Raw genomic sequence first — 122860 nt, 5'->3', positions numbered from 1 at the left:
TTTCTATATTAATTATCTATATTTATATCTATAATCTATATCAATTCAAACCAACTCTTGTTGTTTGGGTCGACTTCCCCTTTAATAACCCTATTATACTCCCGGGGCCAAAGTGACCCACCTCGACATTTGTCAAGATTTTTTTTTTTAAAGGATGTTTTATTATATTCTCTCAAATCAAAATACACAATCACATTTCTATAAACAATTTGTACAAACTAATTGAAACATAATTATAAATTATACAGTAAATCCATTACAAATATAATTATACAAATTATACATCAAACTTAAAAAATACTAGAAATTAATACTAATGCGTTTCAGCAATTACAAAATGAAATATTAACAAAATATATGACATGATAAGAGAGAGAAAAAAAGATAAAATCCTCCCCTCGATTTTTTTATACCACGCCGCTCGCACAGTGCGCAACGTTGAGACTAAATTTGCGACGCCTATATGTTGCGCAATTTCGTAGCCGCGTACATAATGTACGCGGTTACGAAATTGCGCAACATTATGTAAGTGCAGTCAGACCCCAAACTGCTCAAGTATACCTAATGTCATGTTCAAAGTCAACATAAAATGTGTTTTCCGATAAAATTCATAAATGGGTGATTTTACCTTTTATTGGCGACAGTCATTTAATTTGAGCTTATGTCCGAAATACTATCGCTGATGAATTTTGAATCGAAAAAAGAAGATAATTATGTATACATAAAATATGAAACAAATGCATAAATCGATCAAGGTACCGGATATTTCTTTTATTTATGATATTTTTCGCAGGCTTCGAATCCAATTTTAAACAATTTCTAATATCCATCACTTGGAACAGTAACATCATATTTCACAAAGTGCGTTCAAATCTTTAGTTAATGACAGAATAATTATCAACGTGATCCTTTGTCAAGATCCTAAATTGGGGAAAAGTCATTGGGAAATCGATGCATCATTTAAAATCTGTCCTGTAGCATCAAACAATTACAGTATTCAAGGAAAGCTCATATTTTAATGTGTGAGCTTCTGGGGGCAAAAATATACATGAATATAAAACTGTTTTATTCTCAAATTTATCCAAGGATTTTGGAAATATAATTATCATTGGTGCGACAAAATGGAACATAAAATCCATGACTCCCAGAGACAGACAGAGGATCCAACTTTATAAAGAAAGGAAAGAGAAGACATGTGAAGACCCAGGAGGAAAAGCCGGGAAAAAGAGAAAGAAGAAAAAGAGAAGAAAAAAAGGAGAAGAAGATGGAGGAGGTGAAAAAGAAGATTTTGAAGAAGGATGAAGAGTAGGAGAATAAAAAGAGGTTTTTGAAGGAAAAAGAGAAGAAGAGGAAAAAAGTGAAAAAAAGAATAAGAAAGAGAAAGAAAAAAGGAAAAATAATAAGTAGAAAGAAGAGGCAAAAGAAGAATAAAAAGAATAATATGAAAAAGAAGAGCGTTATGAGGGAGAAGAAAAGGGGACAAAATAACAAAAGGAGGGGGGGGGGGGAGAAAACCAATTGCGCATATACTTTTTTTTTTACTTATGGTATATTTAATTTTTATTTTATGTGATATCAAATTATTCAATTCGTAATCATGCAAAAAAATATGAATGAATATTAATTAAGCCAACACACATTATGAGATGAAATTCATGTAAATCAAAAATAACAACTGTGAATCATTATGAACTACATTTCTCGCTGTACAAAACAAGATGGAAATGAAATCTAGTTGGTTCTATAAAGAGGTGTGAATATTAGAAAGGGCGGGAACTCGGGTAACACTGAGCAAATACTACCAATACGCAGTTTGTTTGACAAATATCAAACTAGCATTTTCGATATAGCATTGTTAATCCTGAAAAGGGGGTGATTCTATACAGGCTATATTAGGTTTCATGTCACAGTGCTGCGGGTAAACACGCCTTTGCCTGTTATTACGGGTCGGGGGATCGGTATTAAGGATATAATGAGTGGGTACATCGATTGTTATGAACGATTCATACTCGTTTCCATTTCATTAAAGGGGGTATGAAAATAATTGTATCTAAATAAATTTTTAAAAATCCTCGAGCAAAATGAAAGATTAAATTTCATCAAAATCCGATAACAAATAAGGAAGTTATTGAATTTTAAAGTCTAGAAATATTTAATGAAAACAGTTATCATGGTTATATGCACAGCGCCATAAATATTCATTTGGTGGGCTGATGATGATGATATCATGTCCCCGCTTTCCTTTATGCAATTATACAAAAGCATGATTATTTCACTTTCCCCCATAGGAGTGTGTATGAAAAATGTCTCCCTTGTAACAAAATGAGTTGCAGCAATTAATATCCAATGCAGTAAATTGGTTGTCAATTCAATTTAATTTAATTCTTGGTGGACAGGATTTGAAGAAGGATAATTTCATTATAATAAAATACAAAAGAATAAGTGGTGACATGACATCATCAGTTTGCTCATTAAATATTCATAACGACAGAACTGATTCACCGAATTAATGCCAAATTCTAAAATGTCATAACTTTATTATTCCTTGTCAAACCATTTTGATGGAATCAGTGTTAGGTTTGTCTGATTTTACTTAATCTGTTAAAAACATTAACGTTTTAATTGTGAGTTTCTGACTCTCTGAATCATCTGTTAATTTCCATTGTTTTGTATTTTGAACTGCAAGAATCTGATAAAATTGCAATACAGATATACTCCCTTCTTTTTGTATTAAAACCAAGTACATCACTCTTTTAAATTACGTGTACAATTTAACACACACACACATATATAAGTCATACTTAAATCTTTGTGAAACACCCTCTATATAAATCCAAAATTAGGTGGTTCTACAGAATTTCCCGGGTCTTAGTTCTTAAGTCTTTTCAAGTCTCTTGTCGACTAATTTCAAATCGTCATCGCACATAGAAGTGATAGCTCAGTCGGTAGAGCGGGGGATTCGACCCATTTGGTGCGCTAGTGCCCTTTGGTAAGGCATTAATCCTCGGTACCAGGTCCTTCGGAGAGGACCTTAAGCCTTCGGTCCTCTGGTTGCTTGCTTACAAGCATTCATGCTTTCTTAGCAATCAGGTAAAAAAAAATCACCACCAATAGAACGAAAATTCGAATTCAGTCAGCGGCTCCCAAAGACTATTTAAATCCACCAATCAAAATGTACATCGGCGTAGCAACGATGTCCATACAAAATGAGATCATGTGCCTTCGAATTTCGAAACTATATATTACCATAGAACATTCGCAAAAATCAAAAGCATTTTGGAATTGTCGGTACAATAAATTAAAAGTTGGTTCGACCTAAATGTACGAATTTTCTATTTGCAAAACCATAAGCCACTTTTGGATTACCATTGGGATATGGATTATTATTTGACAAACAGAAAACGCCTTCCAAGTTCTTATACTGTCAGAAACGTCACAAAAATTAAAAATACAGGTTTATATAAATATATTTACAGAAGAATGCAGGTGCATGGCCGTACACAGTGGGAGCATTTGCCCCCCCCCCCCAAAAAAAAAAAAATGAAAACTTACATTTTGTTACTAAAAATTTTCAAAAAAAAATCACCAAAAGCATGCACAGAATCATTTAATTTCACGTTACAAAAAATGCAAAAGTGCTCTAGTGAAAAGTGCAGTCGCTTCGCTACCTCGCTTTCGACTATTTTTTCAAAATGAGTTTACGCGTGCTGCCCCCCCCCCCCCGAAGGAAAAAAATGCTTACGGCCATGTGCAGGTGCATGGTTACATGAAACAACTTGTCTGTTTTGAGCAATAGACCTAGTTCTTACAGGAGGCTCGACTTCGCAGACTCCTGAAAAACGCCACAAATCCACCTTCGAAATGTTTATTGGTGTACAAAAAAGCTAATGGTATCACAGAGGGGTGAATGGTCGTCAGATACGAAACACGGAGAAGAATGTAATCAAGAAATGTAGGGGAACTAGAATTGGATCTTGCGACCGTTACTACTGATGGTGTCCAGGAGACGGTCAGGGTCAAGAAAAGGAAAAAGACGAGGCGCAACATCCGGACTTCCTCTCTTAAGATGAACTGTCGACAACAACAAAGGCTCTTAAGACGAAACTTGGATCTTCGCTCTTCTGAAGCTCCTTGACCATCCTGCTCACTGTCTGCAATGCTTGTTTTGTTCCATGCTGTTGTAGAACCACCCTTGTCGTGTCTCATGGTTCCATTTTCTTGATGAATCATGGTTGATGGGGATGAAGAGGAGTGAACTGATCGATGAGGCATGAGTACTGGCTGTGTTGTAACGACCGAAGTAAATCTTTTCGGATCTACACCGTTTAAGATAACTCTGTTTGTAGAATCACTTGTATCTCGACTAACCCTGGATACGTGACAGTCCGCTTTTGATGGATCAGAGGAAACCTTTGACTTTGTAGAACGTATCTTTTTGACGACAATGATAAGAGAAACGAGAGATGATAAGAAAGGCAATAGCATAATGATTAATGTCTCCGCGATCCATAGTCCACGTAATGGATTATTATCACGAACTAAAAAACAAGTCGGGTCTGATCGAATGTTGATTTTGTAGTACAGCGGCGAAGAGTCGGCAATCACGAATAAAGATGAAGCAACAAGCGCTAACTTGGTCCCTCGTTTTAGGCGCTTCTTGTCGACTGACCACTTCACAACCTCAATGCTTGAGGTGACCGAAGCCACTATCAGCGCAAAAGCAAACATTTTCATGAACATACTTGAAAATACAAGGTAGAGTCTGCAGTAGAGGACACTTTGTCTCGTCTTTTCGTCCAAGATGGCGGTCAGGCTGAATGAATTTAGCAGAAGGCAGTTCATCAAGTTGACAGCTGTAAGGTACACAACGGATACGATCGATGCAGACTGACGAATCCTAGGATTCTGTCTGATCATCACTAGGAGTACAGTATTAGCGACGATACCAATGAACATGAGACAAATAACGTAAACTACCAGCGCTATACGCGCCCCGATACTTAGATGGTAGCTCTGGGTCTTGTTTTCTGCTCCGTCAAACATGCTGAAGTCTTCGGAAATGTCCGCCATTTTCATATTCAGCCTTTGTTTGTTATACTTCGGATGGTAGATTTAAAGCCCCTTTTGATAAATCCTTTCTCCAAACCTGATAAAATGAAAATTCATCTGATTGTGTTTGGAAGCAGAGTTTTAATGATTATTTGTGAAAATTCGTAACGCGAAGAAAAGAGACGAGGAGGACATATTTGCTATCCAATGAGCTCTCAATATATTCATTTTTCCTTGTTAACACAGAAAATGGTTAAAAGCACAATAAGAATGTCAGTCAGCATGACTTTTGTAATTAAGGTTACGTCGCCATCATTACTCGCTTGATACGTTGTCACTCTTTGGATGCAATATCAGTTTAATTAAAATCAAAATTGTGTTGGTGCCTGCCGAGCATGCTTAGGTAGGAGCAGAACGTTAGTAAAAAGATATAGGTCTTAATTTGTACCGGCGCATTAGATCAAAATTAGAGGGATGGGTTGTGATGTTGCTATAGAAACGCGATTTTGAAAAATGGTTTCTCTCCCTCCCCCTCTCTCTCTTTATTTCTCTCTATCCCCCTCACTCCCCCCCCCCCCCCTCTCTCTCTCTGTCCCCTCTTTCTCAATCTACATTTCTGTCTCTATCCTTGTTTATTTTCTCCCCTCTATCTATCTAACCCATACTCTGTCAGTTTGATGTTCATATCTTCTTTATTGGCAGAATGGCATGAATGGCCATGAATAGAACACAGCAAACCCATTAACATCATTTTGCTAAATCATTTGAGGTTAAAGGAATAATAATTGGTTGACCTAATTGGCTGTACGAAAGGAGAGTCAATATAAATCGACCTATTCTATATGTGGTTTGCTTTAAAAAAATTATTTTCGAAGAACATTGGTGAATTACTAGGGTGAAGTGGAACCTGCTGCTCCATCTCACCCCAATGTAAAATTGCCCCCTGTTCTTCCCCCTTTCCTTTTATTATATTTTAAGCAATATAAGTAACATCACTTTTAAATAATAAAGACCCGGTATTTTTATTATGGTTTTCATACATGTAGCCTTCTATTTTTCCCATGGCTGCTATTATTTCAAGCTTTTAGCTTACGATAGCTGGCCTCTGCATTTAAATTTATTTGTTATTGTTTGCATGAATTATGTCTATCTATTTAACTACTATAGAATTGTCACCTTTGTAATTTGATCATTACGTTTGTTTGATGTTATATCATTGTTATAAATTTGTAATTTTGATTTATTAATAAATGCAGAAATACCTGCTTAAAAAATAATAAAAAAAATAATAAAAAGTTCCCATACTGAAACTTTACGACCCCCCCCCCCCTCTGAGCAAACACCCTCGAATAGTTGCGTCGCTGGGATTTTTTTCCCAGCAGGGTGGCAAGGGGGAGGCTTGAAATTTTGTAGGGGCACCAATATCATTTGTTTGGGGATAGTCCTAAAGACAACATTTTTACGTACATCTTTGTTTCATTCTTGCATACACAATTAAGAAATTAAGCTCACATTATTTTATTTTGACCTTGTCATGTGATTTATATAGACCCGAATGTCCAACATTTTTAAGCATTTTTTTTAAACCGTGAACGAGAAGCGTATCTCTAACTAATGGGAGCGCAAAACGCAAGCTGTTTTTTTTCATACTGACATGCAAAGGTGTATAGGGCAGGGGCGTAGATAGCGGGGGGGATGGGGGGATGCATCCCCCCCCCAGAATTTTAGGTGGGGGGGATGGTGTGTACAATCATCCCCCCAGGTTTCTGTGGGGGAAGAAGCAAAACTATACAGTAATAAAGCAATGAATGCTAGTTAAAATCAATCAATAATAATAGCAGTAATAATCATAACGTACAGCAATGACAAACATCAAAATTGGACTTTTATTCAGAGTCAATCATCTTATATGCATTTACAACTTGCAAGTTTTAAGTAATAACAACTGTCTTGCGTCGTCATATACATTTAAGGATCGTTATTCAGAGTTTCACCAAGTACATTTCCTTATAATAATTATGTATTTGCAAAGGAGATAAGTTCAGATATTTCATTACAGATTTAAGAAAGTGTCGCTTAATCACTCCCTTTCAGAGCAATTGCTTTCATAACACATTAACACTGTTCAAACGAATTAATAAGAAATTACCTATACACATACACTGACCCTTTTCCCTGCTGGCCATGTCCTCAACCCCTACTTTGCAAAGGAAAGGTGAAAATTTTCAGTCTCTAAGAAGCGAATTAGTAAATGAATGATTTTGGAATGAAAGTGCAAATTTTGGATGGCCTCCAGTGATATCCGAGGTTTTTTTCACTCAATATTTTTGGCGCAATGTATTTTGGAATTACTTATACCAGTGATTTCTGTACGTGCGCAGTCTTCTAGGTTTGAAGGTTATAAACTGTTACATTTCCTTACCTATGTTTTTATCATAATCATCATAACAAGGTACATAATAAGAAATGAATCGAAATTATAACAAGTTACTATCTATACAGTTTACTTCCGACAACCGGTGAGGTTTATTTCATTTCCATACTTATTTCAATCAAGCCTTTGTAATCATGGTAATTTTAAACAGAGTGTGCTTATCATTTTAGTGTCCGCATATCTGCACGTGGATAAGAAATATAATGTTGAGCTTTTTTTATTTTACCCCTATTACTATAATTGTAATTGATATTTTTTTTCAGTTATTTGGCTGTTTATTTGTTTATTCCTTTAGTTGTTGATTCATTCGTTTGATCATTAACAATATCGCTACTTTTAAAAGAGTATACTACTATACTAGTAAAATAAGGAATACTAGTTATTCTAGATCATGTTTAGTAGGACTGTTATGACCAAGATGATAACATCCGACAAATGACATTTCTCTTATGATCATCTTTACTCATTGTCATTAATCAAACAAAAGATTACTGCCATGAAAAATGTGCAAGGAAGTTTGTTTATTACTGGATGCCCTGTTTATTGCTGAAAGCAAAGTGATTAAAAGACACACGAGATAATCCATGAGGCAGATCGTGTTATTTTGTTATCTTTAACTCGTCTGCTTTGGCCCATGATATATTTTTTTTATCGAGTACGTTATCTCCTTCATTCTTTATATTTATATATTAATTATATATATTTATATATTAATTATATATATATATATATATATATATATATATATATATATATGTATGTATATATACATATATATAATATATATATATATATATATATATATGACCCAGCTAGGAGGGATCATCCCCCCAGGTCTAAGGACCTGTCTACGCCACTGGTATAGGGAGTTGGCTTTTAAGCCCCTCGACATTTTTCGCGATGAGTCCGCCGCGCGGAATTCTCTGATGGCGCTGTTCGCTTACGTTTTAAAGGACAAGTCCATCCCAACAAAAGATTGATTTGAATAAAAAGAGAAATCCAACAAGCATAACATTTAAAATTTCATCAAAATCGGATGTAAAATACGAAAGGTATGACATTTTTAGCTATTACTTAATTTCACAAAATAGTTATATGCACATCCCGGTCGGTATGCAAATGAGGGAACTGATGACATCACCCAATCACTATTTCTTTTGTATGTTATTACATGAAATATGATATATTCTTATTTTCTTTTCATTGTCTTGTGAAACAAAAGTTTCATTTCTCCCCGAACAATGTGAAATTACCATTGTTTAACATTTTATGGTTCACTCAAGTTCCTTTCTGTCAAATCTATATAAAGGAAACATTGTATAATTCAAACAATAAAAAAAAGTAGTAGTGAGTGAGGGGCATCATCAATTCTCTCACTTGTATGTGACCAAATTGTGCAAATAACTTTTTGTGGAAAAAACCGAAACTTTAATATGTCATAACTTTCTTATTTTACACCCGATTTAATGAAATTTTCAGCATTATGCTTGTCTGATTTTTCTCTATAAGTATTGATTTAAATCAACAATTTTCTGAGGTAGACTTGCACCTTTAATTTTCAAGTCTTGAGCAACTTTTGAGACGAAATTAGTGACGCCCGGGCTCGCATTTTTTTAATAGAAATGACACGACATTATGTAAGTGCATGACAGATAGCTCAAATACCCTGAATAGCTCAAAACGTGATTTCATGCACAAAGTTAATACAAAAATGTGTTCCAGCTAAAATTCATAAATGAGTAGGCCCTAAATTATGTTAAACTTTCATTGACAACAGAAATTTGTTGTTTTTTATTGCCAAAATAATGCCACGGGCAAAGTTATAAAAAATTCCAATAAGAAATTTCGAAAGACATCAAAGAAATGCATACGAAAGTAGCTAAACAGTAGGATGCACAAGACATGGTATTCGGTAAGGTTTCTTTCCAAATACAATTAGTAGGAATTCTTCAAAGAATATTTTCAGCAAAAGCTAGTCTTTTTTAGGACCTTTTAACTGAATTAGAGTAAAAAAATGTGTTTTATGAATAAATCATCCTAATCAATGCATATAAAATAAGATATATGAATTAATTGCGATTTACCCTGTATGTTATGCTATTTTCTACCTTTCGTCGCGAAAAAACGATCTGCGGTCGAGATCAACAGGGCGGGCGGGGGGGGGGGGCCCCCTCCGATCCGGTCAGGAATTCATGGTCGCAGAATAGCTGGTAAGTTACTGTTTGCAGAGACTCATTGAAATTATACATAACTAGGCCTTCCAATAAAATGCAAATGTGAGCGGATTTTTTTTTTTTACTGAAAACGGGAAATTATCAAAGTATGTTGGTTTTTTTCCAAGGAAGCGCAAGTTGATTTGGGACATAACTGAATGTAATACTGATGGCAAGATGTTTAAACTGTTTGGAGATAAAAAAACAACAACAAACAAACAACAGCCAAACTTATATTGGGGACACTTGTGCCCCTTCTATAGTGAAGTTGAAAGATCTTGTGCACACTCTTGGTGAGAAAAATTTCAGCAAATAACGTTTTTGGGGACAAGTGTGCCTGCCCCAAATGCAGCCTACGGCCATGAACTGGACATTTTCAGCACTCTTAATTTTTTTTTTAAAGTAAAGAACACTATTCAATATATGTATAGTTTTACTTCTAAAAATCTACAGTGGATCATGAATTTTGTGTTAATCGTTAACAGAGAGTTGTTATAAATGGTAAAAGTTTCTGTGTTCCCCAAGAGACAATTCTAGGTCCGGTGTTATTTTTATGCTTTTATAACATGATACATCATTATTAGTATCTCATCCACTATTCGATTATACGCAGACGATTGTATAGTACTCCTATTTTCAATGTCAGTGGCGTAGACAGGTCCTTAGACCTGGGGGGGATGCATGATCCCTAGCTGGGTCATACTTTATATATATATATATATATATATGTATATATATATTTATATATATATATATATGTATTTATATCATATATATTATATATATTATATATGTATTATATATATTTATATATACATATATATATATATATATTATATATATATATATTATATATATATATATATAATATATAAATATAAAGAATGAAGGAGATAACGTACTCGATAAAAACAAAATATCATGGGCCAAAGCAGACGAGTTAAAGATAACAAAATAACACGATCTGCCTCATGGATTATCTCGTGTGTCTTTTAATCACTTTGCTTTCAGCAATAAACAGGGCATCCAGTAATAAACAAACTTCCTTGCACATTTTTCATGGCAGTAATCTTTTGTTTGATTAATGACAATGAGTAAAGATGATTATAAGAGAAATGTCATTTGTCGGATGTCTAGTTATCATCTTGGTCATGACAGTCCTGCTAAACATGATCTAGAATAACTAGTATTGCTTATTTTACTAGTATAGCAGTATACTCTTTTAAAGTAGCGATATTGTTAATGATCAAACGAATGAATCAACAACTAAAGGAATAAGCAAATAAACAGCCAAATAACTAAAAAAATATCAATTACAATTATAGTAATAGGGGTAAAATAAAAAAAGCTCAACATTATATTTCTTATCCACGTGCAGATATGCGGACACTAAAATGATAAACACACTCTGTTTAAAATTACCATGATTACAAAGGCTTGATTGAATTAAGTATGGAAATGAAATAAACCTCACCGGGTTGTCGGAAGTAAACTGTATAGATAGTAACTTGTTATAATTTCGATTCATTTCTTATTATGTACCTTGTTATGATGATTATGATAAAAACATAGGTAAGGAAATGTAACAGTTTATAACCTTCAAACCTAGAAGACTGCGCACGTACAGAAATCACTGGTATAAGTAATTCCAAAATACATTGCGCCAAAAATATTGAGTGAAAAAAACCTCGGATATCACTTGAGGCCATGCAAAATTTGCACTTTCATTCCAAAATCATTCATTTACTAATTCACCTTTTCTTTGCAAAGTAGGGGTTGAGGACATGGCCAGCAGGGAAAAGGGTCAGTGTATGTGTATAGGTAATTTCTTATTAATTCGTTTGAACAGTGTTAATGTGTTATGAAAGCAATTGCTCTGAAAGGGGGTGATTAAGCGACACTTTCTTAAATCTGTAATGAAATATTTTGAACTTATCTCCTTTGCAAATACATAATTATTATAAGGAAATGTACTTGGTGAAACTCTGAATAACGATCCTTAAATGTATATGACGACGCAAGACAGTTGTTATTACTTAAAACTTGCAAGTTGTAAATGCATATAAGATGATTGACTCTGAATAAAAGTCCAATTTTGATCATGTTTGTCATTGCTGTACGTTGTGATTATTACTGCTATTATTATTGATTGATTTTAACTAGCATTCATTGCTTTATTACTGTATAGTTTTGCTTCTTCCCCCACAGAAACCTGGGGGGATGATTGTACACACCATCCCCCCCACCTAAAATTCTGGGGGGGATGCATCCCCCCATCCCCCCCCCCCCGCTATCTACGCCCATTTTCAATGTCAATGATTGCAAAATACTACAACACGATTTGGAAGCTCGATTTTAATCTAAACTAAGCATAATATGAAAACGTAACGCAAACATCATGATAAAACACATATTTATTATATTAATGGACATGATCTCTTAAATGTTTATCTGAAAATTTTTAGGTATCATAATAAACGATTCTCTAAACTGGAACGATCAATGCATGGATTTACATATAAGATGCAACAAAATAATGGGAATTATTAAAAGGAATTGCCCAATATTTATTTTAAAACCAATTTTTTTTTCACCTTTAGAATATTCATGTGTAGCATGGGATTCCTATACAGAATAAAATACAAAGACATAGTTGAACTCATCCAAAAACGTTATATAACATGTTATTAAAACGGTTTTATATTTAAGAAAAGACGAAAATACCATCGCTTATTTTTATTACAAAATTGTACACAACTTGATAAATTTAGGAGAAATGAATGACGTGCACACGAGCAAATAGAATAGAAATGATCACACTAGTAAGATGAATGATCCATTTGCTAGTACAGATTATCATATGAAGTCCTTATCCTCAAACAATTAAAGAATGGAATCATATCCCGCAAGTAGTAGTTAGCAATATACACTTAAAATATCATTATGCAAGTTTAGTATTATTAAGAATTAATTGTTGTCTCCCTGCTGTAGTTTACATTTTGATATTTAATCTATATCATATGCCTTGATATGTTGCCTTTTAGTATTTCGTATCTAATGTCATTGATGATGTATTTTGTTTTATATTCTGGGATTCCTACTTGTATATGGGTTTTTCTAAACCTCGTTTGGCAATCCAAGACATGCAGATATTTCATTTTATTGTCTGAATAAATTCAAATCAAATCTAAACGCAATCCAATGCGCGCAAAGCGCGAGCTTTTTTTCTTTTGTGGCAATTCAGATCTAACGTTAATTTCTAAGCACGTTTTGCAACCATGAACAGAATAGATCTTAAAGGGGAAGTTCACCCTGAAGAAAACTTTGTTGCAAAAATAGCAGAAAAAATATTAGTGAAGGTTTGAGGAAAATCCGTTAAAGAGTAAGAAAGTTATTAGAGTTCAAAATTTTGCATTTGTGACGTCATAAACGAGCAGCTGCCCCATGTGTTCTGTAATATAAAATTTATGAATTTCAAATATTTTCATGGTTCCTGATGACTTATTTTTCTTTTCTATTCATGATCGGGTGTGAAATGATTTGTTTATTGATATACAAAAGGTACAGCGAAAACCATTATCAATTTTCTGAGAAAATGACATTTCATTGATTTTTTACCATTTGCTATGTAGGAATGCTGCTCGCATATGACGTCACAAATCAAATAATTGAAATTCTAATAACTTTTTAATTATTTGATGATTTTTTTCTCAAACCTTCGGCAATATTTTTTATCATTTTTTTGCTATTTTTACAATAAAGTTTTTGTCAGGGTGAACTTCCCCTTTAAGTATAAACGATTGGACCGAGTGCAAGGCGCGAGCTGAAAATTGTTGACTTCAAATCGTGCTTGAAATTGAAATAACGATTAGAGCTGAATGTCTAATATAAACCCCTCATAAAAGTTTGGAAATCTGTGTTTGGCCATTAATTTCTCCAAACTCCCAATTTTACACAATGCATATTTGATATCATTCAAAAGATCATAATTTTCTTTAAAATGATACCATGCTTGTTATGATCATGCCATCACGAAAAGAGCAGGATTCTTAAGTTTTGGATGAGATCTGAATTGAAAAGCTGCGGACACTAGCAAAAATAGTAATAAAGGGTCAATACAGAACATGATTCTTTTTGTCTGTGTCAATACAGATGAAAATACATTCAAATCAAGCCCCTGCTTCTGTGAGATAACATGGTTTGAGTCGTGGTTTGAATACCCATGCATGCATGTTTTTTTGTTTTGTTATATTTTTGCTTGTGCAGAGGTGTGTTTGATTCCATGTTAATGTTGATGTTAAGATGCATGAAAACAATACAAAGAAACCGCTGAGAAACTCACTCATCACCACAAAAAAAGAACAGTTACTTTCAATATTGTGTCATTTTGCAACCTATGAAATTTGACCTTGCCCAACATTTCAAGGCACTGTACCTCCATGTGAACCATAATCATATCATGTAGGATATCATTTTAAAGAAAATTAGATGATCTCTTCATTGATATTAATTATATATTAATATTTACTAAAATCAATGAGGAATTATCGATTACATTCAAACGATTTATATCATGTATCTTGCCATCTGTATCTCGTAGCATATTTTCGTATTTTTACTTTGTATTTGTTCCCTTTTTCTCCATCTCATAATGTCCTGTTACAGACTATGTTTTTCGTATATTGTATGTTTTTTATACTGATCAGGCCACCCTGTTTAAATATTCGAGAATTAAAAAATAAATAAATAAATAAACGAAACCGCTGAGAAACTCACTCATCACCACGGAAAAAAGAACAGTTACTTTCAATATTGTGTCATTTTGCAACTTTTGAAATTTGACCATGCCCCACATTTCAAGGCACTGCACCTCCATGTGAACTACAATCATATCAAGTAGCGTATCATTTGAAAGAAAATTAAATTCTCTATTCATTGATTTTAATTAAACATTGATATTTACTAAAACCGATGAGGAATTATCGATCAAAATCAGAATTCCATACTTTTTTTTTAGGAGTTTAGGTTCTAGGTTGACGTGCGAGGGGCGCATTATAACTTCATTATAACTTTTGTGCGCGAGAAACAAAGATGTTATTACGAAGAAGGGCTTTTATCATGCAGTTGCTTATTAAATAAATGCTGTTTCTTCAGTTAACTTTATTCCTGCAATGTATCATAGCCTCTGAAAAACCCACTTACTGATATAAGCCTACACTCTAAAAAATAAAAAGGTGTAAATGGGTAAATTACCCTTTATCCTTCAGTGTACCACGGACATATTTTCGTACATTAATTGTACTTGATCTAAACAATTGTAATAATTAATTTTCTTCTAGCAGTGCAGGCTTTACAAAGAAAAATCCTCATTACATTATGTTTTTAGATTAACTTCGACTCATTCGTGGAGTAAGATTTTTTTATATTAACTGAAAAAAAGAAAGAAATGTACGATTTTTCAAACCTAGAGTGTTTAGATCAAAGGCATATAAAAACAATTTTCATCATGTGATCAAGATAGTAAAAAAATGAACGAAGTGGAAATTAAACGATCTACACTGGATATTACATTGAAAAATGATGATGATGATGATGTTGTTTTGATGATGATAATAATTATGATAATAATAATGATAATAATAATAATGATAATAATAATAATAATAACAATAATAATAATAATAATGATAATATAAACAATAATAATAATAATAATAATGATAATAATAATAACAATAATAATAATAATAATAATGATAATATAAACAATAATAATAACAATAAAAAATGTAGTAATGGTGATAGAGTGCGCACACTGTCCACTCATTGCGCTGCTAAGCATGCCAGAGCTTGAATTAAGAATTCTAACAAAGGAAAGCGAAGTTTTGCTCACTTAAGGGGCATCAGTCAAAGACCATTAAAAATGGCAAAAACAGTAAAATTTACTTTTGAATGGGACACACAGGGGTGGCGATCGGGGGGGGGGGCGGAGGGCAAAGTGCCCCAAACTTCTTGAAGCACTGAAAAGGTGCCCTTTTTACGCAAGAAAAATGCAGTGTACTGTGCCCCTTTCACCTGAAGATTACCCGTTTTCGTATAAGTACCAATCTTACCCCCCAAAATGCATCTTTTTGAACGTGTTCTGTGCCCCTTTGTATCCTTTTTATGTGTTTACAAGTGCTCTTTCTCGAATCAATGCCCTTTTTACGCAAGAAAAGTGCCCCTCACGAACGTGTACTGTGCCCCTTTCAATTGAGGAGGGTCCGTTTTCGGTGTTATATAGTGCCCTTTTCCTTCTCATATACTAATCATTGCTATTAGGTGCCTGTTCTTTATATCAGAAGAGTTTTTCTCAAGGGGGGGGGGGGGGGCGAACTGAACAACATTGTGTGTTGGCTCTCATTGACCGTATGTTCTAAATGGCAAGTCTTGAAATATATTTTTTTTATAAACTTATTAGTAAAACAGACGATAAATTGGCACATGATTTATTTTATTATTTATTTTGATTATAATTCAAATGTTTTTAAAGGGAAATATTCCCGACTAGCTACGTATGTAGTAAACAATTATTGTGATATAAATGTATATTAGCAGTGAATTGGTGTGTTGTAATTTAAGTTGGCCTGTATCAAAAGACTATACACTGCTGAAAACGTTGCAGTATTGGAAATGAACCTTGCCTTAAATGAGTAGTTGGGGTTCATAACGCCGCTGATTCGTATACCCTTTAAAAACCACTCTTTTCCTGCCCGATGAGCACAGGCTCTTTATAGCGTTCTGCTTTCTTCTGCAAGTGCATCCTTTAATCGCATAATCCCTTTCAAAATATGGTTTGCCCCGTCCGCTACTTATTTTCTTTTGATAGTGAAATTCATCCCCCTTTTCTCCTCTAATTGTAGTATATGTCCTTATTTACTTTTGATGAATGCCCCTTTCCGTTTCTAGTTGTTAAAAGTGCTCAGTTTGTTAATGTTTTGATGGCGTCCCTCTCAGGGGCCGCGGAACTGTTTTCAAAGTGCTGGCTGAGCCAGGGGGGGGGGGGGGGAGGGGCTGACCATGAAAAAAATCACAATCATACTTATTTTTTACGCTTTGTACACGGCTTTGCCCCCTGCCTGTTCCTTTGGAACATGCATGTGTTTCTATTATTCTGGAACAGGAAAAGACAGCATTTCCATTACTTTGGCAAATTCCCATAAAGAAATGGCATCATTGGTAAGAAAAAAAATTCTAATTTTTAAAATTATGTTACTTATGAAGGAAAAACTTGTAAGAACAACGCTACGTGCTTTAAGTTTCCGTTTTCCCGTTTGCCCCCCCCCCCCTCCTTTCAACTTCGCCCTGCCGCCCCTGTATGGAACACACGGCACTGGATTACAGGGCATCAAGCTAGAGCCAGGGAAAAGGCGTCACATATTTTGGCCTTAAGCCTTCAAATATATTTAAGGGTAAAGTCCACTCCAGAAAAATGTTGATTTGAATAAATAGAGAAAAAAATCAAACTAGAATAATGCTGAAAATTTAATCAAAATAAGAAAAACATGACATTTTAAACTTATAAGCTTATTTTTCCTTTCAACTTCGCCCCGCCGCCCCTGTATGGAACACACGGCACTGGATTACAGGGCATCAAGCTAGAGCCAGGGAAAAGGCGTCACATATTTTGGCCTTAAGCCTTCAAATATATTCAAGGGTAAAGTCCACTCCAGAAAAATGTTGATTTGAATAAATAGAGAAAAAAAAATCAAACTAGAATAATGCTGAAAATTTAATCAAAATAAGAAAAACATGACATTTTAAACTTTTAAGCTTATTTTTCACAAACACTTAACATTCATTTTGGTGAATATAGGTCTACATGGCTGAGAAGCAAGACGATAGATATCCACAAAGAGAGCGTTAATTCAGGGGGAAGAAGAGAAGCTTTCAATGGACATAGTTCACACGTCTTACAATGATGCGCGTTAAAGGTTCAAAATTTTCATTGCATTTCTTTTCATTATCATTTAAGTAGTATGTGTACTACACATTCTTTTCATTTTATTTCAGAAATCATACTAAATTGTTTACAGTTTACACATCTACAGTGTACATATCAAACCCGGGATAATAAATAATAATGCAACTCCGAAAGAAGCAACAAAGCTAAGCACTTAGCAAACGTATTCATTTGTCTTAAGACATATCTTGATTGTTCCCCTTGTCTCTCAAATTTCCCGTAATGTGTAATTTAGACTTCCTTTTTGACAACAAGTGTAAAATTTACATATGGAACAAAATAATCCTGTCCTAAAGTTGGTATTTCCGCATTCGTCGTATTGGAGTAAACGGTGATTGCGAACAAACGAACGCGGTATGCTAGGCATGCGCAATACGAAGTTGTTGCATCGTGCGAAGCAGAAATTTAACGTCATCTGACCCTAAAATTGACGTTTAACAGGAAACCATTCAACTGAGGGTGCTCATCTCTCGTGAGGAAATAGCCTACACAAATCACTTTTGGATAAATTCGGTCATGGTCTGAAGCAGGTGTGAAGATTCAAAGAATCATGGTAAGATTGGTGAAATTGCCGCGCCTACTTTCGTTTCATGGGGGTTTATGTGGCTGCAGTCGCGGAGGTTCTTCGCTACGTGTCTTGCGCCGCTTGATGCCTTAAACTCATGAGTGCAGTGCTGAATGCAAGATGTGTGACATGATCAAGCAGACAATGATGAATGAATGTGAGGCCGAGGGTGGGTGTGTGCCTCGGGCCCGGCCCTGCCAGGGGCGGATCCAGGATTTTGAAATAGGGGGGGCGCCAGCGGCGAGGGAGCGAAGCGACCGAGCGGGGGGAGGATGTGGGAGGGGGGATACCCCCCTCCCACGGCAAGGACTTTTTCAAAAGGCAGTGTATACAGCCACACGCGTGTGTCTTTACCATCCAGCCACACGCGTGTGGTTATATCCAGAACACCTATCTGTGGATACCGCCACACGCCGCCAGTAATAACAGTAAAACACGTACGCGGTATGTAGGTCTGACCGTCTATATCACGATCAAAATAACCTCATTTCTTCATTAAATTCTTACATTCTAACTCCTTTGATTTCTTTAAATCGTTTCAATTTCATTCTCACCGTCTTCTTTCCTTGCTTTTCTTGTCTTGTTACAAAAGGCCGCCTGTTAAATAGCAAATTTCCACACTTTTTCTACTTGTGTTGATTCTACTGAATCTAGGCTATGTGCGCGTACGTACGAAACCCAAACTGTGTATGTCTACTACTATACTGCGCTGCGCTAACGCTGTATGGGTCTGCCACCGCGAAGGAAGCCAGAATCGACACAAGTAGAAAAAGAGAATTTGCTGTTAAACAGACGACCGTTTGTAACAAGACAAGAAAAGCAAGGAGAGAAGACGGTGAGAATGAAATTGAAACGATCTAAGGATATCAAAGGGGTTTAGAATGTAAGAATTTAATGAAGAAATGAGGTTATTTTGATCGTGATATAGACGGTCAGACATACCGTACGTGTTTTACTGTTATTACTGGCGGCGTGTGGCGGTATCCACAGCTACAGATATGTGTTCTGGATATAACCACACGCGTGTGGCTGGATGGTAAAGACACACGCGTGTGGCTGTATACACTGCCTTTTCAAAAAATCATGTCCAAAAGTCGTATTTTGAGAGCACCTTTAGAAGAAAAATGCACACTTAAATCACTGTAACTTCATGAATAAAAGACACATACTGACTCATTTAGGAGCTGGTTTCCAGTCACACACCGTATAAGCGGTCATTCAAAACATACATTTGGCAAAGGCTCTTCACTTGCTTGCATCGTGTGATTGAAACGTCAAATTTAAATGATACGAAACTGAGACTTGTAATCGATAAGTTCCAAATAATCCATTCTGTTTATTGTCATTTGTGTATTTACATTGTGTGTTTCAAACGAGAATTGTTTAGTCGTATGGCAACATGCATAAAATTTGGTTCTTTTTTCCCAAAATGCACAGTAAATTGTTACAAAACTACAGAAAAAAACGACATCATCTTCTGGTAATCAACCTTTTCCCTCGTATTATTTTCAAATCATCTTCAATAATCCAGTCATTCTGCACAACCTCAAAGTAATATAATGCTTCTTAGGGGATTCTCATCATTTTTATTGTTTACGTTCAAAGTCTCTCATCGCGTTGCCATCTTAACTTATGACAGCCAGGATGAAATTGTATTTATATTTATTTTAACATAAGATAATCAATTTTTACGAAGCACTTGTCAAAACTATACTACAAATAATTAAATAAGGTCAATGATAAAATGCTAGAAAATACATGTAAGGAGCTTTGATATCCAGTCCATAATTGTATAAGTTATAACTATCAGTGGCAGAAAATGTAAAATAAACCGAGGCTCGTCTTCGGTGTACAGAGTTCAGAAGGCATTTTTGTAAGCTTTTCATTTATGAAATTACAACTTGTTTAGACCATGAATTCATATAGGCTTCCAATTTGATGTTTTTTCTACATGTTGAATCAATGTATACTAGCTTTCCAACCAACAGAGTAAATGTTGTAAACTGTATTGATTGCTTCTGTTGGGCAAAGCTATTCCTGCCAAGTTTGAGCTCAATCATGACTTTTATTTTTTTAAGATGAAAATATGGAAAGTTTATTTATGCACAGAACAGACGAAATAGTGGAATTTAATTACTCACACTATAATATATAAGGGATATACTTTTAAAGCTCTGCACTATAGATCCCGTTTGCTGCCTGTGCAAGTCTCGAGGTTCTGTGGGCATAGCCAAAAAGTATTATATACGTTTTTCGTAAGTGAAATACTTCAGTAAATAATTTAATAACGAATATCACACCAAATGTATTTCTTTGACATGCATGATTAATTCAAGGAAGTTTTGCCGTACAATGCATTATCACGTAAGCGCGATTGGAGAATGTTATGACAATGTCCCGCTTTAGATTTAATACCGTATCCTCCATTTTGTTATAATTATATTGTGTTAAGATACTGCATACTTAACTAGTTCATCATCATTACAATGTTGTGATTGCTTTCAGCTAGGTTTGTGTCTGTTCAGTGGTGTTGATTTTTTTTTTTGCGTAATCGCTGGTACAAATTTAGTTTCTGAAAAAGAGATAATGATTTTTTTTCATATGGTGGAGCGGTAAATAGTTATTTAGTCTGCAGACTTCTATTTCATTTTTTCATACCATCTTAGAGAAAATTGTGACTTTTTTGGTCTGGGTTGCAAGATAATGGTTTTGCATTAGGGTTACGGAATAGGAATAATGTTTAGGACTTACAAATTGGCCCGTGGGGGGGGGGTTAATGTCACAATTTCTACTTTTTAACAATACACAATGTGTCCTCGGGACGTTTTTCCCCAGCACGAAAGTATTTTTATTCTCCCCCCAAAACCCCCCCCCCCCCCGTCACATAAAATCTTCGCTCCTTACGCTGACATATAGCTGCCTATACACAGCAAACGCGGAGTGGGGTCGACTGGTGATTGAGAATATACAATTTTGCTCCTTGATAATTCGTTGGAATGATTGCTTCGGCGAAACTTAGTTGGGGCGCCCTGGATAATATGCCTCTGAATCTACCAGAAAGTGTAAAAGTTATTTTACATTAAATACAAATATGTCTGACCTATACATTTCAGTGAAAACGTACATGACCAAGGCAGAATGATAATGCTGCGCACGTGGCGCCTGATATAGGGCTTCATCTTTGAGTGAAGAATGATCTCGGGGATAGACATTATCATTCGCATCGTTGACACTTTCTCTCGCGATCTGTTACTTACAATTTACATGTATTTGCCATAAAGACGGACAAACGCATGTTACAAAAAACACAAAATTTCGGGAAAAAATGATATCCAATCCAACATCTTCACACTGGTCACTGCACTGCAACTCCCGATTACAAGTGGTGCAACTTTCCAACCAATCGACTTGCGCGCCCTGGAATTCCGGAATTTACATATTGCAATACAGTATGACAGAGGTGCATTTGTGCGAACACTAAGGCCATGAGCGTAAGTTAAAATATAGTTTTGACTAGATCTAGCCCTTGAAATTGACTACATTGTACCAATCCAGTAAATATAACCATCAAAAAAAAAAAAAAAAAAAATCCGGCGAAAATAGGGGGGGCGCGCGCCCGGGGCGCCCCCCTCTGGATCCGCCACTGCCTGCTGTCAGTGCTTTATTTCCTACTTTGAAATAAGTGTGAAGGACACAGGTCTACCTTGAAGAAGAAGAAATGAAGTTAAAATAATGAATCAATTTCTTGCCTTGATAAGATATTAAGAATAGATCTGGATATTATATTGAGTGGAATTAATTATTAATGCCATGGCCATTCCATGCTTTTGGGAACTGGTAACCAAATCGAACTTGTAGTTGTACGTAGCCAGGTTTCTAAAGAGTAAAAATCATTTACTAACGTAAGGTTACTCTCAACGAAGCCAGGTCTTCCTTTCTATTCATTTGTGTGTACCACCAAAAAACCTGTAACTTTCGCCGCCGAGATTTCTATCTTTCTAAAAGATCTAGGCCTAGCCCTAAATCATGTAGGCCCCCTACATGGCCTGGGACAAAACTTCATTTCCGACATTTCTACGCTATGGATTTTATTTTTAAACAAGAATTCATAAAAAAAATGAGAAAAATATCATGAAAAGACGGAAGAGACTTGCCCGATGTTTATGCCGCCATCTTGTTTCCTATTGTTCTTCCCCAACGTTATGCGACGCAAGCGTCCGTATCGTAGGTGAATAACAATAGAAAACAAGATGGCGGCGTAAACATCATAGCTACTGTAGTGAATCGCATAATGAAGTAAAGACTGCGGTCAGTACAGTGTTCCAATATCAGTGGACCATCATTGGTCACGACCTTCCACCGCTCCTGTGGGGGTCAGTCAAATATATTGCTGTACACGCGTGACCAAAAAAACATGATTAAAAGGGTGTTTTTTTTTTCAGTTTTAGAAGCGGTCCGCGCGTGGACTCGTTAAGGGTATCAAACACACTGATTTTCAAGAAAAAGGGAGGTGTTGAAAGACTGGTCAATGGTTTAATGTATTTAGGGTATGTTTTTTTACCCAAACCTTTTTTTTTCAAAGACTAGCAAAACATTTCTAGGGTATGTTTTTTTCCCAAGCTTTTTCAACGAGGTCATATTTTGGCGACAACTTGTTTAGGGGCCAAAATGTGTAAATAAATCCCGCGAAAAACTTGTTAAGGGGGTTATTTTGCACACAGAGAAAAACTTGTTTAGGTGGTGTTTGGAAATTTCTTGGTCACGCATGTGTACAGCAATAGATTTGACTGCCCCCCCCCCCCCCCCCGGCACCACTCTTATTAGATCTTGACAGATTTGAGCACTTTGTGAGTGGATTTCGTTGGACTTTGGAGCTAATTATGACATAAAAATCCTCCTGCAATCGGTTTTGATGCTACCACATTCACTATACAGTGGGACAATCACAGAGGCGGAAACAGAGAATTCTCTACCATGCCATATATGTACATGTCAGAGTAGTGATATCGGCAGCAACGTGTTCCTACAAATTTCATGCATAGCCGCGATAGCGCCAACTTGTGCTCATTGCCGATCATAGCTGAGATTTGATTTGGCAAGCTAAGTAATGGGGACGCATGTTAGAAAGGCGAACCGGTCTTATGAAAAATGTGGAATCTGTGCCATATAATCTTAGACCAGATTTGAGAAGCACTTTAATTCAAACAGGATTGCTAGAAAACAAGAAATCTGTGTTTTAGTTCGGAGTCTCTTTTTTTTAGTTTAGGACTGCATCTTCTAAATGAAAAACAAAAACGGAACAAAAAAACAAAGAAAAAGTAAAGTGCATTGAATAAATAAAACCAGTGAAAACTTCCAGGTTGCCTTGATTCAATAGTGAATTTGGGTGGATGCAGGTGCAGCAAATGGCTGCTGCAACATACAGGTCGCATGTTGCGTTTATTTAGGGGCTCTTGCATGCTATGACTTTTCAGCATGCAATGATTTATGTTGAATGAATAAGGCCAGGGACTGTCAAATCAAAGCCTTGGAGCATTGCAATTCATTTTAAGATGTTAAAATTTACTGAGATAGAACCTAAAGTCTGTCTTAAGAGATAAATTGTCAAATATCCAGAAAATCTACAGAAGTCCTTCATTTCTGTACCTGATATGATGTGATGTTGCAGAATAACTTATGCTGAATTTGCGCAACTGACTTATAGTACATAAGTTAAGTCAGATAAGTTAAGTCTCTTGCAAGTTAATAGATGTTTAAGATGGAAGTCAAAAATGATTTATTTGCTTCTTTTCAGACCACAGAGGACTCCTCTTTAAGAACCCTAGAGGGGCTCATGTCAGAGTTCTTTGCCATATCAACAACGAATCAACGCAAACGAGATATAGGTAAGATTACTTGAACATGCCTACATGTCAAGAGTGGGTGATTTCAAGTCTGGTGTTGGTGTTGGAAGCACAATTTGGATTGATTCCCCTAGCTCCAAAACCTATTCTGATTTTGCAAAACTTATCCAGATCACATTATTGACACCTCAACAACTAGTGAGTGACTTTTCAGGACCATCATCATTTTATATTTGGTGGTATACTCGTGTAAAAATTGACACTAACACCAAAATGTCAACACTGAACTTGAAATCACTTAGTGTGTTGGTGATGATGCAGCAGGCACTACTACGTTTGGTACAGTATATTTCCCAAAATGATTGAATTACCAGCCGGCCTTATATACACTCGGCAAAAAAAAGTTCTTGAACACTTATAAAAGTTGGAATATTCCATATAGATATTTGATTAAAGGCAAATTTTTGTATGTCAACATGACTAGACAATATTCCTCTTCCAGTATGAAATGACATTTTCATGTGAACAGTCATGCATGGGTGGTTAAATGCTTTAAATAGCAATGTCAGTAAAAGAAAATTGCAAGAAATGGACCATACAAATAAAATTCAAACAGGCTGCAGGAGCACGGCTTGCACTCCCGACAACCTGCACGAAAACCAAAGCTGTTGCCTCGACACATTCAAGCTCGTTTGCGTTGGGCACGTGATCATGCACGATGGACAAGATGAGACTGGAGCCATGTCCTTTTCACGGATGAATCGAGATTCTGTCTCCATCATAATGATGGTAGGGTTCGTGTATTGAGGAGGACAGGTGAAAGATTCAGAGACTGTTGTGTGCAGGAGAGACAACAAGGCCAAGGAGGAAGTGTTATGGACTGGGGTGGAATTACAGAACAGGACAAGACATAGGTCATTGTTGTCAATGGAAACCTCACCGGCAAGCGCTACATCGATGAGATTTTGGAGCCAGTTGTCGTACCCTTTGCTACAAACCATGGAGAACAGTTCCTTCTCATGGATGACATTGAGCGTCCCCATCAAGTGAACATTGTCCAAAGATTTCTGGATGACCACAATGTTCAGCGCTTGGATCCATGGCCCGCTTGTTCACCAGACATGAACCCGATTGAACACTTGTGGGATCAGCTAGGAAAATCGGTCAATCAAAGAATTCCTCCAGGAGAGACTCGTCAAGATGTCCTGCGTTATCTCCTGGAAGAATGGGACAACATCACCCAAGAGCAAATTCACCGACTTGTGACAAGCATGCGACGTCAATGTGCTGTGGACAAACAAGATATTGAATTTTTGTTTGCTTATGCCAAGATACTGGAATTTGACCTTTTTTTTCATCCACTAACTTTGACTTAAAATTCCAGTGGAATAGTGATGCATCCAAGGTGGATAACTTTCTCTTCTCTTTTAGAGTGGTATTTGACTTGAAGTTTGCTTTCATCGTTTAATGGATATGTATGCCACATAAACTTTCACAACTGAAAGAATGACCGATCGTTTTCTTGCAATTTTCTTTTACTGACACTGCTATTGTTTAATGCCTGTAACCAGTCATGCACTGACTGATCCATTTCTTTCAATTTTCTTTTACTGACATTGCTATTGTTTAAAGCATTTAACCATCCATGCATGACTGTTCACATGAAAATGTCATGTCATACTGGATGAGGAATATTGTCTGGTCATGTTGACATAACAATAATTTGCCTTTAATCAAATATCTATATGGAATATTTTAACTCGTGTCCAAGAACTTTTTTTGCCGAGTGTATATAAGGCCGGGTGGTAATTCAATCACTATGGGAAATATACTGTACCAAACATTGCTATGTTGTTATCTTGACCTTTCAAAGACTATCATAATATCAGGCTAGTCTGCAGGCACAGACCCTGATTGAAACTATGATCGACAAGTGGGTCTCCATGCAAAGACCAGCACATGTATACAAAACTTGCTGTGTCCTTCAGTACACAAGGCATAGGCTTGCATATTCAGACCCTTAACTCGAGTGGAGGGGTTTGAACAGCAGAATGAGCAGACTAATATCAGGCATGTGTAGTAGCACCAAAGTGTTATTGCATTTAATTTTCCATGTTCCCTTGTCATTTCAGAGGAACTTCTGAATAACTTCAGTGCACAGAGTGGGTCATGGAGACTTTGCTTCAGTTTCCTCATGCATACTCGTAATGAGTATGTCATGATGTATGCCCTTAGTGTCTTTGAGGTAAAGTATAAAGCTCACTTTTTGTCTTGTTTTTTTTTCTAGCATGTCTTACAGGTAAATATTCTTTAGTAAAATTAGAATTTTAAAAACGAAATTCTCGATAGACCTTATATGCATTTGGCATTATAATCTCATAGCACCTCCCCTTGATGATATACATGTAGGCCTACACGTAAACAGAGTTTTCAGAGATACTCTAGCTGCAGCTGACCAACGCATGCAAGGCAATGGTTTTAGCCTCATAGATGATAGGGTAATGATAATAATGTATAATGGCTATACACAAAGGTCATGTCCCAGGACTCCCAGCTATATGTTTGTTGATTTGTACATTTATCAAATGTTGGTTTAGATGTAGTTCCTGGACCAATACCTTACTTTTATTTGACCTTCCTTCTACACTTCTTTACAAAATGTCCACACACACTCTATTTGATATGTTTATCACGTCACCCCTCCCTTTATAGCTTTAATTGCTACAAGGGAATTTCCCCTTCAGTATCACATAGCCCCTGACAGATTACTAGGAAATTATAATGTCCCGTATTGTATTTTAGGGGCATGTCTGACACAGAATTGCAATGTACTTCTCAAATTGTTACGTAGAGATTTCAAAATTAAGGTTAATCTCAAGTTGAGTATGATTTGAATTCATCGCAACTTTATAGGACAGTAGGCCCCGTGGTATAAAGGTTTACTGTGGTGAATTTCAAATATGAAATGGAAACATTCTGATTGGTTCCTGGTCAGTGTTTTGAACAGTATGCATGCAACAAGGGCCTTGATTTGTCATTGGCATTTAGCGATTGATTGCATACCTTCATTTAATGGAGCCCTTGTTTCACAAAGAGTAATGTGGCCTAGAATCATGTTAAAATGCCAAAGAGCACATGATGCGTAATCTTGTTGTATTTATATGCAGTAGCGCCCATCCTCTTTAATAGCATGATTTGACCAATGCGGTGATGCCAAGTCACACTTAAAATCTTTGTGAAACACCCCCAGGTGTCCTACCACAAAGGATCTCTATCAATGATCATGACAAACACTTGTCTCCCTTCATGCAGAATTTAATCAACAGACAATGGATAGGGCTACCTCCCCAGGATCGCATGGAGATCCGGACAGGTCTGACCAAGTTCCTCTTGGGCCAACACAAGGTTGTACCCAACTACATCAGGAACAAGCTTATCAAGGTCATTGTCTGTATTGCCAGACTTGACTGGCCTCACTTCTACCCAGATTTCTTTACATCCATACTACAGGTGAGCCATGGGGTAGATTAAAGCAAATGCAAACTTGCAGCAACATTAGCTTCGTAAGAAAATATCTCGTCAGTAACAGAGATTCTGGGGCATTCACTTTAATACTGTATTTGTGCATGGGTTGATTTTTGGCAATGGCCTCTCCAAAAACTTAATGGATTCCCTAATTGCGAAACCTCAGAATGTACAAAAGTGCAGCTTTGTGCATTGTACTTTTATCCAGCTAGCACTGTCACATCACCCTTATCCTTAAAACTGCTTCCCTGGAAAGAATGCATAGTCTTTTTAATATCCTTCTTTTGGCTGAATTTATGCTTATTGCTGTGTCTAAATCCATATTTTAAAATATATTTTGCTCATAATACCATTTTTTTTAAAGAAAATTTTGCTTTTTTTTTAATAAACACATTTCTTTTCCAATACATGTGCTGATTATCCTTGGTTTCTGTAATGTTGAAGAAATCGTATTCTTTGTGAATTCAGTCAATTAGAATCTAATGGGATTTTTGTCACACAGTTGACTCACAGCTGCAGTAACTCTGTCAAGGGCAGTGATGACTATATTGTAATTCAGATTATCCATGATTGTTTTCCACAGCTTATTCAGCAGCCACAGACATGCAGTCTTGGTCTGATCATGCTTCAGACCACGTCAGAGGAACTGGGATCACCCAGAGAGGACTTGAGCGCCGCCAGGAAGGAGGAAGTCCAGAAGCTGCTTTTGGATCAAGTTCCTACGGTCTTCAGTCTCATTACACGTAAGCCAATCAAGCACCTGAAAACTTTATTTGAATTATTATTTTTAATATATGTATATTTGTTTATATTATATTGCGAGCTGCCTCCAAGTTTAAAGCCTTTGTTAAATCAAACTTCATTAATAGTCTTTGATTGGACAATCCCTAGTTCCTCTGCTTTGTTGAAGTTGGGTATATGTGTCTTGTTTGGTCAAGATACATTTTAACTTGAAGGATCTTACTAAGGATCAGCTGCTCTACTTCACTGATAGATATTAAAAACTGTGTCTCAGTTTATTTCTTAGATCTCCATTTGTTATAACCACTGTTCACTTATACACATAAAACAGTGCTCTCTGAAATGCCTGTCTAATAAACTTGAAGGGATCTTACCGGGGATGTTGCTGTCAGCCGCTCTACTGCATTGATATTTGGAATAGATATAAAGACCATGGGTCTGTTTGTTTCTTAGTTCTCCAGTTTTTTTTAACCACTGTTCAGTTACACACATAAAACAGTGCTCTTTGAAATGCCTGTCTAATATTGTATTATCATTGTTAATTTATGTGATTAACCCTATCTAGGCCGGGGTATTTTGGGAGATCATACGGCCGTCGACCGCACGATCGCGCCGAAAATTGGCACGCGGGTTGTCTGGGACATAATCTACAAGATTGTATAGTAATTTTTTTCATGCGAATGGCTATTAAGTGATTATGCTAATTTATGCGTAATTAGTATGCGAAATCATTCTTTTTCCTCTAACTCCCTAAATAAAGCTCCAAATGTACTAATTTTTGGTATAGAAACTCTTTGTGGTGTTCTTAGCAAGTGTACATGAAAAAAATTGCGATATCAAATCATTTTCTTATGTATTATATTGTTTTTTGCAATTTCTTATGTATTTCTTTGTTTTTTGACCTTTTGTTTTTCATTGTTTTTTCAATGAAATTTGTTGGGGACTCTTCTGTGATCATAAAAAGCATAAAATAAATACATTTAGACCAGCAAAACTAAAAATAATCATGCATTTATGAATTTTGGTTGAAAACACAATTTGCATTGACTTTGTACACGAAATCACGTTTTTGAGCAATTTTGGTCTGACATGCACTTACATAATGTTGTGTAATTTCAGAACCATGTATCCGGGTGACGCAAAATTGGTCTCAAAAGTTGCGCAAGACTTGAAAGTAAAAAGTCAGCGAGCGGCGCGGTCAAAAAATTTTGCGCGGCGAAAATATCGCGCGATTCGTTGAGGGGGGCCTCCGAGGCCCCCCCTGGCCTAGATAGGATTAAGTGCAACAATGCATACACACCAAATATTGGTAACTGTGTATCTTCCCTCTTGTAACAGATATATTGGAAACCATACTGGACAAGCATCGGTCGTTGGTGACCACGGCTACCCCACCCCCTTCCCCCACCCATGATGACTCTAATGACAGTAGCCCCACCCACATGGCCTATGGGTCTTCACCATTGCAATCAGGTACAGATTTATTCATGTATGTGTGCATAGCTGGTGCTAGGGCTATCCATTGAATATGTGCTTTTTTATATGAGAGGTAGGGGGTATTGCAAGAAAAGATTCACAGTCAATTGCAAATATTCTGTTGCAATTCTACAAGTAATAGATCAATTTTAACTGAAGAAAATCACTTTACACTCCCTAGCCCGTATTCTTATCTCAGGTTAAAATTAAACCCTGGTTTAAAGTTATGGTTTAATGATGATGATGATGGTAATGGTGATGATGATGATGATGGTGAAGGTGGCGGTGATGATGATGATTAGGATGATGATGACGATGGTGATGGGTATGATGATGCTGGTGATGATGACAATGATGTGGACAGCATTCACAACAATGGAAACGAGTGATGACAATGGTGATGATAATCACATTTACAATAATATTGTTTTGGTGGTGGCAGTAATGATGATATTAATAATGGTGGTTTTGTGATGATTGTGGTCATAGTTTTTGCAGCACTATTTACCCGTAGGTGATTCAAAAGTGTTATACTCTTCACTATTTGCAGTTGACAAAAAGATATTACGATTCATGTGTTTTTTTATTTTTAAATGTTTTATTTGTTTATTTATTTGGGTCACATATTTGATTGTTTATTTTCAGTGTAGTATGCAATACTGAATAATGACAATTGAAATGGATGATACATGTCTAAAGCCATTGGGCCTAGGTTTAATCTACACTTAGAATGAAAGAGTATGAATGGTCATGTTCCGGTAGCAGTATGTATTGGTCACATGCCTGCCTGAAGCAGCCACCCCTCACCTATACTCTTTAAATAAAAGAATGAGTCACTTCCTGAATTATAATGCACTTTTTAGAGTTCAAGGTTCCATTGAACATGAGAAAAAACAATTCTACATAAGCAAGTTAAGAAACATGAGAGAAACTGTTATTTGTGGTGAAGTCCTCGTTTTCCATTTTCCTCTCTCTTGGGTCAAGAGTGGTAGGTTAATGATTTGCCGCAGAATATTAGTGCAAATCATTAAAACTAAATGTCAGCCTCAAGATATTCATTCACTGATTCATAATTCAGGGAACACTTTTCATGTTATCACATGACAATTTGCTCCACATTTGTTTATGACTGCTACATAAAATTTCCTTTGTGTAGCATTTTTTTTTACGTACGACTACAGAACAGATTTGAAAGCTTATCTTTTCCAACCAGAAAAGGTAAAATTATTCCCTGTGATTTATCTATTACACTGTTTGATTTTCCATAAAATGGATGAAAATCTTTGTATGTTGTAAAAAAAAAATGATGGGGTCATGGTGGAATTCAGTCTTGATGGTAAAGAGAGGAAGAATTTGATCCCATTGAAGCAGTGTGCTTGTGATGGTTGTGAAATGAAATTATGATTGCTAGGCTTACATGTATATGATTGATTTACATTCTATACCAAGCGATAACCCCTTAATAATAGTCATATTTAAGAAACACTATTCACATTTGTACCATGTGGATTTTAAAAGAGTTACATTGAACACAAAAATAGATAGCATTGACATAATTATAAACCATGCATTATATAAATCATGCATTAAAGGGACAGGACTTGAGGAACTTCTTTAAAGTAGGGGTACTGGCCATTTCACTTTTCGGTAAGTTTTTCCAAATATTGGGAGCTGCTATTCCAAAGCATTTGGCAATGAGTTTGAAGAGGAATCTAGATTTTACTAAGTGAGGCTTGACACTTGCTGATCAGACTGTGTACGTTTGCGTGTGTAGCCTGATAGATTCATAAAATATTCATGAAATAAATGTAGTTTGGTGTATGGAAAGTTTATGTACCCATTCATTTGAGCTTCATGGAATTGTTTGATCATATTCTTTTACAACTTTTTTTGAACTTGAAAATTTTCTCTTTTGTATTTCCATGTTGCAGGAAGCCACATCATCCGTAGCATGTTCAAGTCATCACCTCCCAACAAACACAACGTCCAACCCCTCCCTCCTCTGGACCAGGAGAGCGAGCATCTCAGCACATTGTGTCTTAACTGTCTCCTTCATTTCTTCTCATGGATGCCACTTTCTGGCAACATCACCCCCAGTCTCATCACCGTCATCTTCCACTTTGCCAATTTCGGCTGTGACATCCAGTCGGTCAGCCGCGGCACATCGCCTGTGCGGGCCAACGACAGCTTCAGCGCGAGCGGGAGCTCCTCGCTGGGCGTCCTGGCCATGTCCTGCATCAACGAGATCATGTCCAAGAACTGTGTGCCCACGGACTTTGAGGATTACCTCTTGAGAATGTTCCAACAGACTTTCCAGCTGCTGCAAAAATTAACCAAAGACAATACAAACCAATCAGTAGGGAATAGGTTAGAAGAGTTAGATGAAAGGTGAGTGAAGAAGGACGTTCTTCACCAACGGGAGAACTGCACACAGTGTGTACATCTCATGTTTCATATGTTCCTTGTACTGATTCATCCATTATTGTTGTCTTTGTCCAATATAGGAATTATTGATGTAACTTTGTTGATGTTAACCATTTGAAGAGAAACATTAGGAATAATTATTATTGATTTCGATCGGGAAATGTTCTTTCAACATTTCTTGTGGTTATTAATCTTGTGTTTATGTATGAAATCGTTGTCATTTAATGAATTATGTAGGAAAAGGGGATAAACACCGTTACATTATGCTACATCTCAGAATGTAAGCTCCTGCAGCAATATTAATGCAAGCCCACCTGCATTTTCTCCATCACTCTTCCCAATGTGCAGTTATGTAGAGAAATTCACAGAGTTTTTAGGTTTATTTGTCAGTGTTCACCTCCGCCGGTTTGAGAGCAACTCCCATTTTCCAGTGCTTGAGTTCCTATCCCTCCTCTTCAAGTACACATTCAAGCAGGTAAGCAGCATATTCTCAAAGACCTCGGTCCTGTAACACAAAGGTTACTGATTAATCCTAGAATTGATTTTTATGATTGATTTTACATTGTAGTCAGTGCAATCAATCATACAGATATTCATCTATGATTGATTGCTTAGCTTTGTGTTATGGGCCCTTGATGTTCTCTACCATTGCTGAATCAGTGTTGAGATATTTTCTTAAATTGACAAAGAGACATGCTTCTGCCCAACACACATAAATATTAACATGGGACCACTCAAGTATATATTTTGTTCAAATATATTTGCATTTTTTTATTGAACAAATCAAAATAATCATTATTATATGCAATTAAGACAAAAAGAAATAAGGAACCAAAAAATAAACAAGTAAAGGCAGAGTTTGAAATGAAATAAAAAACAACCAGATATAATGTGGATATAGAATGGGAAAACTACATGAAAAGTTGTGAATAATATTTTTAAGGTCAGTTTTCACAGACATGTAAATAAACTAAGATTAGGTTTTCTGATCTTGGTAGCAGAATAGTCCCTGAAGAAAATTGTTTAGTTCACCCTTAGATAGTTCATTTCAACCAAACAAAAGCCATGTGTGTTTTTATTCAAAGTGTGCATTACTAATTCTCTGTTGCAATTTTCTTTTCAGCCGGAGCCAGAAGGTTACTATTCTTGTTTAGACATCTGGACCATATTCCTGGACTATCTCATCGACAAGACCAACTCATCAAGAAACCCTGAAATGAACCACTTTGTAGACAGGTCAGTCAGTTACTAGTAATTGATTTTATCCAGCTGATGATTGATGCATTGTCAATAGGGTCCCTGTTTCACAAATCCTTGTTATAATGAGAAGTGAACAGTTTCTGTAACAAATTTACTATTTGCCAATCAGATTGAAGGATTTCAGTACCTTTTAACTATTCTTGCAAATAGGATATTATTATTTTATGTTTTATGAAACAGGCCCCAGATTGAGATTTAACGTCCAATTGCGACCTGCCACCCCCAGTAAGTCCATAGGCAAGGTTCTCTGAAAGAAGCGCCCCCAAAAAGGAATTTAGTCTTCAAAAAGAAAAATAATTCTTCTTTGTAATGTCAAAATTTAAAGTTGTGAGGTTAAGTTAAAAACAAGATACATGATTTTCTTTGACACCAATTTTTCTTTGAATGGCCAAAACTTTCTCATTTTTTGTCTCATTTCTTTCCAACTGTAACCATTTGTTTTCGTATTTTTGGAAAGGCAAAATGAATGAAACAAAAGTGCCCTGTAAGTATTTAAAAGATATGATATTAACCTTACAATCAATTGGAATTCATAAGTAATTTTTGCTGTGTATTGTATATTTTTTGTGAAACATGGCACCAAACAAATTTTATACCAGTATTAACCAATTGCTATTGCCTCCTCTCATTGTTTAGATACAAAGATGCATTAATATCTGTGATGTCTGAAATACTACACAAGTTACAGTTTAGATACAACCAGGCACAGCTGGAGGAACTAGATGATGATAACATTTATGATGATGTAAGTTTCCATTGAAAGATATGTACGGACAGAAATAGTGTTATTGACTCTTTAGTATACCAGCAGAAAAAAGTTTGTGTGCTATTATATTACTTTATATTATCAGTGTGTAGCCTTCAAAATCTTGTGACTAATGTATGTTTAGCAATTTCAATGGAATTGAAAGCACTGATGAAATTGTCTTCTAAATGGTAGGCTAATTATTGGCAGCAGAATTGAAAGCTTACAATTTCATGGCACTTTTAAAAGTAAAGATTTCTTTTCCTCAGAAACTTTGATATTCTTCCTCATATTAAGGTAGAAGGCATAATTTCTTAATGTTATGAATGTTTTGATTATTTCTAAAAAAAAAAAAAAAATTGCCAGTTTGACCTCATCCAACCAACCGTAAAATGCGAAAAATCAGGGTCACTTTTTTTATGCAGACCCTAAATATGCAAATGCAATATTGTTTAATTGAAAATGTCAGACTTGGTCAAAGAGATAATAAGATATTTGTTTTGATTGACAGTGTGAGACGGAATGGCAGTGCTACCTCAGACAAGGCTTGGAGGTCATTGCTAAGATTGCTGAACTCTTACCTACAGAGGCATTTAGTTTAGTGGTAAGTGAAAGAGGAATGTTTGTTTGAATAATGAAGGAGATACAGCCAAACCTGTCTATAAAGACCGCCCGAGGGAAGCAAATGTGGTCTTTGTGAGCAAGTGCTCTTTATAGGATGGATTTCTGTAAGACGTGTTTCATTCCAGAAAATCATTTAAATAAAACCAAAATTGTTGACTTAATAGACATGTGGTTGGTAGTGCAGGTTTGATTGTAAATTCACTATCAGAATGTAAGAAATCAATGGTGTGATGGGTTGATGATGTCGACAAAATCCTAGTACATATAAAGCAGATGGCAAAGTACTTTTGAGAAAAGGAGATTACCTCGGTACTGTTCAAATAGGATAGACTCTCTGACCCATCTATGTCACTACTTAGTGTTTGTGATTATGAATGTCATCACGTTATGAAATGTCCTGTTTGAACTTTGCGAATTCGGTTGGTTTACGGAGAGGGGGAGGGCTGATCTACATGTTCTAGGAAAGATTAAAATGTTAGTATTTCAAGTAAAAATACAATATTAATATAAAATAAATAAAAAATAATTAATGATGAATGAAAATAATTAATTTGTTTTCTTTCTGACTGTCCGTCTATCAAGTACCCACCATTCCAAGAATATCTGACTGTATACCTGGGCCTCAGACAGTATGTGATTGATATCCCAGAGGGTAAGTTAAATCTTCTCTGTCTCCTCCCCTTTTCCACCCCCCCCCCCCTCAATCTTGAAGTTCTTTGCGTATGAGTGGTAGGGAGTTATCTCTTGGTGACGTACAGAGAAGTCAGGAACAGAGAAAATGCATTGTCATATGCCAATCATGATAACAGTAAAGAAGACTTTGTTGAAAGTTGGTGGATCAAGATAGCAGTCTAGTCGTTGATATTGGACAAACAACACATTTGTAATTTTTCTAACACTTAGGATGAAACTGCTGTTCTGTTTCACAATTTTTTTTACAAAGACCTCCCAGCTGTTTTTTTTTTTTATTTATTTGACTGGTATTTTCAATATATGTACTCTGTTCATGAATCTTCTGTATGACTGAGCATATCATGACATCTATCCATTCAATGTCAACTGTCACAAAATAAGGAAATATTGACAAGTAATCAAATTTATCTGCTTTTTATGACAAGATGTATTAAGCAGAACGACTCAAAAACCAAATCGTGTGACTTTTTTGTCCCCACATGCTCAGATTGGTAAATTTGTAGATGTTAGATCTAGACTTTGAGTCTTGTGTCTTATCTTTACAGAAATATTACAAAGTATGATATGAATTAAGGGAATCATTGGTCAGTTTTAACATATTTTAGGGTCACTGTTTCCCAACAATTTTAAGTTAATAAAGTTAGTAAAATTTGTTGACTTTTGTTTTGTTTTATCGGTTGTTTGAATGTTGTTTAAACATTTGATTCAGGCCTAATAAAAGGATAAAGATAATGTTGATATCTCCCTCCATCTCTCTTGCTTTCTTCTCCCTATTTCTCTCCCTCTCTCTGCCTCTCTCTTTCTCTCCCTCTGTCTGTAAAACCTTTCAGGTCAAAGGTTGAATGTCAACCAGGAGAACGAGTGTAGGAGATTACATTGTACACTGCGAGACCTTTGTTCCATGTTCCAAGCATTAGGAAGGTTAGCAGAGCACTTCATAGGAGACAAGTTCACAGAGAGGTTCGATAACGCCCTCTCATTAATAGAAAGGTGAGGTTCAGATTTTATTAGGGAGTGTTCACACTGCGATGCAGAATCAATCCTAGCATGCAGGCAAATACGTTGAAAATGCCAGCTAAATCACAATGAAAACCTGGGAGGTGTTTGTCGAAGATTGGTAAATAGCAACAGCACTTTTGTCCATCATTTTGGAGCTGACAAAAAATTGCTAATGTGTTGTTGGGGAGAGTCATGAAAGAAAGTGCCGTTTCAATTTACCAACCCTTGACAAAGATTTCATTATCATGTAGAGCAGTTGACAATAGATTCTCTATGTTCCAGTAAGTATCTGCATAGCTGCTGTAAAAACTCCATATTGATTATTATAAACGTATCTAAGAATGTTGACAAATTCAGTCTTCTGATTGGTCAAAAGTAGTTTCATATATCCAACCATGCCTGCCTGGCAATAAACATTGGTGGTTACCAAGAGCATTGGTTGCGGCTTTCATGGGGAGTGGATTAGTATTTACTGACCTACAACACAGACATCTCTGTGGGACAGCAAACTCTATGTGCCAGTGAGACATTATTCGCCAAGCCCTTAATTCCCCTCAGTCAACTATTGGGCAAGGGAAAGTGAGATAATGACTCTACTATAAGGGGTTTTCCAGTGGCATTACATGACATCTTTTCATATACCACATTCTACCAGGTGTAATTTATATCCAAATTGTCTTGAATCCCCTTTAAAAGCTGACACCCAATTGACTTAAACCACAGGAATGCCAGTTGTATCAGGTGTAGTTATAATAGCATATGCATAGTGTTATGTTTTGAATACAAACGATACACCTGTATTTTCTGATTGATCCAATCAAGCTTAACTTTTTGGAAATCTTTCATAATTAATTGATTTTTCCTACAGGAAATTTGCACATTGTCATTTGTAAACAAAGAGGAGCACACTCAATTGTCAAGACAACAATGAATGATGTCTGAGTATACATCATGGCTCTGTAACACAAAGGTTTGCGATGAATTGCAAATATGAAAGAACTGCACTGATTGGCTCCCGGTCAGTATTTTAAACAGAGTGTGCGTGCCACAATGATCTTGATTGGTCATTGGTGTTTAGCGATTGATTGCAAACCTTTGTGTTACGGAGCCCATATCAAGAAAAACAATTGAACATACATGCACTTTAGATGTTGGCATTGCTGGCATTCCATAGTTGTGGTTGATCAGGATCTCATCTTACAAAGAGTTACGATTGTTCCAGTCAATCTCAACTACGGAAATCCATCAATGTCATAATTTTTTCTACAGGATATTTGCACAACTTCCTTTGAAAGCAAAGAAAAGCACACTGAATTTTCAAGAAAACAATGAATGTATGACTTGACACCATATCTAGAAAATATTTTGAACAAACATGCATAGTAGATATTGACATTGCTGGCTTTCCATAGTTGTGGTTGATTGGATCAATAAAATAACTTTGTAAGACAGTGCCTAGCGATGGATCTACTGTAGCAGCTACATGATCTCTTTCTTTGCTTGTTATTCCTGTAGGTTATGTCAAGCAGCAGTGTATGGCACCAATATGAAGCTATACAGAATGAAGAATGCAGCACCAACAGTACTCAAGCCAGACTTTGTAGAAACGTGAGTATCTAGATAGTGTAAATAATGTATTTAATAATGATGATAACAATGCTCGTAGTTTTGTACTATAGGCAAGTGGCCACTAATTATTACAGTGTAAAGTGCTTAGAAATACAACATATGAAGCGCTATATAAGTGTAACTATTATTGTTATGATAATTATTAGTGCTTTACAAAAAAGTATTTTTACAATTTAAGATACTATGAACATAATTGTTATAAAACCATTCAATAAAAATGAAAAATTGTGCATTACAAAGAGGTGGTCACTATTGGGAGGCTGGACTGGTACTGGTATTGTTTCTTGCAAAAATATGGATGATAAATACTACTCTGATCTTCAGGCTCTCTCAATCGGCATACCTAAATAGTGAAATATATTATGATTAAAAATTAGTCAAAATCAAATCATGGTGTCATGAAATAGAGTGGCTTATCCTGATCTTGTTTCATTAACTGCAGACATGCGCAAGCTTTAGCTGCCCTGAAGGCCTATAGTCATTGGTTAGCGCAGTTCTACAACGAGACGAGTAAACCTGGAAGCAGACATCATGACAAGATGTTACCCCTTATGACCAACTTGGTGGAAGCCATTGCACCTGAACTTGCCAAACAGGTTAGTAGTCTCATGTTGTGTAGTCAAATAGTGTGTGTGGATGTTGCTCTTTAGCCAGCTATACTGCGGCCTTGTTTCCAACTGGATATGGTGCGGCATGCTGTGAATATAAAATATTGCCATTTAAGTTTTAATGGCTCAACATGACGAGATTACCTTTTTCACCATTCTTGGTGTACCAGTTTTCCGAAGTCGACTTGGCGAGATGTTGTCTTTCACCATAAAGACATTAAACTATTGATCAAGTCAAATTGACGAAATGATGTATCTTGCCTTCCTCCCATATGCAACCTCTTCGTTCCAATTATTTTTTTTTGGCGGGGGCTAAGGGGAATGTAAGTACCCCCTTCAGATGTCAACCCAAGATTGTCAGCCATTGTTACGATAAATATAAAGGGTGTCACTGTTAATAGGTAACCACTTTGGTGCAGAAAATGTATACTATGTACCCTAATGAATCTGATAATGCCACTCAGATCCACATAATTCTAATTTTATTATTATTTCACTTGAATTGGAGGTATTGATGTCAAACCTGCAAATATTCCACCATTATAATTTCAAGAAAAATAAAATATCAGTCTTGAATTTATTGTTTTGTCGAATTTGATCGAGTGAGATGAGAAAAATGTGATTTAGATGCCTGAGGATGTTAAGTTACAAGTGCCCTACAGCAAGTTATGAAAATCAGTATTTTTCCATCTACTTGTACACAAATAACTGAAAAAAAGAATGCTTTTTTATTGAGCAGATGTGCAATGCAAAAAATGCATGTACCTCTACATATGTACGTGTGGAAGTGTCGTAGTGTAGTAGATCTGAACAGACAGCCGTGTGTTCATATCCCACCATGGCCCAGTCTCCTTTGGTGGCGCGTTAATCCTTACTCTGCCACTCTCCACCTAGGGGTTAAACTGGTCAACGGAACGATGCAAAAGCGATTGTAGAATGCCGAGCAATTTGAAAGTGAAGGAGGAAGTGCTTGCATTGTGTGTGTTATGCCTAGATCTTTTGACCAGGGAAATAATCCCATGTAAAGCGTCTGGAAACACGAAGTATTAACATTAATTTTACTGGGCCATTTCAGACCAGGATATACTTTTTCTAATCAAGAAGTATAAGCAACTGATTTTTTCGAAAATTTCACTGTAAAGTTTTGTAGTTCACATCCAGTTCTATGTGCATTCAAATTTTTGCGGCGATTTCACAATCACAATAAATTTGACCCCCCTCCCAGTTAGAGAAGGGTTAAAGTGCCACACAAATGTAACTATCATTATTATCATTATTATTATTATTGATTACCATCATCATCATTATTATTATCATCAATCTGATCTCCTTCCTGTTAAAATGCCACATAAATGTAACTATTATTATTATCATTATTACCGCTACCATTATCATCATCATTGTTGCCATCATAACAATTTTTGGTTTTGTCTCCTCAGATCCCTAGTAAGATAATCCTGTCTTCAGCCCACCTGTTCATGTCCGTAGCCAGTACAGTACGTCCAACATTCCTCATAGAGATGCCTGCAATACAGAAGCTTTTCAATGATGTCAGCGGAGGGTCGTTGTCAGGACTACAGACAGAGGTGAGCTGCAGGATAAATTTCCAATTCGTCTAATGCCAATTCCTCCAATTGCCAACTCATGTACTATCATTTGGTCTACCATCAGTTCGTCCACTCACCACATGGTCTACTTTCATTTAGTCTAATGCCATTCCGTCTTATAACCAGTTGGTCCAGTAGCCGTTTAGTCCATATACCATTTGGTCTAATTAAAGTAAAGTGTTAATTATGTAAAATGAGTGAAAAGAAAATGGGTATTAGACCAACTGGCTATTAGACGAAATGGTAAAAGACGAACTGATGATTGGACCAAATGGTTGTTAGACGAAATGCTGATTGATGGAATGGCATAAGCCTGAATGAAGGTAGACCATGTGGTGAGTTAACGAATTGGCAATTTACTGAGCTGAATAGATACAAGGCATTATTACTGCATGTAGTTAATATCTGATCTGACCTCACCTGGCTTTGTTTTTATGAAGTACATTTCAGGGGTATGAGAGTTCAGATTTTTTGTTTTGATTTTCAGCTTAGTTTTGGCTCTCCTTTGTACAAAAAGTATGGGAGCTCTTTCTTTTTCAGACTTTTTCAATACTCTTCAGCATTTTTCAGATCTTTTTATTTGTGACCACTCACACCCCTGACATTTTCATGAGGAAATAAGCTGGAACGTCTCACTTATCTAGCTGCGTGTATTTATTCAATCACCCAAGTTCTAGATTAAATCTACACACTGGCAATTTATGGTAAGATGAGGAGAAATTTTATGATTGTGATAAATATGTTTATCACAAGTACGTTTATCACAAGTACGACTATATTCCAAAGTACGACTGTTGAATACAAATTCCTTTCCCCCTGTAATGACCATCTATGTACCGTTTTGTTGAATACACCTGATAACGGTTCATTTTGAGTTATACTTGAAGTACCTCATCCAGTTGGGAGTCAGTATTGTCAAATGCCCGGAATGGGACTTCCCTGAAGAGCCATTTTTACGAAAGTCTATCAACAGATTAATTTCAACTGATATCTTATAATACACTTCACAGGTAAAATGAGCAAAGTCCATTTAAACCAAAGATCATGTGAAACATTGATTATTTACTGAATCATTATCCAGTGAGGATTTTCGAAAATCCTGACCTGACCATGGGGTTACATTCCATTGGACCATCACACTTTGAATGTTCCTTTCCTTTCCAGGTCCTTGTGTGTACAGGGATCTACAATATTCTGAATATTTTGACCCTACCATGGGCTAACATTCCATCAGACCATTACTCAACTCTGAATTTCTTGTTCCTTTCAGGTCCAGCTCCTTGTTTGCAAAGGACTTTCCAATATTCTGACCCTTCCATGGGCTAAGATTCCATCAGACCATTACTCAACTCTGAATTTCTTGTTCCTTTCAGGTCCAGCTCCTTGTTTGCAGAGGACTTTCCAATATTCTGACCCTACCATGGGCTAACATTCCAGACAGCGAGCAGCAGTGGCCTGTCAGATCAGAGCATCATTCAGGATTTATCTTCAGACTGACCAAGGAGTACAGAGAACTCAAGAATGTCCAAGGTATCCAGACGGACAAGGCTCTCCAGGAGAGAGGTGAGTTGGTCCCTCTACCATTACCATGATCCGTCTTGCGATTAGAGGGATGCAAGTGACTGTTGTTATCCTTCAATTCGCCATAATTTGATAAGCTGGATTATCTTTCTCTTTCCCATATGTCTTAGTTATGATCATGCTTGTAAAAACCAAAAGAACCTATATATTATTTTGCCATGGATGATACAATGCCCCATGTGTACAGAGAAAATTTAAAGTCAGTCCTAATCAACCTGAAATGTATTAGAGTTTCTGATTTTTTTCTTCCTCCTTTATCCCCAGCTAAACCTGTCATCAGGAAAACGTTGCAGATCTTGTCAGACCAGGTAGAGTCTATTGCTGGTGAAGTCTCAAAGACAAAACAGTTGTGCTATCACTCTGTCAGGGAGTGTATAGAGGTCACACTACACATCTTCCCACTCTACATTCAACAACCAGGTTTGTTCTTGATTTAGTTCTTGTGGGTGGTGCTGCTGCCATTGTCGGTCAGTCATCTGGTTTTCAATTTGGTTTCATAGTCCCTGACTACGGGAGTGGCCAAATTCACCTTGCATTCACAGAGATCACCCTCACTCTAAACCTCACTTTACTCTTCTGTGCATCCTGCTCCCTCAACCCTACCCTCCACCACTTCTTCCATGTCCTCTTCGGTTACCCCCTTCCCTTCTGACCAGCCAACTTGAAATCAAGTGCCCTTCTAAAACTTGAATTAGCCTAATCTGATCCTTGGGAGGTTTTCATCATTATTTATTTTCCTGAAAACATGTCAGATCTGACCGTTTTGCTTGATTTTGATTGACTGAGAAGCACTGTTACTCTCAGTGTCAGATGAAACATTTGACAAGTCCTTCCATGAAGCACTCCTCTAACCATGTTTTCTTTGATTTTCTTTTTCACTTAGCACTGTTACTATGGTAACTTGGATAAAACAGACATGTCAAATGAAATGTTCAGCAAGTCCTCTGAAACGCTCCCCCAATGGCCGTGTAAATGCTCAGGATTGGTGAAGTGGAGATAGTAGCAGATGTGAATGATTTGCTCTAGGTGGTGATTGTGATGGTGTTAGAGATTGCAGTGGAGGCAGTAGAGAAGTAAAATTTGTAATAGGCCAATTCCATGATTACGCTTCACCAGAAATTTATGCATTTCAAGCACAGCGGGGTGTTTCATGAAATATCAGTGAAATAATTGGTTTTGATTGGCTGAGAAGCACTGCTCTCTGATTGTTACCATAGTAACTGTCAGTAATGACAAATTTTATGAAATGCCCTCCTCATGCTTTATGCAGTATGAAGTTGTTTTTTTTAATGTTATGTTCATCTCAAAACTTCTATTTCTCATAGATGTCGTAGATGAAATGATGAGCTTTTTCCTGGCCCTCTTCCAAGGGCTAAGAGTTCAGATGGGAATTCCTACTATTCAACATATAATGTCAATGTTCATCAACTTGTTCACAAGGTAATTTTATACTTTGAAATCACAAGTAACATACATGCAAACTCATCCATATTTCCATTCTCGCTTCTATCCAACTGATGCAATTTTCCCAAAAGATTTTTCATGAGAAATTCTTTAAAATCTATGTTAATTGTTGCCACATTATTTTAGATCTAGACATGGTTCATTTACATAAAAATAACTCTTGGAAATCACTATAGATCAGTTGAAAATGGCCACATGGAAGATCACTCACATAGATTAGCTCATTTGGTGAAGCTTGTTATTGGAAAGGAATGGTTTGCTTTTTTTGTCAATTTATTTTCTAACAGTATCATTTGGCACATATTTTTCACTTTTATACATTAAAATACTTGGATGGTCCTTTAATTTGATTCTGTTCAAACTCATTTCTTGATCGTTACCACAACTGGCATTCATATTAAGCCCTAAATAGACTGGGGGAAGGGGGGTTGGTTCCCTCCCCCCATGATCTCGGCCGTCGATCGCGATGATAATTGGCACGTGCGTTACCCATGACATTATCTACAAAACTCCAAGATCAAATTCTGCGAAAAATCAACTAATTAATGCCCCTGAAATGCTGATTTTTGGTTCACAGACTCTTTATGGGAATCTGATCAAATGTAATTAACCCTAAGAAGACTGGGGTGGGGGCTGAATCAGTCCCCCCCCCCCCCCGTCTTCTTAGGGTTAATTACACAAGTTTTTAAAGGATGAATGAACCAGCAGCCTTAATAGCCCCATCTCAAGTATTCAACTACTCTTATATGACCTGGTTCATTACCCATAATGCAATATTCTGATCAGTGTAGTCTTGTGATGTATCCCCACTTGAATGGTAACACATCAATTCACTCCTCAGGTCATTCATATCACAATAATCATGTTACAAAGATTCTAAACTGGTACCTTCTCAAAACATTTTAGTGTATCCGCACAAATAAAATTGTTAGGTAATTTTTCCTCTGTATTGGTAATTGTCATCGATATGAATATTTTAAGAATAGCTATCTATAACACAGTCAATGAGAGACAATGCAGTCCACTTTCCCTTTAATATCTTGTTGTTGTATTGTTACAGGCAGCAGCTAGCAGCAACCATCAAACATGAAAGTGATTCTGGGATCAGTGTTGTAGAGAAGTAAGTACAATGTTTACCCTCATTTTTCATTAACCCTAAATAGACTGGGATATTTTGATGCCTAAGAAGACTAAGGGGGTGGAGGGCTAAGAACACTATTTTCATTAGATTTGTACACAAATTCACGTTTTTTAGCAAAATGTTAAGTAATATCTGAATCGCATACCCGGGGGTCGCAATTTTGGTCTCAAAAGTCCTAAAAGTAAAAAGTCAGCGAGCGCTTTTATCGCAAAAAATGTAGAGGGGGGCTGAATCAGCCCCCTCCCCAGTCTTCTTAGGGTTAAAGGTAAAGGAATGAAGTTGGAGCAAACAATTATTTCATGAGAAAGTCTTTGAAATCAAGATAATTGTTACGATATTATCATAAATAGTACATTAATGTAAAGTTATCCTAGTGAAATCATAAAATCTTAGCTGAAAACAGAAAAAATTGTGATCACTTACACAGAGTAGCATATATGGGACAGTGTAGTAATATTGCTCGAAAAATACCAGACTTTTGAAAGAATTCTGTGTTTACTTTGCTCATTTTTCAGCAATTACACCTTTTTTTTCCAGAGCTATTTAGCACATTTTTGCTTGGGTGGTAATTTTATTGGATTATGTTCAAACTCATTTTGAGATTGTTTCCACAGCTGGCATTTCTCTTTAAGGTACCTTGTTGAAAGTCAGAACTGCGTCATTCATGGGGGAATCCCGCAAACGGCCTTTCATTACCACTTTTCACACTTTATCACGTACAAGACAATGAGAAATGCAGGAAGGCCGCCATGAAAAGATGCAAAGTGCTTCTATGGTGAGATTCCTGTTAAAAGACACTGCAAAGACTTGAAAAAGGACCTAAATCAGAGTGTAATTGGTCATTATACACCTCACATGGACTGTTCTTGTTTATTTTCTGTTTGGTATAGGTTTCTGCAGATTCTAGAGATCATAGTCCAGGAACCCGGTTCAGCATTCAAGACATTTCTTCCAAGTATTATTTCAATCTGCATGGATCACATATACCCCATTGTTGCAGAGGTAACAATGAATTTGATTTGAATTGGGGTTTTTTTGCCACTCTGGGGAGCGTTTAATGAAAAGACTTGTTTTCATTTCATCCAATAAGCTCTGGTTTATAAGCCCTGGTTTATTCAACAGTTATCAGTGTAATATCAATATCAAGTTGTCAGCTCTGACAACTTGTCGGACAGAAATGTTGATGAAATGCTCCCCTGGTCTTCAGTAATTTGCAATAATTATACATAACGAACAGAAAATAAAGGAATTCTATGAGTGAAAAAAAAGAACATTTGCCTGCATATAAGGAACAGAGAACTTATCAAAGAACACAAGTGGTGGAACGTGAGGAAAAATAATTGCTTGCACTATTTGGGTCTTGAAAGTTTTGAATAAGATTAACGTTTGCTTTCACAAAATGGGATGATAATAAACACAACAATCCATGGTTCCATTTCATAAAAACTTGTTAAAATAACAAATGTATAAGTCATATAACAAATTTACCAGCTGCCAATTAGATTGAATGATTTCAGTAGCTTTTAACTCTTATTGCTAATTTGTTATTATGAAACAGTTTTATGAAATGAACCCATAAGTCATTATCTTGATATACCTTAGAGATTACTAGGATGAATAAGCAAAAAAAAAACAATGCAAGGATTGATGAGGAAAGTGAAGAACAATTGCAAAATTATTGTTAGAAAAATCATCTTGATTACAAAAAAATTTCCAGCTCTTAGTTACAAATTGTCATGAAAGCTCATGGAATTTATGTAAACTGTATTTTCTTACCAGAAATCATCACCAGACATCAAGCCCGCCCTCTACAGGTTACTATTTGAGATGCTGCAAAGCAAGTGGAAATACTTCTTTAATTCCTCACTCCTAGCGAGCATGCTTGGGGCGCCCCCTACAGACAACGTGGAGCATGAGCAGCAGTTTATCACGATTATGCAAGTAAGAAGAGCTCATTTATTCATTTCGTGGGGTTGGTTTGTACATTTATTTTGTTTTATCTTTCTAATATTCCCCAAAGTGAAATTCCATTTGCAGTCAGATTACCACGTCATGATAATGATAAAGCGATTACTTACTTTGTAATTTAAGCACCCTTGAATAAATGTGGAACAGGAGGGTTTATGTTTGTAGCGGTCAGTTAACAAAGGGAATGTCAAGACTTGAGAGTTATCGCAATAAAGTAAGCTAAGAATTGTGAGTTTCATGGAACAGCAAGATAATAATAATAATAAAGGTATATTTACCCAGGGTAGCCACTTCAGTTCCGAAAACTGTTCTCCCAGCGGGCCCTGCTATTATTACCCGGCTAAGCTAGGCTACCTTCTCGGTGCACACAGCTTTTTGAGGAATTACTTCCTGCCGGTACCCATTTACCTCACCTGGGTCGAGTGCAGCACAATGTGGATAAATTTCTTGCTGAAGGAAATTACGCCATGGCTGGGATTCGAACCCACGACCCTCTGTTTCAAAGTCCGAAGACTAATCCACTGGGCCACAACGCTCCATTGTAAATATCAATCTTTTCAGTTGTCATATCATATCTTGTATGTCCATTGGTTTCTCTTTCTTGCAGGCTTTTGGTCAGTCTTTCCTTCAACCAGACATCTCAATTTTCAGGCAGAATCTAGAAGCTTTGGAGATCCTCAATGCCAAACTCAAACTCTATCAAAAGGTATATCAAACCTTTCTTAATGAAATTACGCAAATTTGTTAATGAATTTATTTTTGTAATATGAATTTCATGTTGTTTATTTAATATAGCTGGACCCCTCGGTAGAACAGTTGTACTGTAATGGCTCAGCTTAGTAGGGCAATCCATCCAATGTTATTTTATCATGTATTATATTATGAGGCCCCTCCTGGCCTAGATAGGGAAGATTGATCAAGGAATTTCTTGTTGCTACACCGAGTTTGCTTTCCCCAAAAGATGTGTGTTTCAGGTTATCCAAGGCGTTTAAGAATGTACGGGATCAGCATACAGTAACCCATTTCCCCTTGAAAGTTGATGTCCCACTGACACTTTTCTTTTCCACGTTTGGTCTGCAGAAGATATTCAAAACGATGATGCTGTTGCCGTTCATGAACGTCCTCCTGCAAGCACTGATCCATAAGTCACACGACCTACTGCAAGACGAAACCCTGGTGACCATCTTCAACATGGCAGCGGTAGACTTTGATAATTTCTTCAGGGTATTCTTGCCAGAGTTCCTGACAAGTGCAGAGGGTCTGGACCCCAACCAGAAGACAATCCTCAAGACAAATTTCACATTTGCAGAGGTAAGGTTATTTTTCCCCTTTTTTTCAGAGCTATTTGTGATGGTTTCATGTATGGAGGGAGCATTTCATCAGATAGTCAGTAGTTTTTGTCTCACCTGCATAGCAGAGTGAGACTATAGGCGCCGCTTTTCCGACGGCGACGGCGGCGGCGGCGGCGTCAACATCAAATCTTAACCTGAGGTTAAGTTTTTGAAATGACATCATAACTTAGAAAGTATATGGACCTAGTTCATGAAACTTGGCCATAAGGTTAATCAAGTATTACTGAACATTCTATTAGAGTTTCATGTCACATGACCAAGGTCAAAGGTCATTTAGGGTCAATGAACTTAGACCATGTTGGAGGAATCAACATCGAAATCTTAACCTGAGGTTAAGTTTTTGAAATGTCATCATAACTTAGAAAATATATGGACCTAGTTCATGAAACTTGGACATAAGGTTAATCAAGTATCACTGAACATCCTGCATGAGTTTCACGTCACATGACCAAGGTCAAAGGTCATTTAGGGTCAATGAACTTTGGCCGAATTGGGGGTATCTGTTGAATTCCCATCATAACTTTGAAAGTTTATGGATCTGATTCATGAAACTTGTAAATAATAGTAACCAAGCATCACTGAACATTTTGTGCAAGTTTCAGGTCTCATGATTAAGGTCAAAGGTCATTTAGGGTCAATGAACTTTGGCCGAATTGTGGGTATCTGTTGAATTACCATCATAACTTTGAAAGTTTATTGATCTAGTTCATTAAACTTGGACATTAAAGTAATCAAGTATCACTGAACATCCTGTGCGCGTTTCAGGTCACATGACCAAGGTCAAAGGTCAATGAACTTTGGCCGAATTGGGTTATCTGTTGAATTACCATCATAACTTTGAAAGTTTATGGATCTGATTCATGAAACTTGTACATAAGAGTAATCAAGTATCACTGAACATCCTGTGCGAGTTTCAGGTCACACGATCAAGGTCAAAGGTCATGTAAGGTCAATGAACTTTGGCCATGTTGGGTTTTTTTGTTGAATAACCATCATATCTCTGTAAGTTTATTGGTCTAGTTCATAAAAAGTGGACATAAGAGTAACCATGTATCACTAAACATCTTGTGCGAGTTAGAGTAGTTTTCAAAGTCAGCACTGCTGCTATATTGAACTGCGTGATGCAGGTGAGACGGCCAGAGGCATTCCACTTGTTACTGATAACTGTTACAAGCTACTGAAATTCTTGCATCTGATTGGTTGAGAGCAGATTTGTCAGTGAAAATCACAGATGCTTGATGAAACAGTCCCTAGAGGTCTTTACCTGATTCAACTGCAACATTTTGTCTTTACTGTAATATGGCATGCAGTACTGGGGGGCCTTATTTCAATAATCTTGTTATGATATTAATTTTGAAAGAATGGTTCAAAGCTGAAAACATTCAATTTGATTGGCTGATAAAAAACTAGTTGTAGACATTGTGAATTGTTATTGTATCAAGTCTTTATGAAGAGGACCCTGATCTACAGTTTCATTCAATTCCTTATCCCCATGAACTCGTCCTATATGAATATTGCATAGGGGAAGGCGGGGTAAGTTGTGACAGTTTTTGCTTTTTGCATGTTAGAATTGATATGATTAATAATCTTGTCGAAAAAAGTACCTTCCTTGAAATTTAATTCTTCTGAAATATTTTCCACCTATATATAACTTTCTATCCCCACACTGAAAGTCATCGTGACCTTTGAAAAAAACGATGTCAAATGGCTCAACTTGCCCCATATATGGGGTAAGTTTGAGCCACCTTCTGGGGTAAGTTGAGCCACAGAAACTATGTACAAAATGTATGGGGGAGAACCAGCATGTCAATTTTTTGTTTAAAGTCTTTTCACTTGCTAATTCTCTATGAATACTAACGTCCTGTAAAAGGAAAAGAGCAGTCATGTAAATTTGCTCCTTTCAGCCTGCATTTCAATCGATTTTTATGGTTTGTTTTTTAAGATACATTACCATAGGAATTACCATGGCTCAACTTACCCCAGTCCGAACTTAGTGCGATAATTTTGTATCCACACATTTATTATGCATCCATCATATAAAAGACTATGACAAGAATGAAGATCCATACCTGGACTAATAATGTTGTTATCATGTCTTTATTATATTTAAAGACGTGTGTGTTTATAAAGCACTTATCTATTTCACACTCTTTTTTACTTTTTTGGCTGAAATTCATATTTTTCCCTCTAAAAAACTACTTTTTGTTTCAAAGTTGGAAACAATGTGGTGGGGTTAGGGGTTATGCTATGGGTCATCAATACATGACACTACCACAATGTCTGACTCATTCATTATTGGCCTGGGGCTGGTGGCTCAACTTGCCCCTATGCTCAACTTACCCCGCCTTCCCCTATGCATTTTGAAACTTGGCATCAGACTCCCCTCAATTTTATTAGAAAGCATGCCCTCTTGACAAATATTTTATACCATTTTTCAGAGGCAAAAGATAGGAATTTGGTAAATCTTTGCAGTTCAGTGCATCCCCTCTTGCAAAGAATGTAAACTCATTTGTGTATTATATATATTTTGTTATGTTACATCTATGACCGATTGTTTGGTATCTTCTCTCTTACCTGACAGGATCTTCCATCATTCAGCCAGAACTTGAGGCGATTTGTGAGTGACCTGCGTTACTACAGACTGTGCAACTCGGCCCTTCCTGCTGGCTCTGTCAAACTATGACAAAGGATGAACCAGGGGTAGGGAAGGACTTAGAGTAGACTAGGACTCAAGTGCAAAGAAAAAAAATACAAATGCCAGGGATTCCAGTATTGATGTTACTAGAGATTTATATGAAGGAGGAACTGTTGGACCAAAATATTCGAGGCTTTTGGCGTGACACCGTGCAGCTGGACTCCATGATCCAAGGCAGGTACAGTAAGGAAACCTTGGTTTGTTGAGCAATTAAGCCAGGTTAGACTAAGTGATCTTCATCTGGGCATTTCTAGCCATTTGTATGGAGCACACCTGCATTCCGGACAAGACGACCTGCTGCAGGATGACATTTTGGTGTAATGGTCTGTGTGGTTGGGTGGAAGTACAAGGGTCAGTTGAGAAGGTATCCTCTATTGACATGTTATCTGGAGTGAGTTTAAGTAAAAAAAGAAAAAAATCGTCGGAAGATTTGTCTGACAAGTTGTCAGATCTGACAAGTTTACTTTATTTTGATTGGCTAAGAAGCACTGTTGTCATATTACTTGTCAGATGAAAAAAAAGGACCTGTTGGATAATACGTCTAACAGGTCCTGTCATGAAATTGACTACAGGACATCTTGGGGCATTAGGTCACATGGCTATGGAGAAGCTAGGTACTGTGGGTCTATCCTGGGCCTTGCAACGCAAAAGGTTTGCAATGGATTGTGAATATGAAAGAACAGTTCCGATTGGCTCCAGGTCAATGTTTGGTCCAATATTCAAATGCACCGATGATTGTAATTGGTCATTGTTAAGTTCTGTTTGATTTCAATGCTTTGTTGTGAAACATGCATGCAGATTCAATAAATCTACATCTAAAGACAATGGCAGAGGGATGGGGGGGGTTGCAAGAATGCTACAGGATAAGGATGGACCAACATGTCCTGAAAGAGATTTGTGAGCTGTTACGTAGAACCCATCAGCATTTTTGTAATCGTAGAGACACAGCTCCAATGATATCAAATCTGCAACATGTTAGTGGGTTGGAAAGCACCTTGGTCATTAATGTTGTAACCCACAGGTGAAAACCCGAACCGTACCATCCCGTAAAATCCAATAATTTGCAAGCGGGAACTCCTGACCCATCGGGTTTTAACCCGCAAGTCAATTTTATCTTTGAAAAAATAAAAAAATATTTCTGCAATCCCCACACTATACATGCTCAAATCAGGAAAATATATGCCAACTACTAACCTAGCCTAGAGTGAATTTACTTACAATTTGCAAATTCGCCTTTTAATTCCGGAGAGAAAATGTTTTTTTTTTGGCGACTTTGTACCACGAAATGAGTCCGCTCTGATCTCGAAATTGAAAGCATTACGCAATTAATTCCTCTGATCGGAGCTGCAGCTCAGTGCACGATAGCTAGCCCAGGCTGCCCAGCAGAGATCGGCAATGTTGTTTTTCAGTCCAGGTCGACTCACAACAATCATAATTACAATATTAAATTCTATGGGACCTCGTCTATAAAGTAATCAAAATTGAAATAAATACCTGGATAATGATACAGTCAATTTTTTCTTCTTGTATATCTCAATATTATTTCCTTTGGTTTTTCTATTTCTTCCAATTCTTTGTAAACTAATACAAACGTGCACGAGGGCAAAATTTCTAATCGATAATTAAGTTCACTCTTGATCTTAAGCTGCGTTTATGTTTTAGCTTAATTCGATATGCGATTGATTGTGACTGCACTGCACTGACGCTCCCTTGAAAGAGCAACTCGATGTATTATGTCAAACTGTCTTAGTCCTGTTCACTGTTCACAAGACAAAAATACGCCAGCATTTTTTTAAAGGAAATATCTACGTCTCTTATAAGAATCAGCCACGTAACAAGCACATGATCCTAACTCAATTTTCATTGTTGATGTTTTTATTATGCGTCGTTACTTCTCCCTTTTTTTCGTATGACGGTCTGCGGGTTTGAGAATGAATTCGACCCGCGATCGGGTTAACCCGTACCGCAACAGGAGCGGGTTACAACATTATTGGTCATGCTCGAGGATACTACAAAGGATTCCAAACTACCTGCTGCCGTTCCAATATCATGGAAGCAGACAGTGGTGACGAAAGGACAAGCTGCTAGATCTAGGTGGGATAGTTTGTGGATCTACAGAGGCTTGTGTTTTTGATTTGACTGGTTTCCTGGTAACCTGACACATACAGTAATTCTGCCCTCAGGGGGATAGCACGTTTGAAAGCTGCACTTTCGAATGGAGCAAGTTCCAAAGACGCATAGGGATGGACACAACCGTTCATTGAATTCAACAATTTTTTTGTTTTATACCCAATGAAAATTAAGATAAAAAGTGCCATACATGGGAAAATGGGCTGTTTAAGTATGATCATTGCATTGTTGTAACACAGGATTGACAGATCAATCTTAATTTCCCTGCCAAATTAATTCTCACCTCAGGTCAGTCCCAAGTGAAATTAAGTTGAGTGGTCCTAGGGCTTGGTGAAGTACCCATGAATTCTCTATTGCATCTGCAATCTGTATCCTGTTTAATATAATTTGTTACCAGTAAACCTAAAGGAAATTTCCATCAAAACTCTGTTGTCGGCCAATCCAATGCCAAAATTTCTGTAACTTGAAACATTGAGAATAATTTTGTTACAAGTTTTATTGCAAACTGGATCTGTGGCATTGTTTCGCAATATTGTTGCTGATACAAGGTTTAAGGGTATGTTTTGGAAATTGTGTGCTGTATTGACACTAGTTTCTTGGACGTCTGCCCATTTGTACTTGATAGTGTTGTGAAACCACACAAGTTTCTCTTCTCATGAGCTATCAAGAGTGTTTTCTTGAATACTTTGAAATGCTGGTAAATGATTGTTTCATAGATTTCATTGGACCTGGGTCATTGTTTATAAAAAAAAAGTTTAAATGCTATTAAACATGCAGTAAGGGTTAGTTGAGAGGATGGGGGAAAACCTTCCTGAAATTTGCTAAAATTTCACATCCATGAAATGGCAGGGTGCATTTCAAAGTCCCACATACAGACTTTCATGTAGGTATACCATATGTGAAATCAACTGAAAACGATCATTTAGAGTCAAGGAATGTTCTTTATTTTCTTGACAGTTTCCAACTAAATCAAAATATTTTCAAGGAAATATGAAAATCAGATGGCCATTTCATGGATGTAAAGATGTGAAAATATGAAACTTTTGTAGCTTTGGGAAGGTTTTTTTTTCATACAGTTCAAATGGTTACCAAAATGTGCAAAATTTATATTACCTCAATTTGCCCACTTTCCCACTATGATGAATTATCTTTTAAAAAGTGCAATAGCACTTAGTATACAGAGTGAGGTGTTGAAAGATAAAGGATATTGGAGAAAAAAAAATTGAATAACACATTTTTTTTCAGAATTGCCCTCATTTACTCTCTTTCTGACTCAGATTTTTTCTATAATAGCAAGGTATTTTTGTCTTCCAATGGTTTTGTAACCTAGTCAGCTTATAAAGTATGATTGATGTTTCTTAATGTGTGTCTATTTCATAAAACTGATTTTATATGTGCACTTTGTGCTTATTCCATCAATAAATATTATTTATTTAAGATTTAATCATACATAATCATTTTATTTTTTGACCATGTCTCTGTAGACTGAAGTTTATGCTCAGTTTACGTTTTCAACTCTTTTTCATAAGATACTATATTCTGCCTTTTTTTTCTTTTTTTTATTCTGCTTTTGTTGCATATAAGGACAATAAAATTACATGATTAAATGAAATACATATCTATTTCACCTTGCAACAATTTGTTAACATGCTCTCTCTCTCTTTTATGAGATCACTTGGGCAATCTTGGGCATATTGTAAGAGCAAATTCTCAGTTTTGTTTTGATTTTAGCTTTGGACATGGTGGAGTATCGTATTTCCATCTCTGGTTATACAGATTTAATTTTTGTGTGGTTGTCCATCAAAATATAGCAAAACAATTAATTTAAAGTAAATGATAGTGAAATTGTAATTTATGTTTTGCCATTACTTTGTTTTATACCACATACTTCTCATATCATCCAGTGCAAGTGATCTTTTCAGTGAAACTGCAGGTTGATAGTTATCACTCCAATATTTAATCATTTACACATGTTAACATTATGGAATGATGAGAAAGCATTCCTTCATATTTCCATTTTTTTCAATTTGCTGTGTTTTCATATTGCAGTAACCACTTGTTACCATTTAGTTTTAAAATGCACTGATTTAAAGAAAATCAACCCATTCCTCATTAACAAGCACAAAAATGAAAATCATTTTCCTGAATGTACCACAAGTAAACATGTTTGTGAATATATACTGTCATGGTGTGCAACATGCTGTAGTTCACACTGTTCACTTGTGTGACTAGGTGACTTCTGGTAGCTTGAGGGTAAGAAGAGATGGAAAATGTGGTACAAAAGTGGTTGCAACTAGACTAGTACTAGCTACGGTAGGACTACACTGGGGGAACGTTTCACACAGAATTTTAAAGTACCCGTATGACTGTAAGAGTCGCTCTTATATGTCTAACTGCATCTGTATAAAACGCATGACCGCATGGGTCAGATCGTGCCAAGAGGACACACATTGCTCTTAATCAATAGCATTGTGCGTTGCATATCATATACAAAAGCGGATGTAACTAGACTTGTACTAGCTACGGTCGTAAACCGTGGGAATGTTTCACAAAGATTTTTACACATTAATAAAGAGTCGCGCTTAAATGTCTAGCTGCATGCGTTATGTAAGGCATGACCGAATTGGTCAGTTTGTGCCAAGAGGATGCACATTGCACAAATTTACGTGCTACTCTAAGTCATTCTTAAATCTTTGTGAACCCCCTGGAAGTTGACACATAACCCAACAAGAAGTATGATTTCTAGTTCAGTGCACAAAGTGAATGACATATTCACACCGGAGAAGCATCCAGGAACTTTTGGTCATTGTCGATAGCGAAAATTACATTTGTTAAGATATAACTGTTACCACCATCCAATGCATGTAGATGGATAGAAGTAGTCATCCTCTGATTGTCTCTACACCAAAGACTTGAGAACACAGTGCTAGATGAGGAAAGAAAGATATTGAAATCTTGGTGCAACGTATGCCATTGAGAATGAAGTGTGTGGATTTGTAAAGACTTATAAAGCCATCTTTTTTTTTAATCATGTGCTTCCGTTTTTGTGATGGCAAGAAATTAGTACTTGTGAAGAATTGTGACACATGTTGTAGGCTTGTTTGTGTTTGCCCTTGTAACAATTCTTTTAGATATAAGATGACAATATAATTGTGGCAAAAAGTCATTGAAATATATTATACAAAAGCAGAGTTCTGTGAAGGGCTCGAAGATACATGTATCTTGCTTTTGCTCAAGAAATAAAAATGATGAATCCATTTTGAGTAGATATATCATTGATATAATTAAAAAAGGAAAACTCCACCGAGTGATTCCCCAACGAACATATGTTAGAAGGCCTCTCACCAGGCATTGCCTTCAAAGTCTATTTAGTTAACATGGGTGTTGTCTTCCCAAAAGGCATGTTCTAGATATCAGAAAATGATTCTCTCATAGACATATTTTATGCCTGAATTCAAATTCAATTTTGGAGACTGATGTTCATCAACATCATAATATATTAATCATCTTGATCTAGGTCCCACTTCATAAAGACAATTTCTATGGGAAGTTTACTCTTCAGCCAATCAGATTGAATGATTTCTGTAGCTTTTAACTACATGTATTGCAAATTTGTTATTATACCATGTTTTGTGAAACGGGGGCTCCTGATATGAATGATTACTTTTCATATTCAGGACTACCCGTAAAGGTCGTTCCATTTTATCCCTTTTGCTAAGATCTGAGGAAAAATGTAACCAGTCCACTGCATATTACATAGTTACATTTTATACTTAACTCGTATTGTGTAGATTAACATGATATTCTTAAATATGCAATTTATATACATGCAGCTTCATTATGCTGCCAAGATCAGCTGCATATCATACACATGTAGAGATTATTGAGTCTGTGCTGTGTTAACGATCATTCAGATTTAGGTAAAATGTGGGAAGATATGTGGTTGATGAGGACTTTGTGCTGCAAAATTGATTATGGAACTGGGTTCAGTAAGACAAAGGTGAGCGATAAATTGTATGATTGATTTCCATGATAATGCATTGTACATGTAGTTAATGCAATTAATCATTAAAAAAATGTTCTAGGTCGATTGCTAAGCTTTGTTATATGGCCCCATGTTTGATTTTAAACCTTTATCAAATAGGCAGCCTCAGTTGAAACAAATGAAACTGAAGAAGGATAAACATATCTAAATTAAACCCTGGGAGCTAGTTAGCTTGCATGAAAAAAAGAAAAATCAAAGAAACTTTATCAACTAAACTTGGGGAAAAAAAAAAGAAGTTATGAGCCTTTGAATGTTGAGATCACTATGATGTGGACATCCTCGTCTTGATGTGATATCACACTTCTACAACTCCCAAATTTCTTTTCTACATATTTTACCTCAATTGTCCTTTCAATCAATTCTAGACCTAGATCAGGATTTTTTTTCTGGTGGGACATGTAATAGATATTTCATAAAATATATCATGGATAAAGAGTCTACTAATAGATTGAGCAAACAAGAAATTTTTGGTTTTTGCAAAACATGTTATATACATGTAAGTCAAACGTTTTCTGTGTTCCCAAGAGATTGGACCTATGCTGTCTCACAAGTATATTTAAATAAAGTGGACATCCCTGTATCAATTATTTAAAAACAAAATTAATAAATGTATATTTTAATATGCTCCATAGAAATATTGCATCTGTCATGTCATGATAGTTACTCATTGCTAAGGCTGTTCAATTCCTAAGGCAATGTCACATCGTCTATGCAAGCCTTGCAGGTGATTGCCCGCAACTCACACGCAACAAAGTTTTGAGCATGTTCAAAACTGCATCTACGTGAAAATCAGACTTGCGTGTGCTTCTGCGGGCAACTGCGTGTGAGAAACTGTCAACGCGGGCGACCTGCGGGTAGCAAAAATGGTTACCCGCAAGTCACACGCAAGGCTTGCATGCAACAATGTGATGGGGGCCTTTATCTGAATACTATGTACATGTATCTACTCCCTGACACATCTTCAATACAAGGCAACAAAGTGACCAGGGGCCCGTCTTACAAAGAGTTACGATTGATCCAATCAATCGAAACTATGGAAATCCATCAGTGTCATAAATTTTCTACAGAAAATTCGCACAATGTCCTTTGTAAACGAAGAGAAGCACAGTGATTTTTTAAGAAAACAATGCATAAATGTACATCATAGCTAGAAAATATTTTGAACAAACGTGCATAATACATGTTGACGTTGCTGGCTGTCCATAGTTGCAATTGATGGTATCAATGAGGGCTCTTTGTAAGACGGGGCCCAGATATCCGCTCCAGATTCTAAAGCACAAATTCTTTGTTTTCTCCTTTCAGTTTGTCTTTATTCTGCATCCTGTCTGTAATATGAATCCATATAAAGTGTGGAATGGCTAGGCATGTGTTGCAGCCACATGAAATGTCATTGGATTTTATGACATGAATACAGTATGAATGCATTAATTTTGAGTGCGAACACTACATATCCAGAAGTATCATGATTTTTTTTTCTTTTTTTTTACATAGAAATAAGTTACTGGCATTGTAAGCTGAATATGGTGTACATCTAGTCATCTACATTTATTGAAATGCATCAATAACATGAATTTAAGGAGCTCCATTTAATTCATTTTGTTTTTATTTTCTAGTACATTCATTTTGATAGAGCTTGTCTAGAAAAATAAGGTTTATGAATGTCATCATATTACATTGCTGCATTCTTAGCATTATATTGGACCATACAGTATATTTTGATTTTTTCAAAGCTAGTCAATTGCTTTAAATTTAAGTGACTGGGCTATTTTCAGATGTTTCAATTTAACTGAAGTGATCTCAACAGTTGATTTCAATATGGAACTTTATGAAATGAATGTCAATTCTAAAAGTCTCAAGTTAATATTTAAGTAATAAGAGGTAGATCTATGAATGTTAAAAGTTGAATTGATAATTAAATCATAATTTATCAGGTTGATGGAATTGATATAAAAAAAATAATTTCAATCTTTGAAATCCATGCAATGGATCCTGAATGTGAAGCTCAACTACAAAACTACTTGTAACAACTCGTACACATTTCCAGTATTTTTCAAGATACTTGTATGAATTTTATGTGATGTGGAATCACTGTACTACCAAATCTGTGTCCTAGGATAATCCCAGATTCTGATATTTATGTGTGAAAGATGTACATGTATCTTGTAAAGAATAAAAGATTGTTATTTTATTTTGATTTCATGCTGTCAAATATTTGTAAAGAAGCTTGTATGTAACAAAATTATGTTTAAGAGGTGTATATACCGTACATTGCAAATAAAACCAAAACATTACTTCTGATTTTGAGTTTGGATTGATTCTTTTTCCCCTTCAGCTCTGTATTTTTATTCTGGTAAGTTTAGCAATGAGGTGTGAGAATGTCTTTTGCCTTTTCACTTGTTAGTTGCACAAAAAGAATAAGACTCCTACCTATTAAATATCAGCATAGAATGAACTTTTAAAAGTTGTGCAGGTTTTGCCAACTTGACATCATCGTAATGAAACTGTTGATATCATGAGGATTTAGGAATATGCATAAACAGAGTTATCAGAGATGTTTTGAGGCATGTAATACTGTTACGATGGATAAGGAAGCAGTCAAGTATTTGTACATGTAGGTTTTAAAATGAGTGATATTATTTTACCATTATTGAAATTGACATTACTGATATGTATTTGTAGATTATTGATAGTTTATATGAAGTCGATACAGTTTACATTATTGAAAGGTTGTATTTCATACCTGTAGTAGCATCAACTTGAGTATAGACCTTGTATAATAATCGTAATCTCACAGTGCCCTTTCTCATCAGAGGCTATAGGAATATGTATAAAGAGAGCAGCAGCTGCAGATCATAAATGCATGCAAAACAATGGCTTAAGCATCTAACATGGCGACGCAATGACATCACATATTGCAAAGTGAATTGGTGAAAAATATTAAATTCTCAATTTACATGGGGTAAATTTAATGAATTCATGGAAGTAACAAAAAAGTAAAACAAAATAATTTCTTTTTCTTCAAAATATGGCACGACTGTATACAATAAATGTCACAAATGTAATAATAGTAAAATGTAAAAAGGTAAAGGAATGTAGTTGCAGCAAACGAGTATTTCATTCATGAGAGCCTTTCAAATCAAGGTTTATAATCACCCTATTATCATTGATCTAGATCTGGAATAATAACATACACTTATCTTTGGGAAATCATGAATCTTAGCTGAAAACTGACATCATATCTGATCACTCGCACAGAAAAGTATAAGGGCGCCAGTGTACTTAAAATGCTTTGAAAAATACCCGACATTTGATGAATCCTACGTTTATTCTTGTTTCTCAGCAATATTTTTCAAGAGCTATTTGGCACATATTTTTTATTGATACAAACACTTGGGTGGTCATTTTATTGGATTCTGTTTGAATAATTGAGTTTGTTACCACAACTGGCAGTTCTGTTATAACAAATCACAACATAATAAAGTGATAGCCCTAAATTTCATAACAGGATGTGTTATTTATTGAACACAGTCGGGATTTGAACCACCGACCCTTCAATTTGAGAGCCCAGCTTCTGGAAAATTATATTACAACATAGCTTTAAAATCAGCAATTGCTATTTATCTCTGTTTCATGCCCATGATAGATTCTGCTGCTAAGGTTAAGGAATCACTTATTCCTTTTCATGCAACAAATTCTTGATGTAGTTGATCCTAACTTCCTGTGGGTCAACAATGTTTGATATAGAAATCTAAAATGATCATGGAGTAGTAGTGGTAGCCTACTGAACCTTTCACAATGCACAACGTTCAACTATTCCATTCACATCTAGCACACATTTAATAACAGAGAACTCTTACATGATCAGAGATGCAAACCCCAATAGAATGTTAACCATGAAAATTGACAAAATTTTTTGAAAACAAATACGAGTCTCTCAGGAACACATGCTGGTACAGTGGAATTTAAACAAATATACAGTTCACACGCAAAAAAATGCAATCATAATTAGTGTATTTTCAACCTACAATCTGAATATAATTGAATGCATGCACCTCGTGTGCCACTAAACATGTTTATATGAAGCAGTACAGTACATAGATGGCCGGCTCAGTGCGTAAGCTTGTGCGTACAAAGACTCAAGCGATGCGCTTGTAGCAGCCTACGTGTATCCATGTTTGGTTTTCCATTAGACGTTGGGTGTTGTGTTTACCTGGCATGATCATGGGAAGGGTTGCAGGATGTTTTACTGAGCCTATCCATGATCCGAGCTAACCAACCTTCTAAATATCCCCTCTGGCCGACACTTCCTAATAGAGAACTGTAAGATGATCTTAGGCAATGTCATAGGATATAGTTCTGAGTCTGCTCAGTTTTAGATAATCACTCCCTACTCTCTATGGGCCTACATTCTAGGGATAAAGAAGGTAAAATACAGGATGATGCTGGGGAAGTTGCAGTAGGTGAGTCTTTAGCTTGTCCATCCAGGCAGTTATCTGATCATCCTGTCTCTTGCTCAACACAATTTCTGGTCTGGCTCGTACCTATGGAAAAAAAGGTATCTTACTAAGGCAACTCATCAAATGTCTATGCCACGTCCAGTCGTGGCACATAGACGCTTAGCATCCTTATAGCAGGATTTCTGTTGGAAGACACAGCACAGACTTATGACAGGAATCCTGCTATGAGGTTGCTTCACATCTTTTCATTGCATCTTTCCTGCAGTCCCCATTGTTTTGTCTATGAAAAATGTGATGATTTTTTTAATGAAAAACTACTGGCAGGATTCCTGCAGGAAAGATACATCTGACTTTTGACAAGGTGCCTGAATAGAGTCCTTAGTATTTGCAAGTTCATTTGAGAAGCATCCATCGGAATACACGCATGGAAATTAAAGCATTATATAGACCAGCGCTTCTCAACCTGGTCTGCAGCCCACTGGTGGGCAGCGAAGCTCTCTCAAGTGGGCCGCGAGAAGCTCACGGGGGAGAAAATATAGGAGTTTTTCACAGACCTGTCGGAACATGGTATGTTCGATCAGTCTACGTGGGTCAAACAAAACTAAAGCAAGCTTAGGTATCACACATGTTGCAAAGCATGCACATGCACACTTTGTTGTGCATGTATATGTAGTTACTTGTCGCCCATTTACCGGACATTCGCGAATGTAGATTAGTTCGTAAACTCTGTTTCAAATGTGCTTCAGAGCTTTGTGTTCAAATTTCATGAAACATTTTTTTCATTAAAATGGAAGTTTTCTCAAAATTTTGGTAGGTGGGCCTCAAAAAAAATTCTGAGAGTGAAAGTGTTCCTAGAGTAAAAAAAGGTTGAGAAGCGCTGATGTTCAGTGAACCATGTCAGCCTGCCTTGACCATACAGGTTTCTTGTACAAACACATTGGAGCGTGATCTAATCAAAATAGTGAAACACTGGGAGTAGGGTTAAACAAGACTTGAATTATGTTTTCCCTGCCAACACTTTTCCTCCAACAATGACATTACAATTATGAGGAATGTTAAAATGCCACTATCAATTGTGATGTGGAATGTACAGTATATCTACTATGAGAGGCATAGCCAGCTACTTTTTGTTCTTTCCACATCTGCAAATGGTCCAGTTTTCACAACTTCTCACTTTATAATGGACAAATAACTTACTGCATTCAGTAGATGTTGAATGGCAGTTGCTTGTTGTCTGTCATGCTGAGTGGGCTCCGTCTTCAAGATAGATATCAGTAAGCTATCCACATGATGTTGCTTCACATAGCTTTGTACGTTTCCTTGTCTCAAGAACTGATTAAGAAACCAGAAAAAAAACCAAAGATAAATCAAATATCTCAAACCTATTTATAATGTATACATTGGTTGCTCTTAACTTGATCTAAAATGAAATGTTTCAAAACATTTAGACGTGCACTATACAACCAATCATGTGGTAGTAGGAATGAAAAGCATACAATTTTAGACTTTCCTAGACTTTATGACATACTTGATATCTGCATGAAAAAGTCACAGAACTGAATGTATGTCCAGCTGGCTTAATGTTACTTGCAACTGAAAGTTTGTGAAATAATGATAATATATATATACAACACTCATATACCACTTGATACAAAGTGTCTATTAAGCACTAAATACTATTGATCCAGCTTTAGCAAGGCCACCCTGATCAGGTGCACAAGAATTCAAGGAATTCCTTCTTACCGAGTACCCATTTACTGCACCTGTGTGAAGAGTGACAAATATAGATAAATGCCTTGCCAAAGGACGCTTAGAAAACTGCTCCTCCGCAATCAAAGAAAAGTTGTTGGTTCGCAAAACATGTTGGGACAAAAATATTGATGCACAAACATGGATAACCAGTTGACAATAATTGCTGACAAAATAAATATACATACGAGGGTGATTAGTTCTGGAATGGCTTGGTTAATAGAGTTTGAATCTTGGTACAGTTCCACGACGCAGTTGATAAGTAGTTGGTTCCACGGCTGACTCAGTAGGTGTTGATCTACAGAGAAACGGCAATAAAAGATGAATATTAGACCCCCATCTCACAAAGTGTTGTGATTGATCTGATCAATCTCAAGTGTGGAAAACCAGGTATGTCAATATCTAAAAATATTAGTGTTCAAATTGTTGCGATTGACAATCAAAAAATGTTCCTGGATGTAACTCATGACCTTTACTTGTGTGTAACTTCTTGTAGCTTGAAGGTAAGAATAGTATACAATGATTAAACAAGATCTACAATGATTCCTCCTCCAGATGTAAGAGATTGAGAACGTGGAAAAACAGATACGACTAGACTCGGGCGAGTTATGGTACAAGTAGACCAGAGTCCTGTAACACACAAAGATTAGTGATTAATCGTACACTTGATATCTACAATTGATTGTACATTGTAGCCAATGGAATCAATCGTAGAAAAATGTGTCTATGATCACTGCTATGCTATGTGTTACGGGCCACAGAAGTTGTTGGATCACACACCACTGAACAAGAAGTAGAATTTCTAGGTCAGTGCAAATTCACGCCATGTGCTGCATTCGGGTAGTTTGGCTATTGTGACAGCTATAATTGTTTCTAAACATGACCATGCATCAGACCTGCCAACCAGTACGTTTTAGGTGTATTTAGTATGTTTTTGCAATCAAAATACGGCAGCATGCTTTTTCTTTAAAAAATATGTTTTTTGTAGAAAAAAAATTAAAATTCTTGAGAAAAATCATCTCCATATGTCTCTATTTCATAAAACGTACACAAATATGGTTATTAGATCAATGTAATTTCAGGTAACTTGTTTTTTTTCAATCATTTTGTTAAAACCAGGGTGAAGATATACACATGTTTCAATGTTGTTTTTTTTTTCATCTGCAAGAGCAGTGCACATTTTAGCTTGCATGCAGCTTGAGCGCTGCGGTGAGCGAGTGCGCCAAACATTTTATTATGAAATACACTTTTTGGAGGAAAAATACATTTTTTTTAATCACAGAATACAGTTTTTTTAATTCCCAGAGGTTGGCATGTCTGATGCATGAGTGTAGCATTGCTTTATTCAATTAGTGGACTACTTTCCGTTTCCAAAGGGACTGCATGTACAATGTACATTATGAAGAATTATGACATACTGCCAAAGAAAATTGTTGACTAAAACAAATAGAAGAAATCATTATAAACAAGGGTGCCCCTTATTAGGCATGATAACAAAATCTGAAAATCATCTAGATTATGACCCCTTTGCTACTTGAAAAAGGAGTTTTCTGTGGCTAAAAATATGTTTAAAAAGTCTGAATTCAGGCTTTAGTCTGAAAAGTGGCCTTCCTGGGTTCCATAACACAAAGCTTAGCAATCATCACACAACAATTTTTTCTAACGATTGATTGCATTGGCTACAATGTGTAATTAATCCTGAAAATCAGGCGTATGATAAATAGCTAAACCTTATGTTACGGGTCCTTCGTTATTATAAAAAGGGATATAAAATTAAAAGTTTGGACAATTTCTGATTTATGATAAAATCTATACATAATGTTAAGGGGTCAGCTAATTACAATGCTTGTTCCTATATTGCTGTTCCTCTCACACTCAATCAAATGTATACTTTATTGTTGTTGTTTTTTGTCAGTGTGTCCGACTTATACAATTCACTAAATTTTATGGATTTTTTTATTCAAAAGCAACAATTCAAAATCTAGAAAAATGTACAATTTCCACATTACTCAGTCAATAAAAAAAGGGCAATATAGCACTATACTTACTTGCTGTTGGATTTTTATCAGCCGTCATGTTGATCATTGATTTGATACAGATAACAGATGCATGTAATAACAGATCATTACCCTATGGATGAAATATAATCACAGATGATACAATCACCTTAAGGATCGTATAGGAAGATGATGAAAGACAACAGGTAGGCACAAAGTATTAACAGTAGATGATTAGTGTCAAGATGGATAAATGGAAGAAAAAAATACAATACTAAGAAGATACCAGTAAATGAGAAGCTAGATGGGAAAGTGAAGGGGAAGACAGAAATAATTGTAAATATGGGTTGATCTACAGGAGATGTGAACATACATGTATTATATACATTAAATTCCTTGAGAATTATAAATGTGACTGGCCACCACAAAACTGTCAATGACTTTCCCAAAATAATTTAGAGATTTTTATTGAGCTTAATAAAGCAAATCGCATGAGCTTTAAAGTGATATATACATTTATCTTGTCAAAATTGATCAACAATAACCAACACAAGTACTTGATTGAGTGTTGAAGAAAATTGGTGAGAGATTCAAAGAATAAGGAGAAAACAAGGATTGCAGTTCTGGGTTCACTCCAGCATGATATGTGTACACTGTGTAATATCAGTTGAACTTCTTACAAGCAGTCTGAGAAAAATGATGTTAAAGAAACCCTTGTATCCTGTCTTTTGTCAAACTACAATTTCAAATTTTGACTGTATGAAGAAGAACTGTGCTTTCAGAAAAACTGATTTTTTAAATTATCACCTGTTTAAGACAAAATTTCTATTTTGGCTATTTAAAGAGAATCTTCTCTGGCAACTTATTATTGTTTTGGGGATGGCTTTTTATCAATAATAAAAACAAAACATTGGCAGTGACTGGTGCATTGGATAAGAGGAGAGATACCAATAGATTTTTGAGATGGATCGATCTACATAAGATATATGAAGATATTCCTGCAGATTCCTTAAGAGGGGCACAACATAATTAAAATGCCTAATACAAATAGATGATTGGCAGGAAGGTGGAAGATGGAAAATGAGACATACTGTAATACAGAATGATAAAGGAAGGAGAAAAGATCTGTATATAGGGAGAGGACTTTAAACGATAATGTTCATTTTGAATTATCAAGAAGTCAGAGAGCAATATGCAATTGGTCAATGTTCAACTAAGGGTAGAGAACAGAATAACAAAGTAAAGAGGGCTGATTTGGAAATATATAAAAGTGAATACATGCTTCATAGAAATATAGATTTATAATTGTATCTTTGTATGCAGCTTCCTAAGGAACCCATGCTTTATGGTCGTGATTAAATGAGCTATCCTGTCATGTATCATTATATTCTAATAATCATTGTGCAAGTTCAAGAAAATCTTTGGTGTAAAGAGCTGCACTGAACAATTAGCAGTGTTGTTAGGGGTATACTAATTTTTGTTTGATACTGTACTGATCAGAAGTTGTCTCATTCTTTACTTGAAGGAAAATCAAGAATTAAATGTGGCATATTATGTATATCTTTCTGAGGACCAATGTAAAACAAAGGGAAAGAAACATAGTAGCAGATGATAATAAGGTATTGATACCACCTTTTTTTAGGCAGAGGCAGTGACCAAAGAAGACTTGGAAGAAGCAAGCGATGGGAGAGAGTATAGGAGGACTCGGTTGACGAAGGAGGATGCACCAAATAAAGTGAAGGGAAAGGGCAAGGGGGATCTCTGTGAAGGGTGGATCTGGCCATCCCTGCAGTCGGGGAATAAACGGATATATGACCTGGATGACTGACTGACCTGCAACATAACATTCTGTAAAGAGGCAAAGACATTCCTCAAGGTTTGACAGGACACAGGGAGTCCCAGGTCTTCCTCTTCCAGGAGCTTTCTTCTCTTGTCAGAGCAAACCTTGATAAGGGATGGCTCTCTTTGCTCACATGATGATGAAGGCTCTTTTTGTGAGGCAGATGACAGGAACAATGCTGTCCACAGCTGTATGCTTGCCACTGTTTAAGAATATTAACATTAGTAGAATTTGCTGATCCTTTGCAAGAGAAAATGTACCTCCTGATTATTGATAACAATTCTCTGATTTGATAAGAATTGTTTGATAACCCCAAACTCGCATTAAGCCCTTGTCTAATCCATATCATGTTCTGACAAAATGGGACAATGGGCCCCACCTTATTCTAATGATTGTATTATATGATATACTCTCAAGAAATTGAAATGTTGTGGAGAAAGACTGCTGATATAATCATGTTATTATTACATCATAACTCATAAGTAATAAAACTGTTGTATTGTGGGTTTCAAATGTGCATATCTAATGAATGAAAATTAAATGCAAACTGATCAATTTGTGAGGAAGGTGGCAACCAAAACATTTCTAGTATCTGTTGCAATCACATCACTTTAACTTTGCAAATAGGATACAGATGAGCTTTGCTGTGAAATATCTGAACATGTCTTATAGGTCCAAGTATTAAGCTGGAAGGTCAATTAATTAAAATCAAATGCTGTACTTACATTGCTGGATTACTTTTGAAGAGCAAGTCACCAACCGCAGTAGAACATCTTCCTTGAGATTTATTTTTTGGCTGACCTATGACAGAGACATTCACAATGAGAATATTTTAAGATTCTCTTTTTTCATGGCAATAATCATATTCAACCAAATTTCAATCCAACACAAGTAATGCATGCATTTAAAATGGAATTAAATACAAATGTCTTTAATTTTTTTTTCAGTAAATAAAAAAGTTGAAACTTGCGAATGTACTATTGCTTGCCTAGCAACAGTTAGTATGTGAGTAAAAAAAAAAAGTTTGAATTTTCATTTTAATACACATAATAAATTTTTGAAGCCTCATTTGTCAAGTCTTAATTTTACAATCTGTACTGTCATTTAAATTGGTAATTTCAGAATATCTAAATTGTACTATGGAATGTAATATTTTACATGCCATGAACTAAGTCCAAATAAAATACTGAGTAAGAACAAGGGAGGAAATTAAAGCTTATTTTAAAAGAAAGAGAACATTTAGAGTACAAACAACAACAAGTGGAATGCCTCTGGCCGTCTCACCTGCATCACGCGGTTCAATATAGCAGCAGTGCTGACTTTGAATACTACTCTAACTCGCACAAGATGTTCAGTGATACATGGTTACTCTTATGTCCACTTTTTATGAACTAGACCAATAAACTTACAGATATATGATGGTTATTCAACAAAAAACCCCAACATGGCCAAAGTTCATTGACCTTACATGACCTTTGACCTTGATCATGTGACCTGAAACTCGCACAGGATGTTCAGTGATACTTGATTACTCTTATGTACAAGTTTCATGAATCAGATCCATAAACTTTCAAAGTTTTGATGGTAATTCAACTGATACACCCACTTCGGCCAAAGTTCATTGACTTTTGACCTTGGTCATGTGACCTGAAACGCGCACAGGATGTTCAGTGATATTTGATTACTCATATGTCCAAGTTTAATGAACTAGACTAATAAACTTTCAAAGTTATGATGGTAATTCAACAGATACCCCCGATTTGGCCAAATTTCATTAACCCTAAATGACCTTTGACCTTAATCATGAGACCTGAAACTTGCACAAAATATTCAGTGATGCTTGATTACTATTATGTTCAAGTTTCATGAATCAGATCCATAAACTTTCAAAGTTATGATGGGAATTCAACAGATATCCCCAATTCGGCCAAAGTTCATTGACCCTAAATGACCTTTGACCTTGGTCATGTGACGTGAAACTCATGCAGGATGTTCAGTGATACTTGATTAACCTTATGTCCAAGTTTCATGAACTAGGTCCATATATTTTCTAAGTTATGATGACATTTCAAAAACTTAACCTCAGGTTAAGATTTCAATGTTGATTCCTCCAACATGGTCTAAGTTCATTGACCCTAAATGACCTTTGACCTTGGTCATGTGACATGAAACTCTAATAGGATGTTCAGTAATACTTGATTAACCTTATGGCCAAGTTTCATGAACTAGGTCCATATACTTTCTAAGTTATGATGTCATTTCAAAAACTTAACCTCAGGTTAAGATTTGATGTTGACGCCGCCGCCGCCGCCGCCGTCGGAAAAGCGGCGCCTATAGTCTCACTCTGCTTCGCAGGTGAGACAAAAAGTATACATAACCTTTCCATGAATATGTGTTAACAAGTGAAAGGAAAAAAAAGAGATGAGCATTGATCATTACCTTCATGTTGTAATGTTTCTGATAGATGGTGAGGTGTGCAAGTAGATTCAGAGCACAGCAATGAATGTCAAGATGAACTGATAATGCTGGTTCCATGTTACAATGGCACTCAAGGCATGTCAGAATAGCTCCATTGGATACGATTAAGGATACCACTAGAATGATAATCATCAATCTTTTGTTACTGCGTCCATTTGATCAAACATACACATATTCATGGAAAATTTGACATACTGACTTCTATGCATACATAATATGGTATGAAATGTATAACATGCATTATATATTTTATGACATATATGCTTCCACTGAGGGTCCAATCAGCAGAATTGGTTTAAAACATTGAAAAAGTTTCTAAAATCTGTCTTCATCTCATCATATATTATATTAAAGCTAATTCATGTACACATCCATTCCTTTGAATCACTCTGCGACTCAGAATAGCAAATAATAATTTGTTTCATTATGATTTTAACTGTGACAAAATAAAGTTTTTTCTTGGTGGTAGATTGTAGGTGTGAATAAGTTCTGCATGGCATACATGTAGCATTAGGAACTGCATACAAACCCTAAGGCAACCCCTCCAAAAAAATAATAAAAAAATGTAACACCTCTGTGTGCCCAAACTGACCGACCCTTTTCAAACCGGCCGAATTTTATTTTTCTATTCAAATTAGCTGCTCCTCCCCCCCCCCCCTTTCCCAAAAATATTTGCTGGTCAACTCTAATTTTCGTTGTTATTCACTACTTTTTATTTTACTGGTGAATGATACGATTGAGAACATCATCCATGATATGGAGAGGAAAAAAAACAACAACCATGTTTTTACCTCCATAATGGCAAAAAAAATCATAATAATATCATTTTTAGTCTTAACCATATGTCAAAGCTTACCTCTACTTTCACCATGCCTTGCAGTATGAACAAGCAGATCCAGCAAGAAATTCAGGCTAGAATAAATCACATCATCACTGTTTTCTGCATTCTTTGTAAGAACATTGATGACTGAAAATTAATGCAAAGGGAGAAAGATTTGTTTCAATATGACTCAATGAAAGAGCTGACATATTGCCAAAATTTAGTATGCAAAGAGATTCTTGCATATCCTTTTTATTTTTTTTTTTTGGGGGGGTAGGCTAATTGAAAGACACAAGATATTGTGAAGGATGTGTAATGGCCGTCAATCTTTGCCACGGTATTTTCTGTACAATGTTTGCTCTAATGAAAACAATGTCTTTGGGAGTACAATCATGAAGCTGCTAAACAAGTCTCATGGTAGTGGTGGTGTTAAATGAATAATAACAATAATACAAAGTGCATTCTCGTAAAAATCAAGGAACTGAAACAAAAGATGGTATCTCAACTACACTCAGTCATAATTTATGCCTCCATTACTGCCAAATCAAGAAAATATTACACACCTACATTCTACAATATTCAAATAATGAAAATTTACCATTGAATATACTCACATGAGTCAAATTTGAAAGTGATCCATTGAATGGTTCTTCAGTTATCATGAGCGAAAATATATATTTCAGGTATATAATTTGGCCTTTGACCTCGTGACCCTATATATGATCAAAAAGTCAACCCTCTAAAATGCATACGAACAAAGTTGGAAGCTGATCCCTTAAATAGTCTTCAGGTATCATGAGAAATGTAAATTGAAGACAGGCAACCCTCAGACAATGACCTATGGTGTGGGGAGGCAACACATAAAAATAAAACAAGGGAAAAGCTGAAAAAGGTAGGGTAAGAGGGAGGAAATTACAGTCTGATCACCATGCATTTTTGTGGCTTTTCAGTTCATGCCCAATTGTCATTCATATTGTTTCAACTCTATTGTCATATGTGCCAAATTTCTATTTTAGCATTAACATATTGCAGATGTTCTGTTGATATCTTTGCTTTTAAAAAAATCTTCCTTGTCTGTATATAATTTGGTATTACTATGCTGTTTTTTTCAAATTTTGGATATAATTCCTTGAATTGAAACTTAAAAGTATCCCTGCAATGTGACGAGGAACTAATAATTTCAATTAACAATCATTTATCAACTATTAAGATGGGGAAGAGAATAGTTTAAGATATTACGTACCATGATAAATAATCTTGAGATCAATCTCCTCAAGGGTTATTGATGGATAATTCTGGTAAAGTGCACATAGAACCTCTAAAATACAACCTAGTTCTGCACCTTTAAAGATATAACAAGGATATATTGTGGCTGGGCTGATAAAACCTCATAATTCAAACTTTAAATATTTTGATGACGGCTCAGAATAAGCTGGATTTTAGAGTTGAAACATGAGTAGCTACCTTTTTGCCTCAAAAGAGTCCTTCACAGGTATTGGTCAACCCAGGTATCAGGAGACTGTTTTCAGACAACATGAGACTGCCAACATTGTTATATTTTAAAATACAGCCTTTTCTAAGCTGCCCTAAAAATCTTTAGATTTTGAGATACCAGGTTTTTTCAGCACAGCCACGATTTATGACATGCCACCACGTCGCCCAAAATGCTTTTTTTAAAGTATTTTATTGAGCTTTTAATCAAAGCACATCCTAACCTTAATAAAGATTGTCAAAAATTGTTTAATAATATCCAACACAAGTACCTGAGTGAATGTAGAAGAAATTCATTGACCTTCAAAAAATAAGGAGAAAACAATGCTTGAAGATTCTCATTCAAACAAGCATGAAATTTGCACACAACGATTTCAGTGAAACTTCCGAAAAAGTTGGGAAAAAGAAAAGAAACTCTTGTATTTGTATCTCGTCTTTTATTTAACTTTGAAGCTTCAGAGTTTGACAGTATAAAGAGTAATAATTTATAAGCTAATTTTATAATTTCTACGTGTACTTTCTGAAGATCAAATTGATATTTTGGCTATTTACAGAGAACCTTCACTGGCTACATATTGTTGATTTTAGGTGACTGGTCACATATGAACATATCTACATACCCACAATATTAGTTATTCAAATTGAATTGAATACATGAATGTTTATTAAATGCATGAGTCATGACCTGATGGAATGTATTAAAGTTGTAGTAGCAATTGAAAGAATTCTTCATATGTAAAAGGCAAGAAAAGGAAAAACAAAATACCCTTATCTTAAGGGTGGGGACATTTGCTAACAATACAAGAGATATTCCTGTTATTTAGGAAGCATACAAATTAAATGTTATTTTGTTTTATCATATTTCATGCTTTTGATGATCTTGATTCAGGATTCATACAGCAGCTTTGTAACATAAACTGGAATAAGAGTTCTTAAACCTATCAAAACTGTCCTAATGCTAAACCTATGTGACATGGAGTAAATACCAGTTTGTATTGTTGAATCTTTCATAGAGCAAGCTTGGAGTAGATCTGGTATCCTCTTCTTAATCCTTTCCATATCTTGGGTATCTTCAATGGTTTGGTTTGCAGAAAGCAACTGTTTAATAAGACTGGCACACTTACGACCAGTTGGATGTAATTCATGCTTTAGCACATCCTAATGACACAAACGCATACAGGATACATATATGAATAAATACAGTAATGGAAATGATATAATTCTTGTCTTGTGATTTGTTAATAATAATAATAATGATAATCCGCTTTATATAGCGCTTAATCCATCGGAACGACGCTTTACAGACATATTATTACCCGGCCGGTCATCGGATTCAATCAGTCATTCCCGCACACAATGTGTGCACATCCTCCACTCCCTGGGGAGTATTCCAGTCAGTCGCCTGTGAGGCGCACACAGTACTGGACAAGCTACAATGACTTTCACATCCTACCGGGTACCCATTTAGCACCTGGGTCGAGAGTGGCAAAGTGTGGATTAACGCCTTGCCAAAGGACGCCAGACCGCGGTGGGATTCGAACACACGACCCTCTGTTTACAAGGCGAGAGTCAGAACCACTATACCATGGCTCCTCCACACAAATTGTTACAAATTGTGTCCTAGAAAAAAGTTAAATCATATATAAACTCAATTACAAACATAATGGCAAGTGACACATCATAGTAGTACTTGTTGAGATGTTGCAAGAAGCCTGCAATCTATTGAACGTCAGTTTCAGGCCCCCTAATAAATCATAAGTCTTGCAAATGGTAAATGTTATGCTTCTTTCATTAATAAGTATAAACTAGTTGCTTTTATAAAAAATTATCAATCACTAATAAATTTACAACTGAAATTTGCAATTGATTGCAAATATTTTCTGGCAATTAACACCCCCTCTTCTTTCATCTGATAACATATATATGTCTCATCATTCATGCATTCATGAGCAAAAACCTGAAGGATACCAAAAAGTCATTTGGCAGACAGTATCTGCATTTTAAAAAGAATATCACACATCACTAAAGCTCCAAATCTAATCTCCAACTCGATAGATCAATCAAAGCAAATAACCAAAGATTCATAAAGTTCTGTTTTGTTAAATGCTTGCATTTTCATAATTTTGTAAAGAATTACCTAACATAGCTTTCTGAATGACTGATTTTGAACAAAAATGAGTATTGCATAAACCCTACTAGCCTTTAAACTTTCTTTTTGTAATAAAATTATGGAAATAGAAGTTGTTATGGTTCTCCATGATTACAGAAGTAACAATATATAATTCATTTCATTTCACATTAAAAACCATACAGAATATTACAGAAAATCACTAAATTACAAAAGAAAGAAGAGATTGTTCCATATAAAAGAGATGAACTTAAAACAAAAGTGAAATAATGGTAAATAATGTGACCAATGTAATACAATGGGTAATAATAATACTAATAACAACATTACTGTGGTGATAATCATAATAATAATATTAATAATTACTCTCATAACAATAATAATGATAATAGAAATAATATACATATAGCTTAGGTTATCTTTATTGTGTACACGGCACAAAAATATGTTAGCACAGAAGTGGTTTAGCAGGTTTGTATTCTACACTTTCACTCTTACACTGAATTACAACACATGTGCACTAGCACTCCCTTAGACCAGGGGAGCGTTTCATGAAAGGACTTGTCGGACGTTCTATCCGACAAGTCCCATTTTATCTGACAGTTACTATAGTAACAGTGACTCTCAGCCAATCATAATAAAGGAAAGATGTCAGATCTAAAAACTTGGACAAAAATGTTGATGAAACGGTCCCCAGGGAGTTGGGAGGACTTGCATAATTATGGCACCATGAGTATGCTTGAAAACACAGATACTGAGTTGTGTGTGAAGGGCCAGGATTCTACTTTTTACAATCAGTTGCATCCTGGAAAAGTAGATGTTCTAATTTCATCAGAAAGCAAGCAAATGAATTAGTTTATGTTTTGGTTTATGTATTTTTGATAAATGTCAAAGCATAAAGTGAAATTTTAGTTTACATTTTGGTACTTCATAATAACAAATGTTTATGTCCATGTATACATGATTAATGTAGGCTATAAGTCTATAGAGGCATTACTTTAAGATTCATGATACATGGGCAATGCAATGGTAATACGTTGAATGTATTAAATTTAAGAAAGGATCGTTATTGATTAATTACCTCATCTTTCAGTTCACATAGGGCTTGGGTTACTCTCCGAATGGTTCGCGATGCTAAACTCAGGTGCACCCAATGGATGCATCGTGTGTCATCCATGACACTACCTGTCGCGTAATAGCGAAGACTTAAAAAAACTTGCAGGGATGGGGAAAGTGCATGATTCCTCCTCGTTTGGTGCTCCAGCCTATCACTTATCATATCAATGATGTGCAGACATCCCTGCCTTGTAAATCTATACAACTTAAACATTTGCTGATCATCGTAAACGTCGAGCGGATGGTGCCTATCGCGGAAAACCCTTTCCCTTCTGAGTGCAGCGATTTGCAGAGCATGCAGTACAGCAGCCATCTTTAAATCTGTGCTCATAAATTCTCTGGTTAACTAAACACCAAGTTCAGAGCTAAGGTAAAATTAACCAGAGTTTCTATGGAAATGAACCGGAGGTAACCGGAAAAAAATCCGGTTATTCTTTATGCAACAGACAAACTACAGTTAATTATTTTTTACCGGAGTTTTCACTCTAACCGGAGATTTTTTCCGGAGAAAACTCCGGTTAGAGTTTTATGCAACGGGGCCCTGGTCATCAATTAAGATTATTGATATTAGAGTTTATTACTTGAAGTTATTTTTAGGGGCTATCTTTTTTTCCACAATGGGACAATTTTGGAATTTTGAGGGCTATTTCATTCATTTTAAGGGCTACTTTTTGCAGTAAAAGCAAATATCATTATTCTGCCTTACAATATTGAATTTTAATATTTTTTTTTGTGACAGATATCTCAGGGCGACTTTTGAAATAATAATAATAACAATATATTTACCCAGGGTAGCCACTTTAGTTCTGAAAACTGTACTCCCAGCGGCCGGCACTGCTATTATTACCCCAGCTAAGCTAGACTACCTATTCAGGTGCCTGCACACAGCTTTGAAAGAATTGTTGCCCTAAAGCATGCATTTTTAGGGAATTTTAGGGGCTATTAGTCATGAGGGCAAAGTCTCCTTTCGCTCTCATGTATTTCCTATACTGATATGATGGGAAAATCAGATCCAGTCTCGCATCTTTTGGTTTAAAACAAGGAAACCTAAAACATATTCATGTATAGAATATAATATCTAGATCTGAGTTGTTGATAAATGATATTCTGGCTTTGCAAATATTTAATGTTGCTTTAATATAAGATGATGTTTCATTTTGCTGGTATTTATGATTCTTTCTCTTTGTTCTTGATTCCATAGATTTCACAGATAAACCGGATTCGTTGAATTTGTGAACCAACTAGGATATGCTAACAGATTTATTGAAATTGGATTCTCTGTATTGTCAACGCACTTGGATTTATGAACCTGATCGGATTTGTTGGAATTGTACTGAGAAGAAGCATGATATTATTAAGCTCAAAATCCTGGGGAAGCCACTCATTCAATGAACAAGGTTATGATATAACCTTGGTGGAAGCCTTTGTTTTGCTATTCCTTATGTCAACCTCACTACAGCCACAAGCACAATTAAAGGACTGGCAGACTATAGGACAACCATTTTGAACCAATTGGATGACAAGATCTTTTCAAAATATTTAGAGATTGAGGAGTATCGACTTGAAAAGACGGATTCTACTACGATTAATTCAGTTGTAAAATAGACAATACAAACCAGCATAATATCAAGGCAGGTAGAATGCTGTGCCATTAGATGAAGAGTGAAGGCAATGTCATCATCCTCACCAAGGTCTTCAAGTCTCATCTCATCTATATGCATATCAAGATGGTCTATCCACTGAGTTAACTAGATGGAGAGTAGGGGTGCAGAGAGAGAAATAAAGTAATGTGGGCCCTACTTTCATGAAAAGATGCAAGTGATGTAAGTAGTGTTTGGGGCAATACTCCCCAAAAGTGATGTAATTCTTTAATGATTGTAAGAATGCATGTTTTCTACCTTCGCCTTCGATATGATCAATGCTATAAAAAAAAACCTTGGGGGGTATTTCACAGAATTAAGTGTTACTGAAAGTCAGTAGCGAACGTCCTCTTAACATGATCTGACCAGTGCAGTCTTTGTGAAATGACTGCTCCCCCCTCCTGTTCCATTGCATGTCTTTAATACTTCAAAAAGGTTAAAGATTAAAGGAATATTTGACTGGTTGATAAACCTCAAGCAAAGGGGATGAGGATTAATCAACTGATCTAGACGTAAGATTTCAGAAATACCTGACAAGTGTTTAAACGTAAAGAATATTTGTAATTGCTTTGAAATAGAAACACTGCCATTAATACATGGTGTCAAGTGTACTGCTATTGACCAATCTCTCGGCATTAAACAAAGGAGGGATGTCACAATAAGGGCCCAACTTACACACCTGGGGTTTTATTTCTCAAATGTATTATGCATGTAGCACCAAATTTGCAATAACAGTTAAAACATTACGAAAATTTCCTGTTTGATTCTCGACCTCACTTCGGACTGCAAACTGCGGTCAGATACCCCGCTTTTCATTTGGAAAATCTCATACAACATTTCCAACCCCGATAAACCCATCTTGGCCAGGTAATCCCCTTGTCTCAATTTCACCACCACGGGCCAGCTAAACGAGCGTTGAGCCAAATGATAAACAACAGCTGTGCTATTACGTAAGACTTGTCCGCCTGTAGAAGGATCTTAGGAATGAAATTATTGTATTCGATATTAATCACGTTTTCAAAGGCATATTACATTCAGACATCCAATACTAGTCCATTTTTAATTTCGAACGAAGAAAATCGACCTCAAAATAAGGAAAGTAAGCGAATAAAAATGACGGCATGTTTTGCAGAAACTGAGCTCAGCGCTGCGCATGCATCCCGTCGTGTGTGGCCCCCTACTGTGACTGTATATGCCGGGCTCTTGCATTATCTTCGGACCGACGTCAAGAAACAGGTGTTTTGAAACTTGAATTGCTTGCTTGGGGCATGTTAGGGTTTGTCATATTTGGAGAAGAGAATTGATGAGAAGGGAAACCAGGGTATAGTGAACTCAAATGGAAGTTTTCGTCATGAGGTACTAAAATCCTTCAATCTGATAGGCTGATAGTAAGTCTTTTTTTATAAAATTGTGCATTTTTTATTATGACAATTAGTCTAGTACTATAAAATGCTCAAATTACCAGGGCAACTCATTTTACATAGGAATATTTCCTGTGAAGAATAATCATTCAAACATCTCTTAAGAAACAAATGCTTACCATTTTCTCTGCTGCTTGTGTAGGGATGTTACTCGCCATGAATACCCACTGAATTAGACTGCGATGGTTGGTGTACAATGACTTAACCTCTAGTCGTGTCATGTGATCAGCCAATATGTAGCAAGCTCATTACAAAGGGGAAAAATTATTCATTGTTTGTCTTTCCATTAGCATGTATGTAAAGCTTTGTGCTGCCATTTTAGACACTTAAGCATTCAAGGATTTTTTTTTCCTACCCATTTACAACACCTGGGTGGAAAGTGGCAAATGTCCATTTTACGTCACTCCGTAACCATGATTATGAATATTCATATTTCATTAATTCAATGGATCAAAATGTTATTAGTTTGAAAAGTGGGTTTCAGCAACTACTGTCAAGTACATATACCATTTCTTTGCAAATAACTATTTAAATATGGGTGATATCTTTGTTTGAATGCTAAAAACTTGCTTCTGAATGTCACTCCGTAACCGTGGAACTGCCCATATACAGATAAACGCCTTTCCAATGATACAAGTGCTGTGGTGGGATTCGTACCCTGGACCTGGGACATGTATCACAAAGGTAATAGCAATTAATGGCTAAATGAAATGGCCTATCAAGATCATCGTTGCATACGCATTCTGCTCAGTACACTGACTAGGAACCAATTAGAATTGTTCTTTCAAATCACGATTAGTCGCAAACCTTTGTGTTACGGACTGCAGGTGGTTCATATCCATACACTTATCCAGTCATAACATTGGTATATAAGGAGGAGAGACCAACATGGTCACCATGATTTAGTTTTCTTTTCAGTACAGTTGATACCAAACAAATAAGAATATTGGACTACTGAGAGATAAATTTGACTGTAAATAAGCTATGCTTACCACTGCTACCTGCTCGAGTCCCAGAGTGCACAAAGCAATCGGCAAAGAGGAAGAGAAGATGCTTAGAGGATGAGAGAGAAAGAGAGGTGATGTCTGGGTGCTGAGTGATAAAAGATGTCAGGCACTTTAGAAGGTCAGAGCTTGAAACACATCTACCAAGAAAGAAGCAAAAAAAAAAATTGGTATAGAACTAGCTTGTATGCATATGACCTCTTCATCTAATATTGCCCACCCTCAGAGGATGAGAGCTGCTAACTTTTGAAACTCAAAAGTAGCAATCCAGAAGCTCAAAAGAGTAAGTTCATACGCACACTGCGGTATTATAAGTTTTCTTGACGAGTTGATATAACATGCACAATGTGGCGCATTTGCAATTGTAAATGGTGCACATTGGGATGTAAATGAACCGATATTTGATATAGAAAGAAATTTGACTGAATGTATAAGGTATTTGCAGGATATAAGAATATGCGTGAGTAGATCGAGTTGTCAGAGATGCACCAGCTGCAGATCGTCAATTCATGCAAGGCAATGGCCTCAGCCTCTAAGATGGCAGCACAATGAAATCAATGCCCATGTTCTATTGTCATTCACAAAATGAGATGTCCACATCATTACACATACACATGCCTTGATGGCTTCTTTAAATGACTAACAATTGTATTAGTCTTGACAAACGCTAAATCTATAAGGGGGCCGGTGAGTGAAATTTCACCCAAAAAATTCTTTGAAACTAGAGGAATTCTTCAAATGGTTGACTTAAGCAAGTCATCAAAGAATTCATAGCAGGACAAAATTGCATTACAATTTAAAAATGGTATGAATATACTGTATCAGTTTTGAAAAAAATATGCAACAAATTTCCAACAAATTTAATCTGTGCAGAGATCAGAATGTGTCTGTGTACCTGTCTCCATAGAGCCTTGCATAGTAGAGCAATGCCATCAGACACTGTTGTGTATCTCTGTGTGATGATGATCTGCTGGTAGTATCTTCATGGTGTCCAAGGAGATGGCATATCTCACCAGGAGCACCTGGACAAAATATGTTATCATTTTTAAATTTCTAAATTAACCAATCGCCTACTGGAATTAAGTGGTCCCTTTATGAAACCTACAAGAATTCCTGAATTCAGTCAAGTCAACACAACAGTCAAAACTTAACCTGCGGTTTGATTTTGACAGTGTCGCTGCCATCGGAAAAGGGGCGCCTACAGTCTCGGTCTGCTATGCAGGCGAGACAAAAATCGAATAAGTTCCCAAACCTTTGTACAGAAGAAAGCGAAAACAAGCTGGTATTAAGCTGAATCCTCACACCCCTGATAGAAAATACCAAAAATAGAACATGCAGTCTCATATATTCAAATTCATTTATTTGTTTTTGTAACCCTTTTCCCAACAAAAACTTGCAAAATACATATCTAAAATTTGACATCAAGATAATGAACAATAATTTTGGTATATAAATCGTCAAATGTATCATCCATAACAAACAATTTAAGTAGTATTTTCTGTTACACAATAAATTGGATGGCTGCAAGGTTGTCAAAAAGCAAAGCTGGAAAACGTGACAGCCCTGGAAATAGATAAAATAATATCTACTATCATACTCATAAAACTTGCAAGGGCAGGAAGTGACTGGGAGTAGGAGTGGATGTATACACGTACTAACCAAAAGTCAATGTCTCATTGAAATTATAATGTAACAATTATAATAATAAAACATTCAATTTCTACTGCTGATTTTGACATACAATGAAAAAGTATTGATTTAATTATTATTTACCAGTTTTAATTCCCCAAACTAGGCCATTTACTTTTGCTTTGGAAAATAACACAAATTTTTTGCAGCCTCATACAGTTTGTTCATATCTACTGCTGATGGGATATGGAAGTAAAATGCAAGTATAATTGGGTTTGGTTCCAAGTTATTGCATATTTGGCATCAGCAGGAAATTTGGTGCACTAGGCTTGGTGCAGAGAAATAAAGAGGAAAATTGCTGCTTTTGAGCATTTTTATGTATTGAACGTTCATTTTGTCATGCATTTTCAAAATTTCTACTACTACTTAATCATGATATGGATCATTTACATGTATATAGCCAGCCACTAATTGTGTCCAAGCAAAGCACGCTATTACACCAGCTTTAGCATGCATAGCTACCTTATTTGGTCACTCAAACATTCCAAGGAATTCCTACTACTACTTAATCATGATATGGATCATTTACATGTATATAGCCAGCCACTAATTGTGTCCAAGCAAAGCACGCTATTACACCAGCTTTAGCATGCATAGCTACCTTATTTGGTCACTCGAACATTCCAAGGAATTCCTTCCTAAAAGCGCCCATTTAGTACACCTGGGTGGAGAGAGGCAAAGTAGATAAGTGTCTTGCCAAAGGGTGGGATTGCTATCGCAGGATTTTAACACAGACCTTGTGGTGCAAATTTGATCCACACTCAGCCACAACGCCCTTTTTTCAAGGATTTCATGTAAAAAAGTTTTACATTTACTTTTTTTTGGCTACTAAATAATTCAGATAGAGAGAATGACTTCATACCAGTGATGTTATGGACCATATCTGTTGAGATGTTAACATCTGGGGAAGATTGGCCTTGGGATGAACACGAGTGCAGCAGATCAACAAGAAAACTATCTGATGACTTGATCAGTTCCGTGATTCTAGATAAACAATGTCAGAGAGTTCTAATAGGCATATGATAGCTGAGTCAATTTACTACATGTCGGTACCTTGTCAAAAATTTGTAGTAGATATCCTGCTTTGGCTGTTTTCCTGCATTCCCTTATTGTTTAGTCTATGACAAAGTATGAAAATTGGTAATGAAAAGGTGTTTGAACGATTACTGCATGAAAGACGTGGCTCTGACTTTTGCAAGGTACCTGAAAGGAAGTACTTTTATTAGTTTTCAATCACGTTTTCTTCTGTTATACATATTATCTATATTCTTGTTACATATACTTAGTTTAATAATACTAAATAGGTTCATTATTGCGGATTGAAATAATCGCTAGAGGGTATTCATTTGTCTCGCAATCTACTATGGTCAACAAGGAAATTCGTGATCACTCTCGCAAAAAGTGTTCACTGGCTTTCTAGGAAATTCGTGATCACTCTCGCAAAAAGTGTTCACTAGCTTTACAAGTTCACGAGCTTTCGAGTGCCGCTGCAACTCTTTATCAAGTGACACGGATTGTCCGATATCGTACTCTATTTATACTAACCTCAAAGACCGTACGCACAAACGCGAGAACAATAGGTGGGCACTGATCCGTTGTGTGATTGGTCAGGAGTTATGCAAATAAGCCGGGGGTATATGCAAATACGCCGTGGGTCGGCAATATGCAAATGAGACCAAAATTGGCGGGCTCGCTAGTTTCCCGTGGGCGGGGGTTGACTGGCTGAGCGGTAGATTGAGTAGATTGCGAGACAAATGAATACCCTCTAGCGATTATACTTAGTTTGTTTATTGGTTTAAAATACTTTTTTTTTATTGCATGCCTCACATTAGAAAATTTGATGATTAATTACTAGTTTTATATGGCCTGCATTCTGAAGTTGGGTTTGATTTAACTCAGGTTTAAAGTTATGGTTCAAGTATGGGAAGCCAAAAGTAACATTTTTTTTATTAAGTTGTATGTTTCTTATGTTTAAGAATACATACCCTTCTTGTGACTGGAACTGATGTCTTACTTCCATTGCAAGTTGAATGAAAGATGATCCAACTGAAAGAAAATATTGAAGTGATAAAATGTTTTCATGTAAAATGAAACACAATTCACAAATAATTATCATTTTTTTCAATGTCAAATAAACATCTCTACCAATGCTATATCCCAGATTTAGAATTAGATGGCAATTTATTCTACATGTACATTTTTGTCAAAAGTCCTTTTTAACAAAATCCTCTTCCATAACCATTTAAATAAACTATTGGGCCCAAATTCACAAAGGTGGTTTTTAAAAACATCGGTTTAACCCATGGTTTATGCAGATTTCCTGTATAAATTACGCTTATTTACCACGTATATTAAAAAATTCCAATGCTGATGCATGCTTTTGTCACAGTGTGCAAAATTGAGGCCTGTTGCCATGGTTAAGTACGCTATTATATTCATGAGTCCACTGTTTAGAATTAATGAGTCCACTCTTCAAATAGTGGACTCATAAACAAAATAACGTACTCAACCATGGCAACAGGCGTCAATTTGGCGCACTGTGACAAAAGCGCACTTAAGCATTGGACAATATTTTAATATATGTATACATCGTAAATAGGCATAATTTCATCCAGGAAATCTGCATAAACCATGTATTCAATCCATGGTTTTCTAAACCACTTTTGTGAATTCGAGCCTTAGTTACAGTCCACGTTGGTGTATCATACTGGTCATAAAGATACATGTAAGAACAACTTTACGCACCACTGGAACATGTTCTTAGGTCATAAATCAATTATATAGGGATATCACATAGCACAAGAAAGGATCACCAGTCGTGTGTAAAGTCATTCGTATCTTACGAACAGCTTTATGAAACACCCACCTGGGGGCCTTTTCATTAAGCTTTTCGTAGGTTAACTCTTAACATGCCACGCACACTACTAACCCAACGCCACAGTGCTAATCCGATGCTAATCCCCTGTGCCAGCCACAAAACCCCCCTGTGCCACATTGATTTTGGGATCGCGAGTCGTATTCACTCCTTTCAATAGTCATGATTACAATTGCTTGTAACTCTCTAACGATTAGTTTATCCACAAAATATTGTGTAGTAAAGTTGTAGGAAATTTCATACCCCTTATAATGGTGTCCTCATTATATGGATTGGTTATTATCTTTACCGCTAAAATATGAGTTGTATCAAGTAGTTCCATTTTGTGGAGTGTTTTGTATGGATCAAAAAACCTAGGTCTCTTCCCTCTCAGAGGCGGAGCCATATCTTGTAAAAAATGTAGAAATACTTGAAAAAGTCGAATGTAAACCGCGTAAGTTGATCTGTCAGAAAGCAGAGTTTGCACTGCACACAATAGTGCTAATTACGGCGTGCATGCGATGTGCAATACAATGCAAAACGGCGTAACAATGATTGTAATTCCAAATGTGCGCAGTCATGCACGAAGCAGGCGAGGGTAGGAAACAATGCAAGCACAAAGCAGTCAATAGTAGGCGTGCGAGCACGAGTGTGGCATGTTATAGTAGGATACGTAGCGTGCACGAAGCACTCAATGAGTTAAGAGCGACTGGTGATCCTTTCTTACGGCTAACCCATCGCCAATGAACATTTTGGCGTATACCATTTACCACAAGAAAGGATCACCAGTTGTTCTTAAAGTCGCTCTTATCTTACAAACAGCTTTATGAAACGGTTCCCAGGGTGGTGTATCATACTGGTCATAAAGATAGGAACAATTTTATGCACAACTAAAACCTGCTATTGGGTTCTAAGAGAGCTCAATCCATGACAATTTGATATCCTTACAACTTTTCTTATGATTTGCAAAAAAAGGAGACAAATCATTTCATTAATGCCTGAAATATACATGTAAAGAGTTGGATGATCATACTTTTCAGAAAAGCCAATTGCATTTTTATCATTATCAAAGTTATTGCGTTCTAGACTAAAAAAAAGTTAATGATTCTGATTGCTGCTCAATTTATTGGTTGCCCACCTAGTTTTTCAGCTAGTCTGTTGAGACCATCGTCATTGTGAAGAGACAGCATGATGGAGAGGGACTCAAACAGTGAAGCATAAATCCCAGGTCTGCTCAAACCCTTGTGGTTTGCCTATATCACATGCAACGAGATTGGAATAAAAAAATATTGAAAAAAAATAGATGTTGGATATTGGGATAAGCATATGAAGTTTTGAATAAAAACAAGACACAAGAAATATGAGTGAGATTTGCAATGAAATTCATGACTTATGGTTCAATTCAAGAGAACGTTCCTGAAAGTCATTCATCTCACACTGTGTAATATCATATGAAGAAAAACAAAATCATACACACGATTTTATTAATTGCTCTCCATATGTTTCTTATATGAAAGTTCAATAATAATCCCACCAAAGCTATACTCTACTGCAGTTTGAAAACATACACTGCAAATAAAAAAAGGGGGGGGGGGGAATTATCATCCAATGAAATATACATGTAAGAGCTTGATTATATTTTGAAGTATAAGTCACATTTCTTTATTGTCTGTAATCAATGAAAATTCTAAAACTAACATTTCAACAGGAATCAAATGAGGATTTCAGTAGCTTAAGACAGTAGCTTGTATTCCATCATTTATAACAAGTTTAATTCAACAAGGCTAAAGGCTCCATTTTTTTGTGATACGGAAAACAGAAAAAATCATGGAATTCAGAAAGAACACAGAATTCAGAGATATTCATGGAAAACACTTTTTTAGACGAGAAAATATTGAATTTACACAAATAGAGTCAAAAGATGAAAATCAAAACATACCTGTGCATTAAGTGAAAGATATACCCATCAAACTTGTTTACTATTTTAAAATGAGGATTGTAAATCCTTTATCTGCATGAAAACTAAATGTTTTCTATTAATTTCATTATTTGCAACTGTCTTTTCATGTTATGATACATGTCTAAAAGAACATGGAAGGGAAGAACACAGAATTTGGCATTAAAAAATGGGGTCTATAAACAACACTTTCATGCCACACACCATAATAGCTGGAATGCAGACACTGTCAAGAGACTCCATCAGATAGAGTGAGAAGGAAGAAAGGTTGTTTTCACACAAGGCTTCGTCTTCCGGGGATGACCGCTCAGTGACAGGGTTGGAGGTTTGAGGTTTGAGAAACACACCAGGGTCAGATGTGGGGTCATCGTGACAAACCATGACCAACCTGTGATTAAACATTGAATAAATCTATTAAGTGATTGAGTGCCTATTATTAATGAACATAACACTAAAGAGGGATCAGAAGCACTACATCTGTTTCCATAAACAACGTCTTATATCACAAAGAATCAATCATTGAAAAGAAATACATAAAACAGGGTAAAAGGTTTAACATTAACAAAAATGTTAGTAATGATTTTCCTAAATAATCATTTGATTTTTTTTAAAGCAATAATCATCCCCATTGGACCGAGACTATAATTACCACAGCTTTAATGGGGGGGGGGTTCACTTAGCCCAGATACATGCACCCATATAAAAAAAAACAGAATGATGTAAACCCTGCATCATTACACAAGCCTAGGAACCCTTTAGTGGTTTAAAAGTGGTTTAGTACCCTCAATGTTGAAGCATCATGTCAGGGACAACTATGGGCTGAAAATATACCCTTTTCAATGTTTTTGTGTGCATTCAAAGAGTGTGTACACTCTAAATCTGATTAGCAATATGGATTTCTGCTTATTTCAGTGGGAGTGAAAACCTAGGAAGGTTTTTTTTTAATACCCTTACCTTGGTAACTTACATTTGAGCCACTGAGTTTGCCCTTTAGTCACATTGCCACAGATCAATCTGGCAACAAAAAGTTCAAAGAGGGGGGGGGGGGAATTTCTCATGAAATGTCCTTTTTCTTTTTAATTTCTTAATGTCACCTTAATCCATTCAGCAAAACAGACATGACCAGCTCCAGAATGTCCTGCTGTTTCTTTGCAATTGCTTCTCCATGAACATCCCCAGGGAACTTGCTCGTCCGTCTGACCTCCCTGCCAGGCTTCTGGCTAGCTGCTGGTCTAGGTAGTCTCTGGAGAATTGCAAGGGTCCCATCCAAGGGCTCCGCTAGAGACTTAAAATCTACAGGACTTGGGAGATGATCCCTTCTGCAGGAGAGTGCAATGAAATTAATCACTTCATTAGGCTTAATCAGGGAATGTTAATAAAACAAATTCTAGTAATCAATTTATCAATAATAATATGAATAATAATAAAACTAATGACAATAATAATAATAATGATAACAATAATATAGAATATTTGTACAGCTCACATATATCCACCTTATTAGGTGTTCAGTCAACAAAATTGTATATTCTATTTATGTATTGGTTTAGACTTAACCTTTGAATGTGTACTTGTACCCTTTTTTGTCATGTTTTGTGTTTAATAATGAATGGAATAAATATCTAAGAAAAAATAAGAAAGCTTGAGTACTATATATGCAGCGCAATAAAACTATAATCCTTTGCACCATGTCATTGACACAATGAATAAAATATATTCAAACTTACATGTATTTCTCTCAATTGTACTGCAAGTTGAATTCAAATTGAATTCTGTTCCCTTCTTCTTCTATTGCTTACCTTAATAAGTAAGAAAATGCTTGGATGGCCTGAATAGACACTGAATTGTCCTGATGTCTGATGCAATGAGCTAATAACTCACAGATATGCTTGCAGATGCTGAGACTTGTCAGTAATTTGACCTCCTTGGGTTGCCTGCATGTCTCAATACAAAGTCAAACAAATACCAGTATTATGGTGATTGAAGCCTTCTCTTTTTTTGCCCAAATGCAATAGAATAAACATACGAACAAATTTCTACATTGCTAACTCCATAAACTTACGCTTTCTCTGTGATATGAAATTCATTATCTTCCTTTTGGAAACCTAGCTCAAAGTTAGATCCATGTTGCCTAAAAATGACTTAGTCCACATAAAGTTTTGTATCATAAAGTTAAATAAATATGCCCAGCTACATGGTAAAAACTCAGAGAGTAATGATTATCGACAATATTTCAAATTTTCACTTCATCAAACTAAATAAAATCAAATAATTTGAGATCTTAACTTTTTTAAGCATTGAGTTTTCAAAACTAATGAGAGAATAAACCTTGTGAAGTTCAAACATTTTATGTTGAGTATTTCACATATAAAATTTCCACAAAACATGACTTTACCTGTGAAGTATTTCACAAAGTAGTAGTAATCTGAAAATCAAAGAAACACAAATAACATATCATATACAATGATCAAGTATTAATGAACGGCAAGAGTATACAGTATTGCCAATGATATGTGAGGTCCATGAAACGTTTTGGGAAAAATAATTTGAACTGCAACAAATCCAAAAAAGATTTCAAGTTCAAACATAGGTTTATATGGTAGTAGACCTTCATCATAATGACACAGCAAAACTTGGCCACAGCTGAACTGATCTTCAATGTAAAATGATATTGTATCTATTTTTTTCATAGACATTTTGTAAGTTTTGCCCTCAACCCAATGGCCCCTAATCTGATGTCGGGTTTAACTTAAACTCGGGTTTGAAGTTGTGGTTTAGGTATGGATTGCCAATTGTTGCATAAATCACTAACCATAGAGATGTCATATTTCAGCTCATTTGGCTCTCAAATCATTCATTATTGTCTAGGAAGTATAAATAGATGATTGTATTCACCACCAATGAATCAGGAAAGAGGCCGGTAAACATTAGAAACATACAACTTCTTAAAAATTTTGACACCTTTGGCTTCCAATAATTTTAGCACAGAGTAAACAATTGTCTAAGTTAAACCTGACTTCAGAATACGAACCAATGTAATTACCCATATCAGGGCTCCACACTAATCCTTTTTTTTCTACTGGTCCAAACTGTTCATGTTGGACCAGTAAAGACCAAGTTTTTTCATTTTTACTGGTCCGAACCTAAAATCTACTGGTCCCCCAAGATAAAGAAAACCTATAAGAGACTTCAGTTTATTTTGCTGTCTTTTATTGCTTATTGTTACCACCCGCCTCAACAAAACAAGTGGAATGCCTCTGGCCGTCTCACCTGCATCACGCGGTTCAATATAGCAGCAGTGCTGACTTTGCATACTACTCTAACTCGCACAAGATGTTCAGTGATACATGGTTACTCTTATGTCCTCTTTTTATGAACTAGACCAATAAACTTACAGAGATATGATGGTTATTCAACAAAAAAACCCCAACATGGCCAAAGTTCATTGACCTTACATGACCTTTGACCTTGATCATGTGACCTGAAACTGGAACAGGATGTTCAGTGATACTTGATTACTCTTATGTACAAGTTTCATGAATCAGATCCATAAACTTTCAAAGTTATGATGGTAATTCAACAGATACACCCAATTCGGCTAAAGTTCATTGACCTTTGACCTTGGACATGTGACCTGAAACACGCACAGGATGTTCAGTGATACTTGGTTACTCTAATGTCCAAGTTTAACGAACTAGACCAATAAACTTTCAAAGTTATGATGGTAATTCAACAGATACCCCGGATTCGGCCAAAGTTCATTGACCCTAAATGACCTTTGACCTTAATCATGAGACCTGAAACTTGCACAAAATGTTCAGTGATGCTTGATTACTATTATGTCCAAGTTTCATGAATCAGATCCATAAACTTTCAAAGTTATGATGGGAATTCAACAGATATCCCCAATTCGGCCAAAGTTCATTGACCCTAAATGACCTTTGACCTTGATCATGTGACCTGAAACTTGCACAAAATGTTCAGTGATGCTTGATTACTATTATGTCCAAATTTCATGAATCAGATCCATAAACTTTCAAAGTTATGATGGGAATTCAACAGATATCCCCAATTCGTCCAAAGTTCATTGACCCTAAATGACCTTTGACCTTGGTCATGTGACGTGAAACTCATGCAGGATGTTCATTGATACTTGATTAACCTATGTCCAAGTTTCATGAACTAGGTCCATATATTTTCTAAGTTATGATGACATTTCAAAAACTTAACCTCAGGTTAAGATTTCGATGTTGATTCCTCCAACATGGTCTAAGTTCATTGACCCTAAATGACCTTTGACCTTGGTCATGTGACATGAAACTTTAATAGGATGTTCAGTAATACTTGATTAACCTTATGGCCAAGTTTTATTAACTAGGTCCATATACTTTCTAAGTTATGATGTCATTTCAAAAACTTAACCTCAGGTTAAGATTTGATGTTGACGCCGCCGTCGCCGTCGCCGTCGGAAAAGCGGCGCCTATAGTCTCACTTTGCTTCGCAGGTGAGAAAAAAAACTATTGCAAAGTACACAAACACACTACAACATAAATCATTAGAGCCATTTTATTAGACTCCAGAGCCATTTTTATGACTAACAAAAGAGAAGAAAATATAAAATGTATCAGTTTATATATTTTTATACTGGTCATGTCGGACCAGTAAATCTGGCTATTTCTGAAAAGTTACTGGCCCGACATTACTTTTACTGGTGTGAGACTGTCAGACCGTGCCAGTGTTGCGCGCTGCCCATACATTCAATGTCATATTGGTTCATATTGGGGCATCAAAGAAAATACATAAGTATTGACTGTAAGTTGAATGATACCTTGTTCCCACTTTCACGATTCGTGTCACGATTGAAACAGTGATCTTAATTGTGTAATAATCATAGTGATCATATCAGATCACATCAGATCAGTCATGGCTATCGTACTGATCACAAAAAAATCTAAATGGTTAAAAAATCGTCGCAATCAGTTATGAAGGGCCATCCGATGTGTTTGTAACGGATCGCATGACAGTAGGAATGAGGCAGTGGTCTTACCCTTGTGTGAGTGTATCAGTACAGCTTATCTTCTGGCAGTTCTGCAATGTTCTCACAATGGCCTCTATCCCATAGACAGTGTGGCACTTGGTGAAGAAAGTCTCGTGCTTGGACAGTAGCAGAAGACAACAGAAGATAGAGCTGGGGGTGTGACAAGAGATAAATGCTTCATATCTACAATTGATTGTAATTTTTATGTGCATGGTTTTACCATAGACTTACAGTTATGCCTAATTGTAAAATTGATTTCTATCTCTTATAGTAAAGGGCCCGGTGGTTGAGGAGAAAAACACCTGATAAAGGGAGATTATTTATATCTGGATTTGTCTGTTACAGAAATTACTCAAATAAAAAAAAACTTGTGTCATATAGAACTTTGCATGCAATATATTCATGTCATCCATAACATTTTGAGGTATCTGGTAATGTATATTATTTTTTTCTCTTAAAACAAAGTAGACCAAAACAAAATTGGGGCTCCTCAAGATTCTAAATGAAACTGAAACAGTTTAAATATAGTAGTGCTTACTCTACTTCATACATCAGGCATTGACGGAAGCTATAACAGCAATTCATTTTTATGAGAAATTCATTACTAGGCTCCTATTGGAGTCCTAATACTGAAAGTATTTCTACTTTCTCTCCCCTCCCCCACTCTCTTTCTCTCCTCCTCTTTCTACACTACTCAGTAAGCATTAGCAGCAGAAAAAAAAAGAAAATCAAAGATATCACAATGGATGGCACAAATCAACAATTCCAGATGGAGACACCTTCATTCTGTTTTAATTGCAAAAGAAAAATCAAAGAAGATGATTTACCCAAGCATAAGATCATTGGTGGTTGAAAGTGCTTCAAAGAGGAATTCAGCCATGTCCTCCTGGAGAAGTGCCTGGGTGTGGGAGGGGCCACTGTACCCTATTTCGAGAGAATCCTGTACTACCACCTGTGATATGCATTGAACACAACTGATCTGAAGCACCTCATTCCTGTTCAGGAGGATCTGCATTGAATAATAATAGTTACATTTACATAGCGCTTAACACTTTCTTTCTAAGCACTTTAAATTTTATAATTATCATTAATGGGAGAGAGTATACAGTCCTGACAGTGAGAGAGTAGATGGTTAAGAAATTGCAGAGAAATATACCAAATTTCAGAATGAGGCGGACTTATGAAATGCAATTAATGACATTTTTTTTTCAGAATTAGTCCATTCTGAAACCAATTTTTGTGACAATGGACATATGGATTTTACTTCCTGGGGTAAAACAAATACACCAGAATTTCTGAGTGAAGTGGTCTTATGAAATGCAATTAATGACTTTTTTTTAAATAAGTGAACTTTTTCAACCAAATTTTTGTGACAATGGACAGATGGAGTGTATTAAAACTTGTATTTGTTTTACATCTTAATGACCAGCAGTCATTTTTCTTGCAAATTATGGATGGAACTTCTGTAGGGGCTAAACTGGAAGAGCTCCATCTTGTGGGGACATTTCATTTACACAGAGGTTCAGTCTAAACTTGATATAAGTATGTAGAAGACAATATCAATCACATGGGCATGGTTCAAACTACATGGCTACCAGGAATGAAAAATGGAGAACAAAATTGTTCCTTTAGCACATGTAATATAGAATTATGATTTGCAACATAATTCAAGACACATTGAGAGAAAGTTTATGTGTAAATGACCTCACTAAATACAAGCATTCTATATATTTCTTTTTAAGATTTTATGAATATAAAACTAGTATTGCCAATATTAATCTTATGGTTGGGTAAGGAGAACAGCCTCTTAAACAGTAATCATAGTGTTATACTGCCATCTATGTTTAAATGAGTGACATGTGAGCATCTATAAACCCTTTGGAGTTACACAAGTTGTATAAGCCCAGGTGATGGACGGCTGGTGAGCCCCAGAAAGGAATGTGGTACGATCAATGGACCCTGGAGAGATTCAGGATAAAAGGATGTGAGAGAGGGTGAAGAAAAAGAAAGGTGGGTGATGAAATGACATGAAGGGGACCATGCCATAAAGCTGTTTGTAAGTTAAGAGCGACTTTAAGGCCTGGTCACACCGCCCGAGCGTTGTTGGAGCGGTCTTGGAGTGGAGAGAAAAAAATCATCACCGCTTGCTACCGTTCACCATTTTCGATTTCGATTGTTTTATGTTTTTTTTTTATTTTTGTTTACAATTTTTTCCCCCAATTTTGTCATCAAAATTCGACCCTCTCTCCCTACTGCTCCACGACCGCTCCAACAATGCTTGGGCGGTGTGACCAGGTCTTTAAGAAAGGGCGGTGATTCTTACTTGTGGTAAATGATCTTCACCATTAAATGTACATTGGTGATTATTTAGCGTGTAGGAAAGGTTCACAAGTTCTTATAGTCACTCATAACTTACAAACAGCTTAATGAAACACCCACCAGAGGGAGAGAGAGAGCAAGCAAGAGAGACAGGGGGATGGAGAGAGAGATATAGAGAATGGAGAGTCTCAAGCTTTCTTGCCGAATATAAAATGTGAATGATGAAAGCAAGGAGGAATCAAAAGAGGGGGGGAGATAAAAAGAAAGAAGGGAATATAAAGCAGATATGGTAGATGGGGAGGCATAGAGATTATAGCTAGAAGCATGAAAGGGGACCGTACTGATTATACTTTTGTTGAAATCCAAAAAGAAAAGGAGAGGGATATACATGTAGACAGACATTTTGGGGGGCCTCCACCTTCCTCAAGGCTTCAAATTATTATCATTATAAAGCCCTGTGGAAGGGAAATGCCCTTGAAATTTTAGTGAATGAATTATCATAGGCAAAAACACATCGTATACAATGGTATACAATTTGTTTTTGTTTGATGGAAGTGAAATAATTAAAATTAAAATTGAATTGAAAATTGAATTGTGTCATTGACTTTCATTAATGAAATATATACAATATGTAAAGAGCATAAAATAAAAGATAGAGATGGGGCCAGGAGAGGGGGGGGTGAAGGTATGGATTTTCAGTACATGAATGGTTGAGATGGGCTAGCACATATGTTTTCTATCACACAAAGCTAATGAATGAGGTTTCAAGGGAAGTCTAACCAAGGAGGCTTGTGGGTTTCGGTTTTAGTTATGTTTTGTATTTTTTTTATTGCTTTCAAAATCAAAACTGACAAAGCTTATACCCGAAGAACAGTTGAAACATAAAATATGTAAACAAGAATGATAGTTGATCAAAGAATACCGGTAAGTGATTAATACCGTTTCAAAGTCATGGGGGTAGAAGTGATTTTACTAATCAAGCTTTTTGTTGGTTACTCAAAGGTTTTATGCCCAGCTGGAACGTGTTCTTGGGAACTACATATAGATTATCTTTACTCTCCATGTCTATCAGCAAGTTCATGAAATGGTGCTAGGATGCGAGTTTAGCAGATATTTGTTAATGTTATAGCACTTTTTGCTCTTGGTTGCAAAGTCCTGCCTATGCCACTCTGCAGGGGCTGTTTTTTTGCTACATGTACTTATGCTACATAAATCATATCTTGCATTGCACCATAACACAATTTGCAGAAGCTGATTTCAAACACATAAAGGATTTTTAAAAATGGGAGGGGGATTAAATGCCCATTTTCCCCAAAATATCTGATTGGTTGAAAACGGCTCCACCTTTTGAATATGGGAAATCCTGATATGATGCTCTAGATACTTTGTACTTGAAGAAGAGTTTTAAATTTCAATTAAAGCAATGTCACTCAGAGATAACAATGTCAACAAAACTATTCAAACTGGAGGTGTTTGCTTTAAAGTGTTTATAGATGAATTTTACCCACGATTGTTGACATGCTTTTTAAGCTGAAAAGGATACCAGAAATTCAAGTTGTCAGCACTTTTCAGGCACCAAGGTCTGCATCATTGAAACATGTGAAGAACTAAAGTAAATCAATGTGGTCCCCCCCTGTTAGATTTCAACAGGTTGAATTGGGATTCTAATCAAAGTGATACAAAAGGAAAATTTTACTTTTTAGAATGGATTCTTTTTAAGCAACGTTAGATATTTTCTGAAGATAAGGTGATGACTTCTGGACAGGCTTTAATTGGTCTGAAAAAAAAATGCATCCCTGGCAGATCAAGGCATAACTGATGCAACATGCTGCCAAAGACAAGGGAGCATTTCATCAACATTTCTGTCTGACAAGACAGTTGCGAGATCTGACAACTTTGCCTGATTCTGATTGGCTGAGAGGAAACTGTCAGATAAAACAGGAGACGCAATAGCTCAGTCGGTAGAACCGGGGTTTTGGATTCCACTGGCCCAGGTGTGATTTCCACTTGGTGCGCTAGTGCCCTTTGGTAAGGAATTAATCCTCATTACCAGGTCCCTTGGAGAGGACCTTGAGCCATTGTTCCTCTGGTTGCTTGCTTACAAGCATTCATGCTTTCTTATAGTAATCAGGTAAAAAAATTACCAACATTTACCATTGTCAGATAAAGTGTTTGACAAGTCCTTTCGTGAAATGCTTCTCAGATGGGTACATTGTCATACAACTTTAGCCATTGATGGACAGGGAAGGGTCACTAAAATTACAGTAACTTGAGACCAGTCCATTGGGCACATCACCACCACCCTTTGAAATGGTAGCACTGATCTTAATCCCAGTCAAAGGAAATAGCATGTGATGCCCCATTAACCTTTCAGCGTGATGGGGGTCTGTCTTTCCCCCCATCCTGTAAGGGTACACCTTGAGGATCATCTTACCTTCTTCATTACAGAAGAAAAACTAGGTTGGGTGTCTGGCCTCATCAAGAGAAGGGTTAGTTCCTTGATCTCTAAGAGTCTCCTCAGCAACCCTGTACAGGAAAGATGGCAAAATCAAGGACATTGATCAAGGAGGCTTTAAGAGAAAGATGGGCCTTATTCTAGAGGGTTTATTATATTTTGTAAAGATAAAGACAGAAAGAATAGATACCTCCTCAGCATTGCTGCAATAAATGAATGTTTGGTTAGACAATAAGAACTATCAGAGCATTATAATAATAATGATAATAATAGCGGTATATTTACCCAAGGTAGCCACTTCAATTCCAAAAACTGTTCTCCCAAGGGGCCCTGCTATTATTACCCCCGCTTTAGCTGGGCTGCCTATAAGCGCTCGAGCATTCAAGGAATTAATCCTGCCGGGTACCCATTCACCTCAACTGGGTCGAGTGCAGCACAGCGTGGACAAATTTCTTGCTAAAGGAAAACATTAACCATTATTTTGTAATTAGTAGTTTCCTCTGGAACCATCTGAATTGATGTACATGGCCAAAATTACAAAAAAACATGATAAAAGAAAGAGGATGTGGTCTTAACTATTCAGAGAGACTATGCACATTTTAATTGCATTTTTTTCTTTGTATATTTTGTGGGACTCCTGAACTTAGGAACCTTGTAGGTTCATGTATTCACAACTGTAAGTTTGTAATTGTAAGGTCTGAAGCAGGCACACACACATTTGAGCCAACAGGGGTCTCCTATTGAACACAATCAATCTTCACACCAATGAGGGTTTCAACCTATGCCAAGTTGACTTAACATTTCAAAGTTAATCAAAACATTTATAACGCACAAACAAGCGAGGTCTAGCACATCCGGCTCGGTGTAAAAATGGCAGAGGTAATAATGGCAAAGGTAAAAATGCTCATTGATTAAACAATACATGCATATTCATGTCAAATTTATATTGTATTGGAAGAGAATAGATTTACTATTCAATACCAACATACATGTATATATTGAAAACAAAAATAATGGTTGCAACCTTTTTGGACTTCAATGATTCCACAGCAGCCAGCCCCTGTATGGAATGGTTGAAATAGTGTTATTTGCCACCCTTTTAACTTTCAATGCATGGCGTGAGACCCATCAAAGTCAAAATATGTTTATCAGAGATGACATGCCAATGTGAAAGAGCATCAACTAAAACAGGAAGTGGGTGTACCATGGGTAGGAGTAAAGTAAAGCATCAGCCGGGCAAAGAATTTTGTTGTAAACATCATTTCAATGCATATACAAAAAGGGTCTATACCTCTATGTATTGCAATCATCCAAGTCCACATGTACATGTACATAAAGGGCCCTGTTGCATAAAATGTACCATTATGTTTTCCATCCAATGGTTGTCTGGAATCCTTGATTTTGATTGGTTGGTGATCAGCGTTACCATGGTAGTTACCATTGGATGGCTAAGTTTAATACCTCAATAGTAACTTTTATGCAACAGGGCCTTGGTATTCTATGTTTCTTGGAAAATGCAATGCAATGCAATTCATGGAAATCACAACAAAAATTTTATTTATCCAAGTACGGATCATAGAATACATGCTAATGTATTGCAAAGAACTACCTTGATCTTAAATTGACTTTTTAATGTGTCAAATACTAGTACTATCGTAATGGGTCTAGTGGCGTGTAGCAAGAAACTATTTGCAATCAACTGCAAATTTCAGAGGCAAATTTACAGTTGACATATCCATTGTAAAATATAGAAAAATGTATACTGCTTGTTCCAGGAAGCATACCAGTATAAAAATCAAGTGCAAACTTGCAAATTAATTACAAACTTATGACTTATGACTTTTAACCCAAAATTGACTTTATATATAAACACACATGTACATGATTGTGGGGAAAAAAGCCTTTGACAATAGCATCTCCCTGTAGTTCATTTGCAGAAGTTGCATTAGCCTTCATTATAATAATAAGTTTTTATAAGATCATAGACTTGCTGGAAAACGTGCTGTAATTACAATGTATGAATGGGAATGAGTTTTTGTTTCCTCCAGCATGGGTGGATACATCTATGGCATACCTTTTATATAGGGAAGGATAACCTTTGGCATTGACAATGGCTATCAAAAAATAAAGGGAGAATGGTATGCACAATTTACATGCTCAAATTGGCATGAATGCCACTATGACAGAGGGCATGCATGTTCATGCACAATGGAGGTGTTAAGTTGTACATCTCCACATATGCATGGATCAATGAGGCCTAAGCCTATTAGAAAGTGGCATGTATTGCAAGTGTGAAAAGTAATCACTGATATTCCGATTAGCATTATTAAAAGTCAGGCAGCACTAAACAAATGCCCTGACTGCAACAATGGAATAGCATTGTGGGTCGGGGTCCGCACAGCCCGACCACCGGACAGCTGCACCCTGGACATCCCGGCCCGCAACCCTGGACAATTCGACCTTGGATGTTGAATATCCCAACTGACCTGGGACCCAATTCATGAAAAATAACAAACTTTGCCAGTGTGGCATCTACCATCGTAACAGGGCTCAGCAACCAATCAGAATGAATGTTTCTATGTTTTTTTTCCAAATTACTACAGTTAGTCTTTATGACACAGGCCCATGGGGGAAAAAATGTTTTTATGCCATTTTTCCAGCCAGGATTTATCAGGACATACATATGCCTAATTAACATAGAAAAAAATAAATTACAGTTTTAAAAAGGAGACAGCAGTTGTAATTCAGCATATGAACAGGGTGATCATGGGTTGGGCAAACTAACCTATGCCATTCGTCTGTAGCTCTAGTGACTTAGCTGATGATAGTATGGCGAGTATGGCATGAGTGATTTGTACGCTGAGCTGGGGATAAATGTCATTCTCATGCAGCGGGCCCAGGAGTCGTGCCAGGAGGAAGACGATGCTCGTTTTGACATCTTCTGATGGGGAGGCAAGGCCGGAGACCAGATAGTCCAGCAGACTGTCTATATATGGGGAAAGGGTTGGATTTTAAAGCACACATCAGTTGGAAACTCCCATTAAAGGATTACATGCATGTTCATTGGAATTAAGAAAATGTGCAGAATATGATTGTTGTGTTGTGGCAGAAATGTACCTCGTAATGATGATGATGTTGATGATGATGATGAGGATGGTGATGAGGATAAGGATGTCATTGATGATGGTGATGATGACGATGGTAAAGATGAAGATGCATTGTTAAACTCAAATTCTCTGAGGCATCATCTTTCCAAATATGCAACTGTAATTAAATCTTGGTTACCCCTTATTTTATGCTACAAAATGTTAAAAATAAAACTCATAATGTTCTATTTGATAAGAGTGTTGTGTTTGATTTGCTTCTTTTGTTTTGTTTTTGCACAGATCATTAACACTAATAACAGCTAAATACTCATTCTCAATCATACAATAATGTATAAATTATGAAATAGGTACATACAGGTATATATTTATAAACAGTAGATATCATAACTACAAAGAGAGCAGCTTTAAATTTGAGAGCCGACTTACATGTATGTCTGTTAAAAACTGTAAGATGGGGCGGGGGGTTGGGATTGTATATAAAATATGAATTCAATCCTAAAATAGCTGAAATCTTCCTAAGTTATGTTCTCCATAATATTGCTAAACATTCTATACTAAAAATTGATGGAACTTTTCCTCTTAACCATTCCAAATGGTTGTCTAAACTTGATTTACCGGACACACAACAACTGGGTATATATGGGACAATGAGCTTTTCATGCAATATACATAAATAAAAATGAATGACATATTCTCTCAGAGATTCAAAATAAACACATGAATTTCCTTAAAACAATACAGACCACCCTCAATAAACGAAATCAGACTAGGCAGGTTAATTTATATTCATGATTTATCAAACAATTCAATCTCTAGCAATGTCTTATTCAACAATCTGTTGGGGGGTTTTTATAATAGGTTCATATCTTCATCTGATATTGCATGGATATGTAGTTTTTTCCCCCAAAATGCAGACCACCCACAGTAAGAAATTTTCTGGAGATTCATTCATATTCATGAATTCTCAAAGCAATTTAACTTCTTGCAATGTCTTACTCATCGATCTGTTGAGGTTTAATCATGTTCATATCTTCATCTGATATTAATATACATGTTTGTTTTTCCAAAAATAATACAGAACACCCTCAATAAAAAATCAGAGTGGAGAGGTTGATTTTTATTCATGAATACTTAAATAGTTTTACTTCTTGCAATGTCTCAATTATCGATATGTGAGGTTTTTTAATAATTGGTTCATATCTTCATCTGATATTACATGTACATCTAGATTTTCCCAAAATGATAGACCACCCTCAATAAGAATTTAGAGTGGATAGGTTGATTCAAATTCATGAATACTTAAACAGTTTAACTTCTTTCAATATCTTAGTCATGAATCTGTGGAGGTTTTTTTTAAACAATAGGATCTTCATCTGATATTATATATACACATGTATGCATGAAGTCTTTCCAAAAATAATACAGACCTCCCTGGATGACAAATAAGAGTAGAGATTTACTCATATTTATGGATTCTTTAACAGTTTAACTTCTTGAAATGTCTCAATCACAATTTTGAGGGTTTTTCAATAGGTTCATATCTTCATCTGATATTACATGTAGTTTTCAAATCATTGGCCATGTTACATATGTATGATGTATTTAGGTTCAATATGATTGTTTTTAATATTCTTTCTCTCTTTCTTTCCCACACTACCTTATTAGAGTGCTATTGAGACTTATAACTGTTAGCACAATATAGAATTAGAATATTATTATCACTATCATTTCAGTCTTCAAAATGTGATTGACTTCTACATGTGTGTGTGGAGGTGTTATATTCATTTGTTAACTATACTCTTAAACCAAAGGGCTGTGAAGTCAAACCTCAGCTGTTAGCCCAGGAACCAAAAACCGAACCCTTTAAAGGCATTAAATAACATTGATTTGACTTTTTAAAAATGAGCTGTGAGGTCCCACTTATCACCTGTGTCTGTGATATGTTACAAAATGAAGCCCACAAATAGTCGCTTCCAAAAATCATTATTTAGTGTTCTACAAAGGTGAAATATAAAGTGGCCGGAAACACCATCTTAATTTCAACACAATAAACTTGATTATAACAAATCAAAAGCATTTTCTTTTTATTTTTTGGTGATTTCAGAGTTTTTAGGTTAATAGAAAGGCATCCATCACCATGTACATATTTAATCTCTCCTTTTTTTCTAAATACATGTCTATAACTTTAACTTATGCCTTTAAAGTACAACCATCAATACATATATGTGGTGTGTAGTTTTTAGCACATATGTATTATCATAACACAGAGAATTGATACAGGAACCTTGTATGGGCAACAGTTACTTTAATGACTTCAATTACATGTACCTCCATGTTGAGCTAGAGTTGGTGCCAAGGCAGGAATGGTTTGCAGTAACTGACCAATCAGAGACAGGTATGGAAGACTCTGCTGATATCCACATCCTGATTCAATCTGAATATTATGGAGAAAAAATGCATCAAAATATTTACATGCAGTAATTTTTTTCTTCTCTTCTTCTTTATCTTTTCTTCTTTTTTTCTGTTTCCTCTTCTTCTTTTCCTTATATTTTTTACTTCTTCTTTGTTTTAAATTTTTTTCTTTTCCTTCTTCTCCTCCCCCTCCTTGATTTAATCATGTCATAAAAAAATCATTCAAATTTTCATCAGTAATACATGCAATATGTATGTGAATTTGCAAAATATAAACATTAGACTTCACAGGGTTACTGAAAGGGCTCTTAGGGAAAACCGCAGTACAGCTGTGAATGGGTGAAGAAAATGAGTGATTTGTACAGCTGTTCAATCATTCATTACAAGGTTTATTTTCTCAATTAGTCTGTGCATCAGATTTCCTCCACCCCTGTCCCTGTCAGAGCAATGAATTGTCAAGTACATATTATATGAAAATTAAGTGTGGTATTGGACTTTAATCTATGAATAAACATTAATATTGATTTAGATTTTAATAGGCCCCTAAAATGATCAGTTGATATATTAATGTTTTGACAATTTACAATTCACATTCAATTTGAGATTACTGGTAATTGATATCAATTGAAGAGATTATGCACAATATACATGTACTCCTGAATGTGATCACAATACATGTAAGCACATATCCACTGAGACGAATAAAAGGCACCTGACAATTCAATATAAATTCAAAATGATAAACAGTAAATTAGACCCCCAAAAATCAGATTATAGTTTATACACAAATAAGAATACACTTCATAGCAAGAGAGAGGAGAGGGGGGAGGGGTAACTGACACATTCTGACGTAGTCACCAAAACATTTTTTTTACAATCAGTGACCGAAGTGATAGAACATGGTCACACTTTGCAGGCTTTTAAAAAGTGTAAAAATGAAAAAATAAAATAAGGACTACAAAAAGCAGGTAAAATGTAAACTACCCACTAGTATTAAACTTGAACTGGAAAATGATGATTCAGGTGTTTGGATCTGGTACTAATCTAACCCATACTATTTGTGAGGCTTACAGCATACCGTACACAACACGTACAGTGGTGCTCAGAAGTTAGTTAGAAACCCACCACAAATGCACTTCTTCATGCTGACTATTGAAGGTAGATGACAACACCACAGTGTTTGGCGAGCCCAGAGAAACAAACTCTAGAATGTGAATCACCTGACTTCACAATTAAATATCTAAAAAATGGCAGAACATGATTGATAGGGGTTCTCTAACTATTGAGCACCACTGTACAACTGTACATGTTAAACACTTCTTGGATACTGGGCAGTATTTAATAAATGTACAACGAGGATCACAAGATTAATTTGAACAAGTATACAAAAAAACATTAAGAATATACGAAACAAGGCTAACAGTCACTATCAGTTTGGGTTTCTGCAAAAGTCATAGGCTGTGTGGATGGAGCTCCTGTATCAGTAGTATGACCTTTCAGTAAGTGACAGTGTATTGTCAGCAGGGGGGACATTAAATGACTACACATTTAGTTTGATTACCTTTCAAGCTTAAACAGCTGGCTAAATGTGAAAAAAGGTCTTCAATAAGATAACTAAAGGTCAGACAGTGATAGGGTGATCAATTAAATGTTGGAGGGTATCTGACTGTGTGATACATGTGAACATATGTAGTTCAGAATGGTGTTAAGACTGGGTTACTTGAAGACTACATACAAGGAACACCACATTCATTAAGTTTTAAATTAATCATTTCAAAAAACCACCTCAAAGAAATCTTCACAATGAAATCGCAATTGAATACATAAAATGAAATAATCAATTACTGTAATTGACAAATGTATGTGAAAATTTGTTACAACCATACAGTAATGCATCATACTCAAAACGCTAATGATTGAATTGAGGAGTTAAATTCAGGTAAAGTATAAACTTGTGTACTAATTCAATCTCAATTCATTGGAACCTCTTTTTTTAACAAACTTGAAAATAGGTTTACAGGTGAAAAGTGGAAAGAAAAATAATGTTGAATTTGTTTTCATACATGGTTGAATCAAATTGAACACTCCAATTCCAAATGTAATTCATCCTTATCACCATCATTATCATCATCAGTATCATTATCATCATAATCATCACCATCATGATCATTGTCATCATCACCATCATTCATCAACATCATTACCATCACTATCATTATTTTCATCACCATCATCATCACTCTCATCATCATCATCATCATCATCATCAATCTCAAAATTATCAACATTATCATCATAATCACCATCATTATCATCATCATTATTATTATCACCATTATCATTATTACCATCATTACCATTATCATCATCACTCTCATCATCATTATTACCATCATCACCATCATTATCATCATCATAATCACCATCATTATCATCATAACCACAATCATGATCATCGTCATCATCATCACCATCATTATCATCATCACTATCATTATTATTCTCATCATCATCATCATCATAATCACCATCATTATCATCATCATCATTATCATCATCATTATTACCATCAACACCATCATTATCATCATCACTCATCATCATTATTACCATCATCACCATCATTACCATCATCATCATCACAACCACCATCATTACCAGCCTCATCATCATCACTCTCATCATGTTCATTATTACCATCATCACCATCATTATCATCATCATCAGCAGCAGAAATAGTAGCATCATCATCATCTACCATCATCATCATCATCCCCATCACCATCATTATCATCAGCAGCAGCAGAAGTAGTAGCATCATCATCATCACCATCATTATCATCATCACTCTCACCATCTTTATTACCATCAACACCATCATTATCATCATCATCATCATTACCACCATCATTATCAGCCTCATCATCATCACTCTCATCATGTTCATTATCATCATAATCACCATCATTATCATCATCACCATCATTATCATCATCATCATCACCATCATTATAATCATCAGCAGCTCAGCATTATCATCATCATCTGCATCATCATCATTATCAATACCATCATCATCAACATCATCATCATCACTCTCACTCTCATCATTATTATTACAATCATCACCATCATCACTATCATCATCACCATCATTATCACCATCATTATAATCATCAGCAGCAGCAGCAGTAGCAGCATCATCTATATCATCATCATCATCAATACCATCATCATCAATACCATCATCATCATCACCATCATCATCACCATCACTCTCATCATCATTATTACAATCATCACCATCATTATCATCATCATCACCATCAGCCTCATCAGCATCATCATCATCATCTTTGTAAACAGGCCATGTTCACATCTACCAAAGACCACCATCACTACATACAATGTACATGTACATTCAAGTATAATGAAATAAAATCAAAGGATGAATTAGATTTGCCACAAGTAGAAAAATTTGCTTCTGTGTGGATGATAGGAAAATCATATCTCTTTTAGTGTAAAATCAACAATGCCTGAATTTTTCAGATGGAATGGAGTTCTTTAAAAGATGACTTGAGGCTTGTCATCTCGTACTCTATGCCTGAGAGCAACTCGCGCACTGATCTTAATGCACTGATACCATGCCTGCTGGAAGAATTGGTATGCTTGAAAAAGTGTTCTAGCTACATCCTTTCTAGTGGAGATTGCAATTTCAAGGCAATACCAAGGGGTTTTTTAGGCCGTGTTTGATAGTGGTCTTAAAGCAGGAAGTGAATGAACATTATGTAATGACAACTTGACATTAGCAAATCTTTGAAAACCCACTAGTATTTATCAAATATAAGAAAGGTTATTGTAAATTATGCCAGTAAAACAAGATTAAGATGGAAATTAACACAAGTGCAATTCTTCTTTGCAAGGAGTTGTGTTAGAAATACTTTTCATCTGAAATTAGTGGTGGTTGGAAATAGTGTTTTTCATGTTAGTGGTGGTCAGAAACCTTTAGTGCCATTTGGGCTGACCACTGTCGACCACTGTAGGTATAACACTGGCTGGTACCACTTATTGTTAATGGTCTACTTGGCTTAATATAAAGCTCTGGTGATTCTTGAGTGACCTACATGTAAAGGACTGAATACATTCCTGAATGGCCTTCTTATGTAAAGGCCCTAACAATATTTCAGAAAATACTCTGCACTGGGCATATTAGTTGGTATGGGAAAAGATGGAAGACAATGTACATTGGAAAGTTGCACATTAAATGATTTATTAGTGGAGGTCTGGAGAAAGAAGAATATTTGGTGACATCCGCCATGAAGCTAAAATACTGGCTCATAGAGTGCATTTTATTAACACGTATCATCCCATTCCCCCCCCCCCTAAAAAAAAAGTCGCTCTAATAATTACAAGATTTGCCATACGTACTATAGTACATGTTGGCTGTATGAACAAACCAGGCTCAGAAGAAGAAAACAAAAGTGCTTTCAAGTACAATATGAAGTGCAGCCAGACATTACACTATCTACCCTCTTGATTAGCTCCAGATTACAAACATAAACATTGGACTAGGTACTACCCACACCGAGAATGTGGCTTTATTTGGAGAGTGGACCTTGAGAGGAGGGATGGGCGGTAATAAGAGACCAATGACCTGTACTGAGAGTGAAAGTGAAAGTAACATAAAAAACAATAAGTAGATGTCCATACAGCTTCACAGTGCTGGAAAATACAAATAAAGGGTACTCCAGGGTAATAAAAAGGTGTGAATAAAAATGTAAAAAAAATATTGAATACAGCAGGTTTGTCACTCCTGATTACAATTCATCCAGTCAACCTTCTGTTATCTGTAAAGGATATTGTACGTTAAAAAAACTACATGAACATGTCCATACATGTACCGACAGCCTGGAAAAGTAAAGTTACAATTATTCACAAACATCTTTTGTAAGTCAACACAAAACCGTGTAAAAAATAAAAGTTTTGATCTACTGTAAGTAAAGCTTTTATTGGTTCTGTAACTTATGCTGAGGTCTGCACTGTGACAGAGAGTGAACTCTGCCTCTCAGCCCATCCCCTTGAACTTATGGAATGCTATCCTGGAAAAATCAATGTGACGTCAAATTATCTAGCAATCGACCCCTGTCAGGCCCCAGCCTTGTCGCTACGTCACATAGAAAACCGAGTCCATCCAGGGCTTTAATATACAAACACCCCAGGACGTCATTCTTTTCTAGTCAGAAATCCCCCATCAAGTGTAAGGCTTGTTTACAGAATGTCTAAAGATATATAAGAATGCCAATGAAGACACATACTTTTATAAAAGCAGTGTGGTTAATGCAAGGGAATGATTTTCACTGATGGGTTCATAGGTATAGGGTAACTGTCGTTTATTTCCTAAGTAATGACCATGATGCAAAGTATAAATCACAATAAATCACAAAGCTGTATTTAAAAAGGAAAAATGCCTTGTTACTGTAAATTACTGTAAATCCATTTGTCAATGACATAATGGTGGTGAACTTCTCAAGTCATAAGATATGTGGATAATCACATGTACTGTCTATGATTCTAAAAATGTCTGCTATATGTATGCGTGACTCTTCTAAATCCAATGATAAACAGTTTTATACAAAGTAATGCTTTGTCCCAACAGTAAGAAGCAAGATTAAGTGAATTAATAACAATATAATAATAATAATAATAGCACTCATGTCTGTTGATAGATAGGACATGTCAGTGCGCTCCTAAAACATTACTGATTTTATCAGTAACATGCATAATAAAGGAGCATTAGCGTTTCAAGAAATAAATTTCTGCTGGGTAGCCATTTTGCATCTAGTGCATTAAATATAGAACACATGGCCTAAGGATAATGCTCTGCAATTTGTGTAATTTAGCAATTTGGCATTTTAATAAAAAATGTGTGTATAGTCCACATGACAATCTCCATTGCTTCCTAGGTATCTAGGTGACATAGAACTGCAACATGACTGGATATTTTATCATTAATTTGCACTGTATGAAGATAATTTATTCAAAATCCATTACCCTATGTAAGTGACATGAGCGCAACCTTTCATGTAAATTGTAATACAAGCAGCTATAAAACTAAAGAAGCTGTTTTTCAACCCTCAGACATATTGCAGTTCCAAAGCACACAATTTTTGCACGATCATCTCTTTCCTTCTTGCTTGTTCTTTCTCTCTCTCTCTCTTTCTCTATCTCTTATTTGCTCCTCTTCATACAACAGTCAATATGCTAGCTGTCTCATGACATATTACCTTACCAAAACTAGAAAGGTTGAAAGTCAGGCCTACTGATCTATTATCTTTAGCAGAGGAAAGACTTCTATTCTATTGCATATGCAATCTCAAGGTAAAGTTTATGGGAAGTGTCTTTAGCAAAGCCTTTCAAAACTGTAGTGGGCAGCTGTAAAGCACAATACTGGATCACAGAACAATATCTAATCATTTATTATTATTCCTAGGGGGGGGGCACTCAGTATATAATGCATAGTGGGTATGTGCCGCGGAGGGGACCCCCATTTTTACATTCAAATTTCTGTTCCAAGGCATAGTATTTTTGTCTTATTGAGAAAAAGAACAAGGAAAGCCGCTCCAAGGGATACTATTTTCTTCTTATCGAGAAAAAAATAAGAAAGAAATCTGATCCATTGCTTCGCATTTTTTTTACGTTACACCGTTCCGGTCACATTGATCTGCTGCAGTGAGCTGCAATTTTGGTGAAAAGCGGCTGCAGCACGCTATCTGACCATCGCCTCTGCACGAGCGCACCTGACGGAGGCCGAGCTATAGCTGCATCATGCACGCATGAACGGTCCATGGGGATGCATGTACGGACTCGGTGATCTATTCCAAGGACCCCGTTTTAACAAACATTTGTAGTTCCGAAGCCTGTTCCGAGGACCATCCTTTTTACAATAAGCCCACTCCAAGGCCCCCGTTTTTTGTCTCACCCGCGGCAGACCCTATCACTTTTTGGGTCAAGTGCCCCCCCCCCGGGACTTTCTTATGGTCTAACCCAATCTGAAGTGCAAGCATAATATGGATATCATGTCCATGGGACAGATGGAATGGGTAGACAAGTCATTTGCCAAGGTAGGTCCTCATATGAGAATGAAGACCAATTTGTGACATACACAATCACCCATAGCTGCTACACAAACAATACTTATTTGGAAATAAGTATTTTTTTCATAGATTCTTTTTATATCATGTTGACAATGAAATTGTCTACATGCCTATATATTACAAACACCTTTCTCATTTGATCAAAGTGAGACATCCAGTCCCAGCTTCTGAAATGAAAAGCCTAACTGGCAAAATGGCTCTCACATTTAACTGCAAAATACAAGTAAACACAGGAAGCAAGCCATGCTGCTCAGTTTGTCTTGCAACATCCCACTGCCATCATCAGGACCGTGATGAAAAATCACCCGACACCCATGATTTGTTTTCAGAACTGATAGCCACATGTCATGATATACATTGACAGGCTGTGCAAATATCATACCCAGTATTGGTCACATGATAATCTGGGGGTTCAGTGAGAGGTTGGGGGTAGGGAGCAGTCCATACTGGTCTGAGCAAGATTTTACTGGTTCCAAGGGACCAGTCTGTGATCAGTTGGTCTACCACTTGACGCAAAGGCCAAGACCAGGAGTCCAGAACCCTATCAACTGGTGAACCAATATGTTCAAAGAGAGACAAGGTCTTTTAATAGTTACATGGAGGCATGTTCTTGCACTGTGCCTGGTCTGTACCTGCAAATGCATTTTTGGTTCCATTTACAGTACTTACAATACTTGCCAATAAAAAAGTGGATAAATTATTCATAAAATTTCATATACCGTATCAAACATAAGACATGTTCATGGAGTACTGACAACTTTAACTGTTGAAAGATTTTACAAAGTTAGTGGGGACTTGGACTGGTAACAGCAAAAAAAAATATACATGTAAATAATCATTTAGGTACCAATTATCTAGTTGCCCATTCAATTGTGCATTACATGTATATATAGAGTAGTAACTAGGCTTTAGCTCCAGCTGCTCAGATGCTTGATGCATTCAAGGACTTAATCCTGCAGGGTACACATTTACTTCACCTGGGTTGAGTGAAGCACAATGTGGATGAATTTCTTGCTGAAGGAAATTACGCAATTGCTGGGATTCAAACCCAAGAACCCTAATTAACTGGGCCACAATGCTCCATTCACTCTAGCTGCATCAACAATCAAGCATGAGACTAGTTGGATGACTTTAGTGATGATAATTATAATCATAACATTATATATGGAATTATCTGTAGAAACAACTCTACAAATGGACTCTGTGCCACATCATTCTTTAACTCTTACGAAATTCATAATGATAAACACCAACATGTTCTTTGTTCATCTACCTATTTGGTATAACTCTGCTTATATTTGAACCCACAATCTCCCATCATGAGGAATACACACTCCCTGATTGAAACAGTGTATTAAAAAAGGTCTATCTCTAGAGGTATTAGACCATTTTAAACTGTGAATGCATAATTTGATTTTAAAAAAAATACATTATTCACAGAAAAATAAATTGAGGTCTTACCTTTGCAATAATTTCTTGAATGAGAAGGTAGACAAGGTCATCTGATTTCAACTGGCAACACAATAGAACCAAAACTGTTAATTGGAAAATAAAACATTTGTGTCAAATGAGAGCATGATCAAGTATTTTCACTAGGTGTAATAAAAATCAGTAACAATAAAAAAAAGAAAAAAATATTTTTTGCTTCCAGACTCCCTTCTTTTATCAAGTTGTCAAAGTATTATAAATAACATTTCACCTAAATAATTGGCAGTATATTAAACAATTGCCACACATAATTATGCATGCCTGATAGTATTATCAAAATTTGAATGAGTTTACCCAACAAGCTTTTTACAAAAACATGCTCTTTTAGAATTGACACTTTATATTAAATCATGTTTCCCATAAATGTCTTGGTACTTACTCTCATTTGCCACAGTTGTAACACTCTCATCTGATAATGCAAGTAGATCTAGTGATAATTAAATGAAAGATTGAATCTTCATTAAACATATTTTGCATACAAGACAAGGGTTTGTTGGTCACAGTGATGCCTCAAAATTATATTGTTCCAAAGGCATCAAGACAGATAAATACTTTTAATAAAGGAGTTTAAAAAATAATGACTTTTTAAAATTTCTCTTCCATAGTGTAAATATGTTCACTGAAAATGATCAAAACTTTCTGCAACAGTAGTATTAAATTATTTGTACAATATTGAGATTTAGTTAAATTTATTGTTTAAATTATGATGACATTTTGGGGGGTTAACCTCGATTAGCATCTTGCTATTATGTTAGCTCCAATTACCAAATGTTTTGTTTGTGATGTACTATTCCTTTTAATTGTACCTGACAGTAATATTTGGTAATAAATTCAATTCAATTCAATACAGTGGTTCAAGAAACAGTCAAGTGGAACAACCCACAAACACAGACCGTTGAAGCTTTTGGTCTAGGATGTTGCGTGTGACCAATTGCACCCCCTTTGTACAACTCCTGGATCCACGGCTGAACATGCATGTTGGATAGGGGTACAGTAATGATTTCAGATAAATGTGGAACTTCTGCAAAAGTGAAGCCACTGGGCTACATGTAAGTTAGATCTTACTTTGGCAGTCTCAAGAATAACAATGTTAGTTGAGACTTGAGAAGATCTGTAGATGACTTTATGAGTACTTTTAATTCTATCGAAGTCTAACAGTTAGATCTAACTGCTAACATGTTCAGCATTTTTGCAATGATTGCCCACAATCACTTCTGTCTGTATTCATCAGTACATTACAAAGAGGATTAACACGAGGATCGACTACTCACAGACAGAAATTTTTGCTCTAGAGACTAAGAACTTGAAAGTATTTTTTATTACAAAGAAAAAGGGGTTAAACTAAATCGATATCTTAATTTTTATGTTACTGTAAATTTAAAATGAGGAAAAATAGATCAATGTTAGATCAACGTAGTAGAGGAATATTCACTAGATCTATTGTTAGATCTATTACGTTTGACTACATTGGAAGTTTTTTTTAATGCTTTACTTTCTCCTACACAGATGCCTAGCCATCATGCATGCTGTGTGATGGACTTACATGTAGTTCCCACTATTCCCCCAAGCAGGGATTTCTAATTTTCCTACATCTAATTCTAAACCTCAATTTTTTTGTTTAGAAATTATGCCACTTGGCGACTTGACCTTTTGACCTAAAAATCAATAGAATTCCTGGGATTCATGCTAGTGCAATCATACACACCAAATTATATGAGCCTAGGTTAAGTTAAACTGAAGTTATCGCGTTTACAAAGAAAAGTCAATGGACGGACACTGAGCGTGATACCAATGAGTGCAATGAATGCAATCTCAAGAATTATTTCTCTTTTTTTTTACCAAAACAGCAGATCTATTCAGTTTTTTTCTGGGTAAGAAAGTAACAAAATGTAGACCTATGCAAAGACCTATTGTTTAGTGAAATGTTAGGTCTATATCAGAAAAGTCTAGATCTAGATCTACTTTAAACAATTATTTAGATCTAGTCTCAATCTAATTTGGGGGCATAAGCTCCCTGTACAGAGTGAAAGATAGACTAATTGAGGTGTAGACTAGATCAAGATCTAAATTCTGGTGAAGACATATTCCAGCAGAACCGATAAAATGGATATTGAAGCGCTTTTGGTCTAACTTTAGACCCCTACCTTACAATTAGACCGACCACTACAGAGATCAGATCTAAATAACTTCATGACAATTTCTAGATCTGTCTAGATCTAGAATCTATAGCAAATTCATCCTTGTTGTAATTGTAAGATCAATACCTTTTAATTGTACTGTACAGCCTACAGCCTTACATGAGGACAAGAGTTACCATACTTTCCCTGGGCCTGGGCTTTCACCCTGCCTTTCTTTTTGGACATAACAGTTAGCAATACCTCGAGCGATGTTCGTGCAGGCTCCACTCCACTTCACTCCACTATGCTCCACCTGCCCAAACATCGGGACGGTGAACCAGTTCGGATATACCGTACCGAGTGACAAAGGTGGGATCAAATGGTGGTTTATTGTAAAAATTAGAGAAAAAAATATAACAAGAAAGAAAAATAATTTAATTTCTTACTCTTCACCCTTATTTTACTCCGTGTCCATTCTCCGGTTATCCTCAAAATTGGTGATTTAAGGCCAGTATCAAATTCCTCACATTATTCACGGCTGATTTCAAAACATTGCATGCCATCGGTCTCAGGCCAAACAGCATAAATATTTATATTATAATTGGATGGCTCAGAAAATACCAGAAAGATTCTAAGGCCCGAATTCACAAAGGTGGTTTCGTTTGAAACCATGGTTTTTAGAAACCGTGGGTTTTAGAAACCATGGTTTTTCAAAAACCATGGTTTTCCTAAAACCCACGGTTTGATACCACCTAAAACAGTTGACTCAAAATCATGCCGAAAAACCCACGGTTGAAACCATGGTTTCATTTGAAACCACCTTTGTGAATACCAAAATCAGCAAAACCCACGGTTGAAACCATGGTTTCTGCAGAAACCACCTTTGTGAATTCGGGCCTAAGAGTTTGGGAAAATATTCCACTGATACTTGGAATATTTTCCCAAACTCTTAGAATATTGTGGTAGAACCTAAATATACGTTGTTACATTGCAAAAAAGCCAGTTTTAATTTAACACCACTATCGGTCCACAACAGTCTCAACGAGGTGTTGAAACAACAGCGGTTTTCATTGAATGGGTCAACAGTAACACCAATTTGGCATTGATTTAGAGACTAAGGATTAAGCAGAGACTAAGGATTAAGCAGATTCCATAGTTTATAACCAATATCGCTTTGACTCTTATTGTTGTTTCAACGCCCTTTCTGGTGTGGATTGATATACATACCGTACTGGTAGATTATCACCTAGAATAGATACCGCGATACGGTACCAGGCTAGTTTTAAATTAATATCGGGCGTTTGTGCAGTGTACCCGGACTGGGCATTGCAATTAGATCTACATGTACCTGCATTCGCTGCATGTATGTCGCAAAGCAAAAGCCACGGCAACGGCAACGCCAGGGCATCGTCTTCTGACTAGACCCCTTTACTTATCTTACTTCGGACCTGGTCGGGCTATGGGGGTAGCCGGATCGCGGTACCGGTACGGTGCCTGTTCACCAAATACCCATATTCACACTCAAAATTATTTACAGTCAACAGACAACAGTAACTAGCAGAAAAGCTTAAGTAAGAAATCTAAATCATACTAAAAATGGTCCGAAGCAAGTGTTCCAGAACATCATCATCTTCTGCCAGCAATTCCAAGATATCACTTCGAGTGCTGCAGGATAGCAAACTAAGCAATTCTCCGAGAAAATATTTTTTCTTGATGACTAGCTCATCTCGATCCTCGAAATTTTCGGTCATGCACGCGATGCACACGAGAGACTGGGGACGATTGCCATGGAGAGTCCAAGTTGAGTCGTGATGTTGGTGGTTTTCGCCAAAAAGAGACAAGTTATTCACTTCCGCCATCATTCATTGTGATCAGGAAATATTTCTGCATCAAATACATCCACCTGGGATTCACTGAATTTAGAAATTTAGTGCTATTTTTAGGCCTGAGTATCTTCTCGACTGGACGTTTCCCTGGCTGTGCATCAAAATCTAGTATCGATTTTTTTTTAATCGATACGTGTATCGGTACTTAATTAATCAACGCACGTGACATGCAAGCTTTGTAATGTGATTGGTCGAAAGTTTTCTGAGTCAAGCTGATTGGCTTGCTAATAATTGATTGGATTTCATACAGGTGGCACTCTACCGCCCCCGGACTTAGAATTGTAAATATATATTTTAAAAAAAAGAAGAAAAAGGGGAAAGTGAGGATAACGAAGAAAAATTGAAGAAAGAAAGAAAGAAAGAAAAGAAAGAAAGAAATTAAGAAAGAAAGAAAGAAAGAAAGAAAGACAGGGAAGGGAGGAAATAGGGAAAAGAAAGAAAAAGGAGAAGAAATGGAAAAGGGAAGAAAAGAGGGAAAAGTAAGACAAGAAGAACTTGCGAGAGATAACACACCATCCCGAAATACTAATCAATGAGAGAGAACGGATAAATGATTTATATATAAGATTGCATATTGGAACGGGCGGGAAAGGGAAAGAAAAGAGGCAAAAGAAAGGGAAATAAAGGTAGAATAGGATAAACTAATAGACTAGTGGATGAACTAAATGGGAAAGAAAGAAAAGAAAAGAATGAAATAAGAACGCGACCGGGCTGCCGAGGATTAAAAATAAAGAACAGGAAGAAAGAATAGGTACTGCACCGCCAAGACCCCCTTAAGAATAATTGCCTATGCCCCGATTTAGCCAAGGGCTGGACTTGCCCCTTTATATACGACGCATGACCCCACCTTTCGCAAAGCTTTACGCTGGCACGAGTAACCATGGAAAGCCTCATCTTGAACCTTTATCATGTCTAATATGGAAAAGTCTCCACAGTTACGGGGCTCTTCCCCAGATCCCATGTATTAGGGGCTCCAGGGCTCTTTTACTAGGTCCCTTTCAGAATTCTTCCTACTTAACGTTGAAGCGCTCATTGACGTAGAGATGGAAGAATGTTGGGCCATGGATCCCAGAATTCCTAAAGCCAAGGACAACAATGGGAAATATATGAAAGAAAAGAAAAGAAAAGAAAAAGTAGGCGCTGGAGCACTCATCTACATCTACATACTGGAGTACCTGACTGCCAAACGATGCTATTTTCTGAATATCATTTCAAATCTATCACAAAGTTAGATTCTCATGAAAAAGATAATTGGCTTGCTCTCTTCGCTCGATCTTTTATTAAGAAATTTTTGCCACACGCGCCATGCTATGCCCTTAATTTTTTTTAAACTCATGACGCTACTGCCGCATGGAGCTTCACGCTAACATTTAAAAAGTCTTGTTCACATCATATGACCGGGAAATTTTTGCCCCCCCCCCCCCGAATTTAGAGATTAACATGATCCTATATTTGGTTCGGCATGAATAATCAGTTACCTGCGTTGATTTTCTTCTCTCCTTGCCACCATAACCCTTCTTTTTAAAAATTGTTTTGGACAATTTTAATAACTCTTTCCAAAATTTAATGGCCTTTTTGCACGTGAATCTTGAATCATCATTTTAACGATGATTGCTATTCGTCTTTATAATTACCGGGCCTGTCACACGAAAAATTCGTAACGTAATTTTAATGAACTTAACTGGAATTCACCTCCGGAGTAGATTTTGAATTCGTGATTCTAGTTTCGTTTCACACGTGCTAGAAATTCGTCATTAGCCTCATTTATTACTGGAATCATCATTCAAATTACGATTTTTTTACCGTGTGAAAGGGCGGTAAACCACATGAGGTCACAAAGCTACTTCTCCTGCCGTTGTGATAATGCAGAACACGCTACAGAACAAACCCAAGTCAAACAAGACGCTTAGCCACCAAGCCCGGGAGTGACACTCCCCCAATGCTTCTGAAGATTCTTATTATCTGTAACATCTTGTTAAGTATATATTTGCTGCCACCAGTAATGTTTTTCATCAGAAATGTAGTAGTATCATACGAATGAACAGAAAACATTTTTTATTAATTCTTTGTAGCAAGCTTATAAATCCAATTTTGCACTGGCAAGACATCATTAAATTGACGACTATATTTATCCATATACACTCTAAAAAAATGAAGTGCTAATTCAGCTCTTAAAGAGCGTGGAGGCAGCAAACGTAAACTTTTTGAAATAAACTCAAAAGCGAGGGAGCAAAGCGACAGAGCTTATCATTGAGGCGCGTTTGCATTTGTTAAGTGAAATCAATGGATTTTGTGCATACTTTTGGTGAAATTTGTGAAAATTTGCAGTAAAATAATGTGAGTGTTCAAAATTTCGGGGGGGGGGGGCGCTGTGTACTGCCATGATCTTTAAACAAAGAAAAAATAAGACTTATCTACCTCACCCACATGACTCATGAAACTTAAGGCATGTAGAAGTTTTTTAATTCATTATGCACTCGCAGAAGGAAGCAGAACGGCGCTAAATACAGAAACCGGGCGCTCGTTCGTGGGAGCACTTTTATTAGGCAAAAAGGGGCACTATACGAGAAAGGGCACCTGTAAGAGGGCAAAGGGGCACTTACTTACGGAATGAAACGGGTCCTGTTCAAGTGAAAGGGGCACAGAACACATTCCTGAGGGGATTTTTTTGTAAAATTTGGCACTGATACGAGATATGGCACTTAGTAACACCTAAAACGTGTCCTCTTCCGAAGAAAGGGGTCCGCAGTACATGTTCGTCTTGGGCATTTTTCTTGCGTAAAAAGGGCACCTTTTCAGTGCTTTGAAAAGTGGGGCCCTGTGCCCCCCCCCGGATCACTGCCCCTTTTCATCGAGGGAGCAATGTATGTTTTGTTTTTATTTCTGCGTTCAAAATAATACATTATCAAAAGTATTCACATTGTTTGCAATATACAAAATTAATCCATAATATATGCAATATAATCATGATACATAAATATTAGAAAAATGTGAACACATACTACACTTTTTAATAATAAAAAACAACATTAATTAAAGAACGCAGGCGGGGTAAGTCAGGTAGGTAGTTTAACAATTTTTCTGCTATTTAATAAAACACCGGTTTTTATTTAGATAAGGGATTATCAATAGTAAGTATAGAAATCAAACTGGATGACAGTTAGAGTAAATGCTTGGAGTAATTTTGGAAACTACGCAATAATCACGATACCCCCCTCCCACACCTACCCGGATGGAATCCAACGTAATTGAAAGTTATTCAAAAAGTTGTATTCTTGTGAGTCAGAGGAGCAGATAGGTGAAATTTGAACGAGAATTGGACAAACGATAAGAAAGTGTGATGGTTAAAAATAGTAGTTTAAAATCCGTAAGGGTAATATCAATTCCTTCCATCGATGAATGACCCCCACCCCGCAAAAAAATAATGAATAAATAGATAAACAAATAAAGAAAGAAAGAAAAATAAATAAATAAGATAATAAGTAAATCAAAATAAAATAAATAAAAATGAAAATAGAACAAATAGATAAATAAAATATAAAAAGATAAAGAATAACAAATAAATGAATAAAATAAATGAATGACCAAATAAATAGAAAAAAAAGAATTTCAGAAAGTAATATCGACTCTCGAACGAGTAATGATGTCAATTAGGTCATTACTGATTGACACAGACAGATGACCTGGATTGCCCCCTTGGCGGTCAGCAGGATTGAACCGTAGATTTATTTATTAATAGTAACCCTTTATGACCTCCACGCGTGTCACAGTCGCGTGCCATTAAACTGGATATTTAGGTTATCACTTAGCCTTTTTTTACCTCTGGACATAAACTTCAAGGCGAGATAATCGTATCAATCTCATTTAGCGTTCTGAAGGTCCTCCCTCCTCCCCTTTTCTCACTCTCCTCCCTCTCCCTCTTCCCGAATCTCTCTCTCCCCCTTATGTCTCTTTTATCATGTTTTTCTCTCTCTCTATGATTCTACCTCTACCTCTATAAAAATATTAATCATATACTAGTATTCAAAACAGTTCGAAATGCATTTTGTTTGTCTGATTTCCATTTTTTTTAGATCGCTTTAATATGATCAAGTTAATATTTTACAGAACTTTTGGGGTACACCTTAATAAGATCATAGACCAGTATTGCTTTATTTTTTTAAAACCAATTTTGTTCTTCTTTCTCTTATTATGAAACGAAATGTGATTCGCATATGCAAAATAGCAAGAGACTGGATTCACTGGAACATGAAAGTTTATGTCACATGACAGTGTTCAGTCTGATCACGTGTTTGTTTTGTGTCAAGCCAGAAATAAAGCATTAACCGATAATCAACGATTGGTCCTATATTGCGGCAAGCCCGTAGCCAGGGAAAGGAGTCGATCAATCCCCCACCCCCCTCCCTCCCCCCCAAAAAAAAATGAAAAGCAGGAAAAAAAGAGGGAAAGGAGACGGGAAGAGAACGAAGGAAAAAGGATCGGACCCCAAATGAAAACACTGGCTACGGAGCTGTACGGCATGCTGATTATCATTATATTGGCTTCTTCTGTTTTTAATTGAGGTTAAGATATCATCATTCTCACCAGGACCCTAGACAACGGGCGTGTTTCATTCTTTTGGTGGAAAATAGAGGTGTATTCTTTCATGTCTGAGACGTCTGCAACTCTCTCCATCTTTATTAGGATATTTGGCACGAATGGCACCGCATGCCCCCTTTCCTGTGGATTAATGCCAACATAATTATTATCGTCAAAAGGTAGAATATGATAGGGTTCTCGTGACATGAGTGAACATTAATCACGTTAAACGGAATGGGAGTTCTATTAGCTGTGACAGGGGCATGGAAGAGGGGTCACTGGTTTAGAAAAAAAATGAGCAAAACCAAAACAAACAAACAAACAAAAATGTTCTCACTCCAAAATGAAGATTTTGTTTGCATGGGGGAAAATTACAAGCAAATAAAAAAAAGTTCTGACTAAACAAATGAAGGTTCATTCAATTCAAGTCTCTTAATTTAGCACATCAACCTGATTTCCAGGGGATGCTGCTCATGGTGTATTATATACATTTCATCAAAAAAAAAAAATCTTGCGAGCACCCCCGCATCCACGGCTTCCCAGATTTGGTGTTGGCTGTGGACAATTTTTGGAACTTGGGACAAAAGTTATAAAACTCTAACAATGAGGTGAATTTCAGATAATTATTGTAAGAAGACCTCACCTGTGTTTCAGAATTTCAGGTATATGACCACAACCGAATTACATATAGAATATTTCATGGCACTTTATGGATAACTTTGGATTGAACTAACGATTCATTCGAATGAAAATGGAATATATTTGGTCTTACATTTATTCATTTATATATTTAATCATGCTATTCAAATGTTGACTCGTTTAATCAATAATACACTTATTAGCATGTTCATGTCGTCGTCAATTATTAACTTTATACTGTATATTTGGAGTGGTGTATTCCGGCAGAGATTGGAAATGTGAAATTTTTAAAGAAATCACACTAAACAATAACCAATTTTTATGGTTGTTTGAAAAAAGACTATTTAATTTCAAATTGACTTTTGGTGAGTATAAAGATTATGACAAGTGGTGGGAACAGCTCTTCCTTATTTTTGATAAACATGAAATTTTCTTAAAAATTCGTTTACCTCAGGGTGGATATATAAAAAAGAGAAATGTAATTAGGAGTATATCTTTTTTTTCTTCAAAAGTTAAGAGTAATGAGAGGGGTTGTCCCTAACTTACACCACAAAGACATTACCCTTACGGCTAATTTTGAAAACCGTTACGGACATTTAAGATTTTTTTTTAAATCACATGTCTCTTATTGTTTGTCCAATTTCATTCAATCTTTCACTTATGTATACATGTACTTTTTCGATTTTTCGTTTTTCTTTTCAATATTTTAATTGCATGGATTCCTTTCTAAAACAGCAAATGTAAAATTAACAATCGAGGTAAAATTTTAATGTAAACACTACAATGTTTAATGAAGATCGTTAGAAAATAAGACTGATCACAATTTCGATTTTGTTTTATTTACTTTTAGACAATTGAAAACGTACTTTCTTTATATCCTTTGTTTGTCACGGATTTATAATTTCTTATAGGTTCTTAAAAGAGAGAGAAAGGGTTATAAACAGTCCTTTAAAACCGTTGTTTTATTCTAAAAGGAACCCTTTAAGATTTATTTACACAACCTACGTGATTTTTGCTGGCGTAAAGACCCATGTAAAAAAAAATTGGTCAGGTTATTCAAACCATCAAAAACTCCATGTTTATATAAGAAAAAAAAACTTAAAGGGCTCTTGTATAGAACAAAAATCGATCTCAATAGGCTGTCTATACTTTTCTGCTTCTTGAAAAGGTTCCAAATAGGGGTCTTCTAATCCGCACCCATTTCTAGTGTAACACAAATTATTATTTTGTACATGACTGTATAAGTGACATATCTGTCAAATGAGATGTAGCTTACCAATTTAGTTTACATATCAAGTTTCTAATGATTTTCTTGGACATCGAGATCTTAGCATTTGGACATGAAGGCTCGACATACCATGAATTCCGTTTCATCCGTCGAATCCGGTTACCAAGGAAACCAAAAGCATCTCTTCAACGTCTGCATCCAGATAGAGAAAGAGAGGCGGAGAGTGATAGACAGGGAGAGAGTAAGAGAGAGACAAGAGATAGAAGAAGAGAAGTATAGGGCCTTCAAAAATCGAGATTATGTTAACTGATTGGTCTTGAGGTGGTCTAGTGGTTACGGCTCTGCGAGAACTGGACGTATATAGCTTTGGTTTAATGGGGACGAAGAGTATTAACATCCACAATACAAAAAGGAAAACACGAATACCTCTTGCCCGTATTGTCTTTATTATTTTATCAAGCCGTGAAACCGTTTTTTTTTGGGGGGGGGCGGGAGGCCCCTAAGCACCCTAATTTTTGTAAATTGGTAAAAAAAATGATTGAATTTATCTAAATTTGTATACAGTGGTAACGTAAAACATGGTTTGGTTAAAAAGAAAATGTTTTACAACTCCCCAAAAGTAACTGGACATTTAAAGGACAAGTCCACCTCCACAAAAAAAATGATTTGAATAAAAAAGAGAAAAATCCAACAAGCATAACACTGAAAATTTCATTAAAATCGGATGCAAAATAAGAAAGTTATGAAATTTTAAAGTTTCGCTTACTTTCACATAACAGTTATATGTACATCATGGTCGGTATGCAAATAAGGAGACTGATGACGTCATCCACTCACTATTTGTTTTCTATTTTATTACATGAAATATGGAATATTATAATTTTCTCCTCATTGCCAAGTGAAACAACGATTAATTCCTCCTTGAACATATAGCATTGTGTAATTTTTATATCTATGGTTCAGTCAAGTTGGTCCTTAATGTAAAATTTGTAAAAAATGACATTAAACATTGTATAATTTAAACAATAAAAAACAAAAGAAATAGTGAGTGATGGACATCACCGACTGACTCATTTGCATGTCAATGAGTTGTGCATATTACTGTTTCGTAAAAAATAAGCAAACCTTTAAAATGCCATAACTTTCTTATTTTACATCCGATTTTGATGAAATTTTCAGCGTTTTGCTATTCAAATCAACATTTTTCTGGGGTGGGCTTGACCTTTAATAATATAATCAAAATGTCATCCGTTTTACAGTTTTATTAGATACTATATTAACATTTAGGGTTGTTGAGTTGTTAATTAAATCTGCTGAATTACTTTTAAGAGATCAAGATAAAATACATCCGGAAAATAGAAAGAAAAACGATATCTTCCTCCCAGAATTATTTTATGAGTGTACTCCAATATAATAATAAAATCGATCATAATAATCATTAAATAGTGTAAAGGGTGCATATATATATATATATGTATATATGTATATATATATATTAAAAAATGAGCATAACCGGTGTCACGGTTTATATACATGGAAGGGTCTTTTCCATTTATGGGGGGTTGAACTAAGTCAGGTCACTATCTTACCACACGGCCGCAACAATCTCAGCAGATAAGCCTGTTGAAGTACCCCCTCCCCCTCTCTTCCTCTTCTCTTCTCTTTTCTCTTTCCTTCTGCTTCTCCCACCCCATCTCTCTGGGTCGGGAGAATTTCACATACCGCTACGAATGGTGGCTCCCTATCTACATCACGCTATTGACTATATTTGGAATGTACACTCGCCGTGTAATTAGTCTCTACATCAGAGCTTAACCCCTACGCTGCGGTTTTTTTGTAGCCTAATACACAATAAAAGACATAGCCCCCAATGTCTATACTCTGGAAACCTCGCAAGGGATATGTGTTTTTCAATATATTTTTTGGACGTTAAGTTTTTCTTGAAGAAAGTTGATAAAAGGTTGTGGGTTACCCGGACTCAATCTCTGACTATGACTAAAAAAATGAAATGGGAAGGCAGGCCGAGGGCCAACGGTACCCATCAACATTAGTCTAACACGAGATGCAGGGCAGAAAATCTGGCATGAAGAATATATACACCCCCATCCAACTAGGCATACACTGCAGCTTTCCCTACCGCGATCGAAATATTCTCCCCTACCAAATTCCTCGCATACCAATCGCATACCCGTTGTCGGAGTCCCTGACGTCACACGCTTACCGGCCGCATCGTTTCATGCAAAGCGCATGCTAATTTTCTGGCCAGCTTTTGACGTCATTGGTTGAAAGTAACGAGGCAGGGTGTACCCGGAGAGCTGACCAATCAGGGCGAAGCCGGGTCGCAGTCCGAGGTACTTGAATGGGTGTTAGTGAGCCCGGGTAGTCCATGTCACAGATTGCTTTAGCTCGCAATCTAGTAGGGCTGTCTCCAGTCTCCCTCTGACTCCTCTTCCTAAGGTAAGTCTTGTTCTAAACCTCCCGAGTCTATTTCTTCTTTTTCCTTTTTTTTCTAAGTGATCTCTCTTCGCCGCATTCCTGTTCTATTAGGTACATACGGGATCCAACAAGACCGCTTTTGTTCTCGCCTGCCGATATCAGAGTATTCCCTCCAAAGGCTGTCAATCGCATCTTCTTCGACGATTTATTAGCCCATAATTTGTTTTACGGATTTTACCAGATATGTGTTATTTGCGAGGATAACTCAGTTTGTTCTTTGGATCATTGTGTCAACTCGAACGTGATTGGAGCTGGCCATCGGGTGAACGAAGAAGACTGAAGAGGATTGAAGCTTACAAAAAAATAATTAATTGGTTGGTCGGTTTTCTCGGTTTTTCGTAGTTAATCTCATTACTTTTGAAAGAAGCGCCGGGGATCCAACACCGTTCTGTCTACCTGAGAAGTCTCTCGGATTCTGGGGATATTACCAAGTTTGTAAGGAAAATTAATTTGCAGCTGTGTCTGGAGTGATGATACCTATTTGTCGAG

General features: G+C 36.2%; 4 protein-coding genes across 10 annotated transcripts in view; 2 read left to right on the top strand and 2 right to left on the bottom strand.

Moving 5' to 3' along the window:
* The first annotated feature begins 18061 nt into the window (after positions 1-18061).
* On the top strand, positions 18062-51064 carry LOC121422532 (exportin-6-like). Its single transcript, XM_041617666.1, has 25 exons — positions 18062-18251; positions 24058-24148; positions 26239-26351; positions 27419-27616; positions 28215-28374; positions 29711-29845; positions 31780-32236; positions 32621-32747; positions 33396-33508; positions 34169-34277; positions 34789-34881; positions 35484-35553; positions 36425-36584; positions 38109-38201; positions 38665-38818; positions 40270-40416; positions 41811-42000; positions 42283-42438; positions 43344-43458; positions 44543-44602; positions 45514-45625; positions 46403-46564; positions 47199-47297; positions 47672-47902; positions 50525-51064. The coding sequence occupies exons 1-25, from the start codon at positions 18249-18251 to the stop codon at positions 50624-50626; spliced, it is 3450 nt and encodes a 1149-aa protein (XP_041473600.1). The 5' UTR covers positions 18062-18248; the 3' UTR covers positions 50627-51064.
* An 8411-nt stretch (positions 51065-59475) lies between these two features.
* LOC121422921 (meiosis inhibitor protein 1-like) lies at positions 59476-86672 on the bottom strand. The gene is made up of 19 exons (XM_041618163.1): positions 86549-86672; positions 85659-85842; positions 84636-84750; positions 82629-82689; positions 81506-81627; positions 79850-79976; positions 78943-79094; positions 78070-78194; positions 76506-76637; positions 72632-72803; positions 71398-71496; positions 70191-70301; positions 69296-69450; positions 67582-67657; positions 66850-67058; positions 65068-65149; positions 63208-63317; positions 62468-62602; positions 59476-61354 (listed from the first exon to the last, which is right to left on the bottom strand). The coding sequence occupies exons 1-19, from the start codon at positions 86572-86574 to the stop codon at positions 61223-61225; spliced, it is 2325 nt and encodes a 774-aa protein (XP_041474097.1). The 5' UTR covers positions 86575-86672; the 3' UTR covers positions 59476-61222.
* A 3825-nt stretch (positions 86673-90497) lies between these two features.
* Positions 90498-109676, bottom strand: LOC121422604 (meiosis inhibitor protein 1-like). Its single transcript, XM_041617756.1, has 7 exons — positions 109670-109676; positions 109401-109474; positions 100702-100807; positions 98052-98252; positions 95246-95337; positions 91320-91501; positions 90498-90642 (listed from the first exon to the last, which is right to left on the bottom strand). Exons 1-7 carry the CDS (start codon positions 109674-109676, stop codon positions 90498-90500), a joined length of 807 nt encoding a protein of 268 aa, XP_041473690.1.
* Positions 109677-122227: 12551 nt separating this feature from the next.
* LOC446191 (myosin heavy chain) overlaps positions 122228-122860 on the top strand; it is a 70445-nt gene continuing 69812 nt past the window's right edge. For 5 of the 7 annotated variants that reach the window (XM_041617567.1, XM_041617566.1, XM_041617565.1 and 2 more), the window contains exon 1: positions 122229-122332. The gene's annotated coding sequence lies outside the window, so the exon portion shown is untranslated. Of the gene's footprint in view, positions 122333-122644; positions 122807-122860 lie in introns of those variants that run through there. The other 2 variants (XM_041617568.1, XM_041617564.1) reach the window with 2 other exon arrangements.

The sequence above is a fragment of the Lytechinus variegatus genome, chromosome 10 (genome assembly GCF_018143015.1).
Source record: "Lytechinus variegatus isolate NC3 chromosome 10, Lvar_3.0, whole genome shotgun sequence".
NCBI classification, from domain to species: domain Eukaryota; kingdom Metazoa; phylum Echinodermata; class Echinoidea; order Temnopleuroida; family Toxopneustidae; genus Lytechinus; species Lytechinus variegatus.
This window is presented reverse-complemented; position numbering and strand designations above follow the sequence as displayed.

Coding starts and splice junctions, on each gene's coding strand:
- LOC121422532 (XM_041617666.1), top strand. Junction 27,617..28,214: donor TCTTTACATCCATACTACAG/GTGAGCCATGGG, acceptor TGTTTTCCACAG/CTTATTCAGCAGCCACAGAC. Junction 34,278..34,788: donor ATGATAACATTTATGATGAT/GTAAGTTTCCAT, acceptor TTTGATTGACAG/TGTGAGACGGAATGGCAGTG.
- LOC121422921 (XM_041618163.1), bottom strand. CDS start 86,574: ATGTCTGTTTTGCTGAATGGATTAAG. Junction 81,628..82,628: donor CAGTTCCAGTCACAAGAAGG/GTATGTATTCTT, acceptor TTGTTTATCTAG/AATCACGGAACTGATCAAGT. Junction 72,804..76,505: donor CCTGCCTTGATATTATGCTG/GTTTGTATTGTC, acceptor TTGTGTCATTAG/GATGTGCTAAAGCATGAATT.
- LOC121422604 (XM_041617756.1), bottom strand. Junction 100,808..109,400: donor TTCAAGAAATTATTGCAAAG/GTAAGACCTCAA, acceptor CATAATATTCAG/ATTGAATCAGGATGTGGATA. Junction 98,253..100,701: donor AACTCTAGCTCAACATGGAG/GTACATGTAATT, acceptor CCCCATATATAG/ACAGTCTGCTGGACTATCTG.